Raw genomic sequence first — 124,490 nt, forward strand, 5'->3', positions numbered from 1 at the left:
TTTGTATATAAATCATCTTGAATTCTTTCTACACGTAAGATCTTGGGTGATCTTGAAAAGAGAAATGGTTGTGGCATTCAGTAGTGAGCACAACCAGAAGTCTCAACCTATCATTTTCTGTGAAGTTTTTATTTTATATTTCTTTATCCCTACCTGTCAGTAGCATAACAAATGAATCTAGAAATATCATAAGCATCAAGAAGTATCTTCAGAAATTCTTCCTTGAGTGTTTTCAGAGTCGGTCTGCAGACTACTCTCAATAGAACTGAAAAGCAGAGACAAAACCCACAATGAAAATGTAGCCTCATCACTTTTATAATTTAATATTCATTGAATAATGTTCCGTTTAGAGCATTAAATGTTTGACACAGACCAACACAGACCAACAATTTGTAGCAAGCTTTGTATGAAGTTTATATGTTTTATCTTACTAGGTGCTTCATTAAGAAGCTGAACAAGTAGACGAGTTTGCTATGTTGGCCGCAACTGACAAACCAATGTCCCAGCTGTTAAAATATATCACCAATTTCTATTCCAGGAATCTGGAAGTTTTAGGTCAGAAGATGCACACATTTCTTTGCCAAAGGGTTAAGCATTCACTTTTCTATCAGAGTACAATCCAATGCAATGCTAGAATTAAGACTCACTGACGATAATAGTCTTTCTGAGTTAGCAGCACTATTCATTGCATATTTATACGTTTAATCCAAGGGGCCAGCTTTACTAAGGACTTACAGATACTTTCTGGCAGTATCTTAAACCTCTGCCCTTCCAGCTGTTGTGAGTTCCATTGTGATTTGACTTTTGGGACCTGGACACTCAAGTTGCACCATTTTAGCTTCTCAAGTGTTGGAAACATAGACTTTAAGTCAATATTCCAGTACTGAATATATTTTCATTTGAACATTTTTTGAATGCTTTTGGCTTTGCTTTCTCCTTTCACTCTATATAGGAGACTATTACAGATGAAGCTGGGGACTGAGAAAACTACACAGTGAGCCCCACATTCATATTACTTTTTAGCTGAACAACCTGGTTACTTCATTTATATTAACCTGAATGAATCACTCTGTGTATGTTCTATTGCTTTAAAGTTTAGTACAACCAAACTGTAAGATGCTCTTTGATGCTAATTGTAGTTAAAAGCACGCTTTGATTAAAGTCACTGCAAATTCACAGGCTCAAAAGGGTAGAACCTTGAGTAACCATTTCGAAAATGTTTCAGGATTTTTTACTTAAGGTGTTTTATTATAGAGTTCTTGCATAGTTGGTCTTTAGCATTTCTATTTGGTCTTTTCTACCCTTCTTGGCATATTCTGGCCAACACTGTTCCTTCTTCTTTAGCATCCGTACTTCAGAATCAATGGTTAAGATCTGTCTTTCTTCCTTATAGTACTTTTTGTACAATGTGCAGTAAAATAGCTGATGAGAGGGGCATGCTTTATCAGCACTGCAGGTATTTATCTATTAATATAGATGCTTGTTTATAATTTGACTTTCCTCTGAAGATTAATCTCTTGCTAAATGATCTTGGCAATGGCTAGTTTATGCAGCGTACAGTGCTGGCTCACTGTTGCAGGCACTTTACTAATGAATGTTGGGTTACTCCTGTCCATATACTTGCTGACTGAAGTGAGATTGGGTATTTGCAATTCCTCCTCTTGCATTACTTCCAAGGGACACCTTTAATGATCCAAATAAGGTCTTCATGGCTCTGCACCAGTCCAAGAGGAATCTTTTTGTAGGGTTGCTGCAGAAAAAACTTGCTAGTCAAGAATTGTAAGGGCTTATCAATAGAGAGAAATAGGCAGCAGCTGATGAAACTGAGGGTGCATACTGGTAACACAAAAAGATAATCTAAGGAAGGTTTTGTCCCAGGCCTCCCTGGTCTTCAGAGATGTCCCATGCAATATTGTGCTTCTTTAAGACAAAGGAGTTCATATTTTAAAGTTAAGTACAAAGCAGAAACCATATTGGCACCTTTTTGCACACCATAAACAGACAAATCGCCTCCAGAAATCAATAATTGCTCCAAAATACACTTTCCCAATCTTTGAAATGTTGTCTGTACACTGCCTCTCCACTATAGTGGCCTGCATCACCTTTGTGGACTTCTCTCTTCAAGTTTAGTCTAAAATTAAATTAATGCATTTGCCTGAGAGGTTCTTCATCAGTATGTTACTCTTAAGCAACTCCCTGCTGCTTCTGCTGCTCTTGGTTACTAGGAGTGGAATTTCACATATAATTATGACATTATACTGTTAGGAGCTAATTGTTTTATTTTTAGCAAGTAAACAGGGATGAGGTCTGTTGCACAAAAACTGGCCATTTTCAGTAGGCAAATCTATACGATGTTGAGTTGAGCTGCTTAATATATGTGACATATAAATTATGGAACTAAAGGTCTATTAGCTTCATCCAAAAGCTTGTAAGTTTTTCCCCCCCCTTTTTTAGTATTTTGAATGTTTGTCCGATACATTTTCAAATTGTATACAGACAAAAACAAACATTGAGGGAAAGTAATGTGTCCAGATTGTCATTCTTTCCTGTGAAAGGAATCACGCTTGGTTCCTGTCCTAACAAGAATGTATGTGTGTATATATATGAGGACGAGATTGTAGCCTTTTAAACAAGTAACTGTTTATTTCTTGTTTCTGAACTTCTCTATTAATTCTTTAAATGCTTGACTTAGATAAGCTGTACTTTTATATGACTTTCTGACTTTCTCCTGTCTATGATTAAAAACTATATTTCCCTGTTCTTTCTGCTGTTTGATAATGTTGCACTTATTTTTTTGAACACAACTCATTGACTATGTCTCATAAACAAAGTTACACCATTTTAGCCTACATAATTTCTTTTAGATTAACACTAGTTTCCTGGCACGTAACTTCTGATGGTTCAGTAGATTCACATACTGACTGAAAACATATTTAATCATAAACAGTGTACAAAAGTTGATGTACACATGATGGTTTGAAGCATCATAAGTTTGTATTCTAAAATTTTCCCAGTCTTTTGTCAAAACTACAGAAAGGTGGGTTGTAACAAAATTGGGCATTAATAAAAATGATTGCAAGGCTAGTCATGTAGAATATAATACCTGAATTTATAATCGGCAGGTAAATAGTAGCATCTATTGTAGTTGTTCCTTGTTAGGACAATTTGTTTCTGAAGGTCTTTCACAGATTTGCTGTATCCATTGAAAATATAGTTGGCAAAAAGCAGCTTTCCTTGGATGTACATCTGCCAAAAATAAGTAAGTGATCAGGCTTAAGAGGAATGAAAAAGCACTAAAAATGAGGACATGGCTTGACAGCTGAAATAATCGCCCAGTTCTGTTGACACTTATGAGAGTTGCAAAGGGTGGAAAGGTAACTGTATTTTCCAGAGTGCTTATCTAGTACAGAAGGTGTATAAAGATGGAGTGTCGCTTTCAAAAACACGTTTGCTGCTAAATAATGTTAACTAGGATGAAGTGTTTCCAGTCAAAAAGCAGGATGAGGATTAGTATGTGACAAGCACTTACTTCACTCTTCCCCATCTGCGATGTCTTGCCTGCAACTCATCACTAGTGACCATCTTTTCTCTTAATGTATTTATATAATACAGCTGATTGATACATTTGGAATGGCCACATATTGAATGCAAAGCATTCCTAAAATTTATATTCTGACATATTGTAAACTTAGGAAAACAGGCTAGTTTTGATCATTATGATTTGTACACACATAGTTCAATGATGCTAAATATCAATATCAGGTTCACTCACGCCATGGTGTTTCCAGTTTCTATGTATGATTGTGAAAGCTGTACAGTGAAGAAAGGGAGAAAATAAACTCATGTAAAATAAGATGGTGGACAAATACTACGAACTGCCCAAAGGACAAATAAATGGACCCTGAAGTAATTCAGGCCTGAACGTTCACTTGAAGCCAGACAGACTAAATTGATGCTATCATATTTTGAACCCCTACTTTGGTGGTTTTCAGAAAGAACCTGAAAACTTGGCTGTTCCAACGTGCCTTCTCAGATTAGGAACCCCACTACCAAAGCCCAGAAGCACCTTAGTAGAGTCAAGATCACCTTCACCGCACACTGCATTTATATTTTAATCCCATATCCCTCCGACACTTCAGCACTTTTAACCCTGTACCCCACTCCGGCTGGCTCAGTTTTTGATAATGTCCTGTTGTATTGCTATTGCTATTGTTTTTCTGCTTTAACTGTTTTATTTGCTATGTATTGTGTTGTTGTATTGTGTTGGGCTCCGGCGTATTGTAAGCCGCATCGAATCCCTTGGGAGATGCTAGCGGGGTACAAATAAAGTAATAATAATAATAACAACAATAATAATAATATGACTTATTAGAAAACACAATATGTTTAGCAAAGTGGAGGGCAGTAGGAAAAGAGAAATGCTACACTACAGGTACAGTACATTGATTCAGTCAAGGAAGCCACTGTCCTGAGTTTGCAAGACCCAAACTGGGCAACTGATGTTAAGGGCACTTGTAGGTCTCTCATTCATAAGCTTACCATACATCAGCCAACCTGACACTGAATAACACCCCCAATAAACTACAAAGTAAACAACAGGATTCTTTACCTTTGGAAGGACCTGAACTTGTAGCACAAAACTTACTTATTTTTAAAACAAGTGCTATTGATTTTATTGGAATCTATGCAGCCTTAATTTTTATGTTCCAGAAAACATCCACAGAAAGGGAATACTTACAATGTGAAAATCGTTTCTAACAGTGAAGAGTAATGTACAATAAAAGCATTTGCTTTTAAAACTATCTTTAGGAAGCTATTTATTACCTGGATCATACTTGGAGCTGTGTCAAAATTTTCGCAACAATATCACTGAAAATTAGCTTGGCATGTGAATATCAGTAAGTGCAGTATATTTCAGAAGCATTTCATTATCCATTAGGATTATGAACTAGAACATAGATTTAGGGGTACATCAATAAAAAGTTGCCTACTACTAATTCCTACATACCAAGTTGATACACTATAGAGATTGTCTCCTTTTGGCATGGCAGACATATAGGTTTTGAAGTATAATTGTGTGCATTTTTTGCAATTGTTCTCATCAGAAATTCATATGACCTGCTCTATCAGACTTTTATCTTCTGGGGGGGGGGGGGGGAGGAAAAAAAAAGGATCATGAAACTAACGGTATTACTATAGGTTTGTATTTAGGTAAAGCTTCTCCTAAATGGAGAGACTGCTGGATTAGAGAAAATCTAGAAAGAGGGCAGGGGAAGGATGATTCTGTTGAAGTTTTTACCAACGCCTTCCATGGAAGTTGAGCAAAGTCTTGACATAGCTATTTCTCCACCATGTACTCTCTAAACCCAACGTCCAAAGGATTATTGGGAAATAGGAAGCAGCATAAACAACTAGTTTTTTCAGTGAAGACAATCAGCTCAGATAAACCAACTTCAATAAATAATTGAACTTCCAGTTTCTAATACTTTGTTATTTTGTTTTTGCACAATACCTCACTAATACTTTAGAATAATGGTTATTTGTCAGATGTGTGTGTGTGTGTGTGCATGCGTGGAAACTATAATATATAAAACATAGTCTTATGCTTTCTACAAAAGTCCCGTTCTCAACTTGATGGGATTTTCTGCCGTGTAGATATGCACAAGATTTGGACAGCAACATAGATTTGACATGTTCTCACAAAACCCTGAAATGTCTTTTTACATATTATGTACCATTTCTGTTAATGATATATTCTGTGTTGTTGTAAGCAGGCATAACCAATGGATCTATTATTATAAAAGGGAGTCAAGTTGAATGCTTTAGAATCTGGAGCAACAGGTTCTAAGGAAACTGCCTGACAGTCAAAAGAGGTTGTATTACATCAAAATAGAAAACTTTGTTTATAGATCAATGGGATGTCAAACTGTGGAACGTGAGCCCTCTGCTGGGGAAATGTTCACATCACAATTTATTTGCATTATCTCTATATTACTCATATCAGGGCATTTCCTAAATATTCTAAAGGCACCAGATTCTGGCAAATCTTGGAAGCTGAGCAGGATTTGCCCTGGTTAGGATTTGAATGGGAGACTGCAAATATCAGGTGCTTAAACTATGTTTCATGAAAACAAATGGCAAATCCACCCCTGAGTATTCTTTGTCTAAGAAAACTCCATGAAACTGTATAGGGTCGTCATAAATCAACAAATGATTTGTAGCATACATATACCTATAAAGTAACAGCTAAGAAAATACTTTTTTGTGGGTGACAACAATAGGAACCCTGGATGAACTCTGAAGATCTTTTCTCTCCAAAGCAAGATGATACCTTGATGTGAGTTATTTCTGCACCCTATTTCAGTAGATCGGGGATATATCTCTACTTATTTTTTCTCTTATCATTCTCAGACATTCACAAAATATTACAGCACGAGAACACCTAAGAATTGATTATATGTTTAAAGGATAATTTAAAAGGGCGTTACAATATGTTTCTTCTCTATAGAAAATACATACACTTGAAATAAATAAGTGTTATTAAAAACAAATTTTGGCAAGCAGCTATAATTTTACTTTTGGAATATAAAACATCAGCCTATCCTGCCTCACAGTCTTGGAAAAGCAAACATACCATCTGCAAGGTACTGCATCAGAACGTGAAAGAGAAGGACATTGGGATGTAAAGGCTACATAGATACATGTACAGTAGAGTCTCACACAACATAAACGGGCTGGCAGAATGTTGGATAAGCAAAAACATTGGATAATAAGGAGGAATTAAGGAAACGCCTATTAAATGTCAAATTATGTTATGATTTTACAAATTAAGCACCAAAACATCATGTTTTACAACAAATCAACAGAAAAAGCAGTTCAATACCCGGTAACGTTATGTAGTCATTACTGTATTTACGAATTTAGCAACAAAACATCACAATGTATTGAAACAGCTGTGGATCCAGGTGGGAGGCAGACTGTGTTGGATAATCCAGAACATTAGATGAGTGAAGGTTGGATAAGTGAGACTCTACTGTATTGGTAGATTTTCAATTTCCTTATTTCAGTAGCATTTCGAATTACCAGAAGTCAACATTGACCTCTTTGGACCCTGTTCTGGTACATGCATAAGTCTGGTTTCCCACTGGCAGCCCTTCAATTGAAAAAGATAAATGAGTGCAAATAAACAGAAGTGACAGATAGGATAGCCATCACCTACCAAAAACATTCCAGGCCGAACGTTATGGCTTTTCAACAGTAATGAACCACCATGGCCTGTAAATTCATCTGCCGAGTTGATATCATATTTAAGCAGCCGAAAAGAATCCAGGCGGCCCTAGAGAAACACAAGTAGTAATCATTAAAGGAATATACCAGTGTCAGCAACAACAAATTTGATCAGCTGTTGACACAGTCTTCCCACCGATCAAGGCATCAGTAAGAACATTTTCTTATCCTACTCTTTGCTGCTCATACAGGCAGCTGGCCCAATAATTTGACTAGCTGAGGAATATCACTGATTGCCAAAATACTTCCATGCATAACAAATATATGTCACTTATTGTTTCTTGTTCACTTGTAGTTCCAGTGAGTGCCAAGAGGCTATTGCAGGTAAGAGGAGCAAGACACCAATACAATACATTTGGAGATCCAAAGACATGTATTTAGTCATAACAACAACATCACTGGCTGTGGATCCTACTATCAGATAATGTCCCTGTCATCCATTGGCATTAATTGACAAGAGTTGGTGGGACAATAAAATGTGCACCAATGCAAACTGCAACATTTTGGCAGCCATATTCTGGCCTTTTCTTTCACCTTAACATTTGTCTTTAACACATTGGGAGAATCAGGAGCTACATGCAATCCACATGTAATGACGTTGCTCTCATTTCTGAAGTAGATGCCAGTAAGTTAACACCTATGCCAGTAAATTGAAATTCTAACTTACAGTGTGTAATTATTTGAGGACTACAATACTGAACTTGGAGAAATTAATTTTTTTGAAATCACAACTCCCAAGAGTCCCTGTGCCAGCATGACAATTTCCTCACTCCAGAACAGTGTTTTTTGATGGTCTTTGGTGACCCTCTGACACCCCCTCATGACCGACCCCCAGGTTGAAAAACGCTGCTCTAGAAAATCCAGACAAGCAACTGAACATAAAACATCATTGCTTCTGCACTAGACATATGCATGACAGGGATATCAAGACTGGAGAGGCCCACCTGGGTGCAAGGCATACTTCTGTTCTTATTCCTCCTCTCATAGAGCCAGGCCAGGTGCTCATCTGACACAGGGTCATAAGCTGTTCCCAGTGAAGCTGCTATACAGACCACAATGATTTGCTCTGGGGAAGATACTTGGTTGTTAATAATGTGATCGTACTCCAGGTCTGTAACATATGGAATCTGATAGTTGCTGCATCTGCATGTCTTTGTTTCATGTCCCAACATTGTTCTTCGAAGGGCCACTGGACAGGCAGCGTAGAAACTACATAGTAAGAAAAGAATTGCACAAACAAGTTTTAAGTTGGAGCAGAGTTGAAATAGCAATAGTGTTACTAGTTCACACCTATTTCAATTTCCTCTGATTTCCAATTAATTAAAAGGTTGCTTCAAAAATGATCTCTTAGGCTGGATCTATTCTGCCCTTTATCCCAGGATGTCATCCCAGATTATCTGTTTTGAACTGAATTATATGAGTCAACACTGTCACATAATCTGGGTTAAGAAAATAATCTGGGATCAGATCCTGGAATATAGGGCAGTCTAGAAGGGGCCTCAGAGTACTTTGATTATCTTGCTTCTTCCACTTTACCTCCTTTGCACATACTTCACTCCATCTCTTGTTTAATTAAAGGTGCTCCAATATGTTGCTAGTATCTATGGCCTGTGGCAAACTGGCCAGGGTGCTCTCTTAAACATTAAACAGTACATTAAAAATGTTAATAGCCTTTTAGTAGTTTGAAAATATAATAGAAGTAAATTTATTTATTTCTTATAAAAATGAAATGATAGCCTTGCAGTTGTGGGAGGGTCTTTTTTTTTAGGAAGAAATTGAAGTCATGGTTCTTGGACCAGGCTTTTGGACAACAGACATAGAATTGGACGTGGAATTGGATATGGAGTTGTCTGGAATGGTGATACTGCTATTAATACTGTTTTTTACTGTTTTAATGAATGTTTTACTTATTGTTATAATTGTTATTATATTATATTACTTTGTTATATATAGTGGCATTGAATTGCTGCCAAATGTAAGCCGTCCTGAGTCCCCCTTTGGGGGTTGAGAAGGAATGGTATAGAAATACCGGAAAAAAATAAAAGGGATTCAAACCCTGCCATCCATAATTGTAGTCCAATACTGAAACCACTAAACCATGCTGGTTCTTCCCACCTCCCCCCAGAGCTGTATACCATTCTTCTTCACTGCAATTTACATAGGATTTCTGTGGAGTTCTCTTTAATTTCAGTAGTTAAATTGCAACATATTAACAAAACAATTTCTTGAATTATAGTTTGAAGGTGCTGGGATATCTTCAAACTATAATTCTCCTAAGAAGGTGACCTGACTTCTAAACCAATTTGTGCCTCTAGTCTTTAGATGCCCATTATTTTTCTCTTTCTTGTGAACTACCTTCCCCATGTATAAATCTTCCTGGAAAGCTTTCTTTGGGCCTTTATCCATTTATTTTTACTGCTTGGCAATGCCTAATACTAATTAAGCCACCTTTAACAGACCTCACAACCTCTGAGGATGCCTGCCATAGATGTGGGTGAAATGTCAGAAGAGAATATTTCTGGAACATGGCCATACAGCTCGGAAAACTCACAGCAACCCATCTTTAACCATTTCCTTGTTATTTTTCCTTTAAATAATATCTTGCCTTCTTCTCCCTTTATGTTAATAGCACACAAGACTCGAATGACATTAAATATGTATTAAGAACAAAGTATGGAATTTAGTTCAGCATTGCAATTTAATATGAAACATTGTCCAATAAGTGATGTAAAAAACTGAAAGTCAAAGGTGAAATCACTCAGATGGAAAGGTGTTTCTTATATGAATCAAAACCTAGGAAGGTTTTGACCTGTCGCAAGGCTGACACAGATATTTGTGGAGGGGTAAAGCAGACAAAGAAAAGAATTTCAGAAATCATCCAACCAGAGCTGCCCTCCTTCAAATATGGAACAGGTACAAAGATAGACTATACAGCAAGACTCCCCTCTGGTATTCACCCAATGAAGCGCAACACCTGAGGGAACTACCTAGAGAAAAATGGTTAACGTATGCCCAGCTTTTAAAAATAAATTTCCGAGAGACAAAACTAAAATCCCAGGAAGAACTAAAACAAATAGACAAAACCATTTCATGGTTCCAAATATCAACAAATACTAGAAAATTTCAAAATAGATGTTAAATTGGGATTTCAAACACAGGAAAATTTCTGGGACAAGATAATAAAAATAGAAACCAAGTTAATTAAAACAATATATCAACAATTGCTAATATGGGCAACGGAAACGGAGCAGGTAAAAGGGAATATGATCCAGTGGTCAAGAGATATAGGAAGACCAATAAACATGACGGAATGGGAGGAAGTCTGGCGCCAAAAAAATCAAATATACCTATGCATCCGAGATGAAAGAGAACTGGTATAAATCTTTTTACAGATGGTACCTTACACCTGACAAGATAGCTAAGTTCAGCAGAGGAAAAATTAAAGGTACATGCTGGAAATGCGGAAAGCATAAAGGAAATTACATCCACATGTGGTGGAAATGCAGTAAGATAAAAAGTTTCTGGCACGAGATTAACAAAATAATAGAACTAATAATAAAGGAAAAATAGAACCTAAACCAGAGGCAATGCTATTGGGAATTATAGATTCCATCAAGGATAAAAATTCGGACAAACTATTCTTTTATTTTACTACAGCTGCAAGAATAGTAATAGCCAGAGTCTGGAAATCTAAGGAGACCCCCACTGTGGATCAATGGTTGTTAAAAGCATGGGATATAATGAACATGGACATAGTAACTCAAAAACTATCTCAGAATATATCGAGACCAGCCAGGACCGATTGGACAAACTTTATAGAATATATTAAAGGGTTGAATAACGAAATTTATATCAGTATCGTATAGTAAGGAATCTCAAGGGAATATCAGTAAGAAACCGGCGAATAAGTGACAAACATTATAAGGGACAAAGCAATGTCCACTTCGTAATCACCTGCCCAGAAACTCCTGGAAGTATTTTAAGGACACTTGGGGTTGCAATTAAGGTGGTGGGTATGGTTATAGTTAAAGTTTTCACTGAACCCTCCCCCTCTCCCCCCCTCCCTACATATTGTAATTTCTCAGCAACAAATTATCGCATTACCAATTTCAATGATAAAACATTGTTCTTACCCCTTTTGTGAACCCAATTCTCCCCCCTTCCCCTTTTACCCTCATTACTTCCCCTCTTTCTATCAGCTCCTCAAAGAGCAACATATTCTAAATAAAAAACATTTTTTTAAAAAAAAAAAAACCTAGGATGATGAGAACCGAGAACAGTTGCATATGTTTCTTGGCCCATGCAGGTAATCAGATGAACAGAAGATAAAGCTCAAATTATAATAATGATTTGAAGAGTTTCAAAATAAATCACTACTGAAAAGAATGGAAGATAAAATATGTCACAAGGAAAGGAAGTACTAAATGTGAGAGTTTGATCATAGAATCATAGATTTGGAAGAGACCTCGTGGGCCATCCAGTTCAACCCTCTGCCGAAGCAGGAAAGTTACATTCAAAGCACGCCCAACAGGCGGCCATCCAGCCTCTGTTAAAAGCCTCCAAAGAAGGAGCCTCCTACTCTAGAGCAGAGAGTTCCACTGCTGAACAGCTCTCACAGTTAGGAAGTTCTTCCTCATGCTCAGGTGGAATTCCTTTCCTATCGTTTGAAGCCATTGCTCCACGTCCTAGTCTCCAGGGCAGCAGAAAACAAGCTTGCTCCCTTCTCACCATGACTTCCCCTCACATATTTATATAGGGATTACTTAAGAGAAGCTTTTGATAATTGAAGGAATTACTTAAGAGAAGGTTTTGACTGACAAATTCATGATTATTAAGAGAGAAATAAAATAATACAGACCAACATTTTCCCATTTCTAAGAGAAGAACCTTGTCTAATTAACAAGATTTTTCATGCATTTCTGTGAATACCGATTGTGCTAAGAGCAAGGGTTTTCAAGGCAAAAAGCCAAAAAAAAAGAGCTCTAATATGAGCAGAACATAAATAGTATAATTCCCACAACAACAACAAAAACAGCTGCGTGTTTAAAAGTCTAACACATCTGCATAGCTTTGATGCTTTTTCTGGTCTTGTGTGTGCTATGATAATCGAGCTGAACATATTTTGAAGACAGTGTGGATATTTGAGACTCTCTGTCACTGGATAACTAGAGATAAGATTCTGGGAAATGCTGCCGAAAGTAATACTAGGAGGCAAAAAACTTTTGTGGTGCAACCAGAAAAACGGGCTGGCAAGACTCCCATGGGTCTACCAGCAAAAACTTGATCCCACATCCATAGACTGGTGACCTAGCTGCACAGGAACAGGCTTGTTTACTCCAACTTTCCAACTGCTACAATATTGTGGAACTCATGAGAACAGCAATCAGCAAACTCCAAGTTAGGTTTACCGGATATATTTATGCATGAGGAATGAAATATATTTTTGAATTTCAGACATTGAGAGTAACAGGTAACGGTCTCACAGGAAAAGGGTTGCAGGATTTGAGTTTATGCATAAGTGGTTCTGCTGGAATCACAATGTTGTTAAGTAGTTAGAATATTGAATGAGGTCTGGAAAGAGCTACACTGAAATCTTCTCTCTGCTATATAGACTATTGGGTGTCTTTGACCATGTTGCATTGTCAGGATAGACAAATGGGGTGTATAGAACTGGCTATGCTGCCTTGAGCATCTAGGAACAAGGGCAGGACCTGACTATAAATAATAAATTACAGTTGGAATATATTACATGGTTCCAACTGTTATTTTTTCTCTATTCTTTGAAGAGATGGACACAGAGAGGTAATGAACATGTATTTGAGGTAATAATGAGGCTGCAGTCCTATATCCACTGGCCTGGGAGTGTGTTCCATTGAACACAATAGGTGGACATGTATGAACTATACTGCAAGTAATACACTTGAGTAAAGAGTGAGGGCCAGATATAGCTCATTTATTTATTTACAGTACTTATATTCCACCCTTCTCACCCCAAAGAGGACTCAGCGTGGATCACAGAACACATACACAGCAAGCATTCAATGCCAATTATACAATCACAAGACAGATAGAGATATATTTAGGCTTTTTCTCATCATTTGGCATCTTTTGGGGGCTGTGCTCATTTCTGGCCACAGGAGGTGCTGTTGGTCTATCTCTTTGCCAAAGAATTTTATTTGTTCATAAACTTTCCTCTGAAACGGCATGCCTAAAATACCTCCCTGCTTAATGTGGTTCATATTCATCTACTCACATTGCTGTTTTCGATCCACTATGTGGGAAGAAGAGCTGGCTGAAGGTCAGGAGCTCACCCTGACCCGGCTTCAAACTGTCAACCTTTCTGTTGGCAAGAATTACTACAGCTGTAGATGGTGATTAACCTGCTGTGCTAAAGCTGGTCCTAGCTCATGGCACCTTCCTAGCAGGTCTAGCAGCTTCTCCTTCTAACATGCAGCAGTTGGGCTTCCCTTCAATGCTCAGTGCAGCAGGAGTGGGTCTGGACGGTTACAGCTTGGGTACAAAACATTAGCCATTCCTATGTACTGCAACTGCCTTGACATAGCATTTAGCACTAGAGTCTGCCACTTATTTAACTCTGATTTGAATTTAGTATCTCTTACCTTTTGGATGATGGAGATGCTGAACGTTCTTTTTTCTTTAAAATTAAGTGAGAAAGGACTGCCTGATTTGTCTTGAAAATGCTGCCCAATAATTGGGGAGCTCTGCAAGTCAAAAAAGCCACAGTTAAATGCAATTTGGAAAGTCAAGCAGAAATGTGAAAAAACTGCGCTATTCTAAAAATATTTTCCCAACTGTATAAAACCCATTTCTAAAGGCTACTTCACATGTTATATCTTTTTTCACAGTGTATATTTAATATTATGAACCCATGCTCCTCTGCACAATTTTAAAGCATAATGGGCCCATTGCTCATTTCCTAGACATCTTAAGAGAAATACAAGATAAAGGCACATAGTAAACTTTTTCAATTACCCTTATCAGTTATCACAGATCATCACCCACTTTTCTAGAGAGCATACTTCCAAATTGAGAGGCTCTGGTAACTAATCATTTAGAACAGTGGTTCTCAGCCTGTGGGTCCCCAGTTGTTTTGACCTACAACTCCCAGAAATCCCAGCCAGTTAACCAGCTGTTAGGATTTCTGGGAGTTGAAGGCCAAAACATCTGGGGATCCACAGGTTGAGAACCACTGATATAGAAACAGAGAAAAATCTTACAGTGATTGTACATCTGTCATTTTGGAATATTCTCGACATTTTTTTCCATGTCAGGAGCGACTTGAGAAACTGCAAGTCAGTTCTGGTGTGAGAAATTGGCAAGAATGTTGCCCAGGGGCACCTGGATGTTTGATATTTTACCATTCTTGACATTGCTTTTAGTTTTCCCTACATCCTTTTTTATCCTTTCAGAAAAGAGAAGTAATATAATACAATCAATTCTGAGTCACACAACCCTATTCTGCGTCACATATGGAACTTATCCTTAAAACTCAGCTAAATGCACAATGAATTAAACCCTTGTGCCGGCAGGACTGAAGACCGACAGGTCGGAGGTTCGAATTTGGGGAGAGCATGGATGAGCTCCCTCTGTCAGCTCCAGCTCCCCATGCGGGGACATAAGAGAAGCTTCCCACAAGGATGGCAAAACATCAAAACATCTAGGCATCCCCTGGGCAACATCCTTGCAGATAGCCAATTCTCTCACACCAGAAGCGACTTGCAGTTTCTCAAGTCACTCCTGGCACGAGAAAAAAAAAGCTGAATGCTGAACTATTTTTCCTCATTGGAATGTCATTAAATAGACAGGTATGCTTGGCTTCCTTGGCTTTTACCTAGAAGACAAAGATGGCAGTTCCTGTGTTAGGTAGCTGTGTGCTGGAGCAGACTGGAAAAGAGTAGCATTCTGTGATAAGGAGGCCTCATGTTCACCGTGCTTTTCTTCTTGTGTTGTGTGTGGGTCCAGAAAAGCACTCACAAATTGTGGTTGGCAGTTTCTGCCACATCTCTGTGGAAAAGTCGAGTTTTTACGTATAGGTGGTGAGCTGATTTCTGAAAGACAAAAGACCACCAGAGCCAACCCAGATATCAAAATATAAACATAGCTGATGAATGTAAATAAATTCAGAAATGATAGTAAAATAAGGACTGACCAAAAGCTATCCGGTAATATTCCAACCAGTCTTCCAGGATGTTCTTAATTTTCCGCTGTATTTGTCTTAATTCTCTCATAGCATTGAAATCTTTCATGTGGTTTAGATTCTCTTCTATTTTCTTTGTCCCTTTAGATGTCTAAGGAAAACACAATGACCATGTGAAATAATTATTTCTTTTACGAAATTCAAAATAGCCAAGAATTGTTAACAAATATAAAATACTGTGTTTTTTGATGGTCTTTGGTGACCCCTCTGACACCCCCTCGTGACCCCCCCTAGGGGTCCCGATTCCCAGGTTGAGAAACACTGAGTTAGAGCAAGTATACAAAGGCAGGATGGCTACTAACAGACCTCACTTCACTGCTGAGTTCTTAAGAGTATTTCTTTCAGCAGCTTACATTAATTTGAAAGGCACCATTTCAAAATATAAAATTTCCTTGCTGAAGCAGAGTGAAAGGAAAATAATGTACTTAACATGCCCCTAACATTTCCCTAGGGGAACTCACTGGGTTTGGAAATTACACATATTTCAAAACCTACGTAATAGAACTGTTATTAAAATCTTGTGCAAGCAGCTAATTCAAGCATTAACTGACTGAAATTTTCACAAGATATATAAAATACAATGTCATAGGTACATAATTAATTTGCCATTGCAGTATTAGCTGTCATTTCAATAAAACAATGAGTACACGGCCACATTGAAAATCCCATTCTTTCAGCAAAATATGAAGCCAGATGCTAATGTGAATTGTTAATTTGAATTCTATTTCCATGCCAAAACAAAACAAAACAAAACAAAATAACTTCAAGCCAGATGGTTCTGCGTCATTATATTTATTACTATAAACATGCATCAGTATTTTTAAAGAATCCTGCACATTTTAATGAATGTTTTAGGGGGCCTGTAGTCAGGCACTATATAGTATAAATATGTGCAGAAACATAGACATACTCGATTAACATCAAGCAGTAAAAAGGTTCAATATGCCACTTTTATAGAGTGCCACAAAAACTAAGCAACTATTTTAAAGAGATCTTATCTGTTTAATATATGTTAGCTATGTTAAGATATGACTAGCATAAACAAAGGGGAACTACAGTAGTCTCACTTATCCAACATAAATGGCCTGACAGAATTAGGATAAATAAAAATGTCGGATAATATGGAGTCTCCTACTGTTACCCGTCCAACGCAGCACAGAATACTAACAATAGGGACTCAAAGGGTTAATGCCTCAGGGGTAAAGTGACCCAGCAGGAAGAGCCCAGATGCGGAAGAGGAGCGTAGAAATCACAGTGGGAAGGAGGGAAGATATTTCCGCTTCAGGTCCTGCCCCCCCCCCCCCCCCGCTTTCCTCTCTACTCCTCCTCCTCCTTGTCTTGCCTTTTTCACTTATTGGGAATGGAGAGAGAATTGGGGAACTCTCCTTTAATTGAAGGGGAAATGCTGGAGGAAAAGGGGAGCATCGGATTAGACAGAACGTCGGATAAGCGAAGATCGGATAAGCGAGACTACTGTACTCCACAGCCTCTGACATAATTTTATGAATCTATTTCATATTTCTACTGTACATTATTGTTCAATAGTGGATGGCCATGGCCAAGATTGTTATACAAAAAATGGGGTGAGTTTTTCAAGGATCAAGGTTGGAGTAGATATATGTATTAAGGAAAATAACTCAGTCTGGTGGTCATATATGCAGGCGCTACTCATTAAGGCCAGTAAGTTTGGGCCACACCTGGTGGGGTATAACTGGGTGTGTTTTGGGATACATGGTGATCGCTCCCTTGGGAGTTGGAGAAGCCATGCTCTTTGCATTTACGTGATGCGTACAAGGACTATGCAAGTTTTGTTACTCTATAGGAGGGGTCCTCAAACTAAGGCCCGGGGGGGGGAATACGCCCCTCCAAGGTCATTTACCCGGCCCTTGCTCAGGGTCAACCTAAGTCTGAAATGACTTGAAAGCACACAATAACAACAACAATCCTATCTTATCAGCCAAAAGCAGGTCCACGCTTCCCATTGAAATACTAATAAGTTTATATTTGTTAAAATTGTTCTTCATTTTAATTATTGTATTGTTTTAAAGTGTTTTTTGAACTACAAATAAGATATGTACAATGTGCATGGGAATTCATTCATGTTTTTTTTCAAATTATAATCCGGCCCTCCAACAGTTTGAGGGATTGTGACCTGGCCCTCTGTTTAAAAGGTTTGTGGACCCCTACTCTATAGGATTTATTTTTGATGCAATGCCACAAGTTTATGTTTTTGACTCAGCTGAATAAGAGTAAATTTATGTTTCCTCTTTCATCTGTGTGAAGCTACTGTGTCTTTGATGGACTATAGTCCACATAAACCACAACAAAGACATCATTATATGCAGCTCTCTCTTTTGTTTATCACCATATACACACAGAGAATTCACTGCTGAGCAGACACACTGCAATGTTTAGCACAGGGTTGGGCAACTCTGAGGGACTGGGGGCTACATAGCTGGCCAGGAGATCTAGCACATGGGTGGAAACCTTCGACCTTCCAGATGTTTAGACTAATGTTCCCATACTCCCTTACCACTGATGATGTTGAGTGGAAATTCTTGAAGTTAACATCCAAAGGTGCCTAATCCCAGTCTAATTTTTTAGAAGGGTGTTTTTTTGGTGGGGTTTTTTTTTTTGTAGTTTAACCTGACATGATGATACATGGGTTGCTGCTCGGCAGCAATTAACCATTTTATGAGCTTTGCTTGGAGCCTACCACTAATTATCCCAAATGCTGACAAGAAGAACAAGCAGCAGATGTTGTCATTTAAAATGGGAGGACTGAAAAGATCTCTTTGACTCTTTCCTTACCTGTTTTGTCCTTCCAGAAAAGAATGTAGGCCGTTAATAAAACAAGCAAATTCACAAAAAGGTGGCTTTTGAACAATCATGTGAATGGAAAAATACATGACCATGATATTTGATTAACACAAATTAAAAAACTACTATCTATGCAAAAATTTCCAGCAGACAAAATCAAAAGTTCATTGAAAAAACTAGGCAAATATACTTTTGTTATTTGTTTTAAAGGAGCCTCCAGTGGTGCAATGGGTCAAACTCTTGTGCCGGTAGAATTGCTGACTGACAGGTCAGCGGTTCAAATCTAGGGAGAGTGGGTTGAGCTCCCTCTGACAGCTCCAGCTCCCCATGCGGGACATAAGAGAAGCCTCCCACAAGATAGTAAAACATCCAGACGTCCCCTGGGCAACGTCCTTGCAGATGGCCAATTCTCTCCCACCAGAAGCTACTTGTAGTTTCTCAAGTCGCTCCTGACACAAAAAAAATGTTTTAAAATATCATTGAAAATGTGAGAAAGTCAGCACTAGACCTCTACAATTGAGGGACCATTACAAAAAACAAAAAACAAAACTCTCCTCAGTCACTATCTATAAATCACATCTGAAATAGAGACAACTATGTTCTCCTGTCACCCTTTGTTTACAGTTGTCTTTTACTCAGTTTCCTCTGTTTTGGATATCTTCTGTGATCTTTATTTGATCTTCTCTTGTCTTATTCTTTCAACCCTTTCTTTCATACCATATTTCTGGCTTCATTCTTTCCTGTCCTTTTTATAGTCTCTTCCCTTTACAGTTCTTCTGAGCTACAAACTATATAATATCCATTCAAAGCTAACAATGTAAACATAGATGACAAGGAATAACTAAGCAGTTTCTCAACTCCAGATCTGATCTTCTCTGACACACTTTTCTTTTTCCTTGTCCCCTAGTGCCTCCTGTGAACTTTTCTTCTACTTTTGCATCTTTCCTGTTTTTCCAGGCTTCCATATCTCAATTTTTCTGCTTATTCATTATTACCCACTTCACCAGTTTCATGCAAAGCATCCAAGGTATTATAGCATCCAAGCTTCAAGCTAAGCATAACACAAGCAGCTGCGGTTCTTAATACATCTGCCCTTCATTTCTATTAGATTTGCTGAGACAAGTTCTAAGGTTATTGTGCAATTTTATGGCACAACATTATATGTTGTATTTAATTTTAAAGGGATGGGTGGGATAGTGGGAAATGCCCAGAAAGCTTAAATTGTAGTAATGCAGTCCGGAAATAACATTACATTTACTTATATTACTGAAAATTGCTTACTTCCATTTTCAGAGATTTGTTTTCTTCCTCCTCCTTGAATGTTCTGTGGTGTGTTTCAGTAAAGGCATTAATCGATTTAGATAACAGCCTAACTTCTGAGAGTATCTGACCCTAAAAAAACAAAGACAGGAAAGGCAACAGATATTATGTGCACCAGCTGGTGTTGTTACCTTTTGTCTCTTTTTTAAAGACTCTCAGGACTGAGGACCTACGAGAATGGGAAAATATCAAGGCTTAATCTTTTTTTTGGTTCCATTTACCTGTATATTCATAGTTTTGTAATATCCTAATACTTTGTACTTCCCAAATACCCATTTTTAAAAAGACTGAATTCTGAAATGTTTCCCAAGTCTAAGGAAATTATCACACAAGGCAGGAAAATCACAATTACAAAAGGACAACAGGAGCTTTGCCTTTGGACTTGTCACATGACATTGATCCCTTCCTGTTACCCTCCATTGGGAAACAACCTGTAAAAGCATTTATTTCACCATCATAAACCATCAATTAATGACCTCCTTTAAAAACAGAAATGCCCTGCAATGCTGTTCCACTGAGAGAGTGGCAGGAAAGAAGTAATGTCTTGGGACAGATCCCTGGCAAAGATGCTGTTGTCTTGCTATAATTGCAACATCCCTCCTTATATACAGGCAACGTTTCAGAATTCAGTCCTTTTTCAAAATTGCTATTCACAAGATTAGTATTAGTATTTAAATGCTTTAGCAATATTACAATATTTAAGCAGTAGGATTATTTTCTTTTATTTCTAGTCCTATTTTATTCCTTTTTCCATTGCTTAACATCTGCTGAGTCTGGGTCCCAAAAAAATTCATTATGTTTCCTAGTGGCTATTACCTTAGCTAGTTCTGGTAACAGCCATGGAGCTAAACATTTAATTTCAAGAAATAATGGGTTAATTTAAATTGGCTTGGGGAGTGGGAATAAAACTCCTTGACAATGCTGAGAGTTGCCTAGGAATATTTTGGAATGGTGAAGATATCATATAGATCTTCAAAATAAAATTGGTTTGTACAGGAACAAACTCTGGGATTTTTAGAGACTTTTTTCTTACCTGAAGGGACAAAAAAAAATCAATTATTCATTCTAACCAGAGTATATTCATTATATCAATTTGGAAATCAACATTTTTGTAGATCCCACTGTTTCAACTAGCTAGGCCTAGCAAGTGGATGTAGACCAGTGGTTCCCAACCTGTAGTCTGTGGACTACCAGTGGTCCCCACTATTACTACACCATTACCTCAAAACCATGCAGCAACGAGAACGACTGGTCTCTCAAAACTCTCTTATAGTACAGAGGCAACGGGGAAGTCGGGAGAGAAGAGGCTGATTACCCATGTAAGGTTACTACTACCACATCAGCTCTAGATTGTTAAATATGGTTTTCTGTGGGTGATCAGATGGTTTCAACTGTAATAACAAGATGTACGTTTTCCTGTTATGGAAATACAGTTGGAATTGCTGCCTTGTTACAAAGTAGATCAAAACACAGCAACCTTGTCAAAAAATAGCAAGACTACCCATGTGACTGCAAATGAGAATACTAGTAATAACACAAATATATTGCCATTTTTTGGACTCCTAACCATGATACAGAAGCAAAGCCATGCTTCTTAGTCAGCATGGCTTTGGCTACATCGTTCTTCTGTAGCAAGGAGCTGCTGTCTTGTTTCTTTCTCTTTTTTGACATGCAGCCTTAAAATCCAAAGAGAGTATGAGTTCACATGTGCAGAGAACTGCTGCAAATGGTCCCAGGATTTATTTCCATTGATTTCCTTTCATCTTTGAGTGTAAATCCTCTTTAAAAAATAAGGGTTGTTTACACAGGGATTAATCTATTTTTCTGTCACAGCAATTCAGTGAGATAAAAAACCCATGCATTATATAGAAGATAACAATGCCTGCTATACATCCAAGGCCAACGTCACTATTGTAACTGTCTAAACATGCCATAATCCAATGACTTAATCTGTGAGAGCTGTAACAGAGACCATTCCGACTGACTTCTATATCAATGTGGGATTGTAGTTTGAATTTGATGGAGAGGCCCATTTGCATAGGAACAATTTGTGCATGAGAAAGAAAACACAGAGATAGGAGTCCCATTAATGGGAAACTGTGCCTCTTTATTCTCCTTATTCTATTCTTTCTGACACCCCTGCACCACATTTGTTTTATTCTTCCCCAGATGTTTTCTTAACAAAAATATTTCATGTGTAAACATTGAGTTATACTCTCTGACTGCCGATGTGCAGGCTTTAGAGAGCTTGATCTTGTATGGTCTTGAATATTAAATTGTTCCAGCGTACCAGATTTTTTAGCCGTGGAACAGCCACACCTCGTACTGGTGACAAAGACAAATTCACAGTTTCATGCTCCCACTTGTAAATCAAAGAAACAGCAAAGCGTCCAGCAATCCTCACCATAATGTGCTTGTTAACCTAGAGTAAGACAAAATAATAATGTGTTCTATATTGTTCAGACAGCAATATGTAAATATTTTCAACTCAATACAAAAAGTCAGCTAGTGGCATCTGAAATAAAATGTTGCAGTGTGAAGTACTCCTGTTGAGAGCTTTAGGAAATCAGCCAATTTCCTTTCAGTTGCACTCACTTGCCAACAACCACCCAGTCGGTTCCCTTTAAAGACTACAAACCACTGAATTCTCTAGCCCCGTGGTTCTCAACCTGTGGGTCCCCAGATGTTTTAGCCTTCAACTCCCAGAAATCCTAACAGCTAGTAAACGGCCAGGATTTCTGGGAGTTGTAGGCCAAAACACCTGCGAATTCACAGGTTGAGAACCACTGCTCTAGAAGGTATGGTCACTGACATAAGTCATAGTCCCAAAGAATTTTTCCAAGCTCAGTGTTTTGTGACTGGCTCTTCAGTGTTTATGATGTGTGTGTGGCTGAATCTACATGAGTACGGTGTCCCAGGCTCACTGCATTGTATCCTCTTTACTGTCATACACACTTCATTTAATCCAAGCTGAAATGTGTTTGTGAAGCCACACATACAAAAACCAATTGCCCCCTCTCCCAAATACAGAAACACCACCTTTTCTAGATGCCATTATAAACATGAGTACTATTTCATGGCAAGAATGATCAGATGACCCGAGTGACTACCTGTCCTAGGTAACCATCCACCATGGTCCTTCCATCCCTGATTCTATCACAATCCCAATTCAGGAGTCAAACCTCACGTTTTTTTGGGGGAAAGGTTCTTTCCAAAAACAGTAAACTGAAGTTGTTTTTAAAATTGCCCTCAGGCTTCAAAAATAAGTCTTTTCACACTAGAACAAGATGTGTTCTAACAAGAGTGGGATCAAGGTAAGGACACATTATTTAGCTTCTGCAGATTCAACTTTCCTATGTATACATGGATGTTTCCCCAGTCATCCCCCAAAATCACAATTGTATTTGTACTTTGCAAACATTGATCCCTCTCTCTTATGCTTTGCTGAACATAAGCATGTCTAAATATTAGAAAGGGAATGAAACATTTTTTGTCTAAAACGTCTCAGTGAAAAAAAGTCTTGATTCTATAATTTAGGGAGAAATCATCATCATCATCATAGTCATCATCACTTTATTTATACCCCACCACCATCTTCCCAACGGGGACTCGGGGTGGCTTACATGAGGCCAAGCCCGGACAACATATTTATTATTTATTTATTTACTTTATTTATATACCGCTTTTCTCAGCCCTCAGGTGACTCAAAGCGGTGATATTACATATTACAGCAAAATAAAACCAAAACATAAGCAACAAGCAACAGCATCCAAATTACATAAAAAACATATGAATACAATAACAAAATAACATTCCAGTTATCTCAGAAGAAAACTGTGATCACGTGCCTTCAGATTCCTTGCAAATTATTTTCCAGCCATTCTTCCAATTAAAACTTGGAGAATTAGGAAAATTCGTAGTTTTTATGGTTTGAGCTAACAAGAAATGCTAACAATCTGTTTGCTACTATTTTTCTTTTAATTTTTATTTCAGTTTTAAGTAGCATTTTAAACCAAATGATGTCAACTAAGTAAAAGACTGAATTTCTGTCATCATCTACCAGTTTTTCTGTCTCCATAGTTATGTTTCTTACCTATATGACATCAATGGAAGTTATTCAAATGGCACACACACACACACAAAAGTCTTTCCTTAAACAAGGATGAAGGATATTTGAACTTCACATATGAAGACAATATTGGTAGGTCCCTCCTTCAGGTCATTTCAGTCCGGGATATGTCTTTCTCTCAAGAAGGCCAGCCGTCAATTTCCAGTCATTTCTTGAGAAAAGCACCCACCTGGGCCTAAAATGCTGTGAAGTGGGCCAAGAACATGATGAAATTGGCCCTAAGTAGTGTTGGCAGGCAAATGAGGCAATGATCATAATTTCTTCCCAGGTTTCTGCCAGGACGCTACAGACCTCCAGGGTTCGGTGCCCACCCAAATCTGTTCCAAACCTTATTCTGGGCACATCCCCAAGTATAAAACCCTGCCTATACAAGAAAGTAATTATATAGGTGCGTGCATCACCTCTTACGTAAATTGGAATCACTTTAGCTTACTGTAAAGTGTTCAGACAAAGAAGTCAAGAAACAATTAATGGTCTTTAGGCACATGTGTTTGAAAACATTTGTGTTTTCAATTTTTGAGAATCCCAGTTTTATCCTCACTCTTTGCTACTGAAAGATGCCAGTGTTTTGAAATTTCACTTTAGAGGACTACGACTGCCAGAATCACAAACCTAGCATCCCAAAGGGAGTTTCCAACCTCAGAAACAAGAAATCAGAGATGATTAAAGAGATACCTTGGTCCCTTTAAAGCAGTGGTTTCCAACCTGTGGTCCGTGGACCACCAGTGGTTGGCAAAAACTAAAATATGCAGATCACCATTACTACACCATTGCAACGAGAGCAACTAGTCTTGTGAAACCTTATACTGCCAAGACTTATTAAATATGGTTTTCTGTGAGCGAGCAGATGGTGACTACTGGATGGCATTTGTTCTGTATCAGAAACTAGAGCTGATGTGGTCTATCCAATGCAATGTACTGAATCAGCACCCCAAATAATCAAAAAGAATCTAAAGTTGACCAAAAACTGATTCGTAACCCTTTTGATTCTAATGTTGGAGAGTGGTCCCTAGTCAAAGTGGTCCCTGATTAAAAAAAGGTTAGGAACCACTGCTTTAACGTGACCAGCTACTGCAATAGATAGAGCTTTGTATTTTTTGTATATGACAACAGTCATTATTTCTGAACCTGACTACTCAGTTCTAGGTGGTGATAACTGTGTAGGTCACCAGCACATTTGCACTAGCATAAGCTCAAGAGGTGAATCTAGAGAAGGTGAAGCGGGTGTACAAGAAGAATATGGTCCTGTGCAACAAATGTGAAGCAATCTTCCAAGAACTTCATACGGTGCTATATGGATGTAAGGCAGGCTAGTGTTCTACCCTATGCTAATTTTTCAATGTTCACTTTCTGCAATTATAGTTAAGTGTGTGGTGAAATCATATCTCAACACACCTTGCCAGGTGTAGTATGCTTTATTAAGTGACGCAATGCAGGCCTCAGCTATTCCTACTATAGCTGCTGTGAATGAATGATATTCTGCTATCAGATAATGGGGTTAAATTATCTTCAATTCTGATTTTGCATGATAAGAATGAAAAGGCCTTTCCCTGAATAGCTTAGCACGTCATGGTTTGGACATGTTCTCCTGTGGAAAAAGGGAGGAACAGCAGATATGCCAAAGGGCTGAAGTGCCACCATTTTCCCAGACCCTCTTTTCTTTGCACTATGAGTCAGTGTTCATTGGTATTTCCGGCTGTGCTGCTTCATAGTGGGAGGAAGAAAATTAACTCATGTCTCCTTTTCCTCAGGGAACAGGGAAGAATTCTACTGTGAGTAAGCTCAGGTAGTTAACTACTTATTCTAGGCCGGGCTGAACAATTGATTTTTGCCATAAAAATATTCCAAGAAGCCAAAGAAAACAAAAACATTTTTATTTTAAAAAGACAAGAAGAAGGGAAGGAATAAAACCAATAACAAATAAAGAGAACAGAATATTACCTGTACAATAACTGGGTCATCAAGCTTTCCTGCTCCAGGCCATTTCCACTGGCGTAGTATTTCTCCATCTTTATTAGTCACCATACCGCCTTCCTGATTAAATATCATTGCTATGTTGTTGCTGCAGAAACCAAAAGCCAGTTTTTCCGGACACAGTTTAGAGAAGCATAATGAGCAAACCCAAGCACTCAACTTTGATCACAGCCTTTATGTTTCATTTAATATGATAATCTGAATATTTATCATTTCATCATCATAATTTTCTCACAGACTATATTCTAGACAGGTATGCATTATAGATCTAAATGAACTTTCCAGCCTTAGAGATAAGCTACTAGGCAGAAGGAAACTGGCTTCCCTCACCATCTTCCCTGTCTCCATACTTATTACCTTCTTACCTATAGGTCATCCAATGGAAGTTAGCTGCAGTCCCTAATTACTATATAAAATCAAAATACATTAATAATTCTATGTTGCTTTGATTTCTTTAAGAATTTATTCTAGACAGACTTCACAGATACCCATTCTGTTTTCAGATACCCATTCTGTTTGTGGTTCATCTGTGAACCACAAACCAATACATATTATTGACACATAAACACATCTTATCTTAGAAACATGTTAGTACAAGAAAGAGGCATGCTTTTTCCTACATAGTCTGATAGCCTGCACAGAATGAGAGCACCAAGGAAGACGCAAAAGAAGGAGTACTTGCTTGAATAAAACATTTCTAGCATGGCACAGAATTGATCTTCTGGACTAGTTTGATGGAAAGTTTTCTGCAACTGAATTGTTTGCACTTTCAATCATAGGTTAGTAATATCCACAGTATCTTTTTTCCCATTCTACTCTTCCTATTATTTGGGACCAGCACAACAAAGACTTCGAATCAAATGCTTTTTGTGAATTCATGCAAAGGATATCTGAAATCTGCATGGAACATCTCTAGCAAGGAGGAAAATGAACAGGACAGGCATTGATTTCATGGAGCATGTTGTGCACAATCTGTCTTACTAGCTGAACTAAATAATTCCCTTCTGGTTGTACAGTGTAGTCCTCAGGTCTATTACATTAACAAAAGAGAAACTCAGGAAAGAGTACAACATTCCCAGTGCTGCAACCACACCTCTTATGCTTTGCTAGTGCTGTGAGCCAACTAATTTATGTCTTCACACAAGTACAACCAGATGGATCAGTTACACCACACCATGTACTCATAGTTAGAATGGGTTAGACACATATTTTCCAAAATCAAAGTTAGCTTAGGAAATCTGTAATGTCCTATTTGGGGCAAACAGGAGAATCTGAGACATACTCAGTTCACAATGGAGATAGTTACATTGGGAAGCAATGCTTTGAATCATATAATGCGTTCAGGAGACATATACAACTTAGTATCAGAACATCTGACCAGGTCAACATATTAAGAAGTTCTCTAAAAGAATTCTTCCTACCTGTTAGGAAAGGAAATGCTGCCATGTCCAAATGGAGTAAATGTTCCAAGTAAAGCACAGTCAGGAAAGTCACTGAATATGTTGGTATACAAACCACCACTGGGAAGACCAGAATAACTCTGGCAGACTGCAAAATGTCCAGAGGGATAAGTAAACCGACAGTCAAGGAGCTTTTACCATTTCTCTCAGAAAATAAGATCTTCTCCAGGTATTTAAATACAATGCATTTTTAAAACCGAAGCATGTAAGCATCACTAGCCATTAACTAGTGTGACTAGTTAGTGAGGAGACACCTGGGGGAATTAGTGAGGGGACACCTGGCTAAAGAGAAGATGGCCAAAGGATTTCCAGATTGGTGTATCCTCCTTGCACTAATAGACTGCATATGCATTCCAATGTTTAGTAAGAAAAGGGACAATTGGGGAAGTTAGTCCAAAAAATATAATATCCTAAGGGTACCAGATCCCACATGATTATGGAAGTTTAATAGGTGGAGCCCATTTTACTGTTTGGATAGAAGACTACTAACAAATGCCAGGTGCTGTATGCTGCATTTCAGGGGAAAGATCTGGCAAAAATGATTTCTGAGGATATGAGGGAAAGAAACCCACAGGTATAGAGCTGGATGCTAGGATTTATCTAATACTTCATTCAGCTCTCTGGAGAAGCACGGTGCAGAGCGTTCAACAACAACATAATACAAAAATCTTGTTTGAGAACAGCACAGTACATGAGGAAGGGAGATGTATACCACATATACATCATTAGACTCCTCAATTGCTTTAATGAAAACGTGCCTGGAACAACCATGTGGTTGAGCTTCCTCTCTCACAATAAAACATAACAGAACTGAACTAAAAATAGAAGTTGAAGGTTCAATGGCTCAGGTGAAACAATAGTAAATCCCTTTTGTTTGTTTTGTATTTGACAGCAGCTTGAACCTGCTCAGTGTTCATTCACCATCTATTGTTGTTGTGGGCCTTCAAGTCATTTCTGATTTATGTCAACCCTAAGGTGAAACTATCATGGGGTTTTCTTGCAAAATTGGTTCAGAAGGCATTGGTTTTTGCCATCCTCTGAAGCTCAGAGCATGTGAGTTACCTAAGGCCACCTTGTGGGTTTCCATGGTTGAACAGGGATTGCAGCCCTGCTCTCCCGGGGTCTTCACCCAACACTACAAGCACTGCACCATGCTGGCTCATCAGCCATATTTTTCACCATTTGTTTATCTTCTGCACTACCAGTTGCCACTGTGCTTACTCAACAACGGCCCATCCTATGCCAAAATGAGTTTTTCTTGATTTACATGATTCTATATCAGTGGTCCCAAACTTTTTTTTTTACCAGGGATCGCTCTCCAACATTAGTACCAAAAGGGTTACGAATCAATTTTTGGTCAGCTTTAGATCCGGTTTGGTTATTTGGGGTGCTGATTCAAAAAATTGCATTCGATAGACCACATCAGCTCTAGTTTCTGATACAGAACCTATTTCATCCAGTAGTTGCCATCTGCATGCCCACAGAAAACCATATTTAATAATCTAGGCAGTAGTAATCTTTTGTGGGTAGTCAGCCATTCCCCCTCCCGACATCCTTTTTGCCTCAGCACTATAAGAAGGTTTCATGAGACCAGTTGCTCTCGGTGCCGCATATTTTAATTCTTGGGGACCATTGCGAACCACAGGTTGGGTCCGCAATGGTTCCCGTACTGTTCTATATGAATGTTTTTATGTCTAGGATTTGATTTTTTTTTAAAGAAGAAATCGAGTTGTTTCAAGCCAGAGAACCAAACCAATTTCTTCCAATCCAGCAATATGCAATACAGCAAAGATATGGAATTCTGATATTAAAGTAAAAAAATTGTTATTCACGAACATATGTTTTAAAAAGGTAAATAAGTTCGTTCTAAAGATTTCATTGGTAAAGTATCTAATCTTATACATATTTACTCAGAAGCAAGTTCACTGTGCTCAATGGAAACTATCATGCCTAGATTAAACAATTGCTCTGTTTCCTTTTTTGCTTCTTATCTTGTATACACCATTCTTGCCATTATTGCTAGATGGAATTCTCTTTTATTTTATAAATTTTTTAAAGTCAAAGGATATTAAATCAAAGACGATCCATCAATCAATCCATAATGTAGTTTCTTGAGAACTGGCTCATTCTTCTTGATGGCTGGCAATTGTGGTTTTTCATACAGGATATTAGAGGACACGGTCTTCCTGATGTACCTTCTGATGTTTTTTGGAAATGTATTTCCAAAAATATCTTTCTTAGAATTACCATAATGACGAAGAATCACAGGCTTATCAAATCCAGATTTTTTCAGATGGGACAGCTGTTCAGTTCTGTTTGGATTTTTAAAAAGATCTTTACTTTGCAGCAGGGAAGCCAGCTTTTTTTTTTATTCAAAGTAAAAAAAAAAGTCTACAAATTTTTAGTAATATAATTAGCATTTAGCCCAAACATTATCCAGATAATCTGAATAACCACTTGGCCAAAGAAAATTGAACACCATAGTGCAGTTGTTCTCAGATTTTGTCCTCCATATGTTATGGCCAATGCTGAATAATAGTGGGATGTATAGGAGGAATAGTATTTGAGAATCATGGAGGTAAGGTACTCAAGGCAACATTCTTGCATTGATCTGAGCACAAGTAATTTCATCCAACTCAAACCTCTGAAATATGTTTTGTACTCACATAGTGAAACCGCTTTAAAGTAGTTTGTAAATGAATCCTCATATAGGTGCCCCTGGTGGCACTGTAGGTTAAACCCTCAAGCTGTCAGGACTGCTGATTGAAAAGTTGGTGGTTCGAATCAGGGGAGTAGGGTGAGCTCCTGTCAGTCAGCTCCAGCTTCCAATACAGGGACATGAGAGAAGTCTCCCACAAGATAGTAAACATCCAGGCAACATTCTTGCAGATGGCCAATTCTCTCACACCAGAAGCAATTTGCAGTTTTTCAAATCACTCCTGACACGGAAAAAAACCCCCTCATATACACAATTTATATCACACACTTCCTCTGATTGTAACAATGGTTCTCTTTGTCTTCTTCCACACTTTATTCTCACAATAACTCCATGAGTTGGAGTCAATCTGAGAGAAGGTGACTGGCTCAGGGTCACTTAGTGAATTTCATGGTTTGGTGGGAATTTGAATAGGGATTTTCCAATCTCAAGATAATCACTAAACCATTGCTCCAGTGATTTCAACAGAATGCTATCAGTTATACACAGATATCTCAATTTAGATTAGAATTGATTCTACTTGCTGTTCATGTTTACTCTTCATCTGCATAATTACATTATTAAGGGTGCAACAGCCATTACCAAGTCTCAACCTGAGGCCCAGTCGTGATGCCGATGTATGTATTGCCATGCGAGCCTTATCTTATCTGCAAGTAGCCTCCTTTCAAAGTCACTTCCACACCTCCGACCATGACAAAGCAGAAAGAGCATGTAGACACTCAGCTCAACATAAGAGTATCCTAAACTAATGCTTCTCAAGCTAAGATGAGGAATCTACAACTTTCTTCCCCTAATATGTCAGGGACCAGTATCATATTTCTGCCCATTGGGTAAACTATTTCTTTCCTGGAAACTCACAAGGGACTGGAAGCCAATAGGTTGTGGACTGGCACCAGTCCATGGACCACCACTTTGAGTCACTCTGCCCTAAGGCATATTTCATTGCTACAGGAAAGAGGGAAAGAAATACAATGCAGCAGCTAGATTTCCTTGCCATAGGGGGGTGGTGTTACACAGACAGGTGTAACACATCCTCCTATGGTAAGGAAACCTAGCTGCTGTACTATTTGTACCATTTAAATTAAAGCTATATTTTGCTGTCAATTTAAATCTTGGTCAACGTATTTACTGCACAAGTCTTCAGGCAGCTGTACAAGCCCTGTTTACTGTACAAATCTTATTTCAGTGTCCCTCTAAATCTTTTCAGTCCACATATTATACTTTACTGACTTTCACAGAAGTTTACATACCAACACCTTAATTAAAAACATCAATTAAGCAGGAAAGCATTCCAAGCACTTGTAATTCTAAATATTAACCGGAGGAAATCTAAGGAGAATCCTTGAGCACAAGCCAGCATTCCTTACATCTTAAATTCAGTAACAGGATATCACCCAGGACACCTTTTTGCTGACCAAGCTAAGACTAAGCATTCAATAACACTAAGTTAAGTGCTATAGTGTTGGCATAGAAACCTGGCAACAGTCAGCACAATACACTGCCAAAATAAAGATCAACATTTCAGTACCAGTACACCGTTCCAATGGGAGTAATTAATATTAAAAAGGAAAACATTGTTCTCTTCTCTTGGGAGACATTCCTTTACATTGAGGCTATGTATACATTTGTATTTTACTTCTGAAATAATTTGACTAATAACAAAATACTTACAAGTGTACTACACAATTCTAGCTATTAAAGTATCACCTGATCTGGATTCAACAAGCATAATAATTTCTTGTTTGAGGATTACAGGAGGAAATATACGAGATGACAAAAATGTAAGACTTCTAACAATGCTATAGTAATCAAAGTTCATAAGGTTTTTTTTAAATTAATGCTATTTATGGGTTGGTGGATACCGCCTAGGTTTGGACTATTTCTCAAACCCTGACCATCATAATTCTAAGATTGCTGTCTCTAAATATAAAAAGACTACTAGTCATGGACCCAAAATTTTTCTACTCCATTTGAATTGTGTTTCCATTTTGTTTCATTTATTTGGATGGCACAAAACGGGAAGGTCCCTCCTGGAATGAAAATAAAATCGAAAGGCAGGCGGGAGTGGGTATCAGCTCCAAGCCTACATTTCAGATTGATTGCTGTGCGCATACGCCCAAAGCACCAGGGCCTGGTACGGCCTGCAGCCAAGTGCTGAGTAAGAAGCACTCCTTACTCGGTGCTTGGCTGCAGACTCTGCCAGGTACGGGTGCATACACCAAAAGCCTGCACCCATAGGCCCAAAGCGCTGGGCCTACAGGTGAAGTCCCCCCCGCCCCAAATGGCCCCAAAGAAAATGGATGTTTTGGCACTGAAAACAGAAAACAAATATGTGACCTCCCATTTCGGGAAGCTCAGTCGAAATGGATTGGGGCCCTGACCGAAAACTGGAACACAAAACAGATAAAGATTTACCCCGAATGCACATGACTAAAGACTACAAACCGTTGTTTATTTAATTAATTACAGTAATAAAATTCCAGGGGAGAGAAATATATTTCCTGCTTCAATTGCCAAATCAACATGGTTTGCTTTGGGCACTGGGGATGGAGACATAACATCTTAAGCTCTCCCACAGGTAGCAAAATAGTCCCAGCTGACACCTTTCAGAAGAGAAATATGGTTTTGTGTTCTAGGTCTGACATTGTGCATTCCACATGATGACCCATAGGAGAATTGTTACTGGACTCACGACCCAGTAGGACTTGCAGAGAGTTACCAAATACATCAATTAGAACAGCCACATGGGGGTCTTCCCACACAGCAGCTATGATTTAGGCAAACACAGGTGGTTCAAAGAGGGATCATCTTGCAGCCGTGTCCACATATATAGCCACCAGTCCATAAACTGGTTCATCAATTCTCCACACTATCTTACCCAACTGAAAGGCCATCAGCAGCCCTGCATATTTCCACACTTACCAAGGAGTAATCTCAATTTCATTCAGTGGAATTTGATTCTGACCAACACACATAAGATTGTACTGTGGGTCCAAGCTGGCAACTGAACACATCTTGTATTACCTCTTATTATCTCTATCTTATTTTTAAAATAAAACAGACAAATTTAGGCTTAACTTAAACGCAATGACAACAAACAAGCCAAAACAGTACATTCCATTTTAATACATTTGGATCTTAGCCAGTTGTAGCCTCTCCATTGCCTGGATATAGGGTGCTTTCCATTCTGGGTCTTTAGTATCACTGCTATAATGTTGGGAAAACCAACCTTTAAAGAAAAGAAAGATCTCAAATTGGTGAGTTGACATCAGGATCTTATATTCCAAATGATTAACAGTTTAAATATGTTCCAGTTGATCAATTAATACATCTCAATTAAGATACTATTTTTGAAAAAACTGGTATCAAGTTCAATTGAAGTACAGACAGCTGTGATGAGAAGGTGTCAGGAATTGGATATGGATTACTTCAGTGCATAGTCTACACAATCCACAGCTATTCGTGAGAATTATGGCAGTTGTAAGCTGAACACATCTGGAGGGCACTAAATTGGAATTGGCTACATTAGGAATTGTAGGCAAATTGTTTTCAACATCTTTAGGTCTCCATTTTTAAACTGAAAATAATAATGACTTGTCATTCCAGACAAGAACAAAACAAATAGTAAAAAATCATGATGCCCACTTTTTAATACTTTCTCAGCTCATAACACGGGGGGGGGGGGGGGGGGGGAATCCATACCCATGAGACAAAGTGGATGAGAATGCATGTTCTCGGTCATTATTTTGAGTTGAGAATATTTTAATTTATATCTGGTTTGAAAATATGCATATATAAAATATATTCGTTATATACGCTATTGACTAACTAAAGAATAATTTACATGAGACATTAAGTGAGAAATTATTAAATATTGATAAATGACCAAACCATGACTTTCTAGGATACTTGTTGTGTGCCTTCAAGTCATTTCTGATACAGTGTGACCCTAAGGTGGACTTGTCACAGGGTTTTGTTGGTCTTGTCACAAAATTTGTTCAGAAAGTGTTTGCCTTTCCTTTCTATGAGGCTAAGAGAGTGAGACTTGCCCAAAGTCACCCAGTGGATTTCTAGAGCTGAGTGGGGATTTGAACCCTGGTCTCTATACTCCTAGTCAAACACTTAAATGATTATGCTTTCACTTCTGAGGATCTTAGTGTGAATAAAATAATTTCACCCCTCACTTCGCAATGTACTAAATTTCATGAAAAACTAAGACTAATCATTTTTTTCATTCCTAGTTATCAGAACCATTTCCAACTAAAACAACTAAGTCAGTCACTATCAATAACATCTTATTAAATTGAGAATATGGGCCATACCTCTTTCCTTACACAGTTTTGAGGACAGAGAAAAACTGATAGTAGCAGGTGAATCATTGGCACCTTGTTGTAGAACCACAGCTGAATGGGAGAGAAAAAAGAAACCCAAAAGCATATTATTATATATGTGAACATACACTTAAATTGTTCTGTTTTACAAAAAAGTAGTTAAACAGCCAAAGCTAAATTATGGTAAGGCTTTCTTCTGGGACTATATTAATATAAACATAAATGACAATAGTAAATTAAAATGTCAATGTTAGAAAATCAGGACAAGAATTTCTACATACAAAAACCCAATAATACATATTATGTATCTTTTAATATTAATTAAAAATGATGCAAACTATTAGGATTTTATATGCAGAAATATGTATTGTCATTTATGTTTCGGTGTAGACTGACAATTTTGCTTGCCCAGCTATATTTATACACATACACAGGGAAATAAGTCCCATTGAGTTCCACAGAACGTATTTTGAAACAACAAGGCATGAAAAACATCATATGTAATGAAGCTCTCATAGGACTACCACATAAATCTGCTCTCACCTGTATCAATGCTGAAATTTTACCTATGTAGTCCATATCAAGATAGAGGCACACAAAGACTTAAACATCCAATTGCCTTTTGGACATCTCTTTTCCTTGATCTAGACTTTCCTATATAGGTTAACCACCTACATTTACCAACCATGAAGTTTACTATGCAGTAAAGTGATCACTTCAAATTCTGAATTTGAAGTGATCACTTTACTGCATAGTAAACTTCATGGTTAGCATGTCTTACATGTCAAATTATGTGACCGAGGATGTATGAATAGTATATTGGTCCAGTAGTTGCTCTGATATCAGAATTATTATGTGAATATTAGTAGTTTCTCCTTACGTTTGTTTAACAGAGGTACAGGATTCTCTGATCCCTTTACAACATCAGTAGAAAACCCAGTGAGTTGTTTGCTTCTCCTTTTTGTGTTTACTGCCATCTCTTCATCAGTATATTCAGAACTGGGTGACAGTCTACTGGACTCCTCTGATGCCAGTTTAATCCCTTCATTTACATTTTTGTATGTTGGCTCCTGGCAATATTTTTTATTATACCAGGCATTTTCAACAAGCTCTTTCCAGCTGTAGTTCAAAATATTTGAAAACCCCTGGGGTAGAATAATCTTATACTTGGAAAAATGTCTGAGCATGTCTTCCAGCTCACGTAAAATGGTAACAGCTCTGTATTTATATTCATTCAATGAGGCTAACTGTAGAGTTTCTTCTTTAAGTGAATGTGAAGGTATCTGAGAAAGCTGATCCAAATAGTCCTCGCAGGTGGGCTGGAAAACCAAAGGGCAACAACTTGGAGAAACTGGAATTTCCTTTGATGTGTTGACTTTCACTGAGGTGTCGCCCCCTTCCATGCGCTCTTCTTTATGTGCAGGATTCCTGCAGGTGGATAAAACAAATACTTTATGCTCTGTAATTCCAAGTTAGATTTCGCATTCCATATTTTTCACCTCCAATAAGTACTGAAGGCAAAATCTAATTTGGAATTACGAGGCATAATTCTATCTATCTAGATCCTTTTCACAAGGACTTTTAAAACAGTGGAATAGCATTGGCAAAGGAGAATGCACAACAAACAATAGGCAGTCCCAAAGCTATGGATAAGACAGGTTCTGCAGCTTTGTTCTTAAGTTGAATTTGTTTGTAAATCAGAACAGGTGCATTTTAAAGTGTAATTCCAGCCAAAAATATATCTATTTTAGCTTTGGATAGCATAATGGTGTTTATTTTGGTGTCTGTGTCCCTCTTCAGAAGATTTCACTTCACTTTCTGTCCCTGTGATCATTGGATTTTGAAAAAAATGGCTTGTTGTGGAAGCAAGGATTGGTGAGAAAGCTTCTGTGGAGACACGTTTTCCCCATGATAACTCTTTTTGGAGTTTATTTATTTACAATATTGGTATCCCGCCTTTCTTGAACCCGAAGGTGACTTAAGGCGGTTAACAACCAGGCAGCTATTTGACGCCTTACCAATATGCACTTAAAACCACATTTAAAACAGAATTTAAGAGTACATACAATAAGACCTTTAAAAACATATAAAACTAATATATAAAACCAATACTTTCACTGTTAGCCTCATTGTCCAAAATCATCATCTGAGCCATTCCAATATTCAATGTCACATAATTCCGTGTTTGTTTATTACACTAGATTTCAAAGGCTTGTTCAAATAGCCATGTTTTCACTTTTTTATGGAAGGTCACGTGGGAAGGGGCTGATTTAATATCCCTAGGGGAGGGTGTTCCACAGCCGGGGGGGGGGGCACCACTGAGAAGGCCCTGTCTCTTGTCCCCGCCAGTTGCACCCGTGAAGAAGGCAGCACCGAGAGCAGGGCCTCCCCAGACAATCTTATGCTCCCTTCTGAAGTGTAGATTTCTTTCACTTCCTGTTGTCTCACTTCCATTCTTAACTAGGAATCGTTTGTAAATTGGATGTTTGTAAGTCAGGGACTACCTGTATTCTACTTTCCACCCAACATTGTCTCATTTTTGTCATTGAAAATAATCCATTTCTAGGAACAAGTCGAGAAAAACTCCAGACACACCTAAATATTATTTTCAGGGTGCTTTCTTAACTGTTGAAATGAATGGCAATACTCTCAAGTAGGTAAGAATTATGTACTTCCTGCTGAAATCAGCATGAGCTTTTTATAGTTCACTCACTCTTAATATACAAAAAAGGGATTTTAATTTGCAGTGTCTTTTTAACAGTCTTGCTATCTCAGCCATTGAGCCAGTAATTTTACATGGTGATGTCAAAAGGTTAATAACGACTTCTAGAATCTATACCAATTTATTGGTGGTTCACAAAAGTATAATTCCAAAAGACACATAATAAATCAAGTGAAGGCCTGAAAATGACTTGTGTTTTCTTAATAATTAACATATTTTATTTATAGGCCAGATGTAGAAGAGATGCTTCCCTCCAATGACTCAGCTGAGCAATAAAACAAATTTCACAGACAATTGCTCACCTGGCTGGGACGAAAGAAAAAGAAAGCAGTTTTTATTTTGAAATTGAAACTAATGGCAAGGGACAATCCATCCATACTTAGATTTGGACAATTATTAAGCAACAGCAGTTAATAACTGTTAAGAATTACACAAGAGAGGAGTAATGATGGATTGATAAATAACTGAGTGAAGAAGACACTGCTATAAGAAGTGAAGGAAGGAAGAAAATAAAATGATTCTAGGAGAAAACATAACAAAGAAACAAGTTCTGTGGTTTTGAAGGAGAAACATGTAGTTGGAAATAAGTTCAATTGAACTTAACATGGAGAAAGCACTATCAAATATTGTGACCTTATTCCATCACACTGATAAATTCTCATAAGGAGCATCTAGTCCCCAACCACCATTTTTGAACAGGGAAACAAGAAAAAAATGTTCATGACTAGAATCACTGGGTTGCTGTGAGTTTTCCAGGCTGTATGGCCACGTTCCAGAAGCATTCTCTCCTGACGTTTTGCCCACATCTATGGCAGAGCTCTGAAGATTACTGCCATAGATGTGGATGAAATGTCAGGAGGGAATGCTTCTGGAACATGGTCATACAGCCTGGAAAAATCACAGCAACCCAAGGAAAAAAAATTAATAGTGTATACATATGAACTAACAGGGTTTTTCCCTATTACTTAATAAGAAATAATACTTAACAATTACTTAATGTATGGTGTTTAAAGATTCTCAAAGATGAAAAAGAAATCTGAAGCTAGATAAAATGAGAAAAACTGGGATTTTTCGTGAGTCAATGCGAATAGGAGGGAGAAACTATTTTGGGGAATAAATGGAGAAGAGAGGAGATTTTGGGAAGGAAAATAATTGGATAGTGAATAAATATGGTAGGGAATTAGTCAGGAAGCTGCTTTTTATTTAGTTAGTCCCCTTTTCAGTTGAATTTTCTTAAATTATCTGATACGAGATACCGAAGGCTTCAGGCAGGAGTTCTTCCCAATTTCTTTTAGACATGACAAGATTTAAACATATGACTTTTTTCCAGTCTGCTTTATACGTTTACTTCCTTTATTTTAAAAGGAAATGAAAGAGTGGAAATTAATTTTTAGAAGAGAAATACATTAAAAAAGAATTTCCTCCCAAAGAAGAATATAGTTGTCACATTAGTATTTAAAAGGGGAAATTAACTGAATGGAAGGTGACAAAAATAGTTGGGAAGGGAAAACTGGGAAGGGCTATTACATCTGTAAAAAGAAAGCATATTCTCTGAAGATTTGCAGCAGTGATCTTGTTGCATAAGACTGCTGAATCAGACTAGTGTTATGTTTTCAGACTGCTGAATCAGACTAGTATTGTGTTTTCAACAGCAGCTACATAGAAACCTAGTTCTGGAAGCTCACAAAGCAGTGAATGAAGGCAATTATTTTGCCTTATTGTTCATTCCTACAGCAGGTATTTGGAAGCATACCAGTTTTACATATCGGGTTATAATACTGGGCTAGAGGACAGAAAACTCAAAGGGGGTAGTAGTTGTGCAAGAAACATCTCAAACAATTAAAAGCATAAGAAGTAGAATTTACCTAGCACAATACTACATTAATTCTTAAATAGGTTTTGGGAAAAGTATAGCAGTTATTTCTTAGTTTTTTGGATTTAGTGTATTGTTTCTCTGACACTTGTTTTCTTTCCTCATATTTATAACTGCCTCATTTTCTAACCCTTTGGAATTCAAAGGAATTCAAATTACTATCATTATTTAGATCTTATTTTGACAGTGAATCCTGTAAGCAAATTACTAATTTTTGTAAACTCTCATGTATCCTCCTCCTCCTCGATAATATACATTGTCCTATCTCTCAGTGTTTTCAAATTTTATCTTTGAATTTGGCCCTGCCCTGTGTAATTTTTTGTGTTTTAATGTTTGATTTTATATTGCTGTGTCATTTATTATATTGTTTTGCATTTTATGTATTTTATTTTCTGGTTTTGTTATAATTTTGTGTTATATGGTGATTTCTGTACTGATGGGCGTGGTCTCAAGTAGGCCACACCGAGCCCCCCTCGGGGAGATGGAGCGGGGTATAAATAAAGTATTATTATTATTATTATTATTATTATTATTATTATTATTATTATTTATTATGTAAACACTGCTTTGTTTAGCTTTTTGATCTTGTTTCTTTTGCTTCTGTAAATACAGGAAATTGCTGATTAGGAAATGGGGTAAAACAGTCACTTAATACATAGCATCAGAGCAAACAATGTATCAAAAGAGCAGTTGGATTTGGTTTAGGTCTAAAACAGCACCTTTGGACTTCCATGTTTTTTTGTGACAGACTGGCAGTTAAAGTGTCCATTCAGTTCCAGCGATGACTTTTCATGTGTAATTAAAAGAGGAAGAAGCGAAATTAATGGGATGTCTGGGAAACTATTTTATGTCTTTTAAAACTCCAGGCACCTAGCACTCATCATAACCAAATTCCTGAGAAACTTGAAAACACTATTAAGTAAAACATATATTATTTGTTTCTCAATACTAGCTGATCAAACTTTTCAGAATGTTTGCAGTGCGTGCTTGGAAAAGACTTTGTGCAAAGCATTTAATTCCAAAAAGTTATGAGAATTAAATTTTAATGTATAACCCCTACTAGATAATAAATTGAATTGATTAGTGAAGGGAAATTGTACCTAGTTATTACAGTGATTCCATCCAAAATTATAATGAATTCACAAATTAATATTTTTATAGTTTCACATATATGGTGAATTCTTGCACTAAGCTCAGTAAGACAAACAATTTTTGTTGGAAGCAAAACAAAGCTCAGTTGGAAAATCAAGAAAGACTCAAAGCTGGCAGCAGTAATACTGTTAGATAGTTGAGTGACCCAAAGTGTCCTCCCTCCTTGTCAACTCAGTCTCTGTCATGTAAACTAATACTCTCATAGCTCCCCCCCCCCAACTCTTTACTTCCTGTCTGTTCTGTCTATTACTCCCTAGAATATAGCTAATATATATTAGTACCCCAAGTACCTTTCCTATCTTAGAATGGAGTTCCTATCATAAAGCTTATTGTTTCTTTGAGACATTTGTATCACTGCTGCTTAATCAAGATCTCTAACTCACTGCTTCTTAAATTGTGGGTTCCAACCCCAAATGGCTCATTGTCCCATCACCATTATTCTCAACGAGTAGATATACAAGTATGTTCAAAATGAGAAAACTGATAAGTCAGTGTAACACTATATTGAACAGATGCAAGGAAATTAAATGTCAATAAGTATCATAAAACTGGTAAAAAATTGAGTATTTGCCAAATGTAAAGGATGAGCTAAGAAATATTAAATGACAGCTGAATGAGGATCCATTGCATGCATTTTCAAATGACTATTGAAAAACTTTGAGAATTTTGTGAGTTTTCAAAGCTCAGTCTGAGAAATTGGAGCTAGATTCTGTAAGATGTAAATTGACAGCAGAGGAAAATACTAAAACGGAGGGGGGAAAGCAGATACTTGTTCTACATTATATTGAGCTCTAAGACCAAAGGCCCTCATCCCACTTTAGGAAGTCTTCTTGGATGCTAAATGTTTTTCATGTGGGAAGATAGGATATTTTCCATCTAATTGCTTAAAACAAGGCTCAAGACAGAGAGGAAAAAGGAATGTGAAGAATGCAGTCCAGGAATGTGGCCGAGACAAACTGCTGCGGGCGACACCAAGGAATCAGATGCTTGTTGTTGAGCCACAATGAACCCCTCCTCAAAGATCTATAGTTCTCCAAGGACTCTGTAGCAAATATAACATTTTATTATTTTAAAAAATATTTTTGAACTTTTGCAAGTTTGAAGCATTGGGGATTAGGACCAGACTGGCAGCAGCTTCACCCATATCCCAAAACTTTACTGTTTATAATCCTTTAATAAATTGTATCTGCTTTCCTTAACTTTCTGTGTAACTTGTCTCTTTCTGTGTACTGTATCTATTTCTTATATATAAAATTTATAAACTTCTTTATAAAATGTAACAAGGGACCACATCAGACAGATGTACCCCCCTCTATTTAGTTCTGTTTCGCCAGCAATTGTCAGTGAAACAGAAGGTGCACAGAGTGCCTCATGATGACCCATACACTCTCTCTCCTTCCCCCATCACATGGGGGCATTGAGGCAAGGCGCATTGGCGCCCTGTCCCTGCCCCCATCAGATGGTGGGAAAAGGCCAAAAATGTGGGTAGCTCCAATGGATGTCTTGCCTCCCAATGTTAACAAGGAAACATCTTGCGACGCTTATTCGCCACTTTGGTTATCAATGTGGCAGGGCCATGGCCAGTTTCATGTGATGTCACTCAGCAGTCCCTGTCCCCAAAGAGGAGCAAAGACGTCCAAAACCCCAGTGTGACGAGGTGGAAGGTGTAGCCCAGAGACAGTCACCTTTCCATAATCCAGCAGAGACAATTCCATGAGAAAAAGAAGGTTGGGTGAATCCCTTTGGCTGTTTCCCAAGCCAGGTAATCATCAAAATCCATTGTTCATATATATGCAGAGATAGTTTCCCATGTCATCCCAGAATTGTTTGTCTAGTTAAATGGTCCACTTGAGGCTGAGAGATTGCTGTCTGCAGAAGCAGAAGCTCAGAATATGTACCTCTGTTAAATCTCTTTATTGACAGCCCTGCCCTTGATGGCCCAAGATCATAACCTTTTGTTATAGGAGCCTTGCGCCCTTGTATTCTGGAGCTCCTGTCTTTGTCAAATACAAGACAGTTGATCTAACCGGAAGGTCATTATCATTTCTTTAATACTGTTTTTGCAAGTGGAACCTCCTCCCAGGGGGCGCCCCAGCAGTTGATTGGTTCCCTAGCCAGCCAATCCCTAGCTGTCATTTCCCTACAAAAGGAAATCCTTGATTGGAAGCAGCAATGTCAGTGGAACTCCTGGCCAATCAGGGAGCAGATCCTTCTTTCAACCAATCAGGGAAGGGAGTGGGAGTTTGGAATAGATGTCAACCTGTATAAGACATAATGCTTTCTCTGTATGTTTTGCTTGTACATTTTGAAGCATCCACTTGTACTTTCATCCCTTTCAGCTGAATTGAACAAACCTCTGTGGCTTGTCTTCAACTTGTGGCTTGTATTCAACTTCTGTGGCTTGTCATGGCCCATTCAGTTTAGCATGCACTTGCTGGGCATGGATGCTTTTATCCACGGTCCTAGCTTATCCACTTAATGTTGATGACTATTTTTATGGAAAATCTTTTGGAGTTGAAAAGTTGGCTTTGCAAGTTACATACTCAAATAAAACATTAATATATTTTTTATTCTAATGCAACATCCCATATGTGCTGAGGTAAATCTTTTTCACAATATTGGATGAAAATATCAAGGATGATGTGCATGGAATAGGAATAATGAGGTATCAATCTCAAGGACTACGGACTATTATTCTGTTCTGCAAAACCCCATTGGGCAGCATGAAGTAAATAACTCTTAGTAATGTCTTATATGTGCCAAACTGGGGGGTCTAACCTAACATCCATTACAGCTCCAAAAGAGGAACTGTGAAGTTAATTTTAAAGGGAAAACTCTGCATTGTGTATTCCCGTGGAGATGGTATAGTGAAGGCAACTGCAATTGAAGATCAGCATGTTGTTGACTGCAAAATGGAATTTTCTATCAGCAACAAATGGATCTTCAGCTGCAGTTCTTCCATTATACTATTCTCCCCTATAAGATGTAAAAAAAATTAAAATAAAAATTTATGTTGATGATGTGACCATTTGTTGTGAGGAAAAAGAAGACAGCAATGAAATTCTAGAACATTAAAGCAAGGAAGTAGACATTAAATAACTAGATGTCACATTATTTTGAAATACAGGCCAAAAAAGAAGGAAGTGGACGTTATCTTTTAATTAAATGCAAAATATAATAGAACTACCGAAGCATGCTGACAACATCCAGTTAACACTCTTATTGCAATCAATTACTGGAAGAATATTACAGAAAGTGAAGTATTTCCAAACAACAGCCAATACAAAGAAGCCATTGGGAAACTTCAGAATTTAACCTAAGTGACAAGTCTACACATATCAGCAGATGTTTAGATTTTGTTCAGAAGGACCAACTCACTAACTAAATGTGACTGGAATGCAGTCAAGAGAGTAGCCTAATCCCTGAAGGGAATTGCATACCTGAAACTTTGATTGCAACCAACTAGCAACCTATATCCATGTGAAATGTAAATGCAGATTGGGCCAACTTGTTGATTATGATATTATTATTTCTTACCTGCCTTTCCTTGTAGCTGATACTTATTATTTTATGGAGATGGAAGCATATAAAGAATTAAATGGTTTCACATGTTACTGTTAGGCTTTCTAACTAAAGCAAACCAATCAAAGTCCAAGCAAATTAGGAAACAAAGCTTCAATGCACACACTATACCAATTGGTAATATTAACTGACTGTGCTCTGAGAATAGAATGTAAAATGCTTGGCCCGTCACTGAATAAAAATTAGTTTTATGACTAAGGCTGCAACCCGACTCACATAATATTTATATTTTACTTGTGAATAATGCATTTGAAAAATATTGCCTTTATAATTAACAACTTGGTTAATGTACATGATCAATCATGTATTAAATCTTTACAGTAGAAAACCATATAGCAGAAACATTACCTGTAATAGCTTCTACTTTCATGGGGGTTCGTGTAGCCTGAAATTATTACATCAAGATATTCTCCTCGTTTCTTTTTCTTGCCCCATTTTCTTTTTGGTTTTGGCTAAAATAAAATATAGGCTTGGTTAAATCCTTAGTAGCATTGGAGAAATCAATAAAAATGAATTAATAATGAGCAGGGAAATTACCTGGTCAAAGAAATATATAGGCCCTTGTTCCAGAGTCTCTGCCATTCTTCTCTGTAAAAGTCTGCATTCATCATGATAAAATATTATGAACATGAGAGATAAAATGTTTTCATATTTGTGAACTTTAAGCAAGGCTGATTAGGTGCAACTGTATCTAATGAAAACCATAGACATATCACTATGTCCTTGCCATGCCCCTTCCACACAGATGAATAAAATCTCACGTTATCTGCTTTGAACTGGAATATATGGCAGTGTGGACTCAGATAACCCAGTTCAAAGCAGATATTGTAGGGTTTTCTGCCTTGATTTGTTTGGGTTATATGGCTGTGTGGAAGGGCCTCCAGTGTTTTATTGCCTAAGTGCTCTTCTACACAGCCCTATATCCAGGGGCGGCTCAACCCATTACGCAAAGTAAGCATTTGCAGTATAGTTGATTTTGCCCAGGGGCACTCTTGAGGCGCTCTTGGGGGAAAATAGACCTTGACATTTGCAAGTTGTAGTTACTGAGATGTATAGTTCACCTACAATCAAAGAGCATTCTGAACTCCACCAATGATGGAATTGAACCAAATATGGCACACAGAACTCCCACAACGAACAGAAAATATATATCCGTGACTGGCTGGGGCACGTAAAATACTGTTTGCTTACCGTTGAAAATTACCTAGGGCCAACTCTGCCTATATCCCAGAATATCAAGGCAGAAAATCACACATTATCTGCTTTGAATTGGGTTATCTGAGTCCACACTACCACATATTCCAGTTCAAAGCAGATAATGTGAGATTTTATTCAGCTGTGTGGAAGGGACCCCAGAATATCAAGGCAGAAAATCCCACAACATCTGCTTCGAACTGGGTTAGCCAAGTCCACACTCAGATAATGTGGGATTTTCTGTCTTGATATTCTGGGATATAGGGCTGTGTAGAAGGGACCTAATAAGTCAAAGGTTTGCATAGGATTTGCAAATACAATTTGACCCCATCATGCATGGATTCGATTCATACTAGAGTTTCAATTTCAAATTAATTTCCCAGCCAAATCACCTACTCAAATTCTTAACAAGCCATATTCCAGATTATCCAAATAATGTGTTGCTCAATTAAATTCAATATAGCATACTCTCTGGAAAGGTAGGTATAACTCTAACTTCTACTAGATTTCTTCTTAACACCTACAACCATTCAAGAAATGAAGCAAATAAAAACTCCCTGCAGTGCCTCTTTTAATCATGTTAAACTGTTTAGGTCACCGTCTCCCTCCTGCTTTCCACCACTGTTTTATTTAACATCCAGTATGGAGGAAAAATCTGACAAATTCAAAATTTGTTAACAGTTTTGTCTTCTCCTTTAAAAATGTGGCACTGCATTGTTTGTTATTCTAAAATTCTTCTGAATTAAGCATTATAATTGTAGTTTACAAAAGCTAGTAACAAATATGCATCCTAACTTTAATTTCTTAATGTCAGAAATAGTACAAAATATTTAAGCCCCAAAAATATTTAACTTAAAGAATGTGTTGTCTGATCATGGCCGTTTTTATATTTGCCAAATCGGATTACCTATACTGTTTATTCTTGCACACAGATCTATAGCAATTTTGTTTCAGTTTGAAAACTTACCATTAATGCTATACATCTACAAAAATGGAAACAGACTATTATGAAGAACTTAACAAAACAGTATCTTCCTGTGCAATCTCTTCTTTAGGCTGCTATAAATAATTCACTTCTGTATATCCGGGCTATCTGCTTCACAGAAAAGATATTTGACTCTGTCTTCTCAAATCTCCCTTGCTAATTATGATTCTGTAGTAGAGACTGGAGCAAAGGCATAATGTCATACATACCCTGATACAGGTTTTTCCCAAACTTGCTTGGTCGCAAATGCGAAATTGTTTGTGTAAAAGTTGCTCTTTCCAGGGAAGTGAAAAGTTATTGAATCCCTGTGAAGGCAGCCAGTCGATCAACACAGTGTTTTAAAGGGCTGTTGCTTGGTAACCTTTCGTTGTGGATTGCACTCAAACTTGGTCTCTTTCTTCAGCCATGTTTCAGATCTTCAAAGAAGTTTTAAAGAATGCATGCTACAATTCTTTGCAGTCTTATGTAAAAAAAATCCCATTGGGCTCTGAACATTGAACATTTTTTAGAAACACGTTCAAATTAAACATAATGTTGGCTATTAAAAAGAAAATGAAAGAAAGAAAGGCAGGAAATCTTGTGGCACCCTTAAAACTAACTAATCAGAAACACATGTAATAATAATAAATAATAATAAAATGTTATTTATACCCCACTACCATCTCCCCAAAGGGACTCAGGGAGTAGATTAGAATCCATTTCTTCAAATGCACCGAAGGAGTACAATCTTAGAATCTCAGGTAACAAGATACAGGTACATAGTTGTGTAGATGAGATTAGATTGAAACTGGATATAAAAAGAGGGAATTTTTGTGACAGTAGCCAGAAACCTTCCAAGACCTTAACACAAATATTCTGGCATCTGCTCAGTATGGTAATAAATCATTTCATAAACATTTCTGTGTTATCATAATCACTTATAATCACTGACCCATTCTGACAAGTATAACCTTAATGAAATGAAAAAGGAATTAAATTTTGATACCTACCATAATTGAGGCCCCATCTACACTGCCATATGATGCAGTTTGAAACTGTATGATGTCATCAATATAGACTCAAATAATGCCCTTAAACTGCATTCTAAGAGTCTACACTGATCATATCATACAGTCTGAAAATGCATTATATGGCAGTGTGGATGGTGCCTTAGTGGATATATTCAATTTTCTGAATCAGCACCCCACATAACCAAATTTAAAGTTGACCAAAAATTGATTCGTAACCCTTTTGGTACTGGGTTGTTGTAGGTTTTTTCGGGCTATATGTCCATATTCTAGAGCAGGCATGGGGAACCTTCGGCCCTCCAGGTGTGGTGGACTTCAACTCCCACAATTCCTTGAGGCCAAGGTAAGCCTTTGGGGCGAATGCCGAGCCTCAAGGAATTGTGGGAGTTGAAGTCCACCACACCTGGAGGGCCGAAGGTTCCTGACCCCTGTTCTAGAGGCATTCTTTCCTGACATTTTGCCTGCATCTATGGCAAGCATCCTCAGAGGTAGTGAGGTCCTCAGAGGTAGTGAGGTCAGACCTCACTACCTCTGAGGATGCTTGCCATAGATGCAGGTGAAACGTCAGGAGAGAATGCCTCTAGAACATGGCCATACAGCCTGAAAAAACCTATAACAACCCAATTAGTATAATGTTTAATGTCTTTAATGTTCTTAAAATGGATAGTTTTGATATTGTAAAATGTTTTAAATGCAACACTGACAATAGTAATTGAAAGTTGGTACTAATGTTGGAAAGTAGTGCCAGGTCAAAAAACCTCTTGGTCAAAAAGAGGTTGGGAACTACTGATTTAAGGGGACAGAAACAAATAATTTTGTATTTAGTATTTTTAAAATAAGAATAAATCATTTCTAGAGATATTACTACTTATTACTCATCTATATGAACTATATAGCCTGAAACATCAATCCACTAAAAGAATTGCCCAGGAAAAAGTAACCCACCCAACCCTTTCTAGAGAGTACAATCAGCTATATAGTTTTCTTTATTTTCATGAATCACATATACTGATCAATAAAGAAGAATATAGAATTTCTATCTCTTCCTCAAAGTAATTATTTTGCTTCAGTGGCCATGGCTCAATTTATTTCCCTGGATGGTGACTTGTGAGCATTAATTTTTCTGTGGACACATAGCATATTTCTGGCTTGAAAACTGCTAGGTAGGACTTTTAGTCACAATGCTATTAATTTTATTAAAATGCTATGTTATTTATTTATTTATTTATGCGCTTGTATACCGCTAATATCTCAGCCTAAGTCGGCGACTCATTGCGGTTTACAACAACTAAAAAGTTAAAAACAATTAAAAACAGTATTCAATTTAAAACATGAAACACATATACAATACAAATTATTAGGCCACCAATAATAATCCCATGCATCTCGTAACTAAAATCACAATCCAAAATTCGTCGTCCATGATTACCAGCCTTTAGTCATCAAAATTCGTTGCAACGGATTAACCGAATACTTGTTTAAACATCCATGTCTTCAGTCTCTTCCGAAACACCATCAGCGAGGAGGCTGATCGTACCTCTATAGGGAGGGTGTTCCAAAGCCGAGGGGCCACCACAGAGAAGGCCCTGTCTCTCGTTCCCGCCAGCCGCACTTGTGAAGCCGGCGGGATAGTGAGCAGGGACTCTCCAGAAGATATTAGGGTCCTGGTGGGCTGATAGGCTGAGATACGTTCGGATAGATAAGTTGGGCCAGAACCGTTTAGGGCTTTAAAGGCCAACGCCAGCACTTTGAATTGAGCCCGGTGGCATATCGGCAGCCAGTGGAGCTGGTGCAGCAGAGGAGTTGTGTGCTCCCTGCGCCCCGCTCCTGTTAGTATCATGGCTGCCGCCCGTTGGACTAATTGGAGCTTCCGGGCTGTCTTCAAAGGCAACCCCACGTAGAGAGCGTTGCAGTAGTCAAGGCGGGATGTTATTAAAATTATTTCATAAGTCACTCTCCCAATCCAACTCTAATCATCCATGTTATTCATGAATATTAACTCAGTTGAATATCCACTCCTTCACTTATATCAATAGATGTGTTTATCTGTTACCTTAAATAAAGATCATATGAGTAACAAGCTATGGATGTGTGTCCATTGTTGGATGAGGAAATTTATATAAAACTCGAGGTTATTGTACTGAAATAATGTTTTCTTTCTTAATCTGCTCCTTATAGCACCTCAGACCTGCCCTTCCAAAATTATTAATGAAAGAGATACATACCCTTCCATTAGATCTTTTCGGCTGGCAAAACATATTACACTTTGAATCTAATCCATTAACTCCAAGCAATATAAAACAGTAATATCTAATGAAGGTCCTATAAGATAGGAATGACTGAAGCTGCTAATGCCGTGGATAGTCTGCATTGCTAACTATACTTTCCCAAAACATTCTGGTAAGTAACATGTTGTAGTATTTTTTTTTTGGTGTAACCCAGACTTAGTCATAAATAATCCCACTGAAATTAATGGAATTTAAGTATGTGCTAGCAGGCACAGGAGGAAATTTATGAAATATTTTTGAGGTGGGGGAAAGAATTCTCAAGGTGTTTTTAGATTAATGGGAGCCGCTGGTGGCGGATTAAACTGCTGATCTGCTGAACTTGCTGACCGAAAGATTGGTGGTTCAAATCCAGGGAGTGGGATGAGTTCCTGCTGTTAGCCCCAGCTTCTGCCAGCCTAGCAGTTCAAAAACATGCAAATGTGAGTAGATCAATAGATACTGCTCTGGTGGGAAGGTAACAGCGCTCCATGCAGTCATGCCTGCCACCTGACCTTGGAGGTGTCTACAGACAACGCTGGCTCTTCGGCTTAGAAATGGAGATGAGCACCAACCCCCAGAGTCAGACACAACTGGAGTTAATGTCAGGGGAAAACCTTTTCCTTTACCTTTAGATTAATATTTGAAATAAATGTGGTAAGCCTTCTTACAATTTATAGCTCAATCCTATCCCTGTTCTATGTGCTGTAATGATCTGAGTGCTGGACTATGTCTTGGAATCTCAGTGTTTGAATCTCCACTCAGCCATGAAAACTCATTGGGGGAGCTTGGGCAAGCCACACTCTCTCAGCCTCAGAAGGCAAATCTTCTGAACAAATCTTGCTAAGAAGACCCTGTCATAGGTTCACCTTAGATCTGCCCTAAATAAAAAAATGACTGGAAAGCACACAACAAATACATATAGCTTCAAATGCACCCCCAAATTTATTTATTTAAATTTATTTCAAACATTTCTATCTCGTCCTTCTCAACCCCCAAGGGTTGATTATGTTAATAGCACTGCAGCCTTAAAATCTCAACAAATTATGACACAAGCTTCTTATAAACATCTGGGAGACTACAGTTAGCAAAAACCTACCTATAACACTATGTAAAAAATTTGAAAAAAAATCTGTTTCTGGTTTGAAAGTGTTTTTTCTTTTTTAATTGTGAGGATTTTATATTCTAGAAACTTTGGTTTTGAATTGGTTGAGACTGGATGAGCTATACAATGAAAAACTATAGCAAAACGGGCTTCTGGAAGCCCAATAAACTTTCTCTGTGTTTTTATGATAGAACCAATTAGGAAATGCCATTTAAAACCCACGAACAAAAATCGTGTTACATAGTGTAATTCACACATACTGTAGTGCCAAAACCATGGAACCTATAAACTTGACATTCATGCTAAGAGAAATCCAGAGTAAATACAGTATTGTACTCCAATCCGGTACCATGGCTATAATTGTTTAACAATCCCTAGGCAACAAAAAGTATGTTGTTACTGGAGAAGGGATTCTTAAACTTATTGGTCCTATTGGTGTTTTCAATTTCAGCTTCCAGAAGTCCTGGCTGTTGCCCAACTATTCTAGGAGCTGAAGGCCAGAAACCTGGAGAACCCAATGAACTACTACCTCTCAGAGTATGCATCTACACCATAGAATGAATGTAGTTTGACACCAACCACTTTAACTGCCATGGCTCAAGGCTATGAAAAACTGGGGGCCCTTCCACACAGCCTTATATCCCAGAATATCAAGGCAGAAAATCCCACAACTGGGATTGAACTGGATTATCTGAGTCCACACTCAGATAATGTGGAATTTTCTGCCTTGATATTCTGGGATATAGGGTTGTATGGAAGGGCCCTGGGAGTTGTAGTTTGGCAAGGCATTGGCACTACTGGGTGAGGGAGATGTAGTTTTTGTCAAACAATAACACCCATAATACCATAGCATTGAGCTGTGGCAGTTAAAGCTATATCAAATTTCACTGATCCTACAGTGTAGACCAGGCATGGGCCAACTTCGGCCCTCCATATATTTTGGACTCCAACTCCCACAATTCCTAACAGCCGGTAGGAATTAACAGGCCCTCTCCTCAACACCATCCACTGCTCTGAGGCGTGAAGAGGGGTCAGCCAGAAAGACACAGCTCCATCATGTCTCCTGCAACATCACTTGGGAGCCCCTCAATATATACAATATAATAATATAAAGAAATAATAACATTGTAATGTAATAACACTATACTATATATAATATTAATAATGTTGTAATATAATATATTATATTATATATACCACAACTTATGATCCACTTCCGAACTCAATTCAAAATGCTGGTTTTGACCTATAAAGCTCTATACGGTTCTGGCCCAGCTTACTTGTCCAAACGCATCTCCCATTATGTCCTGCCTTGCAGTTTAAGATCAACCGGGGAGACCCTGCTCTCGCTCCCGCCAGTGTCGCAAATATGTCTGATGGGGATGAGAGACAGGGCCTTCTCGGCTGTAGCCCCCTGCCTGTGGAACTCGCTTCCCAATGAGGTAAGATCGGCTTCATCCCTCCTGTCTTTAAGGAAGAAGTTGAAGGCACATGACCTACATGGCCAACACTGAATACTGGTGGGATTGGCAGGGCTGTTTTTGAATACTGGGAGTTGTAGTTCACCAACACCAAAAAGGAAGAGAAGGACAGGCAGAGAGATTTTGGGCCAAATTCCTACACAGAACCCCCATGACTAACAAAAAAACCCTGTGTTTTCTGATGGTCTTTGGCAACCCCTCTGACACTCCCTCGTGACCCACCCAGGGGTCCCGACCCCCAGGTTGAGAAACGCTGCTCTAGAACATGGCCATATAGCCCGAAAAAACCTACAACAACCCAATCAATATCACTGTTTGTTATGTAATAGGATTTTATATTATTGGTTTATATTGTTGTTACTAATACTGCTGGCATTGAATTGTTGCCTGTGTTAGCCCCCCTGAGTTCCCCCCCCCCCCGGGGGGTGAGAAGGGTGGGGTAGAAATGGCCTAAATAAATAAATAATAATAAATCCAAAGCGGTATCAATGAAACAAGCTGGAATGTGTCCAGAGGAGGGCGACTAAAATGATCAAGGGTCTGGAGAACAAGCCCTATGAGGAGCGGCTTGAGGAGCTGAGCATGTTTAGACTGAAGAGGAGAAGGCTGAGAGGAGATATGATGAGAGCCATGTATAAATATGTGAGAGGAAGCCACAGGGAGGAGGGAGCAAACTTGTTTTCTGCTTCCTTGGAGACTAGGACGCGGAACAATGGCTTCAAACTACAAGAAAGGAGATTCCATCTGAACACGAGGAAGAATTTCCTGACTGTGAGAGCCGTTCAGCAGTGGAACTCTCTGCCCCGGAGTGTGGTGGAGGCTCCTTCTTTGGAAGCTTTTAAACAGAGGCTGGATGGCCATCTGTGAGGGGTGATTTGAATGCAATATTCCTGCTTCTTGGCAGAATGGGGTTGGACTGGATGGCCCATGAGGTCTCTCCCAACTCTTTGCTTCTATGATTCTATAAACGACGCAAAGGACTAGGCCGCGACCACGCCTGCCAATTTCCCTTCCGCGCATGCGCTCCCCCGCCGCACGCGCTTCCGCCCCGCCCCCTCTCCCGAGTCCTCCACGTTTCCCGGCGTGCCCCTCGTGCCGCGCCACAGAGTGGGCCGGCTGGAGCGGCGTTCCTTCTTTTCCTGGCTGCTGGCTCTCTTTCCCTCGTCGTCCGCAGCAGCAGCAGCGGCAGCAACAGCGGAGCCAGAGCAACATGGCGGGCACGGAGCAAGGAGGCAGCCCCGAGGAAGAGAAGCACCTCAACGGAGAGCTGCCCCTGGACGCCGACGAGAGGGAGGGCGCGGCGGGGGCCGGCGGGGAGGAGGGCGCCAAGAAGAAGCGCAAGAAGAAGAAGAAGAGCAAGGGACCCGCCGGCGCCGGTACGAGGCCGCAAGGGGCAGGGAGGGCTGCACTGGCGCCCCGGGACGGGCCACTTAAGGCGCTTCCACGCCGCTTTCGCTGCCAGGGCTCAAGGATAGGGAATCCTGGGAGTTGTGGGTTCTCTGCCTCAGTGCTGGGCCCTCAGAAAACTTAACCATAATTCATAGCATTGAGCCATTGCAGTTGAAGTGTCAAACTGCATTCATTCTACAATCTAAATCAGGCCTGGGCCCTCCTGGTGTTTTGGACTCCAACTCCCACCATTCCTCACAGCCTCAGGCCCTTTCCTTTTCCCCCTCAGCCGCTTAAGCGGCTGAGGGGGAAAAGGAAGGGGCCCGAGGCTGTGAGGAATGGTGGGAGTTGGAGTCCAAAACACCAGGAGGGCCCAGGCCTGATTTAGATTGTAGAATGAATGTAGTTTTGACACTTTAAATGCCATGGCTTAATTATTTGGAGTCATGGGAGTTGTAGTTTTTACGATTACGATTATTATTTCAATCCCATTTTAAGCAATATATAACAGCCCCTTTCAACACTGCCATATACAATCTAGATTATATCTTTTAAACCAGATTATATGGTGGTGCGGGCTCATATAATCCAGTTGGAAGCAGATCATATAGACCAGGGGTCCTCAAATTAAGGTCATTTACCCAGCCCTCGCTCAGGGTCAACCTAAATCTGAAACGACTTGAAAGCACACAACAACAACAATCCTATCTCATCAGCCAAAAGCAGGCCCACGCTCCCCACTGAAATACTAATAAGTTTATATTTGTTAAGATTGTTCTTCGTTTTAATTATTGTATCATTTTTAAGTGTTGTTTGCACAACAAATAAAATATGTGCAGTGTGCATAGGAATTAATGCTTTTTATTCAAATTATAATCCAGCCCTCCAGCAGTTTGAGGGACCTGGCCCTCTGTTTAAAAAGTTTGAAGACCCCTGATGTAGACTATCTGATTTCATAATCTGGATTAGTCATACACACGCACACACACAGCATTGTAGAAAGGGCTCCAGGTCTTTATCCTCTGCTTCTCCAAACTGCAACTCCCTGGATTCCATAGTATTAAGCCATGGCAGTGAAAGTGTTGTCAACTGCAGTAATTCTATAGGCTTCTGCCGTATGTGAAATCCTTTGTAAATGTTTTCAGGAGTGGGGTTGGTGGGTTGCTGGCTGTTCTTATTAAAATGCCCACTGCCTGTCTGTTTCTAGCCATCAGTTGCCACAATCTGTGAGCCTTTTGCCGCAAAGGGCTTGGAAGGCAGGGCAAGAGAGAGTTGTCTTGGGAAAGGGGGCGGACTGCTGCACTGCTGTCACTGGAACTCAGGGTGTGGAAGATCTTGGAAAGTGGAAGGACTTAAGTGTAACGCTGCCATCTAAGGATAGCAGCAGGAGTAAACACAAAGCTCATGTGTAAGAGTGTGTTTTCTAGTATGTTGGATTTAGATGATTCAGTGTATGGAAAAAATCAAAATGATCTCTCGGTGATGTGGGAGAGTTGGGAGAAGAGTCTTGACAGTATTGGACACTCAGGATCATAAAAGCCGGTCACGCTCATAGAATAATATCTGGAGAAAATGGCGCAAACATTTTAGAGAAGAATCAGAGTTGGAAGATACCATGCAGTCCAATCTCCTGGCAAGCAGGATTACACAATCAAAGCACTTACAACAGACAGCCATCCAGTCTCTGCGTAAAAATCTCCAGAGAAGGAGACTCCATTCCACTCTGAAGCAGCACATTCAATGTCAATATTTTGGTGTAATTTATTTCCTGCAATTTATATCCATTGCTCTGTGTCCTAGTCTCCAAAGCAGCAGAAAACATGCCTACCCAGTCCTCAGTATTTCAACTATTTAAACATGGCTGCCCTAAGATAAAAAGATTGAGATTGGCTATAAAGACAGGTGTAGAGTTTCCATTCTTTTAAGTAGGACTTATCCTAAGGATGAAATTGAGATAAATGTGCATTCCTCATTTATATGCAGTACTCATGCAGGGATAGGGGGAATTACAGATCTGTGAAAATAAGTAAGCAGTATTGAAAATATTGTAACTTTTGCATCAGTGTTAACCCATCTTTTTTGCAAATAGGACAAGAAACCGAGAGAGAGGGGGAGACCCTTGATGAGGTAACAAAACAGTTGGATAAACAGACATTAGAGGAAAAGGAAAAAGATGACGATGATGAAGGCAAGTATACTCTATTCCTCTGTAATATACAAATATGTATAGTTCTAGAGAAATTTAGGTGATTGTTATGAATATATCAACATAAACCTGGTTTATAATATTGTATTGATTTATATTAGATGTGCCATGATGAAACACTCTTACTCTGTCAGCACAACCTCCCCAGAGTTTCCCACTAACCAGAATATCTCAATTTTTTCAATCCCACTAAGAGTGGTGACAGGAAATGATGCAGTGTCACTCTTCATCACTACATTGAAGGGGACAAATTGAAAATAGAGATATTTGTGCTTGTGTTCATGACACGTATCACTGAAGGGAACTGACCTTTACATGGGTAAAGAACTTCTTAACCATCACTCAAAAACTGAGTCCCATCTTCACCATTGTGTAGCTCTTCAAACACTATGTATAGTGTGTGAACATTAGTAAGGTTTGCTTTATGTACCTTTGCCTGTACATTTCTCTGGACTGATGAATGGGATCCTAGTGGCATCTCAAGATTGATGCCTACTGAAGAAACAACCACCAGTCACATCTTTTTAACCAAAGTTGTTTTAATCTGTTTCAGCTGTATGTGTTAATGTTTAATTTATGATTGTACACGGCATTGAATGTTTTCCTTTTGTTTTTGGAAGCTGCCATAAGTCCTTTCAGGGAGAAAGGGCAGGTTAAAAATAAATATTATTATTTAGCAAAGTGGTGGGGCAAATGCATGATGGTAAAATGCCATTTCTGACTCAGAATAAAGGCATATGTATATGGCACACGATAATTCAGTTTGCATTTAATGTTATATCTACAATTATATTATGCTTTGTGTTATATTCTGCTCTGAAAGATTGCATATCTGAAAATAGACAAAGGCTTCTAGTTGAAAATATAGAAAACAGCCTGCTTACCTGCCATCTGATTGAATTCGAACAAGAACAGCAGATAATTGCTCTGTATGGATGTCCCCCTAAACAATACGTGAGGAAAGTGGCCCAACAAATTACATTGCAGCCCAGTCAGTCCCTACAGGGTTTTCGGTAGTTAGAGTCCAATAGTATCAGAAGAACCACAGTTTCTCTACCCTTGAACTAAAGCATAGTTTAGCATGATAACAGTGTCATACAATGAACCTCAGGCAAAAATATTCCCATCGGTTCAGAACTTTTGTTTTGAGTTATCATGTTGTCTGGACCAATGTTTATTCATAAATCTTCATTAGCTGAAACAAGCTACCTTGAGACTGTGATTTACAAAGTTAATTTGTTTGAACAAATCATAGTCATGATAAAACATAAGTTAAGCATAATACTGGATTGTGGTTAATCTAAAATGGAAGCTTTCAGATATCTTTGCAGCTGCATAGGAGGAGGAAAAGGTGAACCCAAAATGTTCTATTATTATGGTAGTGTGGCACTTGAATACAGCCAATGTGTCATTAACTGTTGAGTTGGAATTGATGGATGGATCCAGACTTAGTTGTGTTTGGTATAGATTCAGTGAAATAGAAGGGACATAAGTTAGTTGAACTAGCCAATGTATAATGAATGGAAGTTTTCACTATTTCAAATTCGTATAACTGGGGGAAGTCTATGTATGCTAAGTGATTATTAAGTGACTATTAACCGCTGGCTCCAAAGTGATAGATACAATGAAGAAAGTATCAGAAGTTACTATTAGCTGAAATAATTGTTTCAAAAGCCATATAATTCAACAATCCGTCTTAAATGGTGTTTGAGTAGACTAGCCCCGTATTTAATTTTTTATGTAATATGTGTAATTCCCAAGAAAGAAATGATGCGCTTTTAAATGTAATAACAGGACGACTTCTTATTTCTTGAAGACCCTTCAGAGAGAATTCTTATTGCTCTCTGCCTCACAGGGTACAACTGTTCCATAGCTTGTTACTTGGAATAAAGTGCCATTCAGATAGTAGGATTTCTATAAAGCATGCCTAAGATCGGAAGCCGGGTTTCAATCCCACATAGAAAGCTTGCACCAGTCTTCAAGGACATGGCAGCTTGAATGGTTTGGCTTGCTGATTGGCATCTTTACCAGCAGCACTGCAGAAAAAACTGTAATCATTGAATAGGAGCAGCTATTGAACTCAACATTGCCAGCTTCTGCAGTGGTTAGCATAGAAGGCTGGAAAGTTTTCCAGAGCTATGGATGAATGAACTGTATGCCAGAACTTTTTTTTCTGATGTAGTGTAAATGGATTAAACACAGTTCAAGGGCAAGAGAAATTTGATGCAGTTTTAATTCACTAAAACGAGCAGTGCTTTTAAATAGCATTGACTATTTGAAGATCAAATGTATCTTTGTTTCGGAATGTGCTGGGACAGATAAATAACACCTTTAAAAATCTAGAACAGTTTTCAACGGGCACATTTTGTCATTCTACACTTTAACTAAAACTTAATCCTGTAACCCAATTTTGAAGAAATTAACACAGTAGATCACAGCTGTTTTTTATTTTGAATATTGGTTAAATTAAAAATCAGTTTTTAAAATAAAAATGCATGCACATAAGTAAGTGGGAACTGATATTTGTTTGCGGCCTCTTGCAAAATACCATTGGTAGTTGCCATTCAACCTCCACTCTTTTTATGTTGTCTTGTTCCTCCTCCTCCTAGAATTCTGAAAATAAAGAGCAGCTCTGAAATATAGCTCTTTTTGGACTATAGTATGATGTGATGTACTTAAAATGATACCAGCAAAATTGTGCTAAATATTGTGATATCTTATGAGGCTACCTGCTTTTGGAAGAAAATCATTTTATTTATTTACTGTGTTACTGTATTTATATAACACATTTCTCAACCCTGGGGGGATTCAAGGCAGTTTACAACACACCAATAATCATTTGTACAAAGTGTTTCAAAAAGATGGACCCTATTTGAAATCAATATAAATCTGCAACCAAGAATCACCATGAATTGAAACTCTTTATCATTTGAAAGGATGGGACATAGAGTTTAAAAGGATTACCGCTGGATGCCTCTCCCAGTGCGAAACCGCCCCAGCTTCAATCATTTGCAAGATGGTGACCCCACAACATAAGGCCTACTGAGATACTCTCCATTTGCGGAGTAATTTTTTGATGTGTTTCTGGGTTAAATGGTTAGCAAAATTTGGTAACTCAGTAAACCATTGTGACTTTTTGTGTAATTGTAACATGTTGCTGTAGTGAAATAGACTGCTTTGAAATTGGGTCCATCATTTTGAAACATCCTGTATATCAGTTAAGTTTGGACAAGCCTGATCAGATTGGTACAGATTTTTTTTGCTGTTTTCGGCCCAATCTGCTGTTGTTTCATTTTTCCTCAAGCAGTTATTGTTCATTCGTTCAGTTGTTTCCGACTCTTCGTGACCTCATTGACCAGGCCACGGCAGAGCTCCCTGTCAGCAGTCACCTCCCCCAGCTCGTTCAGAGTCAAACCAGGCAGTTCAAGGATGCCATCCATCCATCTTGTCCTTGGCCAGCTCTTCCTTTTTCCTTCCATTTCCCCCAGCATCATTGTCTTCTCTAAGCTTTCCTGTCTCCTCATGATGTAGCCAAAATACTTCAGCTTTGTCTCTAATATCCTTCCCTCCAATGAGCAGTCGGGCTTTATTTCCTGAAGTATGGACTGGTTGGATCTTTTCGCAGTCCAAGGCACTCCCAGAACTTTCCTCCAGCACCACAGTTCAGAAGCATCTATCTTCCTTTGCTCAGCCTTCCCTATGATCCAGCTCTCACATCTGTAGGTGACTATGGGGAATACCATTGCTTTAACTATGCGGATCTTTGTTGCCAGTGTGATGTCTCTACTCTTCACTATTTTATCGAGATTGGACATTGCTCTCCTCCCAAGAAGTAAGCGTCTCCTGATTTCCTGGCTGCAGTCTGAGTCTGCAGTAATCTTTGCACCTAGAAAACAGTCTGTCACTGCCTCCACGTTTTCTCCCTCTATTTCCTTGTCAGTCATTCTTGTTGCAAGCAGTTGTATGTATTTCTATTTATGTGTTGTTTACATAGTTATTTTCATTATTTATAACTTTGTGCCCTGTAGATGGCGATGGTGAAGGCGATGGTGCAGCAGGAAAGAAAAAGAAGAAGAAGAAAAAGAAGAAAGGACGTAGGTGTTGGCCACATGAATATATTATAACTGGCAATCCTGTCATGAAACTTACCTATGCTGTTATCTTGTAGCTTGGATGGGGATTTTATGGCTCCATGGCCTTTTCTTTGGGCATTGGGTATCTCCAAAACCTTTGGAGGGAAATCTCCCTGGCAACTTCGGGGGGGGGGGGGGTTGAGCTGGTGCAACCTCCAGATTGGCCCCTAGACCTCATTTATAGCTGATATAGTTGGCCATGAAGAATGCTGGGAGATTCATTTCAACAGTAGTAATTCCTCCTAACAATCTAGGCTACTGCTGTGAGCAGCTTTATTTTTGTCTTCTCCCAGCCTTCTTGCTCACCGTATATATATGTATATAAGTCAAGTGGAAGTTATGGGGGCAAAATTATAGGTTATGGTGAGTTAGTACTGTATATTAAGAGAGCTGAAAAGAAGCACGAATCTCTACACTTGGTGCTTGAGGGGAATCGCCAAAGGGCTGCTGCTGTTTTCTTGCCCAGAATTCTGAGGCCAGAAATGTCACTGTGACAGAGAGAGTAGAGGTGTTCATTCTTCTTGTAGGTTTTCTGTGATAGACTAAACTCTCACCTCTTGCCACTCAATTTGCAACTCTGTGGGTGGGATCATAATCAGTTTGCTCTTCAGTCACAGATGGGCCACTTCCTATGAGGCATAGGTTATGGGTCCACTGATTGGTAGATAGGGCTGTTTTTATATTGCTCTTTATATGATGTAAAGATCAATAATATTATGGTGGGATTTCTTGAAGGCTAGTTGCACACATACCACATATATCCCAATAACATTTCACAAATAAAAGCAAGGTTACTATCATACCCAATGACTGTTTAAAATTTCCAGTCACTGTCATCCTAAGCAATCGCCTATTGACGGTCTGATGCTCATAGAATAAACTTATTATGTTATATCAACATATTGCTAAATATATCCAGCTTATTTTCCATCTTTAGTTTACATGTTTTATTATGTATATAGTTTTTATCAATTTTATTATTGGCTGCCCTTAACTCTAATTTTGGGAGGAAAGAGTAAATAAATCCTTTCTCTATTAAATTGTCTTATACCATCTTTTATGAATTTTTTTTTAAGCTGTTAAAAACTTCAATGTGAATTTTAATAGACTAGCCTGTGTCCTCTTACATTGGAAGTGATTCCTAGTTATGGTAACTTCCAGGAATAGGCTGAAGTTAAATTCTTATGCAAGTGTGTCCACGATTGTCATATTAAAAGACTAAATAGATTTAGTGTTTTACATGAAAGAAGAATCCAAAAATAAGAACTATCTTTGTAAATAGGTGCATTTGAAACACATACAGATGGCATAGTTTAAAGAAATTGATAATAGGTTTGCACAAACTAGGCTGTTTGGATAAGGCACATCTTGCTGGCTGCTGGCACTTGGAAAATCAGATTGGTTATTTGAGGATATCTGGGCATATTTTTTTTATTTGGATGTGATATCAGGCAGGAACTACGCGTTAAAAATGCTTATGTGCGGAAAATGATTGAATAGTTACAAATTATGCTTTTAAACCAACAGCCAAAGTCCAGACAGATCCTCCATCTATTCCAATATGTGATTTGTTTCCAAGTGGGATATTTCCAAAAGGTGAAGAATGTGAGTATCCACCAACACAGGATGGGTAAGTGTCTTCTTTAAAGTTTTAAAATGATACAATAACATGTGATGATTGAAAATGTTTTATAGACTCAGTGTAGTTTGATGCATTGTGGGCTGTACTGTAGGTTAGAAGAGTACGTAGGTTCCCTATATGGACTCCATATTGTTTAATTGCAGCAACTACAAAGCATTATACAAAACACATCATGTTACAGAAATAGCCTAAGAGGGTTTTCTGATTGAAGGGATTCTGATCTTAATACTATTGTTCAAAGCTTTGCTAGCAAAACACACAAAGGATGTGGGTAGTCTTTACTAGACCTCTGTTTCCATGCATTTTTCTTGGACAGGCCAATTGATAGTTTCTTTATATATTACTTTGAAGCACCACCTGACTGTGCTCACTGGTTCTCTGTGCTTTCAGATTATACATATATAGTAGAATCATTAAAGCCTAAAATAGTTTATTGGATCTTTATTATGTGATCAATACCTGTGCCAAATCCATTTGAAATGCTTAGTATCTTGTCAAAAATACATGATAACATGGAAAAGATGCATATATAGTTTATTAGTCTAATGAAAGCCAGATCTAGCTAACGAGGTGGTAAAACAGATTGTCCCTTGCAGATCTGCAACCTCCTTCATCGCCGTGGCAGTTAAAAAGGAAAAGTGGGGAAAAAGTTTATAAACTAGCCTGTTATGTAAATCTTGGCAAAAGTATTTCCTAAAGGGAATTTTTAAAAAAACTGTAACATTTTCCTCTGCATTCTGAAAAGCTGATACAGGTCCAGTCTTACTGTGCCAGGACTTTGGAGGGAGGGGTCTAGCTTTATAATGGAATTTTTTTTTTTTGCATACATATGGAATCCCCACCTCCCAAGTTTCATCCTTAAAATATTTCAAATCAATATCTTGTTACTGTTTGAATTTAGGAGACTGAACATAGCAATTAGGATTATTTTATACAACAAATTGACAGTAAACATTGATTGAACATGCATCTTGCCCATGCATCTTGCCCATTTCTCCTTTCTCTAAGGAGAAATACAGTAATTTAGCACTATTGAATATGGAAGTATGCAATTATTATAATTATAATTAAGGATACTTCTGGTAATTGTATACACACAGATTTTGAGGACTTATAAAAATTAAACACAAGTATATTTTAGTTTAAGATGAAATTTAAGTTATCATATGACTACTTTTGTGTTCTAATGTTCAGGCGAACTGCTACTTGGAGAACCACAAGTGATGAAAAGAGAGCATTAGATCAAGCAAGTGAAGAGATCTGGAATGATTTTAGAGAAGCTGCTGAAGCACATAGACAAGTGAGGAAATATGTAATGAGCTGGATCAAGCCTGGAATGACCATGATAGAAATATGGTGAGCAGAAAAGCCTATAGAAATTTCCTTACTGTAGTTCATTGAATCTACTTTACATACTTTTCTTTAGACTAGATGAGTTACTGGCTACAGAAAAAAAGTGAAATACTTCCTCAGTGTAATGGACTTGTGGTAGCAAATATTAGTATCTGATGGAAATAAGTGTTTTTAAATTGTGCGGTTTTAGTTTATTTTATGTGTTGATAGTGGCCGTTTTTATAATGTTAATGTGATATTGTTTTATATTGCTGTATCGTTTTATGTTATATTTGCACTTGGAGTGCCTTGTAAACTGCTCCAAGTCCCCTTTGGGAGATGATGGTGGGATATAAATAAAAGTGTATTATTTATTATTGATGTTGTCAGGATCACACATAACAAACAATATATATGGGTATATGTGCGTGTGTGTGTGTGTCTGTAGTCTATAGTTGCTAAAATGCAGCTCCTAGGTAACTAAAGACAGCTTTTGGAAGAAAATTCCTATCATGTAATAGAGACATTTGCTTTCCTAGTGAAAAATTAGAAGACTGTTCACGGAAGCTGATTAAAGAGAACGGCTTAAATGCTGGGCTTGCATTTCCTACGGGTTGTTCTTTGAATAACTGTGCAGCCCACTACACCCCCAATGCTGGAGATCCAACTGTGTTGCAGTATGATGATATCTGCAAGATAGATTTTGGAACACACGTTAGTGGTGAGTCTTCTATTGCTTATTTGTATGTTTAGATAATTTAGCTGGAAGGCAAATGATTTTATTTAATTTATCTAATTTCAGGTCGTATCATTGACTGTGCTTTTACTGTCACATTCAATCCAAAATATGACAGGCTCTTACAAGCTGTAAAAGATGCAACTAATACTGGAATAAAGGTATATTCATAGGGCGAAATATAACTGGCTGTTATCTACATACTTTCGTGAGAACAAATTTTATCTTCAGTTTCACTCTGGAGTTTTTTGTGTTATGTGTAGTGCGCTGGAATAGATGTTCGTCTTTGTGATGTCGGTGAGGCTATCCAAGAAGTCATGGAATCTTATGAAGTTGAAATTGATGGAAAAACATATCAGGGTAATTTATTTCCATTTAGAATACGCGATAGTCTTAATTCAAAACTAAATTATATATAAACAAAAGTGGGAGGGCTTTAGATTCTGTAAATCTTACACATCTGCTATGACTATAATGTTATCAGAAGGAAAGACCACATGTTTTTCTTCAGGGGTCGAGAGAAGAGATCATATATTTTCTAGAACTGCATTGCATTTTAAAAAATAACCTTGATTTTCCTATCCAGTGTTGTATACCTTCAAATAATTTCTGATTTATGGTAGCCCTAATGCCATCTATTACGGGGTTTTGTTGGTGAATTTTGTTCAGGGGGGCGGGGAAGTTGCCTTTGTTTTTCTCTGAGTCTGAGAAAGTATGTGACTTGCCCAAAGTCATCCAAGTGGATTTCTATGGCCAAATTAGGATTTGAATTCTAGCCCTCCAGAGTTGTGGCCCAGTACTCAAACCAGTACAACACAAGTTTTCCTATTTAGTATAGGTTTCAGGAATTTCTGCCCTTTTTGCTGAAGTGTACTTAATCAGTGATTTTGTAATATTTTATGTCACAGTGAAACCAATTCGCAATTTGAATGGACACTCTATTGGGCCATACAGGATACATGCAGGCAAAACAGTTCCCATTGTGAAAGGGGGAGAAGCAACAAGAATGGAGGTAAGCAATTTTTCTTACACCTTCTTTCTGTTGGAAGTCCCGTATACGATTAGATTGTTAATGTCATGATTAATAGCCAAACATTACATGGCTTTGGCTTAACATGTGATTTTACAGGCAAGAAAGAAAAATGAAATGTACTGAACACATATACAGTACTTATATTAAAAAGAAAAATGAAATATATACTCAGCATGTAGAACAATGCATGCTTTTCCCTGAAATTGGTCCATAATATTCCCTTCTGCTGTTGAATCTTGATTTTAGTAAAAAATATTTTTGAGAACAAAATATTGTTGAATTAAAAAAAAAACTGAGGTAGGCTCCTTTGGCTGAATAATATTTCTACTGTTTGATGCTCCCCACTTAAGCCTGATGACACACTAGTTTGCCTTGCATAAGATGCCTTGCCTTTAATATCGCTTTTGTTCAAATGAAAAATAGAGTCGGGAGGTAGAGGATGCTTAGATGATCTTGTTTTGTCTTGGCTACAACTGCTGTAACAACTCTTGAGTTTGGTTCAAATCAAGCTTTAAAAATCATGTAAAGTTTGAGAATTTTATGCAGTGTTTGTTTATCACAATTAATGAGAGATCTTGCAAAATATCTAATAACATTGATTCCCAGGAATAGTCCAAACCTAAAATTTTTAATTTTTTTTTAAAACTCAGTATCTGTTTTTATGTATTAAAGTGTTGTTTAATTATGTAGGAGATCAATACCCGGTTTGCTAGAATAACCTCGACTCCCATATGTAGCTTCCTAAGCCAGAGAATGATTAAGAAGTACACCAAGAATGTCTATTGATACAATGAAACAAGTCATGCCTTACAAATTGCTTCTGTGGGGCAGCACATTAAAAACATTAAATATGAAGGGGAGTTTAAATTATGCATTACAATGTTTTGATTAGTAGAAAAAATTAAGGGATCCATGATTAGCTTAGGCCGTTCTCGAAAGGTACTGTGAATAGTTAATTATGGAAGTGGCTAGAGACATTGCTTCATGTATAGGTAAAAGTAAAGGTCTTCCCTAACATTAAGTCTAGTTGTGTCCAACTCTGGGGATTGGTGCTCATTTCCATTTTTAAGTCCATAGACATCTCCTGGGCCATGTGGCTGGCATGACTACATGGAGTGTCGTTATCTTCCCGTACAAGCAGTACCTATTGCTCTACTGACATTTGCATGTTTTCAAAGGGCTAGGTTGGCAGAAGCTGGGCCTAACAGTGGGAGCTCACCCCGCTCCCTGGATTCGAACCGCCAACATTCCAGTTAGCAAGTTCAGCAGCTCAGCAGTTTAACCCACTGTGCCACCTGGGGGCCCACTTCATGTATAAGATGGCTTATCTGCTTTGTAGGGTAATGTGTATTTATAGTTCTTAAAAATATAATGTATCTAATTAAACATGACTAATTTAGCTGTACATATGTAATAAAATACCATATTTGTTTGAGTCTAATGCTCATCTTTTTTGACTAAATTACATTGCCAAAATTTAGATCCACATTCGATTCAGTGGTATGTTAGAATCATGTCCATAATCCCACCTCTGTGGAAAGGCTCAGAAGATCCTGGAACCCCAGAGGCTGGACAGGGAGACAGGGGGATGCGATAAGGCTGTTCCCAGTGCTGATGGTCAAGGCTCCAGGTGCCTGGAGGAAGAGGAGCACCTTGCTGGTGACCCAGTCGTTCCAGTCGCTTTGCTGCAGAGCCTGTATCATATCTTATTTATCTTACGTAGATTGTAAGCCTGATGGCTGATTATCATTTGTAAGATGCCCTGAGTGCCTTTGTGGCTAAAGAGCTGGGTAAAAATTCTCTAATTAATAATCAAATATATATTTTTCTTTATAGGAAGGAGAAGTGTATGCTATAGAAACATTTGGCAGCACAGGAAAAGGTGTTGTTCATGATGACATGGAATGTTCTCATTATATGAAGAACTTTGATGTTGGACACGTGCCAATAAGGTTAGTCCTACTTTTACTACATTATGCAAAGATGTTGCCTTAGATATGCCAGTACCTTGAGAATAGAACAGCTGATTAATATAAAACATAAAAAGAAAAACGCCAAGTCGATGCAACTTGTGAGACAGAAAACCATAAAACTTAAGCAGGTGACCTGGCGGCTCAAGAGGCAATAAATAAATGCCATTAAATAAATTGCAGCTGTCTTAGATTATTGTATATTAGTGAACAATAAGCAAGTTTCCTATTGTCTCAGGTTCTCCTGAAATTAAGTGAATCCAGGTTTGGAAACAAACATTTACATTGATAAAGTGGAAATAAGTTTACATTTGATAAGTGTGTTGAATTATCCGAGTCTCTGCATTTAACTGATATCACTGAAATAAAGAAAAATAATTTCTCTCTGATTACCATCAACTTGAGTAGAAAAACGATACTCTGAATCATTTCAAGGTTGCAATTCTAAACATACTTCTAAGCCACTAAAGTATTGTGTGAGTAAATATGCATAGTATTATACAATACGTAACTGCCGGATAGTTGTATATAGTTTTGGATGAAAATGTTTCTTATGCATCAACCTTCTTTTCTCTCATTCGGTGCATTCTTTTCTCCTAGGCTTCCAAGAGCAAAACATTTGCTGAATGTTATTAATGAAAACTTTGGCACGCTTGCCTTCTGCCGCAGATGGCTAGATCGTCTAGGAGAAAGTAAATATTTAATGGCTTTGAAGAATCTGTGTGACTTGGGTATAGTGGACCCATATCCTCCCCTCTGTGATATTAAAGGCTCATATACAGCACAGTTTGAGCATACCATATTATTGCGTCCAACATGCAAAGAAGTTGTCAGCAGAGGAGATGACTATTAAATCTTCAAGGCCATTACCTCACCTATGTACTCTGTTGGAATACATTATGCCAGAATAAATTTGCAGTCTGTTTTAACAGTGGACCCAATGTGATAACTTTCCGTGTTTGGAAAAGAAGAATTGAATCAAAGGCAAGTTCTATAATGTAACTAACCAAGGAAAATGGCTTTTTGGGGGCCTTTAGAGTATTTCAGGTTACATATATATTTTTCTTTTGTGAGAAAATGCTATAATGCACAAAATCTTAGTTTGGAATGAGTTCTGCATATTGTGTGGAAAATTTCTGAGAAGGCTTTCCAAATATTTATATTACCATATTCTTACTTGAATGCTTTGAATGACTACACCTGATTTCTGTGCCCAAGTTGTATCTGGTATTGCCTTTTAAACATCCTGAAATTCATTTTGTAAAAATAATAATAATAAAGACAGATTTCCAGATCTAAAACTATACCTGTTTAAGTATTAGTTGAGGAAACGTCCCTATTAAATTTTATCTTGAACATATGACAGGATATTGCATTTACTTAATCTTGGAAGCCATTTGAAGTTTGTGGAAGGATGGGAAGTATGTGGCCTTCCATATGTTGGGGCGCGATTCTGATTATACCTTACAACTTGTAGTGCTGTCTAACACTTATGGGGCTTTTAGTCCATTGGCAGCCCACGTTCCTCACCCTGTTATATTGTATGAAGATTTGCTTCCTTAGATTTATAGCACTGCTAATAAATCTACCTTAACCAATAGTGCATGGAGTTAAGCCGTTGGGCATTCTGCATGAATTACTGGTCTTCTGCTAATCCTTCTGCTATGTATTCAGTGATAAACTTAATCAACCTCAAAGACTACAAGACCTTTTAGTTACGACAAATTTAAATGACTACAAGTATTCACATTTCTCCTACTGAAGCCTGATTAGGTACTCCTTTTTTTAGAATGTGCTTTAGTAAAGCAGTGTAGAAACTGCAGGAAACATTAAGTGATTCTGTATGAATATTTTTGGATTACCATATTTGCAGTCGGTGCTCTGTCTGATCCCACAGACCCATAGACCCATGTCTGATCCCACAGCAAGCTGGCTTCAGAAAAGGCAAAAGCTGCACATCGCAAGTGTTGAACCTGACTCAGCACATAGAAGATGGCTTTGAAAGGCAGCAGATCACAGGGGCTGTCTTCATAGACCTGTCAGCAGCCTATGATACTGTGAACCACCGCCTCCTCCTGAGAAAAATGTATAATATCACAAAGGACTATCACCTCACCCGCCTCATAGGAAACCTGCTACAAATCGGGAGCTTTTTTTGTTGAGTGCCAGGGCCAGAGAAGCAGATGGCGGAAACAGAAGAACGGCCTGCCTCAGGGGGGCGTGCTTGCTCCATCCATGTTCAACATTTACATAAATGACCAGCCACTGCCAGAAGGGACAGAGAGTTTCATCTATGCTGATGATCGTGCCATTACCGCTCAAGCAGGGAGCTTTGAGATGGTAGAACAGAAGCTTTCTGAAGCTCTAGGTGCTCTTACTGCCTACTACAGGGAAAACCAGCTGATCCCTAACCCATCTAAAACACAGACATGTGCCTTTCATCTCAAGAACAGAGAAGCATCCCGAGCTCTGAAGATCACCTGGGAAGGAATCCCACTGGAGCATTGCAGCGCACCCAAATACCTGGGAGTCAACCTGGACCATGCTCTTACCTACAAGAAGCACTGCCTGAACATCAAGCAAAAAGTGGGTGCCAGAAACAATATCATACAAAAGCTGACTGGCACAACCTGGGGATCACAATCAGATACAGTGAAGACATCTGTCCTTGCGCTGTGCTACTCTGCTGCTGAGTATGCATGCCCAGTGTGGAACACATCTCACCACACTAAAACAGTGGATGTGGCTCTGAATGAGACATGCCGCATTATCACGGGGTGTCTGCGCCCTACACCACTGGAGAAATTACACTGCTTAGCTGGTATTGCACCACCTGACATCCGCCGGGAAGTAGCAGCCAATAGTGACAGAACCAAGGCAGAGACATCTCCAGCTCATCCCCTGTTTGGGTATCAGCCAGCACGTCAATGACTTAAATCTAGAAATAGTTTTCTAAGATCTACAGAGACACTCGCTGGAACCTCAGCAAGCGAGAGTCCAAAAGTGGCAGGCTCAAACCCAGAACCTCAACCAATGGCTGATACCAAATGAGAGACTCCCGCCTGGGCACACAGAGGACTGGGTGACTTGGAAGGTGCTGAACAAACTGCGCTCTGGCACCACGAGATGCAGAGCCAACCACTGACCACCTGCTGCAATGCAACCTGAGCCCTGCCACATGCACAATGGAGGACCTTCTTGCAGCAACACCAGAAGCACTCCAAGTGGCCAGATACTGGTCAAAGGACATTTAATCAACTACCAAACTCAAAAATTTTGTATTTTGTCTGTTTGTTTGCTTTGTTCTGTTAGAAATGTAATATAATTTGACTGGTTGTCCTGACACGACAAAAAATAAATACCATATTTGCAATACTTTTAAGATTATACTTCAACATTACCAAAATCTAGTAGGACCCATCAATGTTTTGGAAATGAAATATGACTATTTTTATGTATCAGGTATTTAAAACTTTATCTTGGAAACCATAAAAAGGTTTCTCAAATTGAGATTACATGAGAACATTTGATGTTTTCTTAACATGCTTAGGGAGAAGGAAAAGCCAATAAAAGACTAAAACCAGCCAGGCTTGAGAGAAAAATTTAACACATACAATTACAAACATTCTACGTTTTAAAAGCTCAAGGATCCTTGGCACAATAATTGTTCAAGAGAAGCATACAGACTTTTCGTAAAGCCTTTTGTCATTACTTGTTTCCAATGGGTTTCCTGTATTTGGTTTTCAAAATGGTGATATAATGGGCTGCTCAGTCTAAACATGGAAGACTGAATGAGGCAGAAGCAAGTACTAGAAATGCAAGCTATTATGCACAATGTTATGGTTATAAACTGCTAGAACAAACAAATAGAAAAACAATTAACTCATAGTACAGGTACAGATCAATAGATAGCTTGAAGTATGTAAATCTTGCTACAGCAAGTGGCTAAAACTAACTGAAAAAAGGTTAGATTTTTCTCCACCTACTGACACAAACATCTCATCTTGTATAGGACTTGATGTGTGGCATACTTATTACGGTTCATTCATTTTGGGGCGCAGCTCTCAAGGTGGTCAAACAATTGGAGGCAAAGTGTATACACTCCCCTTAAAATAAACAAAAGTGCTTTGTGTGCCTTAGAGAGCACGGGGAGAAGTACTGCTAAGTTTGGAACTCAAGCTATTTTGAGATCTTCCAGTTTTGAGTCACACCCATTCTTAGCCTAAATAATATAAAGTCTCTTACAACTATAGTTAAAATGTCCCATAAAGGGCACAATGAACTTTCTCTTAGTAGACAAATGCTACTCAAAATTGTGGTCCCTGAGCCATCCTTTACAAATGTCCAGGAAGGAAAGAAACCAAGTGTAGCCTCTTGGAATAGATATGGAACTAGCGCCTGGTACATTGGAAACAAATAATTGTTGGTCCCCCAAACCAGATAGCTTGAGACACACTACACTGGACAGTTAAAAAACAAAACAAAAAAAACATCAGAAATTCGATGGAGTACTCTCTCCATCCCTGTGTCCTCTCTTCTCTTGATCACCCTGGGAAGACACACTCGGGGCAAAAGAATGAACTCAGCAGGGCTGAGGAAAAGCATTTTGCTTTTAATGGAATATTCTTGTTGTAGACATGACATCTGATTGTCAGTAATGTTACTGAAATGTTCAGAAACTGAATCAGATTACAGGAACTTCAATACTACAAAGTAATGACATTTCTCTGACTGAAAGTAAGTGTGTGGGAAGTTGGTAAAAGCTCAGTTAAAGAACCTCAGCTGGATTGTATTCCAGTAACTAAAGTGTCCTCAATTGCTTTCTTTGCTCTCAAAGGAACTTAAAAGTGGATCCAGGGGCTTGAGTGTCTGTATTTTATGTAACCCTATAGGAGCATTGGCCTTACTATCCTACTAAAGAACTACGGTACAGGCTGCTTTTCTGGACTGTGCAGGGGAGGAGTCCACAAAACAGAATTTGATCCCTCATGCAGCATTATGTCCATCTTGTTTAGCTGTTACTATTAACTGAAGTAAGATTATTCACTGCAAGGAAGAAGAGAATTGAAGTAGAGTGTTTTATAAATTCACTGGCAAGTACTGACTTCTCCTCCTTATCCTTCTCAAGGAACTAAGAACAGCACAAACCCCAACCTATGTTTTATCTGTATAACATTTAGAATTGTGAGCTTGGTGGTGAAATGAGGATTTGGATGGGTATTCCTTAAGTAGTATACACAACAGTACATATTGAATGGAAAATGCAAAGCATTTGGAAAAAGGAAGGGTGGTGTATAAAATTATGCAATATGCATAGAAAAAAGTGCACTTAGTATTAAGTCAGGATTATCACCACTGAAAAAGAAATGTGTACCACATGCTATGATGATTCCTTCACCGAAATTGCATGGATCTTGAGACTAACAGGGAATAGAGCCTTCAAGTTCACAGATATAGTCTCAGTTCTGGTCTCTATCTCAGGGCATCATGTCTTGTCATCAATCTCTTTAAAAATGTTGTAAAACAACTCAGCATCTGTATGCTTGCCCACTATGTGCTGCCTTGTGCACAGATGAAGGAACTGTTTAAAGCCACACACAATGCGGTGGCTGTTGCCCATTTTTGGTCTAAAATTATTTAGCCGCTTGCGTTCCCTCTATTTTATCAGTTTTATACTAATTTATTTATGCAATGCTTTTGATACGAAATAAAACCACTCTTCAACTGCTGGATTAGATGGAACCCATGGGCACACAACTGGACTGCTTAAAGCTAATATGAATAAGAGCTAAAAGTCCTGTGCTCTAGATACTTCTACTCACCTTTGCACTAAACGCTTTGCTCTGCCCATAAATTTCATCTGGTCCAGCAGTCTGATGAGCTGAGCCACCAAAACCTGGGATGATAGTATAAAATTCTTTTTCTGTTTATTCTGCCCAGTATCTCAGTAATTGTGTGAATATACCAATGTAATTTACAAAGGATCAGTATGCAGATTTATACTTCATCTATTTGTAGGATATTAGTTCACAGAAAAACAAAGAAAATGTAATCATTTGTTATCAAAACGTTTTAATTTTGTGGAAGCAAGACTGATTCCTTCAGACATAGGTAATGGTAACACAAGGAACATTGTATAAAATGCACTTTTTTATAAAAAATTCCAGCATAACATAAAAATTGCTCACTGAAATTCCTCATCTATGTATCCTACATCAAAATATAGAAAAGCTGAAAAACAGCTTGAGGTAAGATTTTTAAAATTCAAATGGCATTTTTAAAAAAATAGCTATACAGACATCCTAGTAACTTGGGAAGTTACCTACCATCAATATAAAGTATTATACTAAACATTTTCCCCCAAATGAATTTTTTTACAAAGTACAAAAGGCTAGCAACACAATGTTTCACAAGACAGATTTAGTACAATACTGCACTTACTTGTCTCAGTTCACGTACAAATGACACCTCAATTTTCTGCTTTGGATTAGCTGTTACTGCCTGCACTGGAACAGTTAACCTCAGTATTTGGCTGTCTTCCAGATGGTGAGTCAAGACCTGATACAGGAGAGGGCCTAACTGCCTGAGTAACTCGCTGGGTATAAAACAAAATGTAAGCCTGGGCCTTGCATACTTCTTCCATAGTGCACATGTTGAGCTTGGAATCATTGCAGTGTACCCAGAATCCTAGACAGAAAAAAGGAATGTAGACAGTGAAGTTAAACTGTTCTATTCTTAATTAAAATTATAAAATAACAATAGAGGACACAATTATAGTTTCAGAACATTTTACACAGGGATAGAAGTACATTTGGCTTTCCACATTTGCAGATTTTTTTAAATAAATTTGATTATTCACAAATAACTGTACAGGCAGTCACCAAGTTATGAACAAGATGGGTTTCTACAGGTTTTTTCTTAAGTTGAATTTATAAGCAAGACAGAACAGGTACATTTTTAAGTGTAACTCCAGCCAAATACACACACACACAGAGTGATATCTTTAGATAGCATACCTGTGGTGTTTGTTTTGCTGTCATTCCCCATGAAAAGACCCTTTCCCATGAAAACTGTTTCAGGACTGAATTTCCGTTTCTATTGGTAGATTTCTCTCACTTCCTGTTGTCTCTTAACTATGAGCTGTGTGTAAGTCAGGTGTTTGTAACTCAGGGATTGCCTGTATTTCAATATATTATGGAGGAAACTTTTGTAAAATGGCTTGGTGAGGGTTGCAGGGAGCGCTCTGGGCTGTCATTTGCTGCAATCTTATTAAATCTGCTGATTGAGCATGTCTGAAGAATTTGGAAGGACTGCTTTATGGGCAATTAAAATTAATATGAAACAGCTAATGCCTCTCAGAGGCAAACTTAAAGGCAGTTTTCACATTTAAAATCCTTGTTTATACCTCCATCTGAATTGTAGCAATAGGCAGTGTAATGTCCTGATCCAAATCCTTTTCCATGATGCATCACCACAGCAGACAAGTCATAGAGAAAGCAGTCTGGAACAAGGGACTTCAGGGATTCTCTGCAGCAATAGGGCTCCATGTTTAGTATCTGGTTGAAGGTGACATGTACACCAATCTTCTCACGGTGATTGCGTCCTGACCATCTTGTAAGGGAAAGAAGTAAACTTAATAAAAACGTTCTCAAAAGTTACCAAAGATTTAAAATCTTCAGGGATGTGCTTGAAACCACAATCTCATGAGCTAGGATCAGAATGGGCTTTATAGGACCACTATACAACACAGTGTTCAGTGGAGGATATTAGAAGCAAAGTATTCCCTCTAGATTGGCTGTCTAACCTACCAATCCTTTAGGGAAATAATTTATGTTCTTACTGATGAGGTGTTTTTCATAACGGTTAAAAAGAAATCTGTTCTGTATTGTTAACCCTGTGTCTAAACTATCATCTTCTATTTGACAGCATTTGAAACATGCAAAGAGCTGTCATTTACTCATCTTCCCTTCATTACCTGCCAAATGTCATTATGCCCTGTTACTGGTCAAGGAACATTGCCTGAAGCATGTTTTTTTTGGTTTGGTCACAACCACTCCCTTTATAATAAATTTAGCGATTGATTCAAAGCATTTTTCAAAATTAAAACTTGCTGTAATGCTTCTACAGATTTGTTGGGGAGGGGGTTGTTGTACTATTCTCAATTTCTTTCAAGCAGAATGGGACAAAGTATGGTCCTAGAGCTGCTTTTTGCAGTCCACAATCCCACTCATCAGAATGCCATTTTTCTGACAAAATGAATTTTTATATCTCATTTTACTTTGAAAATATGTTACAATGCCACTTTATGCTATTTTAATATAAAGCACCCTTAATACCCTGGATGCCATCTTCAAATCTTTAGCAATAAATGTCATCTCTGAAGAGCAGAGTACTTATCACATGACCATCTAGCTGTCCACTCATTTTAGAGTTTCATGGGAGAAACTATTTCACCTGTCACTTTTCTAAGAATTTCAAGAATAGGAAAAGCTGGTGATTTTACAATATCTCATCTTTCTGGTCTATAACCTTCTAGTTTCTGAAGCTCTTTCAACTACTCAATTCCTTACAAAATGGCTTTCTTGGCTTCAGATCACATATTTTGCTCTTTCAGCTTATTCTCCTAGGGATCACTGAAACCTGGTGGGATGACTCCTATCGCTGGAATGTAGATATCGAGGGGTATAACCTCTTTCACAGAAACCGAACAAAGGGGAGAGGAGGCGGAGTAGCCTTATATGTCAAAAACTCTTATGCTACAGAAGAGATTCAAGACAGCAATCTGGGAAACCAGCTTGAAATCATCTGGATAAGAATCAAGGGAACTGGGACTCAAAAAGATGTCGTTGTAGGCGTCTACTACAGACCCCCAAGCCAGGAGGAAGAACTTGATGAAGTCTTCTGCCAACAGTTGACCAAACAGGCACAGAGAAGAGATGTAGTAGTCATGGGCGATTTCAACTATCCCGATATTTGCTGGAAAACAAACTCGGCCAAGAGTACAAGGTCCAACAAATTCCTCGCTTGCCTTGCAGACAATTTCATGGTCCAGAAGGTAGAAGAAGCAACAAGGGGATTGACTACTCTTGATCTCATCTTAACAAATGCGGAGGACCTGATCGACGCGGTCGAAGTGGTAGGATCCTTAGGGGCAAGTGACCATGTGCTCCTGCAATTTGAGGTACAAAGGAAGGCCGAAACTAAGACAAGTCAAACCCGCATTTTGGACTTTAGGAGAGCTGATTTCCAAAAAATGAAGGAAACGCTGAGCAGCATTCCGTGGACACAGATACTAAAAGACAAGGGAGTTACGGATGGATGGGAATTTCTCAAGAGTGAAATACTCAAGGCGCAATTGCAAACTGTGCCAACAAAGAGAAAAAATAGGACAAGTGCAAAGAAGCCAGAATGGATGTCCAAAGAACTTCTAACTGTGCTAAGACACAAAAGAGACATGCACAAGAAGTGGAAAAAGGGAGAAATCACCAAAGAAGAATTCAAACAAATAGCCAACACCTGTAGGGAAAAGGTCCGCAAGGCTAAAGCAAAAAACGAGCTCAGACTTGCCAGGGACATTAAAAACAATAAAAAGGGCTTCTATTCTTATGTCAGTAGAAAAAGGAAAAACAAGGAGGCGATAGGACCTCTTCGAGGAGAAGATGGGGCAATGCTGACAGGGGATAGGGAAAAGGCAGAACTACTTAATGCCTTCTTTGCCTCGGTCTTCTCACAAAAAGAGAGTCTTCAACCTCAGCAAGATGGAGTGGATGAGGGTTTGGAGGACATCCAACCCCAAATTGGGAAAGAAGTCGTTCAGGAATACCTGGCCGCTCTTAATGAGTTCAAGTCCCCAGGGCCAGATCAACTACACCCCAGAGTATTGAAGGAACTAGCGGAAGTCATTTCGGAACCATTGGCAACCATCTTTGAGAGTTCTTGGAGAACGGGAGAAGTTCCAGCAGATTGGAGGAGGGCCAATGTGGTCCCAATCTTCAAGAAGGGAAAAAAGGATGACCCAAACAACTACCGTCCGGTCAGCCTCACGTCGATACCGGGCAAGATTCTGGAAAAGATTGTTAAGGAAGTGGTCTGCAAACACTTAGAAACAAATGCAGTCATCGCTAATAGCCAACATGGATTTATCAAAAACAAGTCATGTCAGACTAATCTGATCTCTTTCTTCGATAGAGCTACAAGCTGGGTAGATGCAGGGAATGCCGTGGATGTAGCGTACCTGGATTTCAGTAAGGCCTTCGACAAGGTCCCCCATGACCTTCTGGCAAGGAAACTAGTCCAATGTGGGCTAGGCAAAACTACGGTGAGGTGGATCTGGAATTGGTTAAGTGGACGAACACAGAGAGTGCTCACTAATGCTTCCTCTTCATCTTGGAAAGAAGTGACAAGTGGAGTGCCGCAGGGTTCCGTCCTGGGCCCGGTCCTGTTCAACATCTTTATTAATGACTTAGATGAAGGGCTAGAAGGCATGATCATCAAGTTTGCAGACGACACCAAATTGGGAGGGATAGCCAATAGTCCAGAGGACAGGAGCAGAATTCAAAACGATCTTGACAGATTAGAGAGATGGGCCAAAACTAACAAAATGAAGTTCAACAGTGACAAATGCAAGATACTCCACTTTGGCAGAAAAAACGAAATGCAAAGATACAGAATGGGTGACGCCTGGCTCGAGAGCAGTACATGTGAAAAAGATCTTGGAGTCCTCGTGGACAACAAGTTAAACATGAGCCAACAATGTGACGTGGCGGCAAAAAAAGCCAATGGGATTTTGGCCTGCATCAAGAGGAGCATAGTGTCTAGATCTAAGGAAGTAATGCTACCCCTCTATTCTGCTTTGGTTAGACCACACCTGGAATATTGTGTCCAATTCTGGGCGCCACAATTCAAGAGAGATATTGACAAGCTGGAATGTGTCCAGAGGAGGGCGACTAAAATGATCAAGGGTCTGGAGAACAAGCCCTATGAGGAGCGGCTTAGGGAACTGGGCATGTTTAGCCTGAAGAAGAGAAGGCTGAGAGGAGATATGATAGCCATGTATAAATATGTGAGAGGAAGCCACAGGGAGGAGGGAGCAAGCTTGTTTTCTGCTTCCTTGGAGACTAGGACGCGGAACAATGGCTTCAAACTACAGGAGAGGAGATTCCATCTGAACATGAGGAAGAACTTCCTGACTGTGAGAGCCGTTCAGCAGTGGAACTCTCTGCCCCGGAGTGTGGTGGAGGCTCCTTCTTTGGAAGCTTTTAAACAGAGGCTGGATGGCCATCTGTCAGGGGTGATTTGAATGCAATATTCCTGCTTCTTGGCAGGGGGTTGGACTGGATGGCCCATGAGGTCTCTTCCAACTCTTTGATTCTATGATTCTATGATTCTATGTTTATCATTTTCTGAATCCAGATATCCCATTACACCGTTGTTTTTCAGATATCTGATGTGAGAGATCATAATTTTCCTATTGGTATGTCATCAAATGGCACCACACTTGCATCTACTGGTTACAGCTATTTTCACCCCTTCCTTGGGACTAACCTCAAGTACACAGTTTTATGCCTACTATCCATCTAACCATTATTCATTTAGCACATCAATTCACATCCAAAGCATACAGTCCTACCAAAGAATGAATTTCATGATACCATGTTGTATGCACTCCATTATCTGTTCTAAGACTGTCATAATTCTTTAATACATTACTGCATAGTGTGTATATATTGAGCAGTACAGATAATGGACACAGGATCTAGGTAGAATGGCACTTTTTTGCTGGAATCTCATCCTAACTAAATACAGGCAGTCCTCAAGTTACAAACATATGACTTACAAATGACTCATAGTTAAGAATGGGGATGAAACAACAGGAAATAAGAGAAATCTATGCCTCTGAAGAGAAATTTAGTCCTGGAAGAGTAATCGTGGGAAAAAGGTGTTTCCACTGAAGCTTTATCACCAATCCTTGTTTCCACAACAGCCTGATAAAATCCATTTACACAGGGATAGAGAATGAGGTGAAATTTTCTGAACAAGGGCACAGACAAATACCAGAGGTGTTAACCCTTCCCTATGTTATTCAAAGCTGAAATATATATATATACACATTTAGCTGGAGTCACACTTTAAAAAATGTAACTGTTCCAATGTACATACAAGTTCAGATTAAGAACAAACCTACAGAACATATCTTGTTCGTAACTTGGGGACTGCCTGTATACAGATCTTCAAAACATTCAATGAGATTGGGCTTTAATCCCTTTGTTCTCTTAATGTACTAAGAAATAATTTATTGCCTTACCTGAACCGCTTAAGGTGTAACCGCAGAACTTGAGGTAGCTGGCATACCATAAGCTGTTTTTGTGCTTCTGAAAGTATAACGGGTTTAGATGAAAACTTTCTTCGCTTTGCTGTTACATGAAAAGGAAAAAAATCCCTCGTTCAAATTCTCAATAGAGCAAACTAACAGCAATTTAGGAAAATCCTGGGTAAAGAGTCAATTTAGCAGGTATTCATTTTGGAACAATCCTGCAAATACTACTTCAATTAATAAAACATTCAAAATACAACTGGACTTCATAGCCAAACAAAGTTATACATTTTGACAGACTTTTTTTCTTGAAACAAAGATTACTTATGGTGCAATTCCAAAGTAATATTCACAACCGCTTCTTAAGACATTATCCTGATGAAAAATGAAATTCGCTTAACTAAAGTTAATTCACAGATTATGTATAAGTCTGATGCATGAGTACATACTGCATTTACTCACTGTTGCACTGATCACAGGCATATATCTTCCCTTCCAAGGCTTCTGTTTCTGTAAACTTGGCCAACATTTCAGTCAACATGCATGGATACTGACAGGTTGTCTCCTTCCCATTGCAGTGGTATCTTTCAGGAAATTCCAGTGAGAGATCCCAGAAGGGTTCAATAGTATTTGATTTATTATCACAAGCAAGACATGTTACCTGTCAAGGTAAACAATAATTACAACGGAATCTTCAACTTGCCATTCTGACACCTTTCAATACATCATGTAACGTTTATATCCTGCTTTTCCTCCAATAGCAACACTCTTCCCTATTCTATGCTTAGGACAACACCGTTTGAAGTTGGTTGGGAGGAAAAGAGACTTGAAAACATGCTTGGCTACCACTTTTTCTTAAGGCTTCTCCAGTTTTTGTTGTTGTTTACATTCAAGGTGTTTTCAATCATGGAGCACTTAGGAGTGGTCAATACATTTTATGCTATTTGGGTAATCCGTTAATATAGCAAAATGTTCTTACCTTAAATTGAATTTATACAAACTTAAGGTTTTCCAGAGGAAGATAAATAATGCTATATAATGAAACATTAACAGTGTATTTCATAGCACAGTAGCCATTACTATAAGTCAACCGTTTCATTACAAATGAGAAGTATTCATATGATTTCACAATTCTGAATAAAAAACTAAGGTACTTGAATGTAAATATATTATGGAACTCTTAGCCTAGTTTTCTAACCATGTTACTCTGATACTGAAAGTGAAGTACATTGCCAGTGGAGGAAAGCCTGCTTGCCAGATCAGCTGGCAAAATCTTGTTCAATCTACACATTATCACTGGTGTGCAAAAAATAACCACAAATGCTTGTCATCCTGCAAGGACCTAATCCTTCTCAAAAATAATAGTATTTGTATCATACACTTTTATATGGGTTGATATCTTTTCGTCATGCTACAATAATGTGTGAGGAAAGGGGGAGAGAGACCTACAGCACCTTGGAGAAAAATAATCTCTGGGTTGCTGTGAGTTTTCTGGGCTCTATGACCATGTTCCAGAAGCATTCTCTCCTATGGAGGAGAGAATGCTTCTGGAACACAACCATACAACCAGAAAAGTCACAGCAGCCCAGTGATTCCAGCCATGACAGCCTTTGACAGCACAAAAATAATCTCATTTGCAGGACAAGATACTAAGGCACAGATGGCTCGGCTCATGGCCAGCTGCCACGCACAAGTACTTCCTAGGTGCCATAAAATAATCCTGTCACCAATCTATAGTGTAGCTATCCAGAAAAGTGTGTAATATGCACCAACGCTAGGAACAATATAATCTGACAAGCTCTTGTAACTCTTTTTTATACATGTATGTCAGGTTTGTGGTTTGCTTACAGGCTGACAATGCTGTTTTCTTATAATGGTGTTGTTAGTTCAAGGTTATAAAGTCTCTGTATGATTTCTGCGGTATCCCTGTGTGGCTCACAAGGGACATGAGTCAAATGCAACAGCCACCATTGGGAATCCGACATAAGTTGAAAGACATTGTGGGTCTATAAAAATACAGTAACCCTGCTATCTGTACTCCCCTGTTCGGGTACTTCTGGACTTCAGGAAGTTTATCAATTCAGGACACTACTTACTATACTAGTAAGGCAGGATGTCTTGTAAATGGCTATGTAAAGAAATCTTTCTCATGTCTATCAGGAGGAGCCCAAGGGTATATATTTCAAAAGTAAGGAGATCTACTTCAAAAATGTTATCTGGTGATTAAACGTATATATTGCTTGAACTACCATAATGATAAGTACATAGGTGCTTCAAATAGTATTACCATAATGTAGAATTCAGAATGCCAGGACAAATTGAGTGTTGTTTTAATACATAGATCACAAATGGTTTATTCCAGAATATCAAAGTCAGTGGAGATATTCTGGAGCACACAAACTGGATAAAATGCCTTGAAATCATTTTAATCAATCTTGCCATTTCTGGATAAAAATGCTAGGAAGGTGATCAAATAAATTGTAGTTAAGAAGGGTGTATCAAGAAATTGTAATAAGAAAAACACACTTTCCTATCGGGTAGATGAATAAAGTGAAGAGATTTTACTGAGTAAGAAACAGAAATGCTACAACAGCTGCAGCTCCTTAGTTTGCTGGCATGCATTATACAAACATCCCAATTCAGTGATGGAAATTTAAGTCAGCTTTGACCTGAAAATCCCCTCCTGTTCCAGCTCTCAGTTACTCTGGTATGTGTCTCAAATCACAACAGGCTGAACTAAGTTGTGTAGTGTTGTAATACTGAAGATTTGGAGTTTATCTTTTCTCCTCTGAATACAGTACAATTGCCTGATTATGTTCCTTACTTTTATCAGTACTGAAAACAAGTAATGTTTAGATCTTACCTAGGAAGGAAAGGTAGTCTAGTCTAGCCTGCTAGTAGTAAACTGCCACTCACTGAAGCACAGGACATAAGCTTCAGAAGATATTATTTTACAATTCTAAACCACGCTCATCACTTATCGCTCATGTCACATGATAATGCCATTCCAAAGAATGGCGTAGATATTCCTGTCTATAATCTTGTCTCTAGCATCCAATATAATATCTGCAGTCTTGAAAATAAAACTTTGTTAATTACCTTTGCCTTGAGAACACACTTTTTCATATGTCATTCTCATTCTTGTTAATTTACTATTTTTAAAGTTATAAAGAGTTAAGCTATGATGTCCATTTAATTACAGAAAAGACTGATTTAAAGCATAAAGCCTCAAATTTACTGATAAACAGACATTTAAAATTTTAATTTATCTGCCCTTTTGAGGAAACCAGGTTAAGGAAGTTGTTTTGTGCCGATTTTACCTGTTCATTATCATAATTTTCTTTTATTGTTTTAATCCATTTTAGCTTCTACTTCTCCATCTATGGATTAACTGATTAAAAAAAATTAAATAAGTACAGATGAGGAGCCCCCAGTGGTGCAGTGGGTTAAACTGCAGAGCTGCTGAACTTGCTGACCGAAAGGTCACAGGTTGAAATCCGGGGAGCGGCATGAGCTCCCACTGTTAGCCCTAGCTTCTGCCAACCTAGCAGCCTGAAAACATGCAAATGTGAGTAGATAAATACAGTAGGTACCGCTCCGACAGGAAGGTAACGGCGTTCCATGTAGTTATGCCGGCCACATTACCTTGGAGGTGTCGATGGACAACGCTGGCTCTTTGACTTAAAAATGGAGATGAGCACCAACCCCCAGAGTCAGACATGACTGGACTTAATGTCAGGGGAAAACCTTTAGCTGCCTTTACCTAAAGTACAGGTGAGCATAGTGGGTGTATGGGAGATCAATAAAATAGAACATCACAGATCTGTCTTCTGTAAATGCGTAGTGCTTTTTGTCTAATATTGGGACTCAGAGAAGGGGCTTCTCCAACAATATTAAGTCACAGATAGGATGGTATGGAGGCATATCTTACATTTTAAGCAAGTGTTTCTCAACCTGTGGGTCCCCAGATAGTTTGGCCTTCAATTCCCAGAAATCCTAACAGCTGGTAAGCTGATTGGAATTTCTGGGAGTTGTAGGCCAAAACACTTGGGGACTCACAGGCTGAGAACACTGTTAAGAGGATCATGGTAGCAGGAAAGACCATGGGGAGTCCTTCATTAACAGCCAGTTCAAAATTTAGATCACTATGAAAAGGATTCAACATGGGACTACTACCCAGTGGCAAAAAAATGAAACTGGAAGGGACTGAAGGTCTGTACATCCATTATAGGAGAACAATTCTGTTCTCATTTTGGCTTTCCAAATAAAACATTTTAGCTGGAAGTACAAGAAGATATGTTGTGTTCAAAAATAGGTAGGGGGTGAATGCAAACTAAAGGCTACTTGCTCCCCAGCTATGACTGAGGTGGACCACCTTATTAGATACAGGGAAATGAGTATGTTCAGCTTATAAAGATAGTCTTACAGCGTATTGAATTTCCTCTAACTTACTCTTTAAATTGATTTGTGGAGGTTTCTACCAGAGCTTGAGAGACTACATTGTTCCCCTGCGGGACCTTGGAAGTTTGCACCTTCACTACCACGCCTCCAGTCTATCTATTGAATCTTTTAAATTCCCTTATGGGCAATTTAAAAAAACTTTTTGAATAAAAGTTTTCAGGAAACCTTCTCGTTTTCTTCCTTATTAAATAAAGGGCTACCCAGGATCTAAACACAGTCTGAGAGGGCAAGACCCTGCCGAATGGGTATGTGTATGTTTGGGGGGTGGGGGGCGGTGGTGGTATGGTACGGTATTTTTAACATTTTTTAAAGGTGGGATCTTGTGGGTGCCAAAAACTGCCAAAGGATCCACATAAAACCTCCATGCCTTAAGTACTTCTAATTCATTTGCTCACAATTATTAATTCACTTCAATCTTTTACATTATTTCACTCACCATACCTGACTTAAAAGCTGCCCGTGAAAAATGGTATTAACCACGTTCAGAACCTGCTTAATGAGTTTCCTTTGAGAAGTGGGAATGAGGGCTGGGCATTTTGTCCGAGCTGTCTCCAGTTCTTGCTGTACTTTATCCAAAAGTTCACAAAGAAATTCCTGAGCATCTTGTTGGGCATAGCCACGAAAGGCTGGGATTAGTCTCCATACTGAATGGAGCATGGCAAAAGGAGACACCAAAGCCCACTTGCCAGACCACATCACTTGAAACAAAGTATGCAGCTCATGACAAAGAGAGATGTACTTTGAGCTTGGCTCCTTTGGTTGAATAAGTTCCATATTTCTACTGTTTGATGCTCCCCCACTTAAGCCGGATGACACACTAGTTCGCCTTACATAAGATGCCTTGCCTTTAATATGGCTTTTGTTCAAATGAAAAATAGAGCCAGGAGATGGAGGATGCTTAGAAGATGATCTTGTTTTGCCATTAGCTGCAGCTGCTAACAACTCTTGAGTTTGGTTCAAATCAAGCTTTAAAAAACATTCCCGAAATATGAGCAAGTGACTCAATACCTGAAGAATAGAATTCATATAGCACGTATTTCCCAAGTTTCGCAATCCTGTTACACCAGGAGTCATAGTAGGCCTTCTTTTCATTGGAGAGTCATTAATTTTTTTTAATTTTACTTCATCTGAGGTAGCTGTTATTTTCAGCTCTACAGGAGAGTCTACATTTTGTGACATTTTTAGTGCACAGCGTGGAATTGTTGAGGATTTTCTATTTTGATTCTGCAAACGAAAGCTCTTCCTTGGAGGCATTTTTTCCATTTCTTCCTTCAACTGCCGCTTTCGCTCTTCTCTTCTCTTCCTAGCATTAATTCGTCTTTCTTCTGCCTCTTCCCTTAGCTTCTCTTCTTCCAGAACTCTTTTCCCATTTGGTGTCAGTTCAAACCAAGATCTAAACACTTTGCCCATTAATGCATGTCTCCTGTGCCACAGAGCTGTGAACATACGGTCTTGATTACGAAGCACAGCTTGCGCATTATTATGTGAAAGGTCATCACTTGAGCCCATCGATCGCAAAGTCCTGCCACTGCGAGTAGTACAGTCATAATTTTGACTCTTGATTGCACTTAATGTACTTCGCAAGAGTTTTAGGTCACCAGTTGCATTATCATTAAGGACATAGTCATCACAAAGATAGCAGAAAACATACAACTCATTCACTTCCAATGCCACTGGATGATTACTTTCTTGAAAGTGCTTTAGTGCATGTTCTTCAATATATCTTCCACAAGCAACATGCGAGCAACTGAGGCAGGCCCATACAGATTCTGTAGTATTGCAGACCATGCAATGCCATTTCTGAGGGTTCACAATGGAATGATCTTGGGCAAGTCGAAGACGTCCTACATGCTTACACTTATCCATTGTTAATACTTCAATGCTGTCAAAATTCTACAGAAACCAGTTTTCTAGTTCTTGCATTGTGACCTGAAAGCAAAAAAACAAAACTGTTTTATTTCTTGCCTGTGTCACACTTTTCAAAACACAATACATTAATTTTCTTATTAAGGCCAGCCTCCCGGGGTGGGGAAGAAGGGCGGGGAATAAATACAGGAAATAAATAAATAAATAAATCTGTGGATTTAACCATCCGCAGCTTTAAAAGTATTTTTTAAACCCCAAAAGCTATCTTGATTCTACCATTGTATATAAAAAAAACCCCATCATTTTACCATGCCATTATAATGGGACCTGAGCATCCAAGGATTCTGATATCCATGGGAAGCCTGGAACCAAACTGCAGCACATATTAAGAGTCTACTGTAATTATATTCATTTTAAGCATTAGCACAGTAATGTGACCATGAACTACCACTATCAGGAGAACTTCCTCTGAGGTTGAGAGAGTGTGGCTCACCCAAGGTCACATAGTGGGTTTCCATGATCAAAAAATGCATGGATGTAACCTAAGTTTAGGATATTGCCCATACATGAACATGGGCAAACACGAACTTTAGTCTGGAGCAAACCACAGCAGTGGGTCTAATTGCCCTAAGATCATCCGGAAGCTGCACAGGCTGCCAAGAATTTCAGAAGATTACTTCTGGCATTGATAAACATGATTATGTTATGTTCAAGTTAGGTGTAATCCATTCCCAAAAGAAGAGTAGCACATGCTTCCAAGAATCATCGATCAGACCACATATAGAACAACTTTTCTGTATTGCCTGGCTCCAGTATTTATTGCTCAGAAATATCATAGTCTGAATCCGGAGGTGCAAGTTAATTATAATGGTAATACCTGTTAATAGGCTTTTTGTCTATGGGCCTAAAATAATTTTTAAACCACTTAAGCAATTAATTATCACTACATCTTATAAAAGTAATTTTACACATTCATTATGCATTATATAAAATATTTTTTCTCTGTCATTTGTCAATTTCATTGAGTAATCCCCAAATTAATGTAGTATAAAGAAGAGGTTCTCCCACAATTTTCTTAGCCTCTTACACCTTGTCTCATTCTCTAGAAATCTTTTTTGTTAAATAAGGAGCCACACATTCTTTACTTCTCTCATAGGAAATGCATTTGATCCAGAAAACGTGCAAAGAGGGAACAAAACTACTAGTTAGTAATGTGATAAAATGTGTTCTCTACACTTAAGAAAAAATATCTTCAACTGAGAATGAGAATACCCCACTCTTTACAAAATAAAAAATGACTACCCCACTCTTTGGAACCCTGTAGATCAAACGTAGTTTCAAGATCCTTGAGTTAAATAGTCTGGCTTTACATTATTTCGCCCCTCCTGATCCTTTTCCCAGTCACCTTGTCTTTGAACACATGAAAGAGCAAGAAAGTGTTCATTTCATCTTTTTCTTCTAATTACCAGGAAATCCACATAAACCAAGTGCTGTAATTAGTTAAAATTTAGTAACAAACAACTGGATTTTAACATGTCTTACAAGGAAAATCACTAAATTAGTGCTGGGCAACTGCCAAGACAATTCTAGTTCCAATTAGTATACATCAATATTTTAAACTATTTTACACATAGAGCAAGATTAGAAGGTATTTGTTAACAGTATAATTCTATATCTTCTCAGAACAAGAATTGATAAAAAAATCTATTAAAGGAAAGATGAATGGAATCTTAAACTTTTTTATAAAATGTAAAAATTAATTAAAATACAAAATGTTGACTTCCATTTCAATATGAAAGGCAAAATGTAAATAAAAAATGTGCTAACTAAACAGAACCAAACATAAACAGGGATTTCTTGGCAGAATTTGTTCAAAGGGGGTTTGCCCTTGTCTTCCACTCAGGCTGAGGGTATGAGTTTCCCAAGGTCATCCAAATGATTTTCCTGGCTGAGAGGGGATTTGGACCCCAACACTATTCACATAATATAATTCGAAGTATTCATGTGGGTTTTTTTTATTGTTTTATGAAAACTCAAGACAATCGGAAATACTAACATCTAGATCACTTAGTTGGGAAGAAAATCTAACTAGAGAATTAACAAGAAAATCAGCAAAATTCCAGATCTAATACAGGTATGACTTCATTAAGAAATCAGGTGTGTTTTTCGGCACAGCAGTACTTCTTTAACAGAGAATTTGGTAACAAAGGTAGCAATATAACAGAAAGGATAAGTTTCCTGCACTGAAAAAAACAAAACAAAAAAACAACAACAGGGGGATGGGGGTGTTCAGCATGTTTCAATAACATTTTATTCAAAACTAACCATTTGCACATGTGTTAGCTTGCATTGGTAAACAGAAGCCTTGCATTAGTAAACAAAAACAATTTGAACACACCACAGCCTGCTTAAAGGTTTCTTCCAAAATACATACAGGAATGACTTTCATCAGCTCAACTTTTCTTATGCCACTGTAGGTTCAACTACAGCCTAATCCCATTTTTCCAGATTACACTTTATGACACTGTTTACTAAAGACATACTGTTACAACCTGATACCTTGTGTTTCTCAGCCCTCCTTCACCATTTTCTCAATGCTGCTGAAATCATCAAGCAAGACGGGGAAAAAGAAGCTTGACTAATGTCAAAAAGAAATTTTGAAAAAGAAACTTCTTCTTCAGAGGCTCTGCTAACAGAAATAAGATTGTACAACCAAAGAAACTATGTATTTATATGAAGGAAGGTTTGCAGGTCTGCAAGGAAGAAATACAGTTACAACGCCCAACAAACACTAAGAAATCAATCAAAAGGAGAGAAACACTGGCAGAGCAAAGTCATTGCATCAAAGTACAAATCCCCCACCCAGCCATGATGCTCACTGAATGACCATGCTCCAATCATTCCCTGACTACCTCACAAGGTTTTTTTTTTAATTCAAAGAAAAAGAGCACTGGAATTATGTCCAGCAGTGTGATCTCTTCCTGAATGAAGGCTGGGGTAAAAACATAAAATGAAGAGTGGGATAAAACTAGAGTACAATTAAGAACATTTCTGGCACAAGATAGCCCAGTGGCTATCATAGATTTATCGCAATGTAGAGAGCCACTTTAATATGAGCTGCTTTCTTCCACGCTTAGCCCATTTTGCTTTATCTAGGCAAAGAACATAAACTCAAGCCGGAAATGCATTTCATGACCTTTGAGATGGAGTAATAAAAGTATTATATGGATTTTAGCATTTTGTTTTGAAATGTACTGAAGAGAGCGAGAGTATAGCTCAGCTTAAAATGTATCTATTAATACTCCATTCATTTTTTCATTAAATGAAAGCCATACCTAGAGGTCATCTATACATTTAACAACCACTGATTCTGGAAAATAATTCCTAACAATATTTTCTTGCCTATTAAACGGTGAGAAGTAGCAAAAACTCCTTGGGTTTTCTATCTAACAAACAGAACCAATTCTTACAAGTTTCGTAAGATTTTACCAGAGCTTTTCCTTAAAAACAGCAACACCCTGCAGTCTGAGGGATTCTAACTTGGGAGTCCAGTGTTTTTAATACCAAGGAAGCCGTCCTGACCCTAAACCAGTGCCTGTCATCAGTAATGAACTGGATGAGGGCAAACAAATTGAAACTAAATCCTGACAAGACAGAGATACATCTGGTCAGTCTGAAGGTAGATCAGGGAATAGGGATCTAGCCCATGCTGGATGGGGGTTACACTCTCCCTGAATACACAGGTTTGCAGTTTAGGGGTCCTCCTGGATTTGACACTGAACCTGGAGGCCCAGGTGTCAGTGGTGGCCAGGAGGGCCTTTGCACAATTAAAATTTGTGTGCCAACTATGCCCATCCCTTTGAGAAGACAGATCTGGCCACGGTGGTACATGTCTTAGTTACATCCCGTCTGGATTACTGTAATGCGCTTTACGTGTGCCTGCCTCTGAAGAGTTCTCAGAAACTTCAGCTGGTCCAAAGATTGCAGCCAGATTGCTAACTGGGACTGGCTACAGGGAGCAGACAACACCCCCTGTTGCATCAGCTCCACTGGCTGCCAGTTTGTTTCTGGACATGCTGTTTATGACCCTTAAAGTCTGACTCCTAGACGGTCCAGGTTATTTGGCTGACCTTTTATAAACTTGCCCAGATCCTGAGATCTTCAGGAGAGGCTCTTCTCTCGGTCCCACCTCCACCTCAAGCTCGATTGATGGGAAGGAGAAATGGGCCTTCTTGGTGGCTGTGCCTTGACTCTGGAACTCTCTGCCTAGTGAAGCCAGAATGACCCTCTCCTTGATATCTTTCCTGTGGCAGACTAAGGCATATGAAGAAGGTTTTAAAGATAAATTCATGGGGTGCTGTGGTTTTTATCTTTGAATATGTTTTAATGATTTTTAACTGTGATTTTTAAAATACCATTTATATTTAATTCTGTTTTAATGTTTTCATATTTGTATATTTTAAATTGTATGCTAATGCTTTTATGTTAAGCCTCTTTGAGTCTCCTTTGGGAGAGATAAAGCGGGGTATAAATAAATATAATAGTAATAATATGATGGGACATCATGTCTCAAAATTATTCAAATTATCCTCTGCACATCCCACCAAATAACCTTATTTCTGAACTCTAAATGGGCTGTAATGCTACATGCTTATGTGTGATAATGGCATAAAGGAAGAAGTACAGCCTGTAACAAAATGTTGAAGTATGGAATATTTCGTGCCCAGGATTCAAAACATTGAATTCTATTCCTCTTTGTGGTTTTCCAGTCTACCTCACTCAATATTCAGTGACCACCGTACGTGGTGAGATTTAATGGGACTTTAAGTATTCCCCTTTGGGTCCCCCCTAAATATTTGTTGCAGTTCCGCAAAACAAACAAACATTTCAGCTTAAACTTGCTATTGACCAGCTTCGTAGGTATTTTACATCCAAAAGCTTTTCTTGAACACACTCCAACTGATCCTCACTACTTCCTCAGATCATAAAGGTCCTACCTGCCACAATAATTTAAATTATTATCTGCCTTTCTCAAAGAACATAACCAAAAGCCTTCGACAACACAAGATAATAAAAAAATTGCCTCTCAATAAGATATAGTTTGTGTTGCCCTTCTCCATATAATATGTAAATTCTGTTTTATTTTCTGTGAATATAGAGAATGCATTCAACTGCTAGAAATAATGGCCTCGCTTTTAAAATATACTGTTTTGTTCCATTCCCATTTACATTTAATTGCAGCTCCTTGCTGACCTATTAGCAAAGCTGCTAGGCCACATTGTCTGATAGATTTCTTCCCCCCATACCTTTTGAAATTCCCTCAATGAGATTTATGCACAGGAACCCCAAGGAATGGGTTTGCCTCATTGTCAGTTACTCAAACACAACAAAAGAATTCAAGTGTGGGGCCTGAAGGCTGCACTTGGCTGCTTATCCCCAGAACTCCCCGATATTAGAAAATAAACATATCCAACCACCTCAAAATTCACACATTTGAGAAATATCTCCTGTGTAATCATTTTGGCCAGTGGCTCTTTTGGTCCTAGACACATTTACTTGTTGTGAGGCACATTTATTTCAGTGGCTTTTAGTTGCAAGCAATTTGGGAACACAACCTGCAGGTGCTATGATCATTAAATACATTTACTGGGATATTTAAGAAACAGTAAGAAGCCATACTTTTCTTATTTTTCCAGTATATGTATGTCAGCAATCTGTTTATCATAAAGGTCAATCGGTTAGGAATAAGCAGATGTCAACATCCAAAATAACTAAGGGGATGGGGAAGGTATATTTTCAGAGGAAGTGGTGTATGATATTTTATTATTCCAAATGTTTAAGAGATTTTAAAATGACCGGTCATTTAATTCTGTTTTAACATTTGTACGGGGTGGTTTTTTAAAAGAAATGTAAATGTTGTGAGCGGATTTGTGTCCCAATCAAGAGATACAAATACACTGAATAACTGATAACCTGATGTATATATTGATTACACAGCACAACCAATATTTTCTTGGTGCCTTGGTTTTCAGACATGGTGCTGGAGTTATTTGGAGTGCTGATACAGAGCATTGCATTGGATAGACTGCATCAGTTCTAGTTTCTTCGGACCCTTCTAGCCCCTTCCACACAGCTGAATAAACCCCACATTATCTGTTTTGAACTGGGTTATCTGAGTCCACACTCAGATAATGTGGGATTTCCTGTCTTGATATTCTTGGATACAGGGCTGTGTGGAAGGGCCCCAGCCAACACTCCTTTTGATGCCTGAGGCCTCTTCCACACAGCTGAATAAAATCCCACATTATCTGCTTTCAGCTGGAATATATGGCAGTGTGGACTCTAATAACTCAGTTCAAAGCAAATATTGTGGGATTTTCTGCCTTGATATTCTGGGTTATATGGCTGTGCAGAAGGGCCCCCAGACAGGCCCTATATCCCAGGATCTGATCCCTGGTTTTCTGTTTATCCCAGATTATCTGGCAGTGTGGACTCATAATCCAGTTTAAAGCAGAAAACCTGGGATCAGATCCTGGGAGGTAGGGCCTGTTTGGAAGGACCCTTGGATAACCCCACAATATCTGCTTTGAAATGGGTTATCTGAGTCCACACTGCATATATTCCAGTTCAAAGCAGATGTGGGATTTTATTCAGCTGTGTGGAAGGGGCTTCAAGCAGCAAAAGGAGTGTTGCCCTGGGGCCCTTACACACAGCTCTATATCCCAGAATATCACAGCAGGAAATCCCACATTATCTGAGTGTGGACTCAGATAACCCACATCAAAGCAGATGTGGGATTTTCTCCCTTGATATTCTGGGATATAGGACTGTATGGAAGGGCCCTGATTCGTCTGAATCCACACTGCCATATATTTCAGTTCAAAGCAGATATTGTGGGATATTCTCCCTTGATATTCTGGGACAGAGAGCTGTGTGGAAGGGCCTTTAGATAACCCAATTCAAAGCAGACAATGTGGGGTTTCTGCCTCGATATTCTGGGATAGAGGGCTGAGTGGAAGGGCCCTTAGATAACCCAGTTCAAAGCAGATATTGTGGGGTTTTCTGCCTCAATATTCTGGGATAGAGGGCTGTGTGGAAGGGCCCTTAGATAACCCAAATCAAAGCAGATAATGTGGGATTTTCTGCCTTGATATTCTGGGATAGAGGGTTGTGTGGAAGGGCCCTTAGATAACCCAATTCAAAGCAGATAATGTGGGATTTTTTGCCTCAATATTCTGGGATAGAGGGCTGTGTGGAAGGGCCCTTAGATAACCCAGTTCAAAGCAGATAGTGTGGGGTTTTCTGCCTAGATATTCTGGGATAGAGGGCTGTGTGGAAGGACCCTTAGATAAACCAATTCAAAGCAGATAATGTGGGATTTTCTGCCTTGATATTGTGGGATAGAGAGCTGTGTGGAAGGGCCCTTAGATAACCCAGTTCAAAGCTGATATTGTGGGGTTTTCTGCCTCGATATTCTGGGATAGAGGGCTGTGTGGAAGGGCCCCCAGCGTAATAATTCCTCCCAGGAACTTCAACCTTCCTCAGTCAAACTTGCTCCAGAAGCAACAAGTGCCTCCCTCCCTCCCTTTTTGTGAGGCTGGGATCCCACCTCTTGATCACAAACCCAACTCCACAAGAAACCCTTTTCCAACTTCATCAAGGCACCTTTTGAGGGAGAACTTTTAAAACACGTCCATCCTGCTATCCAACAACCTCATGGATATATGGAGGCCGACGATGAAGGAGAGCAGCCTTCCACGTGAGCCCTCCCTTTGAGAGACTTGTGTGGAAATAATAATAGTAACAACAAGCTGCTTCCTTGCCCCAACTTCACTTCAAAGGAGGGAGGGAGAGATGAGGTCCCAGAGCATCCATGGGGAGAAGAAACCCGCTCGCTTTGTGGGGAGGGAGGGAGGGAAGGAAGAAGGAGCCCTTCCTCGTTCAGGACTGAGGAAAGAAAGAGGGGAGTTCGCCTCGCCTGAGAGGAAATCCCGGCGCTTTCTGCGAAGAGCGCCAAAACAAAAATCTCGGGAGCGGAAGGGCAGCACGGGGAAGCCCTCCCGAGGCGGCGGCGCCACGGGCCTCTCCCTCCTGCTTGAGGGAAGGCGCTCCCTTTGGTCTCCCCTCGGTCTCCTCATACCTCCTCGCGCAGCAGCAGCAGCAGCAGCAGCCGTCGTCGTTTCCCTCAGCACCCTCGCCGCCGCCGCTGCCTCCTCCGCTCGCTCGCTCGCCGCCGCCATCTTGGACGCCTCCGGGGCCTAGGCCGCCTCCGCCTCCTCCTTCTCCTCAGCAACCGCCCCCTTGGCAGCAACAGCAGCAGCAGCAGCGTCGTCAGGGCCTCTCCCTCCCCGTGCTGCCCTTCCCCTCTCCCTCCCTCCCTCCCTCCCGTGGGCGAGGGGAGCCTTCTACACCTCATAGGGATTGCCTGTGACCTTTTATAACGGGCCTGGGCCAACTTGAGCCCTCCCTCCAGGTGTTTTGGCCTTCGACTCCCACCATTCCTAACAGCCTCAGGCCCCTTCCTTTTCCCCCTCAGCCGCTTAAGCGGGATAAAACATATACAATTGGTTCTATAAGCTTCTTCACCTTCTCTGCCAAAGAGTGCTGGTGCCTCATCAAACTGCAAGTCCCGGAATTACATAGTAATGACTCAAGACAGTTCATTTATGTCGTACTAGCCGTCCCCTGCCACGCGTTGCTGTGGCCCACATGGGGGTTCTGTGTGGGAGCTTTGGCCCAATTCTATCGTTGGTGGGGTTCAGAATGTTCTGTGATTGTAGGTGAACTATAAATCCCAGCAACTACTCCCGAATGTCAAGATTCTATTTTCCCCAAACTCTACCAGTGTTCACATTTGGGCATATTGAGTATTCGGGTAGAGTTTGGTCCAGATCCAAACTCTACAGATCCATGTTTGAGTCCACAGTGATCTCTAGCTGTAGGTGAACTACAACTTCAAAGCCAAAGGACACTGCCCACCAAACCCTTCCAGTATGTTCTGTTGGTCATGGAGAACTGTGTGCCAAGTTTGGTCCAATTCTATTGTTGGTGGGGTTCAGAATGCTCTTTAATTGTAGGGGAATTATAAATCCCAGCAATTACAAGTCCCAAATGACAAAATCATTTTTTTAGTGAAGGACATACATTGGGTTATTAGATGTCTTGTGGCCAAATTTGGTGTCAATTCGTCCAGTGGTTTTTGAGTTCTGTTAATCTCACAAACAAACATTACATTTTTATTTATATAGACTAGCTGTACCTGCCACGCATTGCTGTGGCCAACTTTCCCTCCCTCTTTCTCTCTTGCATTCTTTCTCTCCATCCTTCCCTCCCTCTCTTTCTCCTTCCTTACTTCCTTCTCTTTGTCTTCCCTTCCTTCCCTCCTTTTCTTTCCCTTCCTCTTTCTTCCTTCTCTACCTATTCTTGGACTGCAACTCCCAGCAGTCCTCCTGATCAATCTACCTACCTACCTATCTATATCTAATCTATCTATCTTATCTATCTGGAGGACTGCTGGGAGTTGCAGTCCAGGAATAGGAAATTGGAAATATGCAGGGATTGGGATGCTCTCAAAGAAATCCAAGGAGAAGAAAGCTTGCATCTTGGAAGAAGTGCATTTTGATCACCCTCCTCTCCTAAAGGGCCTGGTCTAGGGGATGCTGCAAGCTGTAGTCCAAAAGAGAGTATGGATATGCTATTGTGAGTTTTGTTGGCCAGGGGAAGTGGTTTTGCACATGCGCTGTAGTGTCTTTTTGCTTTTTTGGGGGCTTTTTAAGTCCCTGCCGTTGTGTTTTTCAGTGGTTTTATGAGTGATGGTCACTCGTTGGCATGATCAATGCATTGTGTCCAAATTTCGTGTCAATTTGTCCAGTGGTTTTTGAGATATGTTAATCCCACAAACTAACATTACATTTTTATTTATATAGATCAAAAGCATTGCATAAATTAGTATAAAACTGATAAAAATGGAAGGAGCACAGGCGGTCAATTCACCCTCAGATAAAGGATATTCAACATATATTTATCTTTAGTATCAGAAACACTAGGCCACTCAATACAAATTGCTATGAGAAGTCCATACCCTCTATGGACTTTCCATGGTTATCTGATTAGTCAGTGTATGAACAGAATACTGGATTCTATTGGCCTTTGCCTGGTCCCACATGAGTGTTCTTAGTTGCTGCTTGGGAAGGGCGGCATGTTTTAATAGCAGTGAAGGAACCACATACTGATCACTGTCACACTACATTTTTGTATAGACATCTGTCCTGGGTCACTTGCCCTCTTAGTATGAACTACAAGATTGGTGGTATTGCTGCCTCAGGAAATTGCACAGCTCTAAATTGTGCTCAGATCTGTGGAGAGGACCCTGCATTGCCAGTGGTTTATTGGTCTAAGTATTAGACTGTGAGTGGATCTCCCACAAGCATGAGAGTCTTGATGCTACCTGTTATTCCTGAATTCACCTTGCCAGGAAGAAAAACACCAACCTTTCACTAGTTGTGACTTGGCACCTTTTTTCTCAAACGGACTGCAATCTTGTGTCATGCCAAATTGGAAGGAGGGGTTACTTCCTGTTTCATGCAGTTACACAAGGACATGGGGTAGGGCTACATTATGCAACTTTACAGGTTGGGTGTCTCTTATCTGAAATGTTTGGTGACAGAAGTGCTTTGGTTTTTATCAGATTTTGGAATACTTGTATAGTATATGAATTTATATACATTGTGAGATACCCTGGCGATGGGACCTAAGCCTAAACAACATTTGTTTGTTTCATATCTTATACAACATAGAGTCATAGAGGTGGAACATAGCCTGAAGATAACAGTATTTGTAATAATTTAACAAAGTTTGTGTACGTAGAACCATCAGAAAGCAAAGTTGTCACTATCTTAGCCACCCATGCAGATAATTTTGGCGTATTTTGGATTCCTCAAAAAGGGATTCTCGACCTGTAAGAATTAACATATTCATGCCGTTGAAGTAATATACAGTTATTGACATGATTAGTAGCCAAAGATAACCACAACTTTCATAACACCTCTGTAGATGTAATTGGGACTCTGCATTATTTATAAAAAAAGTTGCCATGTTCTTTGTTTGTTTGTTTGTTTTTAAAAAACCTATTTCAACACATGATGGGAGGCCTAGAGTTGAGTAAATAGAAATATTTTGTGGAATAAACAATCTGAGATTAACAACAAAGAGTCTGGTTTATGTGTGTGCCAAATCACTAGCAGAGATACTGACCAGGGATTGTTGTATATAGTTTAGAATAAAGTATCTATCTGAAGCAAACATTTGCCACATTTTGCATTTGATTTGTATCCTCATCAGTATTATTACTGATCAGTGTTATTTCCTAGTCAAAAGGTTAACTGATGTGAAATACTAGCTCTGGGACTTAGCACAGTACATATTGTATTATTGTGGACCTTAATTTATGAGATGTTAGATTCTTCAATAGCATAACCAATTTAATAATATGAAGAGATATCTGAAGGTAAGTTCCATTGAGTACAGTAGCAGTTCCTCTTGAGTAATATATTAGAATGCATATTCATTTGTAAGATGTAACTAACTAAGATGTAACAAGTGTTTATTCAGCAAACTGAAATTTCAGCATTGTCTTTTGAAATGATATTGTTATTGTAACAGGAAAAAATATTAAAGGTTATGTTTTGTTACTCTTTGCCCTGAGTGCTTTCATGTATATTGTTGCTGGTTACTGCTTTGGCCAGCAGAGCTATAGCCATGTTAAATCTAAACTTTATTGAAGGAAGTATTCTAGAGAGAAAGTCTTCCTTGCACTGGGGTAATGCAGCGCCCGGAAAAGTAAACTTTGTTGATAATTGTCTCAAGTCAACTTGAAGCTTCTTTTGCATTTGTCCTTCTCTGCTCAGCTCACACCCACACAATGAACTCCTCCCTCTCGTCTTTCTTCACTTCTCTTGCTTCTGAAATGCAAAAATGTGCGTGTTTCTTGAAAAGCAGATTGGCAAAAGAGTTGACATTTTGCTCCATATCTCAGTTACTACAATGGTTAGCAACGTACATTTTTTAAAAGGAAAGTTTGAAATCTTGTCCAAGTGATGGTCCAAATCAGCACTGTGTGACATGCCTAGAATCTGGATAAAATCTGATTGAGCCAGAGGTGTGGCAGCCTGAGTTTCCAAACACAATTCAGAGTGCTCATTATGATCTATACAGCTTGTGTCGAAGCTATCTGAAGGACCATATTTTTCTATATGAGTCTTCACAGGAATGTTTCGAGGATAGGGTCATCTTTGTGGCTGTGGACTTTGTGGCTGTGGAGCCCTGAGATTCCCACAAACAATGAATCTGGCCCAAACTTGGTATACGTTCACACCATGAACAACTTTAAGCAGGCATGTAGCCAGGAGAGGGGCTTGAGGGGCTTCAGCCCCCCCCCCCCCAAATTCTCAGGGTGGTCTGCGAGAAGGCCTTACTGGTACATTATTTAAACTTATGTTTATTCGTATCATGATCTGATCACCATGCTCAGTATATTCCATATGCATTGGGATAATGATACAAAAGGTTTGCTAGGGTAGATCCTCAGCCCCCCCCCCCCAATCAAACTCAGCACCCCCGAATCAAAATCCTGGCTACAGGCCTGACTTTAAGTACTGCTGGGTATTTGGGGGGGGGGGAGGTGGACCTGGGATGATGGGAGTTGCAGTTCACCCACATCCAGACACCACTGAAAACCCTACCAATGATGAATTTGGTCCAGTCCTGGCAAATGAGAACCCCCCCCCCCCATGACCAACAGAAAATTCTGGTTTTTTACTGGGATGATGGGAATTATAGTCCTTCCACTTTCAGAGAGCACTGGGAAAGCAACCAGCGATGGATCTGGACTAAACTTGTCACACATACCCACCACGACCAGCTTTACATACTGGTGGGTTTGGGGGGGAGGGTTGACCCTGGATGATGGGAGTTGTAGTTTACCCACAATCACAGAGCATTGTGAACCCCACTGAGAATGGATCTGGATCAAACCTGGTACACATACCCATCATGACTGACTTGGGATGATGAGAACAGTACTTTGCCCTTATGCATTTTCTAATGGGACCATTCATAAAATGATAATTTATAACACTTATTACAAAATAACTAGTGTGGTATCTAAGCTAGTACCATATAAAATATTATGGCTAGTCTATACTGAGTCAGAATATTCAGCCTTTTAGTGTAGTATTTCTCACTCTGACAAGCAAGGGTTATCTAGGATGTTTTAACTCAGAGTGAGAATGTCAAATTTCCACAACTTTTTGTGGTTCAACCTCCATGAAACCTAGAGCTCTTCCACACAGTCATATAACCCAGATTATCAAGGCAGATAATCCACAGATTATCAAGGCAGATATCCGAGTCCATACTGCCATATAACTCAATTCAACACAGATAATGTGGGATTTTATACAGCTCTGCGGAAGGGGCCCTAGCAAGCACCACAGTCATGGTGGGTGATTACAGGAATTATAATCCAGCAGTACCTTGAGAGACACACATTCTCTCCTTGTTTTAGTTGGACATACTGAAACCTTATGCAGGATGATATACATACAACAGATGTGGCTACCTCTGAACTATATGCCCCAGTAAGATACATCAATAATGGAGGTTAATTGTTGGCTTCCTTTAAAGAAAAAGCAAAACAAATCAAAACAAAACACAAAGATACATGCCTTAAGATTGCCAAAATCGAAAACAACTTGAAGACACACAACAACAATGTATTATGAGAAGAGATGACTCACTAAAAAAGCAATAATGTCAGGTAAAATGAAAGGCAATAGGAAAAGAGAAAGACTACATTCCAGGTGGATAAATTCCATCAGAGAAGCCACAGCCCTGAGTAAACAAGACCTGAGCAGGAATATTGAAGATAGGCTGACTTAGAGGTCTCTCATTCATAGGATCATTATAAGTTGAAGCTCGCCTGAAGGCAGTTAATAACAAACATGTGTGCTAGGAGATTACAGCTTTCAAATAACTAAATAAAACAATTTAAAAGAAAAGCATATAATATCAAGGCATAAATGAGAGTTGAGATGAGAGAAGTTATCTTATTATTTTAACCATTTTAATGTCTAACGCATTCAACTGAAATTTTCAGAACATAAATGTTCATTTGCTAATTACTGATGCAATAATAACTTCTAAAAAAAATGTTGACGAAACCACAAAATGATGTGGGCATGGCAGGAGCATTATGAGGGTGGGAACCAAATCCTTCTTGCATAACTATTAGAGGGAAAACCATCTACCAGAGAGAAAAGTGGCAAAGCTTTGTATTGCAGTGCTTGTGTGTGTGTGTGTGTGTGTGTGTGTGTTAGGAGCGACTTGAGAAACTGCAAATTGCTTCAGGTGTGAGAGAATTGGCTGTCTGCAAGGATGTTGCCCAGGGGAGGCCTGGATGTTTTGATGTTTTATCATCCTTGTGGGAGGGTTCTCTCATGTCCCTGCATGGAGAGCTGGAGCTGACAGAGGGAGCTCATCCACACTCTCCCTGAATTCAAACCTCTGGCCTGTCAGTCTTCAGTCCTGCCGGTACAAGGGTTTAACCCATTGCATCACCAGGGGCTCCAAGTTGCAAGTTGCAAGTGCTGCAAGTTGCTTTATGAGAGCCAGCATTTTGTAGTGGTTTGAACACTGCATAATGATGAGAGTTTCAATTCCTTCCTGGTTATAGAAACCCACTGGGTGACCTTGGGAAAGTCACACTCTCGGCCTCAGTATGATGTTGGAAAATTGGAGTTTTTCTAAGTTCTGGGGATACCGCCTGGCAAGCTTCGCTAACCACAGATGGCACTAATGAGGAACCAGGAATCTCACCAGGTGAAAGGAAAATGACAGAGACATTCATCAATTTGCGAAAAAGGGACACTTGTACAGCACGGATGCTCGAAGGGTACAAGTGTAAAAACATAATCATAAGTAGACATTTTTTTATACACAAGGATTCTCATGCATGGACATTGCTACTTTTGAAAACACCCTCCCTTTTCCTTGATTGGCCAGTGCTGAGAAGCCAGTCAGCGTCCCACAGACCTATGATGTTCAGGAGCCAGTGCAGGCCATGAGTGGAGGAGGCGGTAATAACATAGCTAGGGATCTACTCCAGCTGGGCAGTGAGGCCCCGGGGCTTCCAATGGGCTGGCAGAGACAGTTTTGGGGGTAGCGAGGTCCCTAGGGGTCAGACCAACTATTTATTTATCATGTCAGGAGCAACCAGACAGTTGTATTACATTTTTAACAAAACAAACAAACAAACGGACAGACAAAACACAAAGTCTGCAAGCTTGGTAGTTGATTAAATGTCCTTTGATCAGTATCTGGCCACTTGGAGTGCCTCTGGTGTTGCCTCAAGAAGGTTGCATTGCAGCAGGTGGTCAGTGGTTTGCTCTTCTCCACACTTGCATGTCATGGATTCCACTTTGTAGCCCCATTTCTTAAGATTGGCTCTGCATCTCGTGGTGCCAGAGCACAGTCTGTTCAGCACCTTCCAAGTCGTCCAGTTTTCTGTGTGCCCAGGGGGGAGTCTCTCCCCCCTGGGCACACACCAACCCCTAGGTGTGTAGCGATTGAATGCTGGAGATGAAGAAAAGTCCAAAAGATTATTTGATAGGATTATGCAGTTACTGGACCCTGCCAGAGAAGACAATAGGGGTTGTTGTTCCAGACATCTTCCCATGCTGGGGAGATGAAGAAAGTGTCCCAAAGTTGTATATTTATTGATGGGATTGTAATCAAGGTTTTGTTCTGGACCTTTGTCCCATGGACGGCTGACATCCTCGAAGGTGAACTGCTGGGCAGCAGGCAGATGGGCTCCCTCTGAGATCCAGGAAGGTCCTTTGTCCCATAGATTATGTCCCATCTCTGGTTCTCACACAGGGCTTGACATGGGTAACTGGAATTGCTCAAAAGAGGTTACTGGCATTCATAGGGTCATGTAAATTTGCCTTCATTTTATAGAGTTTAATAATAATAATAATAATAATAATAATAATAATAATAATATACAAATATTTGAGTTTGTGTGGTGCTTGGCGTAGGTTTATAGATAGGGAAGGAGGGTGAAGAGAGAGGGTCTCACAATTGCGGAGCATAAGATGGGAAAAGTCATTTATTTGTTTATATTTTATCCCCTCTGCTCGTGTGCATAAGAAAAAATGTTTTTAAGAAATGTAAAGATATGTAGAGTAGTTGGAGCTTGAAATGTAGAGTAGTTGGAGCTTGAAAATTTAGGTGTTCTGGATACATTATAGCTATCTGGCTTGTCTTTTGGCTGGGAAGAAGCCAAAAAAAGTGATCTCCATTGAGGCTGTGGAGATTTGCTGAGGCAGATTGGCTCAAACTGAACAGCTGAGCTGGGGCATGTGTCCATGGGCAGGGGCTCAGGCGCTATGGAGGGTGGGCTGCTGTTGATCCTTTGGAGGCTCGAGGGAGGTCATGGGGATGGAGGCCATTTCCAGTTCATCTGGCCTTCCATCCTTGAGAAACTATAATTTCCCACAGAGGTTGAAGTGTGTCTTTTTTTAAAATTTGGGGTGGGGTTGGGGCTCCTCAATAACATGAAGAAGGCAAAGGCAACCCCCTTCTGAACAAATGTTGTCAAGAAAAACCTGTGGTATGGTCACTTTAAGTTTGCAATAAATTGGAAATGTCTTGAAGGCATACAATAACAATACCACTTTATAGTGTGTTGATTTAGATTGTGTTAAAAATTTAAAGCTGATTTTCAAATTCCTGTTCTTCTTGCTTGCAATGATTTAAAAACTGTTTTAACCTCATTCAAGTCATTGAATCTGAAACCATGTAGGTTGTCTTTTTAGATCTCTGCAAGACAACCTACATGTTTTCAGATTCAATGACTTGAATATTCGTTTTGGTAGCCTTTCTTACTTGTATTTGTTTCTTTTTCTTTTATAAAGAAAAACTGGTGTGAGCTCAGATCTGGAGTATACTTTGAACAGAGGAGTTGGAAAGGGATTTCGGTTCTCCAGCACCAAATGGTTTCTGTGCCATATTGTTTGGATGCACGCATGCTTTCTCACCGGGCCTGCACCATGCCACACACTCTTTCCAAAGCATTTTAATGAAGCTTCCTCACTTCCAGGTAAGGAAGAGCAATGACCTCCTGGAGCTATCCTCCCTGAGCTTCCTTTAAAAAAACTAAAAAAACAACTCCCCCCCCCCCCCCCCCTGCTTCAATCTCCTTTCTGCTTTGGGTTTAATGCTTCCTTAAAGCTGTTTCTATTCTCTACTCAAGAGGAGAGGTAACTGGTAGTAATTTCCCAGGAATGAGGGTTTTCTTTTTGTTTGCTGGGATTAATAAAAAAAATAAACTGTGATGCCGGAAAGCAGTGAAGGAGCTGAGATTGGCTCCCGCTTGTTTTCGTTGTGGGCAGGTTTTTGAACAGGGAAGGCCCTTACCATTACATGTTCCCCAAGATACCAAAGGTACCGAAGGAAAATAGATTTGTGTACAAACCTAACAGAAACTATAATGTGCACTTTTTTGGGACAAATTACAAAAAGTACACTTTTTTTTCTGGGCCTGTTCTGACTCACAAACAAATTCAGCTTAAGAACAAACCTACAGACCCTGACTTGTTTGTAACTTGGGGACTGGCTGTATATTACCTCTAATATGAAGTAAAATATACCACTGACTACCAGTTGCTGGAGAGCACAAGGATACGGCTTCTACTGTACTCTTGTCCTTCACATATTTTTGAGTCAGAATGTGGGGAACAGTTAGTAGAGAACAACCTTGGAAGGCATTTAAGTAATCTATAGTAATATAAATAAAATAAAATAAATAAAATAAGAAAGCCAAAAGTCTCAATAATAACAAGGATCTGGACTCTTGGACCAGTTCTTAAACACACTTCTGGAATGAGCTTTGTGTATTCCAAGTAGACTAGGACGTACTTAATCTTAATCTTTTTTTATATACTGGTTTTAAACCACTTCATTGGATGTGTTGCAATAGCATATTCCCAGATTAGTTTAGTGTTTACACCTTATTTTATTTTTCTGGTTATTTAATATATAATGTTTATTTTACTTAAGTTATATTTGTCTTTACTGTTCTAATGTAGCACAAATCCTATGTAAAATAATACTACGTATTTTTTGACATTAATATTGAAATCTGAAATATATACATAAAGTCTATACTTTATGTATATTTTCAATGCTGATAGCTTCAAATGTTGATACTATTTAGTATAGGAAATCCTTCTGGGACACTGCAGAAATGAAATTGGGGCATGTCAAGATGACTCTGCTCATTTCTAAAGGGTAGTTCCCAGAAGATGGTGCTAGAGGACTAGTCATCTGCCTAGTGGTTGGTTATTAGGTTATGACTAAGGTAGGGAAACGTTTTCCAGCTGAGCTCAAAATCTGTTTGGTTTACATCCACAAAGGTAGACCTAGTAAGAGCTAAAATTGGTTACTTTTCATCTCTGCATTACTAGATGCACAAACTGATTAGAATAATCAGTGCAAAAAGTGTATTTTTATCAGCTTTAGTTCACCAACTACAGTTTTCCTGCTAAAGTCAAACTTTGCCTTAATCATTTATATCCTGGAATCTTTCAAAGTGCATAATTATAACTCAGTGATTCCACTTTAACAGTGGCAGTTGCATTCTGTGGAATCTTTGGATTTGTGGTTTGGTAAGACAGTAAAGCTCTTTGGCAGAGAATTAAAAATACCCCTCCCCAGCCAGCATATCCCAGTATTCTTTAGGATGAAACCATGACAGTTAAAGTGAAATTTAATCTATAGTTTTGTGACATGGAAGAGCCCCAACCAATTTTAATCATGAATTTTAAACTTGTGCCCTGTGTTTTAATTTCTGTTCTATGTATTTTAATATGTATTTTATACAACTATGTTTTAATATTTGTTTTTATAGAATTTTTACAATGTTTACGTGTTTTAACTATGCTGTAACCTGCCTCGAGCCATGACGACAGGCAGGCAAGAAATAAAATATTAACTCCCTATGATCCCCTTGGGTGGCAATCAGCCAGGCTTTAAAGCTGAAAGGCCATTAAATGCTAATCAAGGTGGCCAACTGCAATATTCACACTTGCCTCAAGCAGACAAGAGTTCTTTCTCCCACCCTGGACATTATTCCACAGATATATAAACCTCACTTGCCTAGTTTCCAACAGACCTCAAAACTTCAGAGGATGTCTGCCATAGATATGGTTGAAACGTCAGGAAATAATCCTTCTGGAACATGGTCATACAGCCCAGAAAACTCACAGCAACCTATTATTATTATTATTATTATTATTATTTTACTGACACAAAAGCACAGTATGTCACAGAAAATGAGATCTATATGCTGGGTTTTGTGTAAAAAAATCATAATAATTATTATTGTTATTACTATTGTTATTGTTATTATTATTTTTTCTAGAGAAGACTACGGCAATGCATTTTAGATGGAGTTGGTCTTGAAAAGAGCAAAATGCTTTAGGCAGGATGCTGATTGGACCTGAGTTTTCAAACATACCATACCTATCCTGTTTACATCATACTGGCTGCTGATTTGTACCAGGGTCAGTTGAAGGTCTTGGTTTTAATCCTAAACTCCTAACCGGCTTGGCAGCATCTGAGTTTGTTGTCAGCATCTAGGACACTGTTTCATATCCCCAGCCCCATCCTCTGCCAGGGATTTACCGTATATACTCGAGTATAAGCCAACCCGAATATAAGCCAAGGCACCTAATTTTACCACAAAATATTGGGAAAACATATTGACTCGAGTATAAGCCGAGGGTGGGAAATGCAGCCACTACAGGTAAATTTCAAAATAAAAATAGATACCAATAAAATTACATTAACTGAGGCATCAGGAGGTGAAATGTTTTTGAATATTTACATAAAACTGTAATTTGAGTTAATACTGCCCAACTCTGATTAAATCATTACATCTCTTCAATGTAAATGTACTTACATATCCTTCCAACAGTAATGAAGAGAGTAAAATAATAAATATAATAATAATAAAGTAAAATAATGGATATGCAATATTAACAGTAATAATAGAGTAGAATAATAAATGTAATAATAGAGTAAAATAATACATGCGATAATAATAAAGTAAAATTATAAATGTAATAATAATAATAAATAGTGTAAAATAATAAATGTAATAATAATAATAGGGTAAAATACTGTAAATGTAATAATAATAAAGAGAGTAAAATAATACATGAAATAAAAATAATACTAATGACAGAGTAAAATAATAAATAACCTTGACTCGAGTATAAGCCAAGGGGAGCTTTTTCAGCCCAAAAAAGGGGCTGAAAAACTAGGCTTATACTCGAGTATATACAGAACTTATTTTCTTACAGCAGCTCATGTTCTGTGGATTGTTTTATTTGTTGAGCTCAACATTCTACTGCAGACAGTAAAACATTGCTTTCAACCAAGGCTTTAGATGATCTTCTAGTTATTTTTAAAATACATTTTTGCTTTTATAATTCTACTAAAGAATGGTTATTGTTTGCTTTCTTATTATGTCAAATATAACTTTTTTACTATTAGAGGCAGCAATGAGTGATAGTATGCATTAGTTCCGATTGCTAACCCAACTAGATTACACCTATTGGAGCCACAGAGTTTACATAAATCTTGATTTGTCTCTTTAGGTGGGTTTATCAATGGATTTAGATCATTGTATTAAATATTGTGATCAATATGATCACAATATTGATCAATGGTATACTTCTGAATGAATCACCAGCAAAACTGAAAAATTCCCCATCCCTTTCACTGCAGCATTTTGTGCTAATAAATACCTGCTCCAAAGGGTGTCCTCAGCTTTCTGAAGTAAGGCTTTTGGTGAAAAGGGGCCACAAAAGAGAAAGGGGTGATGTCAGTAGAGACAGAAAAAAAAGATCCCACTGAATTCTGGCTTAAGTGCATTCTTGTTGTAATCTCTCTGTTTCCTTTTCAGAAATAAGGTGGAAACTTTGTTTTGAATTTAGAAATAAATTATTTTTATTAATCATGCAATAAACACATCTACGAGTAAGCACTCGTTACACTATCAATATGAGCCCATCAAACATACTAAAACAATACGATATACTTTAGACTTTAAATTCCTTCAGCATTGTTTTACCACTTCCCATCATCTTCCTTGTCCATTCATAGTTTTCTTAAGAACAGATACAGAAATTGGTTCTGACATAAAATAAGATATTTATTTAATGAGAACCACATATATTCTGCGGTATCTTATAGTCAACAAAATTCAGACTGTGCCCCACATTAAGCAATTAGAAGTTGAGGTACCATCAAATTTCCCAATCCACCATACAAAAAAGGGCATTTATAATCTATTATATTTATTCAGTACTGTTTGTCTAATCATTGTTCTTCTTTTCATCACTCATAGTGCCTTATAATAAAAGTTATTTAACAACCAACCTTTCCAGGCTTTCTTTAATTCATTTAGCCTGTATCTATCTGTCGACCTCTTTTTCTCTTGTGGCAGTCTTGTCTTTTCTTAAGTTCCTTCTTCCTTTTAAATTTAATCAATAAATACATATAGCAATAAGTGGTTTAGTGGGAGTTTCCCAGGCATATGCTGTAGCGTACAACATTCCTATTGCAGTAAATATTTTCCATCAGGATATGTTCTTTGCTTCTATTTGGCCAGCAGGTGGCACTCCAGGATAATTACAGTTAGATCAATTTTATTAAACGTGCAATCTGTTGAAACTGTTAGTTTTAATTTATCTGGAAGGTATTAAAACAATTAAAGAGAACCAGCATAGTACCTTAAACCAGTAACAAGAACCATCTGATAGGTTTCCATTATTGTTCCAAAGGTGTTTTGGTGGTAAAGGTTTCCCCTTGACATTAAGTCTAGTTGAGTCCAACTCGGGAGTGGTGTTCATCTCCATTTCTAAGTCTACATGCCTCCTAGCTTGCCATTACCTTTCTGCCGAAGCAGTACCTATTGGTTTACTCACATGTGCATGTTTTCGAACTGCTAGGTTGACAGAAGCGGGAGCTCACCCCGTCTCGTGGATTCGAACTACTGATCTTCCGGTCAGCAAGTTCTGCAGCTTAATGATTTAACCTGCTGTGCCACCGTGGCCTGAAGGCTGAAGAAATATGTACATTTGGTGTCTTGTTTCAGCAGCATGTTTCAAGTAAGCAATGCAATAAAGCCTGAACTGGGAAAGAATTGAATGTTACTATAGCTTATGCCCAAGCCTGTAGCTGGGGGTGGGGGGTCAGAGTGTTATGGGTTCAAACCCTCACCCCCAATTTTAACTTTTAAAAAGACCTGGTTCACTCATTAATTTTAACTGGTTAATCAAATCCCCATGCTGAGTTTATGAGAGCAAAAATTAGAGTTCCTCCAGAACTATAAGCAGTATTTCAACCAAATTTTGATAATTTATTCGCACTCTCACTTTCCGCCAATTTACATTGCAATAGCAGCAATAGCTGCCATAGTGGAAATGCCCAAGTTTTGACACTGCAGATGTTTAATCAATATTTTTGGCATAAAGATGATGTAATCTACTGAAACTGACATAACAAAAATCTAAATTTATATGCAATTTATGATATTTTGGGGTTCATAACAACTATGATAACTTGTGCTTGCTTTAAAAGTTTATGTTTTAATTTCTTCTAAACTATCAAATATTTTTGAATAACTAGGTACCAGATTAAAAGTATTTTCATGTAATTTCTAAACATGTAATAATATGGGTCTGTCATAGATCTTGATTTTTAGATATTCCAATTTAAAGTGAAAAAAATATGTATAAGATATTCAAAATGCTGTATCTCTTATTCTAATCAACATTTTTTTCATGAAATTTGAACATAAGTATAGATTTTTATTATGTACTTTCATTTGTTTTTTACCCCATGTAAATACTTTTCATATTATAAAAAAACACCTGAAAGTTGCTGCTCTCTTGCTTCTTACATTGGCCTTCTTGCTCCTTCCATTGAGGTATAAAAGGAAGGCATGAAAGCAGCTGTGGGTCATTCCAAACACAGCTGCATTATTGTGCAATTGTCTGCTAGCTTGAGTTACTGTTCTGGGACTTTAAGCCCTGTTAGTTGCTGTTACTGTTTCCTTTCATTCACCTGACTCCATAAGATGCCTAAACGTCTATTTTTTGAGTTTATGGAAGAAAGAAAGAAAAAAGCCAGATATTGAAGACCAAGAAGACAGCAGGTTGAGAACCATTGCAGCAGTGGATACTGAACATGCATACTTGGCTTGCATGCAGGCATGTAGCCGGGGGGGGGGGGGGGGGGGGGCTTGAGGGGCTTCAGCCCCCCCCCCCAAATTCTCAGGGTGGTCTGCGAGAAGGCCTTACTGGTACATTATTTAAACTGTTATGTTATGATCTGATCACCATGCTCAATATATCTCATATGCATGGGGGTATTGGAATAACGATACAAAAGGTTTGCTAGGGTAGATCCTCTCTCACTCAGACTCAGCCTCCCCCCCCCCCCCCCAAAAAATCAAAATCCTGGCTACGGGCCTGCTTGCAGGTGAAAACTGAGGAAACTGAGGTGTCTACCACTGGTTCAACTAATCCAAGCCTTGCCAAAGAAACCATGGAAACAGGAACAAAGACAAGAAACCATGTCATTTTTAGACCTTGGACTTTATATGAACAGGACTGCTTCTGATGACCAAGTGAATGCTCAATTGAAGCATGTATTTTGACAATTTCCGGCTTTCATGGCCGGAAATCACTGGGTTGTTGTAGTGTTTTTTTTGGGCTATATGGCCATGTTCTAGAAGCATTCTCTCCTGAGGTTTCATCTGCATCTGTGGCAGGCATCCTCACAACCTCTGAGGATGCCTGCCATAGATGCAGGCGCAACATCAGGAGAGAATGCTTCTAGAACATTGCCATTTAGCCCAAAAAACCTACAACAACCCAATTGAAGCATCATGATAAAGGAAATAAGAAGAAAGCAGATGAAGACAGAAATAAACTTCTGCTAATTGTGGAAACTATTGTCCTTTGCAGCTGACAAGAACTGCCTTTAAGAGGGAACAATGATTCAGGACCTCTTACAAGTGAGGAACCTTTGCACAATGATGGTAATTTCAGGGCCTTGTTGAGATCTTGTGCCAGATCAGGAGACACTGACCTGAAAAGTAATATTGAAATTGTAGCTATGAATGCCCAGTATAATAGTCCTCAAATAAAATATGAACCAATAGACATTGTGGTGACTAGATTGTTGAAAGATGCAATACATCACAGTGTTTCTCTGTTTTGGCGGATGTAACTTTGGACGTGAGTACCTCAGAACAGTTCTCAACCTTGGTAAGGTAAATTGATGTTGAAGCTGCAGGAATAAGAGAAGACTATATAGGCTTTGTGAAGATAAGTGATATGATAGGTGGAAGACTTGCAGGCATTATTTTGAAAACACTGGAAAAATGGCTGAACTTTCAGCACTTGTGTAGACAGGGTTATGATGGAGATGCTAATATGAGTGGTTATATTAGTGGTGCAAAGGCAATTATGTTGCAGAAGTATCATGATTTGCTAAAAAAATTGTTTAAATCTCTCTCCCCTCCCCCAAGCTATGGGCCTGACTACAGTGTAATGTATGTAAGGTCTGCCCCTGATGGCGCAGTGGGTTAAACCCCTGTACCAGACTGAAGACTGACAGGTCGTAGGTTCTAATCTGGGGAGAGCATGGATGAGCTCCCTCTATCAGCTCCAGATCTTCATGCAGGGACATGAAGAAGAGAAGCCTCCCACAAGAATGGTAACCCATCAAAAAATCATCCGGGCATTCCGTGGGCAACATCCTTGCAGATGGCCAGTTCTCTCACACCAGAAGCAACTTGCAGTTCCTCAAGTCGCTCCTGACACAAAAAAAATCAGTTTATAACAGGCCCTATTTCATGCACACAACTCACTGCTCTATACTGTGTAGTTTGAATAACACACAATGTTTTTCAGTTAACATTTCTTGATACGAAGAGCAGCTTAGTGAGACAAACTATATGTATTATTATAATGATTTTAATATTTATACTATAATGTCTTAATGCTTTGTGTTAATGTTTAAATTTTTTATATTTTGTGTTTAATGGTTTTAATTATTTTAATTCATAGTTATATGTTACTGTTTAAGTATTATGATTTTTTCATATGTATGTTGGCATTGAATTCTTGCCATTAGAATGTTATAAACTGCCTTGAGTCCCCCCAGGGGTGCGAAAGGCGGTATAAAAATACATTAATTAATTAATTAATTAATTAATAGTAACATCATTCTCAATGTGGTGTTTTTTCCAGAGAGTAGAAAGGACATGTCTTCTTCTTGGGATCTGAACCATGACCTCTATAAGATGTAGTTCTGGTAAGAAAATTATGTTTATAATACAACAACAGCTGTTGTTATTGGTCTCTTCTTCACACACAAAATTATAATGATGGCGTCTTTTGGAAAGCAGAGCTTTAACAATGCTGTCATTGTTACCAAAACCTGATGCTGAATAAGTGGCATTTGTTTTAAGCTCTCTGTGCTTTTGGAATATAAAGTTTATGGATAGGATTAGGCAGCAGAATTTGGCACAGAATAGTGTCTATGGGGAGTTTATCTGACTTTCTGTACTCCATGTGCCTTGTGTATTTAGACCTACTTAGTGAAGTAATTGTGGGGATTTAGGGTTGTTTCTTACATACATACCTTTAGGAAAAAAATCCTCTTTACACAAATTATTAAATGTTATTTATGACATTTGCATATTATCTCCAAACAAGCATTCTGATACAAAGTGAAACATAAAACCATAAAATCAAAAGTAATGAAAGTACAACAAGAAACAAAGCCCTTTCAGAATTCAATATTGAAAATACTATGTCACAGTACACATCACAGTTTGATGCCATTTTAATTGCTGTGGTTGCATCCTGTGGAATCGTGATTTGTGGTGTGATGAGGCTCTAGAACTCACAGTCAGAGAGTCCCAAATCTCTCTGAAATGACTTTAAATACCTCTTTAAAAACCCGGCTGAACAGAAGATCTGAAAGTGCTGAAAGGACTGTGAGGTCTTCACAATCTCTGAGGATACCTGCCATAAATGTGGGTAAAATATCAAGAGAGAATGCTTCTGGAACATGGCCATACAGCCCAGAAAACCCACAACAGCCCTATGTTGCTGTTGTTTAAGGCCTAGTTTTATAATTTTACCATTATGTTTGATTTCTTAGTTATTCAGTGTTTGGATATGATTGGATGTTTTCTGACAAATGCAGTGTGAATCTGAGGATGGGCTTTCTCCCCATGGAACATTTGTTGTAATCTGTTCTTTGGGTCAGGCAACAATAAAAATATGGATAAAATATCATAAATTACAATTAATGGGAAATTATTTGCTTGAGCATTTCATTGTGTAAAGTGCTTTCTTGATACATCACTATATGCTACAGCATGTTAGAATTCAGAATTTCACAACTGAAAAGATCAGTTGGTATTATATTTTCATTTCAACTAAAGCAAACTTTAAGCTTATTTACTACTGTGCAGCTACAAATAATCCATTAAATAGATGTTCCTGCCACTAAAACAAGCCACTGCTTGCATTTGTATGTGAAATGTGGATAACCTTAAGGCATCATTTGAAGAAGAAATTCCAGTCATTTAGTGTAATACATTGACATTTCTAACATATATTGAAAATATCTGATGCCCCTACTGACTTTGCTGAATAAGCAATCAAGAAAAAGAAAGCGTGAACAAGCTCAGCCATTAATTCAGATGTATATTATTTTGATATAGATAGATACTTACATTTTTTTAAATTTAATTTTTATGCTGATTTTCTCCTATCACAGGATTCAAGTAGGGCTTTAAAGCTCATAGAAAGCACTTTGCTTCTGCTTAGAAATTGATTATCAGCCAATGAAGATGTTTCAGGAAAGGGGTCATATGATCCCTATAACCTGACTACAACATTTTGGACTCATTGAAGCTTATGAACATTTCCCTAAGGCAGTCCCACATAAAGTGTTATGGTAATCCAATGGGATGCCATTGAGGCATGTGTCATGGTAGTTCAATCTAATGTCTCAAGGGATGAGTGCAACAGACACACTCGTTTTTGTTGTGTAGACATACTACTGGCCACCTTTGAAATCCAGGCTCAGGTCTGATCCAGAAGCATGCCCAAGTTGTGAAGCTGAGATTTCCAGGGGATTGTAATACAGTCTCAATCTAACACAGGTTCAATCCTTGTTGCTTGATCAGCCTTTCGGCTGACCAGGAGCATTTATGTCTAGTCTGGATTAAGTTTCAATTTGTTTGTTCTCATCCAGTTCATTAATGATGACAGATGTTGGTTTAGTACAAAGACAGTTTACTTGGAGTTGGATGGAAAAAAGAGATAGAATTAGGTGTCATCGGTGTACCAGCTACAGGTAACCTCTCCCAGAAGTTTTATGCAATTGTTAAATATCTCAGGGGAGAAAACTGAGAACTGAAAGATCTTTAAGCCATGGGAGTGAACACGAATCCCCCAGAACCACCTTCTGAGCTTTCCACTCCATGAAAAACCTGTAACCACTGCAGAACAGAAGCCATGCCATCAAAAAGGCAGCTCAAATCTCCTTCTCCTTCTCCTTCTCCTTCTCCTTCTCCTTTCTTACCTTTCCCTCCTTATGGTTCAAGGATCCCATGCTTGATGATACTGAATGCAGCTGAAAGGTCCAAATGAACCAACATTTAGCTGAATGGGTTATCTCTGTCTTACAATTAAGCCCAGAGTAGATAACTGATATATAGGCAGTCCCCAAGTTACAAACAAGATAGGTTCTGTAGGTTTGCTCTTAAGTAGAATTGGTATGTAAGTCAGAACAGGTAAATATTTTAAGTACCTGTTCTTACTTAGGCGCCCCTCTCTCGTGTGTGCATGTGTGTGTGAGAGGGGGGATAGGGAGCGCGCTTTGGATAGCACCCCTGTGGTGTTGGTTTTGTTGTCTCTGCCCCTGTACAGAATATTTCATCTCACTTTCTGTATCTAGGATAATTGGCTTTTGAAAAAATTGACTTGTTGTGGAAACAAGGATTGGTGAGAAAACTTCGGTTGAGATACCTTTTCCCCATGACAGCTCTTGCAAGAATGAATTCCCTTTCCAAGGGGTAGATTTCTCTCATTTCCTGTGGTCTCACCCCAGTTCTTAACTGAGTCATTTGCAAGTCAGATGTTTGTAACTTAGGGACTGCCTGTATGCTCACATTTATTTTATATGATCTAAGACATAACCTTTCTTCAGCAGTTAACTATTTTAGAGAATGTTTTTGTAGGTTGGAGCACTGAATTATACAAGTCTCACTTGCAATCTAATAAATAATATAATAAAACTTTATATCCCGCCCTATTTCCCTGTGAGGACTCAGGGCAGTTTCCAACAAACAAAGGCAAACATTCATTGCCAATATCAAAAGATAGTAACCGTAAAAATTTAAACAGAAAATCATGAAAATTTAATTACGACTCCAAACATTATACGACATGAAGTTAAAAATAAAACAATTGACATGTAATGGCTTTACTACATCAGGGCTTTAAAGTGGGTAGCCTTGCATTTCTGCCACCCGCAGAATTCTAGGAAATGTAGTTTGGGAAACCTAGGACCTCTGTTGCTGAGAATAAAAAAAGGCCCCGCCTGAGGTGATGTCTGATGTGATGTCGTGGCTTAATGGTACAGTCAAGAAACAGGCCTTGGTGAAAACCAATCATAAAAACTTTGATAGTTTTTGCTTGTCAGAGCAGCTTTTAATCTAGTGTGCTTTTTTTCAGATGTTGAAGGGCGTGCATCACTTTTAGAAATTTTTTTTGGCATGCCAATTATATTTCTTCCCTAAAATATTTTCATTTTAAGTGGGAGATCTTTTCTGTATTGAGGTCAATGGAAAACTATACTGTTAATACCCATTGGAAGTTCTTTGTTTAAAGCAAGTTACACCAAATGCTGAGGACTGACAAAAACAAAGTATTCTGGGCCATGCCATAATTGTTCAGAGTAAAATAGTCTGCTTTGGCTCAGACCATATTAGCAAAGTGCCAACAGTCCAAAGTCTAAACCAATGGGATCTAAGCAGAAGTTAGTCATGGATAGTTCAAAGACTGTGTCAAAACACTTGGAGTTCCAGCACAAATGATCCTAGCAGAGAGCAATAAGCTCTCTGCAAGGCTAAAGTATCAGGTAAGGCTAGTCTAAGAGTAAGGTCAAATACAGTCTGTGTTCAGGCAGCTAGGAATAGTTAACACGGACCAGAGCAAGATACAAATGATACAAATGATGTTTCTAGCACCTCTTCCAACCTGACATGATAATAATAATACAATAATAGACTTTACTTATATTCCGCTTTCTCTTCCCAGAGGGAGAGAACATTCAATGCCTTTCTACATGAACAATGACATACAATACACGGATAAGGTAAAGGCCTTCCTCTTTTTCAATTTCTGGCGTCTGGAGGCAACACTCAACTTTCAGCCATGGGGAGGTGCTGTTGCTATCTGCAGATATCTCTGATCTTTTTGCTGGCATGTTTGCATGTCTGCATGGGGTGCCCTTTTACCTTCCCATCGAGGCAGTACCTGTTGATCTACTCGTATTGCATGCTCTCGAACTGCTAGGTTGGCAGGAGCCAACTTAAAGTCGAGAGCTCACCCCGACTTGCGGCTTCGAACTGTTGACCCTCTGGTCAGCAGCCTTTCCTGTAGCTAGTGGCTTTAACCTCTGTATTATTGCCGCTTTTGTAGCTGAGCTGCATGAATTCCACTCCCATTTTCTTTGAGGCACTGCAGCATAAGATCTCTGAAGAGGGTGGATCGCCTCAGAAAGACCCTACTCCTGATTTGATTCTTACTCTAAGTACACCTATTCAATGATCTCCAGCCTTGGCAGTGTTTTATTCAGTGAGAGAAGAGCCAGCTTCATTTTTTTACCCAAGAACTGAGCTCTCTGCTTTTTCGGGAGGGGATTCTGTCACCTTTCTCTTGTAGGTCTAGCATATTCGGTACCATTTGTCCACAGAGGCTCTAGATCCTCCTCCTAAAATAATTCTTCCAATCAAGGCATGACATAAACAATACATATTGTTAAATGTATCATTTACAAATATGTTGGTTATTCAAAAAAAAAAAAAGCAAGTATAGCAGGTGGATCAATTTTTGCTGAGAGTGTAACAGGAGATGAAATCCTGACAGACGCACATACAAAATCCTTGCTCTCAAAGCTGCTACTAACTCTTGGATGGAAGCTGTAATTGGTTCCAATAGACACTTATTTCCCAGAGGTTTTAGCAAAAAAGTGATTATTGAGATGAGGGGAGTTTCATCATCCTAAATAGATTTTTACAGAATTATACTATAAAGCAGAGCTTTTCAAATATTTAATGTTGGTCATACACTTTTGAAACGTGTCTCATTTCATGACATAATAATTCAGTTTTACTAGTAAACTGGAGGCTAAACCAACTCCTTACAAGAGATACAGACAGAGACATAAATTCTAATAACAAAATGTATGCGGACACAAGATATCTTATGAAAACTTCATTTCTGTTTTCAAAAATATATGATTTATTGCTTATTTCACAAACTTGGAGATGTCTTGTTATGTTCTCGTGACACACCTACAAACTGCAGGCAACACATGTCACGACACACAGCTTGGAAAGCTCTGCTATAAAGTGATACGATTTAATTCTAATGTTAACATTGTATGTACCTTAACCCACCAAGTCTTGGTTTATTCCTGCCACACAGTCAGGAGGATTTTCTGAACTTTGGGTAGAATGTGAGGTAAAATTATTGTATGGCTTCAGATATTCCATTCTTATAGCTCGGTTATGTTATTTTACTGATTACTTACGTTTTTAAGTTGCCCACTAACTGAAATTCTGTGGATGTGAATTTAAAAAGAACACAGTTTCCAAAACAATGATGGTAAAGCAGCCCGAGATAAAACCAAAATAAAACTTGTGATTTTCTGTGTCCCTCTGAATATATAGGATCCTTCTTCTGAGTACACATTCATAGATTGCATTGAGTGATGTTAATTTGTTTTGGTATTTTATGTGCCATTTAGAAAAGCATTAATATTTTTGTCTGAATAAATATTTCAGTCCAGTTTAGAAAATGAAGAAACAGAGATGCTTTATATGCATCCCTTTTATTCACTGAAAGTTGTGTTAATGTGAATGAAATACATTTACAATGTGTAAATAGTTGACTCAAAGCGCCAGCTCTGTTCGCATGAATAGGCCTTTTAAGCTTCTCTGCCCTTTCTGCCCTATGGTTGAATAGATAAATAAAGAAAAAGGCCCTATTATTTTTCTGGAGTCTTAATTTAAAAGATCTTTGCCAAACCAACTATATTCAGCCTTCACACTTTCACCCTATCACTTACTGCTGCTTAAGTTGCTTGGCACAAACTCTATAAATAACCCGTTGAAAGAACACTATATTGTGGGTCACCAAAACTACACTTTTACATCCTAACAACAGCAGTGTCTTTCCCAGACATGCAACATGTCGTCTTGCAGCTGATGTGATGAAACCTCCTGATTGGTATAATTAGATGGATGAAGCTTTTATCCCCCGACTTTCTTCCTTCAGTAGTGTAAATCCCAGAGAAAGGGAGGATAATCTGTGAACCATTCCCACAGCAGTAAAAAGATTTTGCAGAAACTACCATTTAATGTTCTATATAGCTACCGTATATACTTGAGTATAAGCCGACCCAAATATAAGCCAAAGCACCTAATTTTACTACAAAAAAACTGGGAAAACTTATTGACTTGAGTATAAGCCGAGGGTGGGAAATGCAGCAGTTACTGGTAAATTTCAAAACAAAAATAGATACCAATAAAATTATATTAATTGAGGTATTCGTGGGTTAAATGTTTTTGAATATTTACATAAATCTGTAATTTAAGATACAACTGTCCAACTCTGATTAAATCATTATTCTAACCTTCAGTGTAAATGTGCTTACGTATCCTTCCAATAATAATCATAGTTTATTTTAACTATACATTTTGGGGAAAATGCTGTGTGTATATGAATGTGACAGACTGGTGCCGAGAGAAGAGGAGAGGAAGGCACGTGCTGCACTGAGAGAGGAGAGGAAGGAGAGCTGGGCTGCTTTGCGGAGAGGTGAGGATCCTGACAAGAAGACATGGGGCTGAAAGAATCCCTTCTTGCAACCCTACGCCTTCCTGCCAGGACCCTCACCTGAGTATAAGCCAAGGGGGGCTTTTTCAGCCTAAAAAAAGGGCTGAAAAACTAGCCTTATACAGTAAGTTGTGCTTATTAGTCAGAACTAGTTTCGTTTCAATACAGTGAAATCTGACAGAAGCTGAACAGTGCCATTACGTTTCTAAAGTGGGAGGGAAAAGTACCCTGGACTGTAATTTTATCTTGTCATGAAATTATGCCTATAGAATAAAATTATACCTTTCACTGCAAGAAACATCGATCCATGTCTGTCCAACTATAGATATTTGTCATAATGGGATGAAGGCAGAGTTAGGTGTTTTATAGTACATCTTATAAATAGAGGGTAGCTACTTAAATATGATTAAAAAGGAGGAAAAAATACAATCAGAAAAGCAGAGACTGATATAAAATTTGTTCATGCTGATTTATATTTATACATATAAATATAGGAATAATTAATACAATATAAAGAACATTATACATCACAGTAGGAGAATCAGATTGGATATCTTGTGTAAATGCTGTGTGTGCTGCTCAGATGCTAACTTTTGGTGGGCAGCTTCAAGGCTCTCAGCTCTCATTTGTTAAGGTTTTCTATTTTTGAAATTGACATGGATTGGTCAACCTCAAAATAACATTTAACTAAATTCACCCTGTGTACCTGTTTCCTCTTTACCTAATGCAATAACTTTGGTAATGAGAATGGAGGTGGTTATCCTCTCTTGTCACTCCCTATATATACCCATTGTTATTTCTCAGTCATGCTTTTTGTCATAACTTGGGGGCATTTGGCATGGGCCCTTGATCCAGTTTGCGTACCTCCCCCCCCCCTTATTGGAAAGGGGAGGGGAACGTTTAGGTGGCTTATTTGAAGTGCGGCAGGACCGGTGTCCTGGGTTGGAAGTGGTCGCTAAACTGCCTGCGACCCCTACCATTGTTTTGGTTAAATTGATCAGCAGTGGGCTGTCGGATTCCTGACCTATGCATGGCTGCCAAACCTGTCTGCATTGTAGCCAATAAACAAGTTCTGGTCTCTGATTGTCCCAACACTGTGTGTTCATCTATTTGTGCAGGGGAGAGTGGGTGCAGTAAGCAAATGACTGTGATCTAGAACTGTAAAGAGTTGGATTCCTCCATCACCTTGTAAGGTATGGATCAAGCCCATTATAACCACTGTTCATGGCTTTTAAAAGCCATACACTCAGACCTATTTTGACCCAGAGGCAGAAATGAAGGAAACAAATTGTGTTATTTTAATTAAAAGCATTTTGCCTTCACACACACACACATATGCACATGTACAAACATAGAGCAAAATGGAGCAATGCAAAGAATGAATAGCTTATATTAGATCGTTATGTAAAACCACAGAAAGAAGCAGCACAGCTATCTCATTATACCTCACAATTGCAGTATAAGTCTGCAGTTTAAAAGGCTTCTAATTAAAATTACACTAAATCCCTTCTGACCTCATTCTTTTCATTCCTATGAAAGTGGAATGTTTCAGAAGCAGTAATGGCTTGAGATGCTATTAAATGTATCTCACTTTCCAAAGACACCAACTCTTTATTTTGCAAGTTTTATACTATGCATGTATAGTTTCATATGAAGAAAATACAAATTGGGCTGTAGTTTATCCAAACTGATTTTACACTTCAAAAAAGTAGCAAATCTAGCAAAAGGTAAAGCCAAAAAACACACACATGCAACAACTGCTTGTCCATGGATATTTTACTGATCTGCAATGTTGATGAACAATGCAAATCTGTAAAATTGTATGTCGTGTAAGGTGCATATGTTTGGTATCATTTGATGATGTTTTCCCTTCTATCCTTAATCTAATTGCCATATTTCAACAGTATGTAATTATCTAAATCACCATGGCCAACTCTGTGTTTTGTTGCTTCTTCTTTGTGCTCTCTGTGACTATCAAAAATGGATTATCTGCACCTGTGTATAGCACCATCCGGAACCATCTAGAGCAGGGGTCCTCAAACTTTTAAAACAGAGGGCCAGGTCATATTCCCTCAAACCGTTGGAGGGCCGGATTATAATTTGAAAAAAACATGAATGAATTTCTCTGGATACTGTATATAGCTTATTTGTAGTGCAAAAAACACTTAAAACAATACAATAATTCAAATGAAGAACTATTTAAACAAATATAAACTTAATAGTATTTCAATGAGAAGTGTGGGCCCGCTTTTGACTGATGCGATAGAATTGTTGTTGCTGTTGTGTGCTTTCATGTCGTTTCAGACTTGGATTGCCCTGAGCACGGGCTGGGCAAATGACCTTAGAGGGTCATATCTGGCCCCCGGGCCTCAGTTTGAGAACCCCTGGTCTAGAGCTACTAAGTAAGTTTTTTGGTAGTAATCCCACTACTATATAACACCCTTCCTGCCAGTTCCATGGGCATCACTACAACACATTCAAAGAGCAAAGGAAGGCAGAAATATGGGTAAATTCACAGAGTACTACTCGAAGAACTAGTTACAGGTATGCAATTTGCCTTTCTTCTTTATGGCCTCTGTGAGTCACACAAATGGGAGAGTAGCAAGCTACTAACTACATATTATTTATTGTGAAATAGTGTATTCTTACTAAGAAATTTAAAGATGTTATTTTATTTCCGGGGTTCATAGCAATGGATAATTCTACTCAAACTTTTAGCAGCTTTTGAAACTGTCAACCATGGTATCCTTCCATACTGGCTCTGTAATCTGGATGTTGGTACACCATGCTCTTGTGGTGGCATTCCTACCTGTAGAATCAGTGGCAGAATATCTTGTCCTACCGTGCCATTTGACAGCTGGATGAAATCATGAGTCAGCAATTTGAATCACAGTGTCATCAGTATATTGATGGCACACGCCTGTGTTTAAATAGTGCTTGGATTGTGTGGTCCTGTATGGCAGGGGGTTGGACAGAATGGCCCTTGTGGTTTCCTCCAATCACTTCATCACACTAGAGAAAAAATCCACTTAAAATCTGCTTTCTGCCTCCTTCAGAATTCTGGGGTTTGTAGTTTAGGGAGGCTGTTAAAGGTTCCTCCCTAAACTACAAACCCCAGAATTCTGCAAGAGGCAGAAATTGATTTTTTTCCTCTAGTGTGATGAGGCTCCTCCTCTGTGATTGTATGATTCTATGACCTGGGTCAGATTTGGCCATGCAGAAACATAGGGATGTGGTGGTAGATTTGATGCAGACTAAGGAATGGAAGGGAACAGCAACCTACCTCTCATCATTGATGAGTTACAACCAAGACAGTTTGAAGAGTTCTACTCTGGCTCTCTATTTGTCTTGCAAAATATGAGTTTGGGTCTTGATTTTAAATATTTCTATTTCTTGCAACCATTTACTATTAACTTACAATGTTTTTTTTTACTTTAATTCTTTCAAATTGGAAGAGGAGACAAAGATATATTCTCATATCATTCCTCACAATAGGAGCCCCCGGTGGCTGTGCCAGCAGGACTGAAGACCGACAGGTCACAGGTTCGAATCCGGGGAGAGGCGGATGAGCTCCCTCTATCAGCTCCAGCTCCTCATGCGGGGACATGAGAGTAGCCTCCCACAAGGCTGATAAAAACATCAATTCATTCGGGCGTCCCCTGGGCAACGTCCTTGCAGACTGCCAATTCTCTCACATCAGAAGCGACTTGCAGTATGTCAAGTCGCTCCTGACACGACAAAAAAAAATCCTCACAATTGTGGAAATACTGTTCAGCAAAAATGGCCTCCTTGCTGTGACATTCAGTAGTTCAGATATAGCAATTATCAGGCAACATTAATGTGACTGGGTATTTTATTGTATGTATGTTATTTTTAAACCTTTATCTACCCTGAGACTGTGTGAAGGAGCAAGACAAAAATACATTAACTGAATAATAGGCAGCAATACTTAGCATGCTCACTTTTTTATCATCAGCAAACTGCATGGGTGTTCTAGCTTGAGGTTAAAGAGAGAGTTGTGAATTTATGCTTTTGTTCTTTGTTTTGCAACTTGAAGTACTATGGCTGTGAACCTGCATAGTCTCAGGAGAAGACTGGTGCTTGCATACTTTGGAAAATAGATTTGTATTTAGTCTGTTTGGTTAGCTAGAGAAAAACAAGTTGGGAGGTGATAAAAATGTCAAGGTCATAATGTTCATTGAAGCCTTTTGACCAGCCAGGAATTTTTATTAATTCCTTACATGCAAATACCGAGGCATTTGAGACATGTTTCATACCTCCTGCAGAGAACTAGGTGGAAAAGTACAATTAACCTTCCAGAGCAAATAGTCCTGACCACAAGAAGCATTTTCTCACTTATACATGTATGCAGATTTATCCCTGAAATTTCACAGAATTGCTACCTGTTGTTGCAACATTAGAAGCAGCCTTTTCCACATCTTTTGTGCTGCATGTGCAGAATACTATGCATAAACCCGATTTGGCAATATACATACTCTGTTCTTGTCAGTTCAATGGAAGTCCTGAAGATGTTAGGCTTTGGGAAACAGCCTCAGATCACTTTAAACTTCAGCCACTCATTTGCCCCACTCACACTTCAGACTTTGATGATTAGATTTTTATTTTTATTTTTTGGCAAAAGAGGATTAGATGGAGGGAACTGAACTTTTCTGATATGTATCACTTTTTTTCCTTCCCAAACAACTCTCATCAGAAGCTCTTTTTTCTCAGCTGAGCTTGTTTCTGGTAAGGAAAATTGACCAAGACAAATAATTCTAAGGTATATATATTGTGAGTGGAGATTTGATACTCTCTTCTTGATCTCCCCACCTCTTCCTCAGAGCTGAAAAAGAGAGCATGTGCATCCCCCCAACCCTCCAGTCAACACTAGCTATGTCCAAGTTTCCTTATTTTCAGCATACTTCATCTGTAGTTATGTTATCAAACACAACCACCCCCGCTCTTAATAAAAAGGGTAGTTCTCTCCATAGTTCTGCTATGGAGAGAATTGTAGTTTCCCAAGGATGGAGAGCCAGGATGAACTGCAATGGCCACGATTCCTTTAGTCTCCCTCAACCATTCCCGGACCAGCAGCAGACCCCCTCAAATCTATGAAGCCCAGTTCCCTTCATCCTGGCTCAGCTGTTCAGCCTGATTCAATCCACATCAGTGATTGTCCAGAGCTGCGCAGGAGATCACTCCATGGCCCCACTCAGTCATACCACAGCAAAATTACAGCCTAGATAGTTACAGTGTATCATATACCTCAATTAATAGATTTTCTTTTATACAAAGTATCTTTTTTCTTTTTTTCTTTTATTCTTATGTGAATGTGTGCATGAACGCAGAGGAATTGCTTTAAATAAATAAAGCTAATAACCTTTCCTGTTCTGCATGCAGCCAAGATGAGACCCCTCTCCCTTCACCCTTTTTCTACCTAAGAACTTGTACTAAAACACCACATAAACTCTATTTTTATCTTATCTTGTCATTTAATTTTATTGAACTATATGATATATTAGACCAGGGGTCCTCAAACTAAGGCCCGTGGGCCGGATGCGGCCCTCCAAGGTCATTTACCCGGCCCTTGCTCAGGCTCAACCTAAGTCTGAAACGACTTGAAAGCACACAACAACAACAATCCTACCTCATCAGCCAAAAGCAGGCCCACACTTCCCATTGAAATACTAATAAGCTTATATTTATTAATTATTGTATTGTTTTAAAATGTTTTTTGTATTACAAATAAGATATGTGTCATGTGCATAGGAATTAATTAATGTTTTTTTCAAATTATAATCTGCAGCCCCTTGGAAAACCTCAATCATTTATTATATGGCATTTATGCAGGAGGTAGCAGTGCTATCACAATACTAGCAAAATCCACTGTCTGCATGAAAGTGGGAGTGTGTAAGCAAAATATATTCAAGTATTTGTTAACTAGATCAAATGTAGTTGTTTTTATTTGGAGGTTTTGCAAATCACACAGATTAGTCTTGTCTCTGCAAGAGATACTCATTCAGAACCTTCTCGAACTGGGTAGTTTTAGCAGGAATCCCACCTAATATTGTGTCTGTATGCTCCAGCCCACCAAACTTTCTCTTTCACTTCTACATCTTTATCAGTGACAGGAGGAATATCTTTCACAACTGACATCATTCTTAGTCCTAGTAACAAATCCCTAAAGGGAATGAACACTGTACAAGTAGAGATGAACACATCCCCATTAAGTTGGCTGAATAAGAAGTAATGTTAGGGTCAAATGCCAGCAGGAGGTAGTATGCTAGAATAAATTATTCTTTATGAAACTAGTAAGTGGAGGTTCAACTTGGAACAGAAAGGACGGCAGTGATAGGGTTCATATTTCTCCATGACATCAACAAGTCAAACTTTAAATAAGAACCAGCTATGATATTTTTATGCCTCATTTTTTGCTGTAAGCATTAGCTTATGCCATTATTCTAGGATGTGTAGATATTTTTTCCATATATAGAATCTTTCCAGAAATATTTTTTCCTGTTTGTTGCCCTCAGACTGCTGAGGGACATTCATAAATATTTTTCATACTAAACTGTGGGAAAGGAGCTTTGAGCTGCTTTGACCTTTCAGCAAGGTTAGATTTCAGAACTCTCTGTCATTGAAAAAAATCAACAAGAAAGTATAGAAACCTTGGGGACCAGCAACTTCAATAGCTTATCTGGAAGCTCTCTCTCGAGTGTGCTAGGAAATAGCCGCTAGACAGGGTTGACAGTGGAAGTTTTTTTAAACACGTTACTGTTGTTAAGGAAACAGATAATCATACCTAAAAATATAGACCGCATATTTGTTCCAAAACTGCCGTGTTTATTTATGCCAAGGCTACATCTCTATTTAGCTACTTTGGTAGTACCAAATGTTCTATCGTTCTGAGCAACATGAAGATTTAGCCCTTAGAAGTAATTACACTGAAATGCAACTTTATTTGTGCAATTCTCCATTGTACATAAGGAAAAACACTCTCTCTTCTACCCTATAAGCTATACACTTCGAAGTTCAAATAGTTTTCTTTGGCAAACCACTAGGAAAATATTTGTTTGTTGATTTATTAAGAGTAGAAAATGGGTAATACTGGGTAATACTAAAATATTTGTCCCCATGTGATCCCCCTTCCCAACCCTTAGTTGGATTCAAACAGGTGTAATGAATAGAGTAGGATCTGTGTAACATTATGCACCTTGTAAATTCCCAAGAGGCAGATTATATCCAGTTTATGCTGAAGATGAAGGAGCATATTTCAGCACAATCCATCAAGAGCTTTAGTGCTGCTGATCCAGCACCAACCACTCTGAATGATCATCAGTGCGTGAATGAACACATCTAATATGGTACCTCTCTGATATCCGGACAATCAACACTAGTTCCAGAATTGTATTACCAGATAGTTTGTACTACGTGCTGGCTGTTTATAGGAAATGTAACTTAACATATCTGATGGCTACTGGTAAAGAGAAACTATTTCAGTGTTTGA

The 124,490-nt window shown here is 38.7% G+C and overlaps 4 protein-coding genes across 6 annotated transcripts; 1 reads left to right on the forward strand and 3 right to left on the reverse strand.

The window, feature by feature from the left end:
- Positions 1 to 3,061: 3,061 nt before the first annotated feature.
- LOC132776086 (uncharacterized protein C3orf20-like) lies at positions 3,062 to 27,313 on the reverse strand. Its single transcript, XM_060777300.2, has 10 exons — positions 27,170 to 27,313; positions 25,716 to 25,836; positions 21,936 to 22,067; positions 19,607 to 19,717; positions 15,458 to 15,596; positions 15,140 to 15,356; positions 13,908 to 14,009; positions 8,232 to 8,496; positions 7,220 to 7,336; positions 3,062 to 3,246 (listed from the first exon to the last, which is right to left on the reverse strand). The coding sequence occupies exons 2-10, from the start codon at positions 25,821 to 25,823 to the stop codon at positions 3,082 to 3,084; spliced, it is 1,356 nt and encodes a 451-aa protein (XP_060633283.2). The 5' UTR covers positions 25,824 to 25,836; positions 27,170 to 27,313; the 3' UTR covers positions 3,062 to 3,081.
- A 1,963-nt stretch (positions 27,314 to 29,276) lies between these two features.
- Positions 29,277 to 45,918, reverse strand: LOC132777160 (uncharacterized). The gene is made up of 7 exons (XM_060779529.2): positions 45,746 to 45,918; positions 44,122 to 44,182; positions 43,933 to 44,036; positions 35,136 to 35,683; positions 34,247 to 34,327; positions 33,054 to 33,153; positions 29,277 to 29,520 (listed from the first exon to the last, which is right to left on the reverse strand). The coding sequence occupies exons 2-7, from the start codon at positions 44,164 to 44,166 to the stop codon at positions 29,277 to 29,279; spliced, it is 1,122 nt and encodes a 373-aa protein (XP_060635512.2). The 5' UTR covers positions 44,167 to 44,182; positions 45,746 to 45,918.
- Positions 45,919 to 52,690: 6,772 nt separating this feature from the next.
- METAP2 (methionyl aminopeptidase 2) lies at positions 52,691 to 67,365 on the forward strand. Its single transcript, XM_060777297.2, has 11 exons — positions 52,691 to 52,996; positions 55,099 to 55,197; positions 59,244 to 59,309; positions 60,876 to 60,978; positions 62,185 to 62,346; positions 62,862 to 63,043; positions 63,125 to 63,219; positions 63,322 to 63,418; positions 63,967 to 64,070; positions 65,928 to 66,043; positions 66,662 to 67,365. Exons 1-11 carry the CDS (start codon positions 52,831 to 52,833, stop codon positions 66,912 to 66,914), a joined length of 1,443 nt encoding a protein of 480 aa, XP_060633280.1. The 5' UTR covers positions 52,691 to 52,830; the 3' UTR covers positions 66,915 to 67,365.
- A 4,751-nt stretch (positions 67,366 to 72,116) lies between these two features.
- On the reverse strand, positions 72,117 to 93,000 carry USP44 (ubiquitin specific peptidase 44). 3 transcript variants are annotated; one of them, XM_060777296.2, is made up of 6 exons: positions 92,842 to 92,999; positions 83,277 to 84,764; positions 78,837 to 79,035; positions 78,366 to 78,432; positions 73,467 to 73,672; positions 72,117 to 72,748 (listed from the first exon to the last, which is right to left on the reverse strand). In XM_060777296.2, exons 2-6 carry the CDS (start codon positions 84,699 to 84,701, stop codon positions 72,549 to 72,551), a joined length of 2,097 nt encoding a protein of 698 aa, XP_060633279.2. In that variant the 5' UTR covers positions 84,702 to 84,764; positions 92,842 to 92,999; the 3' UTR covers positions 72,117 to 72,548. The 3 variants fall into 3 exon arrangements, with proteins under 3 accessions (XP_060633279.2, XP_060633278.2, XP_067325232.1); XM_060777295.2 differs by having other exon boundaries at positions 78,366 to 78,474; positions 92,842 to 92,998; XM_067469131.1 differs by lacking the exon at positions 73,467 to 73,672 and having other exon boundaries at positions 72,662 to 72,748; positions 78,366 to 78,474; positions 92,842 to 93,000.
- Positions 93,001 to 124,490: the final 31,490 nt, after the last annotated feature.

The sequence above is a fragment of the Anolis sagrei genome, chromosome 5, assembly GCF_037176765.1.
Source record: "Anolis sagrei isolate rAnoSag1 chromosome 5, rAnoSag1.mat, whole genome shotgun sequence".
In the NCBI taxonomy this organism is placed as follows: domain Eukaryota; kingdom Metazoa; phylum Chordata; class Lepidosauria; order Squamata; family Dactyloidae; genus Anolis; species Anolis sagrei.

Bases quoted from the DNA above. Each gene is read 5' to 3' on its own strand.
- LOC132776086 (XM_060777300.2), bottom strand. From the start codon at position 25,823: ATGATATTTAATCAGGAAGGCGGTATGGTGACTAATAAAGATGGAGAA. The intron at 22,068-25,715 runs GTAATATTCTGT...GTCTTACTCTAG, and splicing joins ATGACCCAGTTATTGTACAG to GTTAACAAGCACATTATGGT. The intron at 7,337-8,231 runs GTGGGCCTCTCC...GTGTTTCTCTAG, and splicing joins GAAGTATGCCTTGCACCCAG to GGCCGCCTGGATTCTTTTCG.
- LOC132777160 (XM_060779529.2), bottom strand. From the start codon at position 44,166: ATGGCAGAGACTCTGGAACAAGGGCCTATATATTTCTTTGACCAG. The intron at 44,037-44,121 runs GTAATTTCCCTG...ATTTTATTTTAG, and splicing joins CTATATATTTCTTTGACCAG to CCAAAACCAAAAAGAAAATG. The intron at 34,328-35,135 runs GTAAGGAGAAAC...TCTCCCATTCAG, and splicing joins TGTACCTCTGTTAAACAAAC to CTGTGGTTCTACAACAAGGT.
- METAP2 (XM_060777297.2), top strand. From the start codon at position 52,831: ATGGCGGGCACGGAGCAAGGAGGCAGCCCCGAGGAAGAGAAGCACCTC. The intron at 60,979-62,184 runs GTAAGTGTCTTC...TCTAATGTTCAG, and splicing joins TATCCACCAACACAGGATGG to GCGAACTGCTACTTGGAGAA. The intron at 63,220-63,321 runs GTATATTCATAG...TGTTATGTGTAG, and splicing joins CAACTAATACTGGAATAAAG to TGCGCTGGAATAGATGTTCG.
- USP44 (XM_060777295.2), bottom strand. From the start codon at position 84,701: ATGGATAAGTGTAAGCATGTAGGACGTCTTCGACTTGCCCAAGATCAT. The intron at 78,475-78,836 runs GTGAGTAAATGC...TTCATGTAACAG, and splicing joins TGCCTGTGATCAGTGCAACA to CAAAGCGAAGAAAGTTTTCA. The intron at 73,673-78,365 runs GTAAGGCAATAA...TTCCCTTACAAG, and splicing joins TTACACCTTAAGCGGTTCAG to ATGGTCAGGACGCAATCACC.